This window comes from Eptatretus burgeri, chromosome 6, assembly GCF_056783735.1.
Source record: "Eptatretus burgeri isolate ZD-2024b chromosome 6, Ebu_testis_v1, whole genome shotgun sequence".
NCBI classification, from domain to species: domain Eukaryota; kingdom Metazoa; phylum Chordata; class Myxini; order Myxiniformes; family Myxinidae; genus Eptatretus; species Eptatretus burgeri.
The window spans coordinates 52,828,408-52,945,907 of record NC_140966.1 but is presented as its reverse complement, the minus strand read 5'-3'; the positions used below and the strand labels follow the sequence as shown (position 1 = coordinate 52,945,907).

Sequence of the window (117,500 nt, the reverse complement as noted above, 5' to 3'; positions counted from 1 at the left end):
GTAACCCGTAATGGGGAAGGTGGCTGTGCTTCCCTTCCCCATCGGCCACGCCCACGCAACAACGTGTCTTCCCATTGGTTGGTAAATAAATGGCCATAACTTGGGAAGAACTTGTCCGATTAATATCAAACCTTGAAAAGGCACATCCTCAGGTCCCCAGCAATATACCTGGCAAGTTTCAATTAGATCGGACCAGAGGTTGTCGAGAAACAGCGGTCACACACACACACACACACACACACACACACACACACACACACACACACACACACACACACACACACACACACACACACACACATTGCTGGAATTATAGATAGATGACCAGTAGAAAATGGATTTCAGACATTTTGTTTCCATCTTCACCATTATTCTATGCAGAATCATTTTGATGAGACATTATGAATCGTAATTAACGCTCCACTGCATGTCTGCCATCCCTTTCTCTCACCTCTCACTGCCTGCCCTTCCTCCAGCCCTCCTCACTCTTCCTCACCTCCTTGCTCCCCTATCTCTCCTCACCCCCCTCCTCCTCATTCACCCACCCCCCACGTCTCTCTCTCTCTCTCTCTCCCCCCCCTCTCTTTTTCCTCCCTCTTAGTATTCCTATCAGTGAAGGGATTGGTGGTATTTGTTAGTGTGAAATAAATTAACATTGGCTTGGTCATGAAATACCCGTGTCCGTATATAAATTAATCGCGAGGCCACCAGTGAAATTCCTGAGAGATATACTTTCATACACTCAACATCACCTCTGAGTTTATTTACGTTCTAACAAGAAACTTGAAGCTGCATACAAGCAACTACACTTGGTAACGAACAAAGGGAAGGGGTGGGGTTAGAGCGGTGTTGCCCCGCGACACCGGGTACCCCTGCTCAGACATAAATATATCCTCATTATAGCATTGATTGCACAAAAATAAATCGTCATCGTCTTGACTTCTTGGGTCTCATCTGGCAAGTGTTTCATGCAGTGTGTGTTACCTCATTGGGTCGGTTCCTGCCTGTGTAAGAGTTAAGATTGTCTCGAACTGCTTTGAAACAACTGAGAGCAATTACGGGCCTCCTGAGGATCCATTTCAATTTCATTTACTTTCTGTTTCCAAGGCAGGTACTTGAAGCCGCAAAGCCCAGCAACGACAGTTTCACACCCACCCAGAGTGATTTGGCTCAGAAGGTTGTGGAACTTGGACCTGATAGCTATCAGGTGAGTTATTCCTCTCCACGCGTTGTATGTATGACAGGAAAGGGTGTCCCGTGCATTGTCCAAAACACATCATCACAGCAGAGAATTAATTGCCTTGTACCTGAGATGTAATTGAGATCACATTGACAGCATGAACAATTTTGGATGAAATTTTTGTTTTTTAAATCATTTCCAGAACAATCTCATCATCGTTGTGATTATGTCAGGTACAAATATTGTTTCTATTTGATCATGAGAACTTTACAGGGATGGTATTCTGTCGGCATGCTGAGCTTCCGATCAGCCCATACAATTACACTTAATTTCCAGCTGTATATCCTCCTCTTGATGCTCTGACAGTCAGAGGCTGAACAAGCAAATGTTATCAAGGTTTTATTTTACTCTTTTTCAAACATTTCATGTTTCAAATTTACATCGAAAGGTCCTTTCATCATAATTGCATTTGAAAAGGACTGCTCTGTATTACAAAATAAAGCCATTTGCAAATTTATTGACAATGGTGGCAGTAATTATGGGTACTAACTGGTTCCTGCAGAAATTCCATGTAATGTAAAATGTGACGACAATAGTTAAATATCATGTGAATTTAAATTGTCTAGCTGTGTGATGCAAAAATATGTTGCTTGATTAAATCGATTCATCTTCACCAAATTCCTCAGCTCTCTCCCCCCAACCAACCCCAAGTCTTCAACCACCAGGCTTCAATCCTCTCTTTACTCCGTTTTCAAACCCCCTCCCCCCAAAGCCTCAACCTTCCTCTCCCAACTCTTTCTGCCCCCCCCCCCCCGGAAAAAAAAAGTAATTATATTCACATACTCTCAATTATAATTGTTGCTGGTGCTTTATAAATTTAATTTTTATGCTACAAGTCAAGTTGGCTGTCAGTTATGTTTCCCTTTACCCAAGAGTCTTTTGACCTAAATGTTGATTGGGGGGGGGGGGATGTCTTACTATGAAACAGGGTGAACTGATTGATAACACTGCAACTTTTGCCATGATTATGTCATTCTTTTTCACCCGGTGGACACGTATTGCAGTTTGAGTTATTTTGCCTAATGCTTGTCCGACCCCTGTACTCACTGCCTTTTATATACACAATACCTTATATTCATTTCTTTGAAAGACCTATAACCTTCGGTGTTATCCTGTACTCCTCTTGGTTGTCTGCTTTTTAGTATTTTGTCTGATTCTCACCAAGGCCAGCGGAAAGTCACCACGTTCTCTCTCCCTTTGAATCTCCCAGCCCCCTCCACTCCCACAAAAGCATATAAATGCCAGGAAATGTAATCTTAACTTAGTGCAAATCATTGTGGATGTACGTATACCATCTCAGTGGTTTTGGACTCCGTGGTACCATTAAATAAATGTTCTCTGCAATGTACTTTTCGTTGTGGACAGTGAATTAATTGTTTCTTACAGATTGAGTAGTAGGATTTACACCGAGTCGGTCAACAACAAAATTCCACAACACTTTATTCCCGTTACACTTTCTTCCCCCCCTCCCCCCCCCCCCCCCCGTCCACAGCCAAATCACAAATGGTGAGAGCAGGTGGTAATCTATCCTAATTAAAGGCTCAGGAGAGCAAGGGATGAGAGAGAGAGAAATACATATTAGTCATAATTTTGTACACTACACAGATATAATCTGCCTCTTTGACTTCTGGTTCTAGAGCTAGGTGGTGTCCCTCAGGGTCTCGGCCAACTTTCTCAAATATGTTTCCCAGTCGTATTTTTTGTCGTGTTTTTACTGTTATTTTGTTATCTCTGTGTTTACTGTGTGCTTGTCGTTTGGTTTTGCTTTACAACTTGTGCTAATTGGTGAGTATTTTCCAGTCTTTTTATGTTAGGTTTCCTTGAGGCCGACGCTTTCCTTTGTGTGCACGATTGTGTTATCGTATTTTATACTTATTACCTTCAGTTTTTTTCACTACAATCCATCCACTCTTTTAATTCTTCCTAACTATACCCTCTGTCTTAAAATATATATTTTAATTTTTTTATATCTTTTCCTTTCTCACCTTGTACTCACCGTAACCATGTGACTTCACAAGCTCCATTTCTAGGAAGAGCTCTCATCGTCTCCCTCTCACCCTTCCCTCTCAAATCAACCTTCACCATCTCCCCACCCCCACCCCCTCCCCCGGCCAAGCTCCCCTCTCACCCTTCTCCCTCCAATCTCCCTCCTCAAAGTCCCTCTCTTCTTCACATCCACAAAGCTGCCTCCTTCCCCTGCCCTCTCTCTTCCAACTCATTCCTCCAACTCCTCCAATCTTTGACTTCCCTCTTGCCCCCTCTCTTATTACTCTCCACCATGCCTCATCCCATCACCAACAAGCCTTTTGTCCACCTCCCCTCATCCGGCCCTCTCCCCAAGCTCTATGCAATCCTTCACAAACTGTCAATAACTCTCCCTACCCTCCCCTGCACCCAAAGCCTCCTCCCTCCCTTTTCCTTAACAGTGTGGACCTAAAACATCCAGGGCCTTCTCTCAAACCTGACAGATCTTTCCATCCAGGTTGCCACTGACAAACTTCCTCCGGTATGACAAACCTGAGCCTCGTCCTGGTGGCGGAGTTGCTCTCTTCATTAAAACCTCTATTCCTCACTCTCCATGCATTGCCTTCACTCCCCCACAACCCCAGGAATACTTCTGGCTATGGCGTCTCCTCCACTCCCACTTCTTGTTTATCTGTGTGTTGTACTGTCCACCAAACATTTACATCTCACTCTCTGCAAACATGGACCAACTTCTATCCTCTCATCCCAAACTCTCTCTTCCTCACATGTGGTGACTTAATTTGTCATCATGCCAGTTGGCTGGGTGTGGGCACCTCTCTTACCGAGTATGGCACTTCAGCAAAGGACTTCTGCGACATACAGGACCGACACAATCTGTTAACTTCTCGACCCGGATCTCAGTCAATGGTACTCTATCCCTTCTGGATCTGATTTTGACCAATTTCCCTGCAAATATCTGCTGTTCTTTCTCCGCTACAATCGCTTCATCTGACCACATGCTTTTCAAAGGGGTCATCTCTGGTTGTAATTAGAGAACCACCTCAGCGCCGTCGAATCTGGCATTTCACTCAGGCCGACTGGCAGGAACTTCAAACAGCCATCAAACTTCCAGAGTCGTCTCCCATTTTTGGAAAATCCTCTTTCCCTCTTTGCTGATGACTCCACCCTCTGCCGTACCATCTGTGATCCCTCAGATCGGCAAGCAGCAGCCTCTTCACTCTGCAGATCTGGATAAAATCACAAGCTGGTCCAATGCATGGAACATGTCTTTCAATCCTGACAAATCTCACACCCTCACTATTTTTCTCCGAAAGGACCGTCTGAAACCCCCCCCCCCCCCATCTGCTTTCTCAACAATGCTCTTGAAGAAGTCCTTCCATTCAAGCTTTTTGGTCTCACTATCTGCCATGATCTTTCCTGGGAAAGCCACATTTGGCCTGCAAAGCCAGTCGCTGACTTGGCATCCTCCACCGTGCAAAGTCCTTCCTTGGCACACCTGAGCTCCTGACCACATAGAAATCTTTCATCCACAGCCTGATGGAGTACTGCTCTCCCCTCTGGGCTGGTGCTCCTGCCTCCCACCTTTTTCGGCTTCACGTTGTGGAAACCAAGGCATTTAGAATCATTGGCATCTCCCACGATGAAGCCGAGTCCTTTGGTCTCTCACTCTACATACATATACAGTATATATATATATATATATATATATATATATATATATATATATATATATATATATATATATATATATATATATATATATACACACATAGTGTGTACACAAAACGTTAAAAATAAAAAAATAATTTAACAAAGTTTAATTCACAATTTCATGATATTCCATGATATCGCGGTGTGTAACGGAGGGAGAGACAGACTTACAAGCGTATTATATTGACATTAAATGTGTTTAAGTGTCATGCTGGATAGCTTAACAATCTAATCCTTATTAAAGATGTTTGTTGGTGCTCTTGTTCATCTAATTTTAATCTAATATATTGACTAATCCTAATATGATTGTTGTTTTTTTTTTCCACACGTGTACAGCAACAAGTTCATGATTGTGTTGTTTTTTTTTCCACATGTGTACAGGAACAAGTTCATGATTGTATGGGGCTCTTGGGGCTAAATTGTATGGGGGGGGGGGGGCGGGGAGGAAATTGATGACATCATCGGTCACATGGTTCGGCAGCCATATTGTTTTTATCAAAACCTTCAAAAATCTTATTCTTCGAAACGGCTGAACGGATCGAGGAGAAACTTTACAGGGATGTTCGCCCATTCATGAGGAACAAAAACTTCTACACCTATGATATCATCGATCACAGGGTTTGGCAGCTATGATTTTTTTTTGAATAAACCTTTAAAAATCCTCTCCTCCAGAACGGCTTGACAGATCGAGGGGAAACTTCACTTGAATGTTCCCCAAGCCTTGGGAATACCAAGGTGTTCACCAATAATTAATAGGTCACATGGTCTGACAGCATGTCTCTTGGATTCATCATAAATCTCTAAAAAAAAAAAAAATTTCTTGAACTGCTTCAGATATCCATGTGAATTTCAGAATTATGATCTCATAGTCATGGAGAATATAATCTTTCAAATTTCAACCTGACCGGACGCATGGTCTGGCAGCCAGAATTATTTTATACTTTGAATGTGGGTTCAAGGATTTAAATCAAACTTGGTACAATAATTATAATGATGCAATAATGTGGGTAGAGACATATCTGGTGATGTCGAATAGTGCCCTTCTACTTAAAGTTTTGTGTGAAAAAATGGGCACCATCTTTATTGTGCTTATCTTCCATAATGAAGTGCAGTGGTTGTCTCGTGGTGAGGTCCACCATGTGCTGGATTTGTGGGAGGAGATAATGATTTCCTTGAAAATAAAAAAAACTGCAAAGGAGGCAAAACTGCATGAGAAGATGAAGGGTAAGTTGTTCCTCCTGAAGGTTGCCTGCCTTGCAGATTTATTTGCTGAGATGAATTCCTTGAATTTTTCACTTCAGGGAAATGTGAGTATTCCTGCAAACCGAGACAAAATTGCTGGTTTCCTTCACCAAATGTCACTTCAGTTTATTCATTTATTTTAGTTTTGTAAACCATTAAATCTAATATACTCGCCGGAAGGCGACAATGGTTCATGCCCATTATTGAACAATGCCACGATCGATACAATTGAGTTAGTGGAAGCTTTTGAGGAAGCCCGACCGTAAAAACCTATCTCTTCCATCAAAATTCCATCTTCCATCAAAAAACATCAAAAAAAACCTATCTCTTCCATCCGGTTCCGGTTTTAGAGCAGCGAGAGGTCTCCTTCGGGGCTCCCTGTTGACGTTCTCAAAGCTAAGTTTCCGGTTGTTATTTGTCCCGTTTTAACAGTTTAATTTTCTCACCTACATGTTACTGTGTGTTGCTAGTTCGGTTTTGTTTCAAAAATCGTGCTATTTTGTGAGTATTTTTGTCGACGTTCTTACCTGTGCTTGAGGCCTAGGCCTAGGCTTGAGGCCTCCCGGTTCCACTCGGTGTTCGATCGTTTTTTTTTGTTTGTTTGTTTTTTCTCCCCATTACCTTCAATTTCTATCCTCCCCATTACCTTCAATTTTGATCCTCCCCACTTTCCAAACATCCCCCATTCTCCCAACTAATCTCTTTCTTATCTCAAAAAAAAATAAATAAATAAAAAAAATAAAAAAATACCCTACAACAACAACAACACGCTCACCTTCTCCCGATTCTGCTTCTTCTTCTTCCTCTTAACTTCCTCCTCGTCTTCTTCCTCGATTTTTTTTTTTTTTTTTTTTTTTACACTTCCATGACCTAATCTGTTGAACTCTCTCATATATTAATATTAACAACAAAAAAAAATATATATATATATACCCAACAACAACAACACGCTCACCTTTTCCCGATTCTGCTTCTTCCTCTTAACTTCCTCGTCTTCTTCCTCGATTTTTTTTTTTTTTTTTAACACTTCCATGACGTAATCTGTTGAACTCTCTCATACATTATTTTTAACTACAAAAACGATCTTATAATGCTTCATCTTCCTCTCTCACACATGTGGTACTCTTTACTGTTTCACAATGCACTACTCTTCAGCTATTTCAACAGACTGATCTCATTCTGACCTCTCCTTCATTCCTTGCCTAAAAAATCCAACTATTACAGCGCTTCTTCTCTCCATGCTCTGAATTCGCCTTCATTGCATCCATCAAGAATTGTGTTAAATCGCATCTCTGACCTAAAACTTTTAAAAACCACAGTTTGCCATGGATGCTCGCTTTCCATCAAACATTCTTTTTTTCCTACTTCAGTGCCAACTCACCCCCCTCACCCCTCACTCTCACTCTCAAAGCAACCATCCCACTCTTCTCCCTCCAAGCCCCCCTCTCACCTCTCTCAAAAATCCCCCTCACCTTTCTCCCACCTTTCATCCCCTCACTCTTCCTTCTCAAAGTTGCCCCCCTCTCATCCACCAACCTGCCTCCCTCCACTGCCCTCTCACCTCCATCTCTTCACTCCACCTCCTCAAATCCTCAACTGCCTTCTTCCTTGTCTCTTGTCCCCCTCTCCCCCAGCACCACAGAGCCTTTTCTCCTCCTCATTCGGCCCCCTCCCCTCGCTGTTCTGCAATACCCCACACTCCTTCAGCAACCCTCCTTACCTGCCCCCTCATCCCTTGTCCTACCCTCCCCTCCCCCTCCACCTCCTGCACCCAAAGCCTCCTCCCCTTCCTCTTCATTAAAAGTGTGGACCTCAAATATCCGGGGCCTTCGCTCAAACCTTTCAGATCTTTCCATACAGGTTGCCACTGACAAACCAGACATTATCTGCCTAACAGAAACTTTCCTCTCCCAAGACGTGTCTGACTCCCAAGTATCTCTCCCTGGCTACTCCCTCTTACGGTATGACAGACCTGAGCCTCGTCCTGGTGGAGGTGTTGCTCTCTTCATCAAAGACTCTATTCCTCACTCTCCATGCACTGCTCTCACTCCCCCACACCCCCAGGAATACCTCTGGCTTCGGCTTCCCCTCCACTCCCACCTCATGTTTATATGTGCACTGTACCGTCCACCGAACAGTGATGACTCCATCTACACCTCACTATCCGAAAACATGGACCATCTTCTATCTTCTCATCCAAACTCTCTCTTCCTCTTATGTGGTGACTTCAATTGTCATCACGCCAGTTGGCTCGGTGTGGGTACCTCTCTCACCTGCCATGGCACCTCAGCAAAAGCTTTCTGCGACTCATTGGGACTGACTCAATCGGTCAACTTCCCGACCTGGATCTCAACCAATGGTACTCCATCTCTTCTGGATCTGATTTTGACAAATTTCCCTGACAATATCTGCTGCTCTTCCTTCGCTCCAATTGGTTCTTCTGACCACGTCCTTGTCAAAGTGGACATCTCTCTGGCTGTTATCAGAGAACCACCTCACCGCCGTCGAGTCTGGCATTTCACTCAAGCCGACTGGCAGGGTCTCCGAGCAGCCATCAAACTGACAGACTGGTCTCCTATCACTACTTTCTCAAACATCAACTCATCCTGGGAATTCTTTCAAAGAAACTTGCTCTCCCTCATGCACAGATTTATCCCCTCTCGTGTTCAGTTGTCTTACCCTTCCTCCCGCCCTTGGTTTACTGAAGCTTGTGGCGAGGCAGTTGTCCTGAAACAACTTGCCTTTGCCTCATGGAAAGCAAACCCAACTGAGGGCAATCTCAGTTCTTTCCACAAAGCTCGGAACAAGTGTGTATCTACCCTCAGGAGAGCCAGAAAACAACATCTTTCTCATCTCAAGTCTGAACTCTCAAACCTCTCTCCCTCCTCAAAATCCTGGTGGCGTTTAATCAAATCTGTTTCTGGTGTATGTTCCCCCACCATCCCCTCCCTTACCTCAAATGGCCGCACTGCTGATTCCACACGTGATAAAGCTGAATGTCTAAACTCGGTGTTTGCAGCTAAATCTTGTGTCCTAAACCCATCACTATCTCTACCCACTTTACCCAGTCGCACCCAACTGTCCCTGGACTCTGTATCCTTTTCTCCTGACAAGGTGGAGAGCTTGCTTTCAAACCTCGAGTCAGATTCTGCAACCGGTCCAGACGGCATCAGCCCACGTGTCCTCAAAGCCTGCTCTTCTGCTCTTGCTCACCCTCTCTCTGTTCTATTCACCCTCTCATTTGCCCAAGGTCATCTGCCATCTGCTTGGAAATCTGCTAACATCACTGCCCTGCATAAAAAAGATGCAAAAACAGATCCCTGTAACTACAGACCAATCAGCCTTCTCCCAATCATCAACAAGGTGATGGAATCCATCATCGCCTCAGATATGAAATCCTTCCTCTTCTCCAATGGCTTGATTTCCAATCATCAATTTGGTTTCAGACCAGGTCACTCTACCCTGGATATGCTGCTTCTGCTCTCCCATCAATGGATGGAGGTCCTCAATGCCAGACAGGAAATCCGAGCCGTATCCCTGGACATATCACGTGCTTTTGACACAGTCTGGCACCCTGCCCTACTCACCAAACTCTCTTCCCATGGTATTCAAGGCCATCTCCACTCATGGCTCGCAGACTTCCTCTCCTGTCGCAGTCAACGTGTGGCCCTAAATGGAGTTCTTTCATCCCCTCTTCCTGTGCAGGCTGGAGTTCCTCAAGGTAGCGTTCTGGGCCCTGTTCTTTTTCTGGTTTTCATCAATGATCTCTCGGACTCTCTGGAAAATCCTCTATTTCTCTTTGCCGACGACTCCACCCTCTGCCGTACCATCTGTCATCCCTCAGACCGGCAAGCAGCAGCTTCTTCACTCACTGCAGATCTGGATAACATCACAAACTGGTCCAACACGTGGAACATGTCTTTCAATCCAGACAAATCTCACACTCTCACTATGTCTCTTCGAAAGAACCGTTTACAAAACCCCCCCATCCACTTTCTCAACAATCCTCTGGAAGAAGTCTTTTCTTTTAAGCTTCTAGGTCTCACTATCTGCCATGACCTTTCCTGGGAAAGTCACATTTCCAACCTCGCCTCAAAAGCCAGTCGCCGACTGGGAATCCTCCGTCGTGCCAAGTCCTTCCTCGGCCCTCTTGAGCTCCTGACCACTTACAAAGCTTTTGTCCGTAGCCTGATGGAGTACTGCTCTCCCCTCTGGGCTGGTGCTCCTGCCTCCCACCTTTCTCGGCTTCACGCTGTCGAAACCAGGGCTTTTAAGATCATCGGCATCTCCCGCAATGAAGCTGAGTCTTTGGGCCTCTCACTCAATCACCGCAGGTTGGTCGGTGGTCTTTCTGTCTTCTACCGACTCCTCTCCAGCCTTTCCCCCCCTGCTCTCTCTGCGATTTGTCCCCACCACATTTCCACAGGGCGCTCAAGGTCCGCCAACAACCCCCTTCTGGTAAAACTACCAAAATCACGAATCACTGCTCATCTTCACTCTTTCATTCCTCTTTTTTCCCGCCTTTGGAATAAACTTCCTCACTCTATTCTTTCCCATTCTTCCCTCCAGGCTTTCAAAACAGCTGTTCACCACCACCTCTTATCTTCCCCCATCCAAATCCTCGATCTTTTCTACCCCCGATAATCCACCCAAGCCCACTTCCTTCATTTCTCCTGCTTTCCTTCCTGAAAGTCCCTGAAATGTCCATCTTCTCTTCGCCATGTTCCCCGTCCCATCCCCATCCCTCTCCCTTCCACAGTTCACCTAATGTGTCTGTTCCCCACTGTTTTGTCCCTTCCACTCCCGCCCCTCTTGTCTCATGCCTCCTTGCTGTGAGTTGTGTGTTAGCTCTCATACGAGCCTCGACCAAGGTATACAAAAAAAAAAAAAATTGACCAAATCAAATCGGATTTTTTATATGTTGTACTTATGGACATTATGCATAGCTTCTAGGAAATGAAATTGCGAGTAAAAAAAAATAGAAAGTTCAAGTGGGCATGGGACGCCCCTCGTACAAAAAGACAGAACTAGACCATGATATCTAGCTTGTGTCCAAGTTTCATCAAGATCGCATCAAACGTCATGGAGCTATACTCTGGAGAGAGTCACAAACAGACACAACGAAATAGTGGTCACTGCTGGTGAACCAATTCAATTCAAATCAAATGTCAGACCAAATAGGTACAGTTCTGCATTGGAGTAATCAGAAGAAACTCAAACAAGGAAAATGCAAAGATGAAGTCATCAGGAGGAACCTGGATAGGATTTGCATTTCAGTTGCTACTTATCTACCCTCAAACCCATCCAGGCACAGGCACATGAGCCTCATTCAAAGAAAAGAAGAAAAAAAAACATGGAGAATTTTTTTTTAACCCACATCAAAAAAAAAAATCAAATAATTCTGGCTGCCAGACTATGTGTCTAAGTTGAAATTTAAAATATCTATTCCCCATCAATACTAGATCACAATTGTGAAGTTTCACATCAATTGATTAAGCGGTTCCAGAGAAAACATTATTTAATAATTTTCTTAAATCCAACATGGCTGTCAAATCATGTGACACAAATTATTCCATGACAACCTTGTACATGCATGCCTTGGGGAACATTTATGTGAAGTTTCCCCTCAATCTGTCCAATTGTTCTGGAGAAGATTTTATGTTTTATGGTAAATCCAACATGGCTGCCAAACCATGTGACCTATGACGTCATAGGTGTGAACCTTTTGCTTATCATGGATAGGCGGTCATATGTGTAGTTTCACCTCGATCTGTTCAGCCATTTCAGAGAAGATTTTTTGAAGGTTTTCTTTTTAAAAATAATATGGCTGCCGAATCACGTGACCGATGATGCGATCAAAATTTTTTTTGTGGACCATTTTATCCCGAGATGACCCTCAAATATTTTCATACTGATTGGATGTAGCATTCTACATATGCAATTATGATGTTATAATGAAGGCACCTATGACATAAAAAAAAAACATCGCTCATTCCCCATGAGGCGTACTTGCTATGTGCCAAGTTTCAATTTGGTTGGCGGGGGATATAGAAATGGGTCCCGTCCGTCCGTCACATTTCGTTTCCGGAGCTTAACTATAAATCCCCTCAAGATATATTTATAAAATTTGGTACACATATCAAGCAAGTGGTGAACTGGTGCCTTTTGATATTTAGAGATTTCACCCAAAAAAATTTCTGTCACTTTCCATGGAAACAAGTTGGGTATTAAGAAATAATTGAGGTTAACCTTTGTTTCCAGAGCATAGTTGCAAAACTATTAATAACTATTTCTTTATGACATTTGGTACACACATCAAGAATAAATTGAAGTGGTGCCTTTTGCTACTTGTCCTCGTTTACTATGGCGGGGGATATTGAAAACTTTGTCTTCAGCGGATGCTAGTTTTCCTTGGTGTGGTTTCAGAGAAACAGAGGTCCAAAGTTTTTCCATTTATCCAATATGTCTGCCACACTACGTGACCCATGACATAATTATATTATCATTAAAACATTCGACATGAATAGTCGCACCAATAGTGAAAATTTTGTCTCAATCTGACGAGCGTTTGCAGAGAAAAAAAAACACAAAATTCTGTGCGGAAAAAGACAGACAAACAGACCCAAATGCAATAAATACCCACTCCTTTGGCGAGGGTAAAAAAAATATTAAAAAAGAAGAAAAAAAAAGGTTAAAAAACACTGGCTTAGAGTGTTTCTTCCATCCATCCATCCTTCCATTGGGACCATACTCTGTGCAGAATGTTGGTGTTGCCCAAGCAGTCTCCTTGGCTATTGGACACAATCCCGGACGGGTCACCACTCCGACACAGGATACAAACAAGCTGGTACTCATTTTGCCGACCTCGGAAGGATGACAGGCAGAATCAACCCCAACTGGTATTCATTCAACAGTTGAGTGGGATTTGAACTCAGGATCCTAGGATCCCAAGCCCAGCACCCTAACCATTAAGCCAACACCAGGCATAGAGGTACAGTACTGTGCAAAAATTTATGTTATTTTCACTTTTGTGGTGCTAATCCCTGTTAAACATTTGTGGAAAGTGAGAAGTGTGTTATATAGGTAGATAATAATTCAAATATCTGTAAAAGTCAATTCAATGCCACAGTTACCTTTAATTATATAAAATGAATAAGGAAATTGTCCCCCCGCCCCCCCTATACATTATATAATCATATGCTAGTAATATATCCACTTACCACCACAAAGAAAATATGCAGGGAAATTTGTAGATTTTTGTACAGTAAATAATAATAACAAATTATTGAAGTAATCAACACCAGTTACATAAATGTGAATTACAAGAAACCACAATAAAAGTTGCAAATTCGTGTATCCCACTATTAATTTGCAATTTGTCACTGGTTTTGACACCAATATAAATATTATGGACCCTAGGCATCAAAAATCAACATATATTGAACAAACAGTTTCAAATATAGCACCTCCCTGCCATTAGAGCATTTAAATTGCATCATATGTGGCAAAAAATGTGAAATGCTGTTCTCAGCTTGCCAGCTCGATGACAGAAAATTCCATTTCCATTTTTTCCTTCTCCATCCCCATCCCGTTTAGAATCCTGTGCAGGCACGGGCAACTTGTTAGTATGTGAAATTAGTTTTCCTAAGCTTGTTCCCTTTCTTTAAAATCTATGAGTGGGTTAAGAATGGCACCAAGAAAACAACTTTCAACAGAACAGCATATGAAGATCCAAACTCGAGAAGGAGGACACACTATGAAGACAATAACAGAAAATATGAAGCTCTACAATGGTGTGAAATACACTTTGCAACACCTGAAATAAACTGGCTCGGTACAAAACAAGAAAAGACCAGGAAGACCCAGAAGAACCTCCCCAGGACAAGCCAAGCACTTGAAGTTGCTCAGCAGCTTATGCGACAGAAGAAAATCAAGTCAGCAGCTGACAAATTAAATGAGAACAGGCCTGAACATCAATGTCTCATATCGCACTGTGCACAAATGGACGGCAGAGTTGCAGCAAAGAAACCACTGCTTAGAACACAGAAGAAGGTGAACAAACTGAAATTTGCAAGGCAACAACAAGATTGGATGTCAGTTTTAACTTTTTGGATCTAAGACACCAGTTTGTAGAACGTTAGGCATGCAATGTTTGCATCCTGCTGTTAAACACGGGGGAGGCTCTATGACTGGGGTTGTTTCTCAGCTTTTGGGGTAGGAAAACTTGTTAACAAATGCTAACATGCTAACAAAAACAAGTACAAGCAGATACTGCAGCACCATGTAGTTCCTTATGTTAATCATTTCATCGGAAGAGGATTCATTTTCCAACAAAATAATGATCAAAAACACACTTCCAATATAGTAAAACAGTATTTGGAGAACAAAGTTAAAGCTAGTATGCTCCAAGTATTAGAATGGCTACCCCAGAGTCCAGACATGATTCCCACATGGAATTTGCTGGAAACAGAGAACGAGAACTACAACAGTAGTTGGACATGAAAAGCAACATCGATCAACCTAGGGAGGTTGTGTGTTTGTGGACACCAGGTTTGTCCACAATCTCTTCATCAACTGGAAGTAACTATGGCCAAACACAATGGTTCAAGCTCACACTTTGAGAATTGGATCGATTTATTTGTTCAATGGCAAGATGTATACAAGTTTCTATTGGTCATCATCATCATCATCTATACCATATTCTTTACAGAGTGGGAAGGCTACCAAAGCATGGCATTCCATCCATCCATTGGGACCATACTCTGTGCAGAGTGTTGGTGCTACCTACGCAGTCTCCTTGGCTATTGGGCACAATCCTGGACGTGTTACCACTCCGACGCAGCAAACCAGCAAGGTGATACTCATTTTTCTGACCTCAGAAGGATGACAGGCTGAGTCAACCCCACCTGGTATCAATTCAACAGCCAAGCAGGATTTGAACTCAGGACCCTAGGATCCCAAGCCCATTACTCGAGCCATTAAGCCAACACCAGGTATATGACATTCCCAGCAATCAATAAAGGCAGGAATTTTGAATTTATTCAAGATGCCAGTCATAATTCACCGACTTGTTGTAAAAAACACCATGGCATTTTTAACATCCAACTAATGCAAACAGATGAGACACCTGGGCCAGTTAAACATCCCGTGGAAGGACCACTTAGTTATCTCAGGCCATGTCCTATGTGTACTGGGTTATTGGACAAGGTTCACATTTGTATCAATTGGTGTCAGGAATAGGATCATTTCATCCACACCCTCTAAGGAAGATTTTAAACATCTCTATCTTCTCAACAGTATATATCCGAGTTGGCACCATGGTCAAATTGCACAATTCAACAGAACCAGAGAGAAGGGCACCACCAGGATAAATATTAAAATGACCATAAAAATTACAAATGCAATATGGTGAGGTTACAACTACAAAGTTGGTGATGGAATAAGTGATCACTAACCACCTTCCTTCCTATCCACAAGGTCCTGACAGTTTCTGTCTTGATAAAATGGGAAACTAAAGGAACAATTTGCTCAAGAAAAAAACCAACAACAACCAAACAAACAAAAAAAACCCAGCCCTTTCTCCCCAACTCCACCCCTTCCCCCAACATGTGATTTGAAGATTGCAGAAATACAGATACACCAATGACATCCATTACCTCCTTATAATCTTAATTGCCGCTATAAAGTAATTTACTTCCACATCAACAATCCCCACCAGTACCTATAGGTCAAAGCTAAGTTTTACAAACAGTTTAATAAGAGTTACTGAAGTTCATCGGCAAACCAAAGCACGTTTTGTAACTCAAAGTCAACTGAAGCCATCACTGACCACAGAATATATATATATATATATATATATATATATATATATATATATATATATATATATATATATATATATATATATATATATATATATATATATATATATATACACATGTACATGTACATGTACATAATGTCTTACAGGGATGAAAAGGCTCAGCACAAGATTTCTCAATCTCTCAAGATATGAGTTCCTTTGATTGTCAAACAAGCTTGTTTTTTTGATGGTGAATCACCATGTGAAATATTCCAATACTGCTCAAAGTCAAAGTCACACCCTTTTTTCAGTTGCAAAACTTTATACAGTTGGGTACCTAAGTGCAAAGAAAACCCCATGTCTGGCTATCCAAATGTGGCCCAATACTGATTGGGAGCTTCCTTCAGTATTTTGTCAAAAACACTTCACCCCTCATGATAAATGTATAATGGGACGGTTTTAGCAACCGTGATTTGGCAACGGCACCACAATAAAAGAGGGTGACTTTAAAATAGTGGGATATTACAATCAAGTTATGCTTGCCATGAGGAAATACTGTTGTTATTTTTAAAAGAAAGACGAAAAAGAAGAGCACTGCTCTTAAAACAATGTAATGGTATTTCCTTGCATCAAATCAAATTAAGCAACCAAATGTGGTTGTTCTGTACACAACACGCGTTATTTTTCACATAACATTGTTGGCTATGCCCTGTAGGTCAGGGCAGGACAAAGCAGAGAAACCTCTACATTGATTATGTACATTAAAAGTAAATTGAAATCATTCTCTCTGAAAGATTTTGCTTCCGGTGCACCAACAATTGGTCAGTTGCTCAATAAATAATATTCGTTTTACATGTCCCTACCACACACTGGTCAAATTTAATGATACATTGCAATATATACACACAAGAAAGTAATATGTTGGTAGTCCCAAGGCTATCGCCCTGTGGATCACATACACTGAACAACCTTTGCTAATCCCCTTCCACCCCAGGGAGTTTAGTTCACTCAGCAAGCAATACATGACATTCTCCCTTTCTCTGATCCTTTGATTTGGACCAAATATTGGTGGATCAGAGTGTAATTTCTTTCAAAACCTAAGTTTCCATTTTGAAAGTAGTTCAACCCTTCTGCGATCCTAACTGGCGGGCAGTAACGATAAAGCTCAGCAGCACAGGAGGAGGAACATATGCCTGGATCTGTGGATCATGGCCATGATCGTTGGTTTTTCACGACTCGCTTTCAAAGACAACACCAACTGTTCCTGCGTTACCTGGAACAAAAATGAAAAAAAAAACATGATCATGTTCGTTGCTATTCTGCAAAGCGCTATCACAGCAGGTTATATGAAATGCCTGATCAAATTGTTGGCAAAACGGTCAAAGATGTGACCCACCAAATATGGTGCCTTCCTCATTAGAATTTCCCTCTTCCTCCCAGGTGTTCTCTCCACCTAAGAGGCGACTGCACGACTCAGGTATGCTTTTCACTGGGAAGGACAAACCATCACCCACACTACCATAGAGGGTGTTTTTGAAGAAGAGAAAATGGATAGGGTTGGATGGGTGGTGGAAAGAAAAAGTTATTTTAATGGTGTGCATGACAATGCTGTTAATATCAGTAATAACAGGCATACGAGTAACAAATCAATCTACTCTGAACAACAAAAAAAACAACAACAGATAAAGTTTGCTTCACGAGGAATCTCCTGAAATGTCAACTCTGGACTTGAATCTTGCCAGATCTTAAAAGAGTGTCTCAAGTATCTTTTAACTCAAGTGTCTTTGACACTTACACTCGGAATGGCGACTTTGATTACATTCCTAAAATGGAATTGTAAAGGATTCCTTGGGATTCCTTCTTTTTGGGTTTTTGCAGTATTTTGTAAGGTAGCCATTACTTCTACTTGATACGTTAGCAGGTTAGAATCTTGGACCAGCTGTAAAAACTGTCAATCTGCTGAATCGGGCTGGCAAGGATAGCCAAGACTCTCGAGGTACTTTAACGTCCATCTGAGGGATGACAACACCCATTAATCAATCACCCTGACTGTGACACACCAAGATGACAGTTTATAGCTAGGCCAAGATTCAAACCCAGGCTATACAGCTCACGTCCAAGCTGTGGAGCCTGGGTTTGAATATTGGTCGAGCTATAAACTGTCATTTTAGTGTGTCACAGTCAGGGTGATTGATTAATGGATGTGTCATCCCTCAGATGGACGTTAAAGTGATGTCCCATCTGCCAGCATTAATCGGTGGACGTTAAAGATCCCACGGTAACCTTCGTGAAGAGTAGGCGAGCTATCACTGGCACCTTGAACAAATTACAAATTCCTTCTCTAATAAACAGGGATTCGGCAGCATAGCCACATTCCTCGTAGACAACTGATGCAAACCTGTAGCCACGTGTTGCAGATAAAATTCATAAGAATGTTAACAGATGAGTGTCGTCCAAAAAAAAGACAAATTTCATATTTTTGAAAAAAAGGAATTAATTTGCACTAATTATGTCATTAATCAGATTATTGTAACAAGCAGAAAAAACCAGACTGGCACGCGGTAGAGCGCATACCTCCGCCAAGCTGAAGTTTACATTTTGTATCCAACTGATGGGCCGAATCTGGATCCAGACCTGAACCAAAATCGAATCGGCTAGTTCTTGTCAACGAATCAACTCATCCATCTAGTTTTGTCATAACTCATCCACAACTTTTTTTTAATGTCCTGCTATGCATAGTTTTTGGCCCCATCTCTCAAGGGTGAAGAATCACTTAGAAAAGTTAAAAAAAATTATCGGATCCGGATTTGGATCTTCACCAAAATCGAATCGATTCATCCATCCACTGCACACACCGAGCCTGTCCACCAAGTTTCGTCAGAATCCATCCACAACTTTTCACAGACAAACAACCAGACAGGGGTGAAAACATAACCTCTGCCCACCTTCGTTGACATATGTCATAAGTATTCTCATAACTGCTTCATTCCAAGGGCCCTGGGTGTACAATATAGTGGAAAAAAAAGTTAATTTTATCAGCACTACATATTCCCCTTACCACAATACATACTGTGCTATTTTCGATAATGCGAGGTCCGTCGAAAAAGTAATGGGACTGAGCCTGCTGTATATGCTCCACTGACACAACTTGAATGAACGGGTTGCGTCACAGTCTTTCGAAACATTCCAGCAATATATATATATATATATATATATATATATATATATATATATATATATATATATATATATATATATATATATATGATTGGTGATGGTTGACTGCGCTCATTGTGTGATTTTTTTTACAGGTCATGCTTAACACGTTGTCTAGTCTGAGTCGTCGCGCTATGAGTCGTGAGCAGAGAGCCAATCTGAAGTTTTTTTGCCAATCTGAAGCTTGGCAAAACACCTTCCGAATCCTTCGCAGTGCTGCAGCAAGTCTACGGGAAATAAACGATGTCATGTACACATGCATTTTAATGGCAGAAGAGGTTCAAAGAGGGACGGGAGGAGGTTGAAGACTATCCACGGTCTGGAAAACCTTCAACGAGCAGCACGACGGACAACATCGAGTGTGTGAAGCAGATGGTGTGCGCAGATCGTCGACTCACGGTGCGGATGATTTTTGAGGAACTTTCCATCAACAAGGACACTGTCTGTAGCATCATCACTGAAAATCTCAAAATGCGCAAGGTGTGCGCAAAGATGGTCCCCAAGCTGTTGTCCGAGGATCAGAAACAGCAAAGAGTCACTGTCTGTCAAGACATTATCGAGCATCTCGAGGACGATCCAGACCTGCTCAGGAGAGTCATTACTGGCGATGAATCGTGAATATTCGAATACGATCCCGAGACCAAACGGCAGAGTCGTCAGTATAAAATTCTGCCATCACAAAGACTAAAGAAAGCAAGGATGTCGAAGTGGAAGGTCAAGGTGATGCTCATCGTGTTTTTTGACATCAAGGGCATCGTCCACTTAGAGTTTCTACCACAGGGTCAAACAGTGAATCAACACGTGTACAAGGAGATCCTCCGGCGCCTCATGAGATCAGTCCGGGACAAAAGGAGGGATCTGTGGGAGAACAACGTCTGGGTGCTCCACCATGACAACGCCCCTGCTCACAGTGCCCTGAGCATCCGACAGTGTCTGGCGGAGAGGAACATGCCAACTCTGGAGCAACCCCCATACTCGCCAGACTTGGCCCCTTGTGATTTTTTTCCTATTCCCCAAGCTCAAAGGGGTGATCAAGGGGACCCGATTTCCTGATATGGAGGCCATCAAAAGGGCCGTGATGACGGAGCTCTGGAGGATTCCAGAAGAAGCCTTCCGGGGGTGCATCAAAGCGTGGAAGAAGAGGATGGACAAGTGTGTGAGACTGGAGGGAAACTATTTTGAAGGGGACAAGCTGTAATTTCAACATTTTTTGGAATAAAATTTCTGTGAAGTCAGTCCCGTTACTTTTTAGACGGACCTCGTAAAAGCTTAATTTACCTGACAAAGTAAACATTTTTGGTGGCATAATGGCTGTTTTTCTTTGTTTGTCCATTGAGTTTTGGAGGTTGGCGGTTCAATTCCAACCCTGAACAAGTCACACCAAAGACTTTAGAATGGTATGTGCTAAGTCTTTGCTTGGAGATCAGCAATTTAAGGAAAGAGCACAGACAAACTCCATAGGTTGGCATCTATGGGGAGGTGGAAATTGCTTTCGGGAAGTGTAATTTGGTTTAGTTTAAGAGATTTTGTGGTTATGGCATGTGTGGAAATGAAAAAGTCACGAATGCTGGAGTCTCCGGGCGTTTATAAACATTGCAATGTACCTAGCGATATGTAGCTATGATGAACACGCATTCTATAATACGAGTGAGGAAAGTGGAATAAAACAAAACTTTATCGTTAAGAAATCGTTGCGGCCTGTTCTAAGTCAAGGCATAGTTGAGCAGGCTAAAAAAACATGGCGGCTTCAGACCCCAGCAAGGTAACCCAGGGTGCACCTTAAATCCCTAGAGAGCAAGATGGCCAAGGAGGCTCCTGATAGAGGATATAATTAAGGCCATTAACTATCTTCATAAGGGGTGTTTTAATTAACCCAAACACCCAATTTACACTCTTGCACTTCCTTGGAGTTTTCTTGGCACAGTATGCATGCAAAGTTTCAGGCTGCTCGGTTTCATGGTTTTGGAGTTATGGAGGACACACACACACACACACACACACACACACACACACACACACACACACACACACACACACACACACACACACACACACACACACACACACACATATTAGTGTAGATTATACATACTTCTACCAAGTTTGATTTAAATCCCTGAACCCAGATTCAAAATATTAAATAATTCTGGATGCCAGACTTGTACGTCCGATCAGGTTGAAATTTAAAACTTACATGCCCCATGACTACTAGATCATAATTGCGATGTTTCACACCAATAGATGAAGCAGTTCAAGACAAAGAATTTTTAAAAGATTTACGTTCAATGCAATACAGCTGACAGACCATGTGACATTAATTATTCGTGAACACCCTGGTATCCCCAAGGCTTGGGGAACATGTGGATGAAGTTTCCCCTCGATCTGTCAAGCCGTTCTGGAGAAGATTTTAAAGTTTTATGCTTCAAAAAAAATCATAGCTGCCAAACCATGTGACCTATGACGTCTTAGGTGGAGAACCTTTTGTTCCTCATGGATAGGCAATCGTATTTGTAAAGTTTCACTTCAATCTGTTCAGCCGTTTTAGAGAAGCTTTTTGAAGGTTTTAATTGAAAAAAAAAATGGCTGCCAAACCACATGTCCAATGAAGCCATCATTGTTTTTTTTCCCCTCCATACAGATGACCGAGATGACCCTCAAAAATTTTCATACTGATCAGATAAAGCATTTGACGTATGATATTATGACATTATCAAAAAAAAAAATCACACTTCTTTCCCCTGGGGAGTACTTGACATGTGCCAAGTTTCAATTTTTTTTTTTTTTACCATGGAGCAGTTTCAGAGATATAGAAGAGTTCCTAAGTTTTTCCTTTTTTCCAACATGGCTGCCACACCATGTGACCTATGATGTCATAATTATCATTACAACATTCTTCATGAGTAGTCGTACCTATGGTGAAAATTTTGTGTCAATCAGATAAGCAGTTGCAGAGAAAACATACGTACGGACGGACAATCTGAAAATATCATGCCTCCGGCGACTTTGTCAGTGGAGGTATTAAAAGGTTAAGGATAAAGATAAGTAGGCGCTCTGTAATGTATGCATCATATTTCTGAACGGCATTTGTAAGAGTGCATTTCAAACATTAGATGGCAATGGCTGTGTTATGATAACAGCATAAAACTAGAAGGGCACTCGGTAGAGTACATACATCCACCATGTAATGCCTGATCCACAAGAACATATCAGGCCCAACACATTTTTGAAATATCATGATATATATCGTTTTTGAGCCCTATCTCTCAAAGGTGAAGAATCACTTTTAAAATTCTAGTTGTCAGATCTGGATTCACATCTTCACCAAAATCGAATCAATTTGTTCTTGTCACACATCCAACCTGTCCACCAAGTTTAATCCGAATCCGTCCACAACTTTTTGAGATATCGTGATATATATCGTTTTTGGCCCTATCTCTCAATGATGAAGAAGCACTGAAGCCTGGTGTTGGCTTAGCAGTTAGGGTGGTGGTTTGGGATCCTAGGGTCCTGAGTTCAAGTCCCGTTTGCCGCTGAATTAACACCAGGGGGTTGATTCAGCCTGTCATCCTTCCGAGGTCGGCGAAATGAGTACCAGTGTACTGTTAATCGGGGCACTGCATCAGCGGCATATCCACGCCCCTAACTAATGATGCAACCAGCAGCCAAAATAAAAAAGGCTGCACACGAAGGGAAGGGGTATTGAAGGATTTATGAAAATCTGGTATTGGTGTGGCGCAAGCTTGATGGGCTGAATGGCCTCCTCCTGCGCATAATTTCCTTGTAAAACAAAATTCTAGTAGCCGAATCTGGATCTTCACCAAAATCGAATCGGTTCGTCCTTGTCACACACCGAACATGCCCACAAAATTTATTCTGGATCAGTCTACATTAACACAACTTTTTGAGATATCTCGTACACAAACAGACAAACAAACAAACAATCAGACAAACAAACAAACAAGAAGACGTCATGCAGAGCATGATACTTGCCAAATCCAAAAAACAAATTTGACCTCAAAAATAATTGGTGATTTAATTCAGTGACCGGAAATATAAATTCTCTTAAAATTTCAAGTCAATCGGATGAAAACTGAGGATTTTAGAAATACCACCTTGGTTGTTGACCTTGGGCCTATAGATGTTGACCTTTTGGTCCATGTTGATCTCAAAAATAATTAGCTCTGTGAATTCAGTGACCTGAATATATATATCCTCTTCAAATTTCAAGTCAATCGGATGAAAATTGAGGATTTTTGAAACACCACTTTAGTTGTTGACCTTTTGGTCCATATTGACCTCAAAAATAATTGGCTGGTTTAATTTAGTGACTTGAAATATATAAATCCTCTTCAAATTTCAAGTCAATCAGATGAAAATTAAGGATTTTAGAAATACCAAAGTTGTTGACCTTTGGCCTATGTTGACCTTTTGACCACAAAAACAATAGGCTTCTTCCTTATGACAAACTCTAGCATGCGGTGAAGTTTCGTGAAGATCGGTTTAAAATTATGAACTGTAGGCGACAGACCGACAGAATAACAAAATCAACTAACCAATATACTTGAAACATCTTCGATTTTGCAACAAACAGACAGACAGAAAAGGGTGAAAACATAACCTCCTTCACTTTCGGTGGTAGAGGTAATGAAACACACACACACACACACACACACACACACACACACACACACACACACACACACACACACACACACACACACACACACACACACACACACACACACACACACACACCTGGAAAATATAGGGAGGAACCAGACACGTGGTGATGCTCCAAAAACCTGCCGCATGTTGCTCCTAACACCCAGATCAAATCCAGAACGATCTGATCCATACTCAAACACCGGAGCACGAAACGCTTCTGCAATGCGAGATAGAAAAGCTTCCTGATGACTTTTTGTTCTTCAACTCACAAAATTTCCATTTTTGCTGAAATTGTCCAGCAAGCAGGCAATTTTAGTCTGGCAGAAACAAATCCACTTTATTGGAATGATGGAGTCATCTTATTCGCACTAAAACTGAAATAACATGACATCATAGGCAACCGATGACCCACCACTTCCAACCTACAAGCTATCTAGTTAGCAGAATGGCTGACCGAGAGTAGAGACGTTTGTGGAAACAAGCCAGCAGTGGTAGCCAAACAAGAGACCAAGGCTAACAGCAAACATGGCCGCAATGAAAAACAGGAACAGGACATGGAATTTGGCTGGGCTGCTCGGAAGACCATCCTGAAAAAGAAGAAGTGGGTGCATAGCACAACAGCACAGTTTGTGGCCTAAGGCCCAAATATATTTCTTCCAGTTGGGCCGAGAACCTTAGCTCACAAGTTGGTTTGGGGGTGTCAATTTCCAAGCATGCTTTTCTAAAAAAAAAAAAAGTGATCAAAAGGGTTCTGGAAGTGATCTATGCATGGCCCTCTTGTTTAAAGTGCAAACGGGGGCACGTCAGCATAATCAAATGTTGCATGGGTTATAAAGTTTACAACGAACATCCAGTTGCAACTGCGTCATAAGTAAGATTGTGTAACAATCTTTTTCAATAAAAAAAGGAAACAATGTTGTGAGCACACAAAAACATAGTTTTGCTCCAGAGACGTGTCGTATTTTGTTGAACACCAAGAAGGTCTTGTCTAAAAGATTTGCCCCTATCCATTAAGGAATGGCCAGGTGCCAGCAAAAAGGCACAGCTGGTAGTCCTTTCATCGGCAGTTTCCAGCCAGTGTCTTTTCTCCAGTGGTGAGGTTTCATGATGCCATTATAATTGAAGTCATGTTTCTTTTGGTTCTGAAACAAACTGGAAAACCTTTTTGTCTCTGTCTCTCTCATAATACTACTTGCAGACAAAACCATAGCATTGGTTTTAGTAAATGAGGTCCAAATTTTGTAGCATCACATCATAAGTGCAGTACAGACCTCCCAGTAGCAGATGAAGTATTTCAGTACGGTGGCAGTGATGAAGATGCAGTAAAGAGTGGCGTAGCCAAGGAAAAGTAGGAAGAATTTGTAGTTGGAAAAGCCGACACAATTGTTAACCCTAAACATTCAGGAGTTTGGTAGGGAAAGAGGGGGAGGAAGCAACAGTTTTCACAACATCACATGGGTTTGCCAACATGTATTGAACAGGTAGTAGCTTGTGCTAAAAAATGAAAAAAATAAAAAAAATGAAATCGAACTTTTGACAAATGCAAGCAATATTTTATGAAAACACCAAAAAGGTACACTGTAAAGCTGCTGTTGTATTTGCTTTTCACTGACCTGTCAGCAAATTTCCCATGACACACATGCAGCAACTTTCAAACTACACTTGGCATTTGGCACCAACCATCATGAGCAAAGTATATTTAGCAATTCTTCACAATGCCATCTTTTGGTTAGGTTAGCAAGAGCCAAGTTCCACTCCACCAATTTTGGATGAAGAGTTTACCAGATGAAATTTCATCCAGAACACAATCGATGATGAAAGACCTTCCTCCCATCATGAAGGCCAACATGTGGCCCTCAACGGAATCCTTTCATCATCTCCCCATCGAGGCAGGAGTGCCCCAAGGCAGTGTTTTGGGCCCTGTCCTATTCCTAATCTTCATCAATGATCTTTGACTCTGGAAAATGCCATTTGTCTCTTTGCTGATGACTCCACCCTCTGCTGTGACATCCCTCATCCTTCAGACAGGCAGACAGCAGCCTCTTCCCTCTCTGCAGACCTTGAAAAAAAAAATCACAAGATGGTGAAACACTTGGAATAAATATGTCTTTCAATCCTGACAAATCTCACAGTCACTCCCTCTCTCTCTTTCCAAAAGGACCGCATGGCAAACCCTCCTCTCTACTTTCTTAACAATCCTCCTGAGAAGGTTTAGTCATTCAAACTCCTGGGTCTCACTTCAGCCATGCTCTTTGTTAGGCAAACCACATTTCAAAGTTGGCCTCCAAAGCCAGCAATGGGCATCCTCCATTGTACAAAGTCCTTCCTTGGTACTCCTGTCCACCTACAAGTCCTTCATCCACAGCTTGATAGAGTACTGCTCTACCCTTTGGGTGGGCTCCCCTGCCTCATGCATTGCTCATCTTGACACCATGGAAACCAAGGCCTTCAAGATCTTTGGAATGTCCCACGACGAAGCTGAGTCTATGGGCCTATCACTTTCCCATCACAGATAGGTCGGTGGTTTCCTCTGTCTTCCACAGCCTCCTTTCTGGTCTTGCACCCTCTGCTCTTTCTGTGCTTTGTCTACCCCAAGTTTCTGCAGAGCATACGTGTTTCACCATCAACCCCCATCTGGCAAAACTCCCAAAATCCAGGATCACTACTCACCTCCACTCATTCATTCCTCTCCCCCCCCCCCCAACAGTGGAACCAACATCCACATTCTCTTCAATCTCATTCTTCCCTCTAAGTCTCAGACAGCTGATCATCTTCCACCATCTTAGATCATTCACCATCCCAAACCATGATCTTTTCTGCACCTCGTCAATCCCCCCTCCCCCAACCGCAAGCCCACCTCCTTCAAAATTTCCAGTTTTTATTTCCTGACAGTTTGTTTCTGTATCTATCTTGTCCACCCCATATGCATCCTCCCCTAACCCTCTCATTCCTTCCCACACCCATTATTATGGTTCCCGGAGAGAGGCATTAAGCATCTACTCTTTGTGTCCTGCTTTTTAAAGAATAACTAATGAACTCATTACCCAGAGTGACCCCCCCCCCACACCTTCCCCAACAGTCACACACACGCACGCACGCACGCACGCAAGTCACTTTTCTCCACACACCCTAGACACCTTACAGTCTTTCTTCCCCCTTCTCTCCCTCAGCGTTGAATAGCAAGGGCACCTCTGCCCCGCCAGGTAGACTGAGGCCGCAATTCCTCACTCCCTCTATCCCCCATTTTTACCTCGGTTGTGAATGCTGGGGTCTATGTACTCTATTAGTGGGAGGTAAGGCGCTTGCTAAGTTTGCTCTGTGTCTCTTTGCTCTTTCTCTGATCTCATCGCTGAACAAATTGCCTAACCCTCATTTCTCCCCATGCCATTAAAATCCTTATCTTCCCTTCGCCCTCCTCCCTTTTTCCTGCTCCCCACTTGTGTAAATAAACCTGTTCTTGTTGAATCAATTTCCGATCTGTCCACGTCCATCTTTTCCACACCATTGGTCCGGCACTGTCCGCACGTAGACAGCTTGGGAGGTTGAGATTCCCGACGGTTCGGTTTGCGAGGTCCGGCGTGTGCTGGCGGTACAGCTCGGCCGCATTCAAGATCACCAGATAAGGTAAGTAGCACATTTGCCGAGGGGGCGTTTCCTGGTCGGGTCATGGGACTCCCAGTTAAACGGCTGTCAGACGGACGGACACTGGGACTCGTGGTTGCTCGACTGGCATTTGTAGTTGCATCGCAACCCACCGTGGGGTGAAGTTATTCACTCCTGGTGGCCTCAGGTCCGGGTGAGTTTGAGAGAAACCGGGGATTTCCCCCTCGTAGTAGGCTTGAGCAATTTTCAATTATTTGATTTTTCCATTGTTTAATTTTTTAATTGTCATGGTTCCATTAAGTTTTTTTTTATGGTTACAGAGGGAGGCATAATTATTATGGCTCCGGAGGGAAGCATTACATGTTTCGTCTTGGTATCCGTAGTGTCCTGTTTTTTTGAGAAAAAAAAAAAACCCCGTCAGTTTTCATTATGAAGCAGAATTTCAAGTGTTACCAATTAGCTAATACATATTACGAGTTGGCTATACTGGGAACCATCAGCGATCTCCAATCGCAGCCCTCTTGTTTGCCCAAATTTCTGTCTGTTGTCCTTCAACCCTGATGTTGGTGTTTCTCCCTCTCTCTACCGTTGCAATTGTTCTCTTACATCCTGATGTGTTCAGTGTACTAGCTCTTCCATGAGCCTTGACCTTGTTTCCAAAAAACAGGCTTTATGATGAGAAACTGTTAATGTTTTTAAAGCAAATTTTAAAAACTGCTCAACAAAGCTGAGTTTTAAAATTTTTTTTAACCCATGACCACATTATCTGCAACATATGATTGTACAGATTTTTAAGATTGCTGACAGACTGGGCCAAAGAAAATCTGTTGGTAATGGGACTGGTGGGTGGTGGGGGAGAATTGAGCAATTCTTCACAATGCCAACTTTTGGTTCGCAAGCATCTTAATGCCACCGGATCGACAGAGCCAAGTTCCACTCTACCAATTTTGGATGATGAGTTTACCAGATGAAATTTGATCCGGAACACAATTGATGATGAGAGACCTTCTCCCTTAATAAAGGCTTTATGTTGAAAAATCATTAATCTTTTTAAAGTATTCATTTGCTCTGTGGATCAAGCTGGCATTAGGTGATGAAGTGGCTTAAGGTAATCTGCTTGTCACAAAGATGAAAAGAGAAGCTATCGACTAGTTTCGCCCTTTTTAGGGCTTGTCAGGGCAACACATGCTTGGCGACAGCATTTGATCATGGCATCTTTGCACTTGCAAGAGGTCCTTCTGGGGCTGCAGTCATGACATAATCATGACGGTATTGCCATGGTGTTCATCCAGGTCAGATAACTTAATTAATCATCTTCATATAATTCCGTGTGCAACATTAGTTAGCAATTCCATGCACAAAACATTTTTAAAAGGCCATTTTGGTGAATAGTCTGAATACAACATATGAAACATAAAAATATAGAAGCACAGCCTGGTCTATTTAGCAATCAATGCAGTGAAACGTGTATGTGTTATTCCTCCATGGTGCAATATCAGTGTTCCACAAGACATACCATGGGCAGTGATGATCCATTTTCAAAACGCATCTGCAAACAAATTAAAATTATTATAACAAAGACATAACTGCAATGCAACATAATGCTCTTTGTGGCAAACATGTCCACAAGGTAGTCCATCGAGAACAATGATTGTGTTATCAGCCATAGGCAGTTATTTTGCCCTTATAACACTTTAATATGGCATAGAGCGCAAAAATGCAAATCCTATAACGACTAAATAACCAAATTGAAACAATCTTCAAGTCTATTCAGTTTGTGGGCTTTGTGCAGGGCAACCTTTTCGTAGGAAGCAACTTGTCTTGAGGTTGTTTTTTTTTCTCGAATTTCTTTATTTGTAAGACTCAACGACAAGGTGTAGCCTAGACAAGGTGGGCCAGGAAGATAACTCCCTCCCTGAAAATCATTAATGATCAAACTGACCTGGCAGCATAACTTAGAAGCAGAGTACTCGTCTTTGAGTTGTCTAGTTTGGGTGCAATTCTGGGTCTGACTATTCACAACAATAACAAAAAAAATAGATAGCAAGCAATCATTCGAAAGAGATGTGAAGCCAGCTGCCCCCATCTGCTCCGATTTGCTTGTGAATGTTTAAAACCCAAGGGGTTCCATTAAAAAAAAAACAAGAAAGAGCAATCCGAGATTGCAGACCCTCGCCAGTGTTTCAAAATGTGTGTTTCAATTAAATGGAAGGATGTACTAAATTAAAGGTCATTGATTTCAAATGAAAGGTCTAAATGGTCTCATTGTAAATTTGTAAAGGTCAAATGGTCTAAAGGTCGAAAGGTCTGAAAAAGACTAAATGGGTGTTAAGGGTCTTAAAAGGTCAAAGACTCCTAAAGGGTCTTCATGGGTCTTAGGGTTCTAAAGGGTCTAATGTAAGTAATATGTATAAGCTTCTCACGTTCTGTGCGGCCAAACGAACAAACAAACAAAAACAGACAATCAAACGGTCCCAATTGCGATACCTTCTCCCGTGGTGAGGGTAAACATAAAGGTAGGCCATTGTGGGCCAGTACTGTGGCCAACCAATAAATTTGTACCCTGCTGATTTGTAGGAAGGGAACTGCATCAGCAAAATAACCATGCTCCCAGAAATTATGGAAACCCAAAGCCACATGCTTACACGCACTAATGAAGCGGTGAACCAGATGGAGTTTATCGACAATCTAATAGCAGCAAGGATATTCTTATGAGAACAAAGCTTTTTAACAAAGCTTCATGAGAACATCCTTGCTGCTATTAGATTGTAGATAAACCCCATTCGGTTCACCACTTCATTGATGTGCATTTAAGCATGTGGCTTTCATGTTAAAACTGGCTTGGTGAGCTCATACAGCCTTCACCTGGATTTGAACCAATAATCTCAAGGATGCCAAGTCCAACATCCTCATCGATAGTGAACCAATGTTGCCAATCCTCAGATAAAGCAATTACTGGGAAAACACAGCAGTTTCTCCAGTAGATGGTACATCAAACAAAGACACTTTACTATAGTACAGTATGCTAGAAAACAGTGCTTAGAATATCGAGTTGATCCGATTGTTAAAAAAAAAAAAAAAAAATGTTTTGACTAGTGAAGGGTTGATTGACAAATTAAAAACGTGAATTTTCAACGACTAAAAGTATTTGTTAAAAATTAAAGGATTATGAAACTGGAAACATAAATCGGGGAGGAGGGGGCATGGGGGGAAGAGGGGTAAGGGGGTCATATACATCACAAAGACAGGGTGCAATAAAATAATCTTTATTCAACAATTGAATCAATGAAAGATAATCTCCTTAGAATTACCAAAGACAGCAACCTTTAAGAGTACGTGCACAAGCCTGTGTTTTAATCTCACCTTGTAAAAACTTACATATCACAAACAGAGCAATGATGGCACCTGTCAGGTTTGATCAGTTGGCAGCGCTCACAGTAACGGAGAGCTGCAGACATGACGGACATGAAAGGGAAGCCTTTTTTTCCTGCTCAACGCCTTGCCGGACAATACAACCTTGGTTTACGACGCAATCATTTGCTATCTTTGCTGGCAACTCAATATTCCTTGATTATTTACGAATACAGAAGTGCAAACCTTCTCCTTTTCACTTCAAAATATTGTACTTTTTAATTCCAATTCACAACCTTCCCACTCCCTCACCACCAGACTCTGTGCGTGTAAATAAGGGCAATCCTTTTGCAGTTCGCTTCAGAATCTCCTTTTGCAGCTCTATGGACCCATCAGCCTCCATAGCCTCCCCATCATAAGGAGCCAAGCAGTACTGCAAGACATGACATGGGTAGACCATTAGTGTGGCCTGGTTATCAATAATGGCTATGACAGTGTTATGATAAAATAGCTTCAAGGCAGAACATGTGGCATACAAACAAAGCAAATATCAAAGTGAATACAAGCCATTGATGACAGTAGAAACAAACATCAACAGTGTGTACCTTCTATACAATGTTACCATATTGATGAATTTTGTTTGGATTCTCATCAAAGAGCTGTACTTTCTTCATCCCCCCCCCTCCCCACCCAACCAAAGAAAAAAAAAACTCACCTCTTTTGAAGGCCTCTTGGGTGGAGTGAAAATTGTTTGACAAAAAGACCATATGAACATAGCAAATAGGATGTGATATGCCAGAAGGTAAGCCACTGCAACACAAGATATAAAGCCGGTCAACCATATAGCTACCTATAAAACAGACTAACCAGAGTGGTTGTATGTACTTGTGTTTTGCATATCAAATGCCATGAAATTTTAATAACCTTGAGAATGAAACATAGATTACACCGTCCTGATAAAACGTAATCAAAGAGCGAAATAAGTTCACAACTTCTGGGTCTGATCGTGTTCATTGTTGGTTCTTACATGCCTTCTTGAAGCTCAAAGCTGAGTTTTTCCACTCCAGTTCCATCCTGTCTTACTGTTGTACTTTCCCCTGTGTTAATTGTTTTCATCCCTTTTCCGTGTCTTAGCCGTACCTTTTTGGGTGTATTATCATAAAAATACGTTTCCATGTGAGTGTCCAGCCTAACCCCCAAGGCCTGAGCTCGTGAGCATGCTCCATGGATGGACATGAGCTCAGGTCACTTCCACATCCACATCCACCATTTTGTGTGCGGTAAAAACAATTGAGGTGAAAGCTCATGAGGGCTCGAAGTAAGTCCTCGCTTATCGCCAGTTCACATATCGCAGATTTGATCCATTGCAATTTAGTTTTTATGACCAAATATTCCATCATCGCAAATGTGTTTCACTTTATCGCAATGCCATTGCAAGGAAAAAAAAACAAACAAAAAAAAACAAGCAAACAAACAAACAACAAAAACTTTCAAACCGCATGCCGAAAGCAACAACCACTCATGATGCGCATAAACACATTTTCACTCGAGTGCGAATGTGCTGTACACTCTATTTCCTCCGTGCTCACAAGATGGAAGACGCTCAGTGATAGAGAGGTTTACATTCGTTTTGAAACAGCACAAACCCTACATAATGAGTGCCAAGAGATCTGCCAGTCATTCGCCAATCACACGTGTCAAAAAAAAAAAAGCAATGAAAGGCTGTTTTACATTGGAGGTGAAATTCAATACCGGATAATTGAAAGACATGAGCGTAGTGAAGGAACAACGCAAATCGACCACGGATACGCGATTGCTGCATCGACTGTGCATTAGATCGTGAAAAGTTCGGCAAAAGCAAACAAAATATCGGACAACGTGACCAGTTTGTGTGCAAAGAGACTAACCAGAGTGAGAGACAGTGCCATGGAGAACATGCAGAACATGGAGAGGTTATCAAGTGCTTTAAATCAAAGATCAAACGAAATGTCACATGCCTTTATCTCTTGCTGTGGTACAAGACAAAGCCTGTAGTATGTGGAATTATTAAAAGAAGAAACAGGAAAGTTAAGAAAAAGATGAAGACGCAGAGACATTCACAGCAAGCTGGGGTGAGGCTGGCTAACTACATCCACCAGCAAGGATGCACCTTGCAACAGCCGCACCGTTCCCACTAGCGAAGAAAGTGACAGCACAGTGTCAAGTGAAGAGGCAGACGATTCTACCCCTCCGCAAGTGTGACTTTTCTACCGCAATCAACTCTGTTCCTCCAGCCTCAGTTGAAGAAAGTGTCGCCAACACTCGGAGAGTACAAACTTTGTTTGTTGGCTATTGTTTATAATGTTAAATGTTTCGTATCTATTTATTTGTGTACATGCAGGAAAAAAAACCACCCCAGGTAACTCCAAAATCCATGATGGGAAAATATTGTTCCGGTTGTGGGGGAGATGGTTGTGGGAGCAAGCCAGGCGTGCCGAGTAGGCAGAAACCCTGCCTTCCCGGGTTTTTGTGCGAGCAAGCCATGCCCTGGAGGTGGAACGGTTGTTCGGTGTGATGTCAGGAGAGATGGAGAAGTGAAGAGGTGGGTGGCTTTGTTGGACGAATTCGGTGTAAGGGACGTAACACAATCGAGAGAGAACATAGCTCGGAGATGGCCTGTAAGAACAGGGTTTTACGGATGGTTTTCCTTCAACGCATGAAGCAGACAGCACGATTCTCATATTCGTGCTGAGGCGAATTGGCTTGCGTACTGAGCAAGATGCTGGCCATTGGCTCTTGGTTGGGTCATGAGATACGGGCCTCAAAGCCTCGTGCATATCACCGATGGGGCGGCACTATTCTGCAGAATGCCACATTTCGGCAAGCGCGATAGACGAAGAAGCTGCACGATGGCCGGTGAGCCATGGTGTTGAATACCGCTCACGAATTGCCTGACGAACATTCCCGCTGCGAGAGAGTGGCTCGACGCCATTTTTGCGCGCGTCTACATGTGCAGGATGAAGCACCTCGATTCCAAGCTTCACAAAGACCATCTGTGGACCAAGCCAAGTGTCAGAATAAAGGAAAGATTTTCTTTTATTTTGTTTCCCCTTGTCTGTGTGTGGAAGCGCCTCGACTTTCAGTGTAATTTATCTCATGATTATTATTATTATATCTGAATTATTGTCCCTTGTAAATATTTGTCTATTTTCATTAAATCCCGTGTTTATTTCAAGTTTCTCTGGCCGTGTATTTGTCGTGGGGTTCGAGTATAAACCCCCCTGTGCATCCATCTGTGCCTCCGTCGCTCCGCCATTGCACCGCACCCCTCCCACGCGTGTTATAATCTCTGAGGATCAACGTGTCCGCCTCCTATGGAAAACCGCTCGTCTATCCGGGCTGGCGGTGTTAACAGCCAGTCACCACAATTTGGGTCGGGGGGATTAACCTGAACCACCAGACCCGCGACAATATGTTTCGTTTAACGCAGTTGTCACTTATCACAGGGTTTTACGCGAATGCATCCCCTGCAATAAGCGAGTCTTTCTGTATTATTTTCACAAGTTATTCCATCACTTGACAATGCCCAACTCAGGTTACCCAACTGAAGGTAATCTCAGTTCCTTCCACAAAGCTCAAACAAGTGATTGCCTACCCTCAGGAGATCCAGAAAACACCATCTTTCTAAGCTTGAGTCTGAACTCTCAAACCCTCTCCCTCCTCAAAATCCTCGTGGCATCTAATCAAATCTGTTTCTGGTGTAAGTTCCCCCTCCATCCCATCCCTTACCTCAAATGGCCGCACTGCTGATACCGCACGTGAAAAGGCTGAATGCCTAAACTCGGTGTTTGCAGCTAAATCTTGTGTCCGAAACCATTCGCTTTCTGAACCCACCTTACCCAGTCACACTCAACTGTCCCTGGACTCTGTGTCCTTTTCTCCTGACAAGGTGGAGAGCTTGCTGTCAAACCTCGACTCAGATTCTGCAACCGGTCCAGACGGCATCAGTCCACGTGTCCTCAAAGCCTGCTCTTCTGCTCTTGCTCACCCTCTCTCTGTGATATTCACCCTCTCATTTGCTCAAGGTCATCTGCCATCTGCTTGGAAATCAGCAAACATCACTGCCCTGCACAAAAAAGGTGCAAAAACAGATCCCTGCAACGACAGACCAATCAGCCTTCTCCCAATTATCAGCAAGGTTTTGGAATCCATCATCACTTCAGACATTAAATCCTTCCTCTTCTCCAATGGCCTGATTTGCGATCATCAATTAGGTTTCAGACCAGGTCACTCTACCAGGATTCTGTGCTTCTGTTCTCCAAACAATGGATGGAAGTACTCAATGCCAGACATAAAATCCGAGCCGTATCCCTGGACATATCACGTGCTTTTGACACGGTCTGGCACCCTGCCCTGCTCGCCAAACTCTCTTCCTATGGTATCCAAGACCTTCTCCACTCATGGCTCGCAGACTTCCTCTCCTGTCTCAGCCAATGTGTGGCTCTAAATGGAGTTCTTTCATCCCCTCTTCCTGTCCAGGCTGGAGTTCCTTCCTCAAGGTAGCGTTCTGGGCCCTGTTCTTTTTCTGGTTTTCATTAATGATCTCTCCGACCCTCTGGAAAATCCTCTATATCTCTTTGCTGATGACTCCACCCTCTGCTGTACCATCTGTCATCTCTCAGACTGGCAAGTAGCAGCTTCTTCGCTCACTGGACATCTGGATAAATCACAAACTGGTGCAACACGTGGAACATGTCTTTCAATCCTGATAAATCTCACACTCTCACTAAGTCTCTCCGAAATGACCGTTTGGAATCATCCTCACCCCCCCCCACCCCCCAATCTACTTTCTCAACAATCCTCTAGAAGAAGTCCTTTCATTCAAGCTTCTATGTCTCACTGTCTGCTATGACATTTTCCTGGAAAAGCCACATTTCCAACCTGGCCTCCAAAGCCAGTCACCGACTGGGCATCCTCCATCGTGCAAAGTCCTTCCTCGGCCCACCTGAGCTCCTGACTACATACAAAGCTTTCTTTCACAAGCTGATGGAATACTGCTCTCCCCTCTGGGCTGGTGCTCCTGCCTCTCACCTTTCTCGGTTTCACACTCTGGAAACCAAGGCATTTAGGATCATTGGTATCTCCCGCGATGAGGCCGAGTCTTTGGGCTTCTCACTCTCTCACCGCAGGCAGGTCGGCGGTCTTTCTGTCTTCTACAGTCTCCTCTCCAGTCTCGCCCCCCCCGCCCCCCCCGCTCTGTCTGCGATATTTCCCCACCACATTTCTGCAGGGTGCTCAAGTTCTGCCAACAACCCTCTTCTGGTAAAACTACCAAAATCACGAATCGCTGATCACCTTCAATCTTTCATTCCTCTTTTTCCCCACCTTTGGAATAACCTCCCACACTCTCTTCAATCCCATTCTTTCCTTCAGGCCCTCAAAACAGCAGTTCACCACCACCTCTTATCTTCCCCCAACCAAAATGTCGAAATTTTCTACCCCCATTAATCCACCCCAAGCCCACCTCCTTCACATTCCCTGCTCTCCTTCCTGAAAGTTCCTGTGGTGTCCATCTTGCATACCCCGTGTTCCCCGTCCCATCCCTCTCCCTTCCACAGACCTCCATATGTCTCTGTTCCCCACTGTTTTGTCCTTCCCTTTCATGCCCCCCCTGTTGTGCGTTGTATGGTAGCTCTCATATGAGCCTCGTCAATGTATACAAAAAAAAAAAATGCATCGTGACACATGGTGTGCATTGAATTTTGAAAACACCCAAGTAGTAAAAAATGCCTAAAACCTGTGAAGCTATATTGTGCAATAACCACAATCTAAAAAAGTGTGAAAAGTTATCCTTCCAAAAAAAGAACACCATAAAGATGAAAGCTGTGGTTAAATGTCATGCAGAGACTCACCAAAACTGGCGGTCACTGGAGTCCAGGGAAACATGTAGTACTATGCAGTAAACATTTTGTCACCGGTATGTAATGATCCATGTAGTCATACTATATATACTAATGCCTGGTGTTGGCTTCATGGTTCGGGTGGTGCGCTTGGGATCCTAGGATCCTGAGTTCAAATCCCACTCGGCTGTTGAATTAATACCAGGTGGGGTTGACTCTGCCTGTCATCCTTCCGAGGTCAGCAAAAATGAGTGCCAGCATGCTGGTGTCCTGTGCCGGAGTGGCGACCCGTCCAGGGTTGTGTCAAAAAGCCAAGGAGACTGCTTAGGGCAGCACCAACGCTCTGCACAGAGTATGGTCCCAATGGATGGATGGATATATATTTACTACAGGGTGTCCACAAATTACCATTCCAAATTCAAACTGTAATAAATAAATAAATAATGAAATGGGATACAATGATGCGGTTAGCTACATGTGAAAGAACATTTCTTTACATTTCATCCACTTTGTTTCCTGGTATGTTCTGTGACATGTGATGTCAGATTTACTGCAAATGGCATCCCCACAAGAAAAACCGGTATGTTGCCTGGTTTATAGAGATAAAATCAGCTACAAAGTTCAACAAAGCTTCAGGGTAATTTTTTTGCCACTCAATGTTTGGCTTTTTTATTTTTTCTTCAAACAAAGCTTTTGTCTTGCTCGATGGTAGCTGCCTCTTTCATACGTGTGAGAATCAGTTCTTCCTTACCCTTGTTCGTCTACGCCTTGATCTGTCCTGCTCAGTCAATTTTGAGGGCCATGCCCAAATTCATAAGGTATGGACAGCATGATGAGCAGTGGGGTAAATTGGTCATACGGACCACCGTCGTGGGTTAAAAGTCATTCTGGAAAAAATGGATTTCTTGCACTGGGATTTTGCATCGCTTTTCTCTCCTTTACACCATACAATTTTTTGTAATTCAGGAAAGTGATTTTGCTGTCAAACTCGGGTGTAAAATAGCGTCTCTCTCTCCTCGACGCCATCCAATGTGTGTTAACCATACCATTCATAGGGATTAGTGTAGGGTTAGATGGCTCTCGAGAGGACTGTTTATCTCCAAAAAAAATTTAGGTAAAGAGTTTAGTGTCACAGTCAGCCCACCCCCATCAGCGAGCCAGGTAAGGCCCCCACCAAACAGCCCTTTCAGATAGTTTTCAGGTGCATCACCGTTTCCTCCCCACAGGGGGGTGGGGGGGGTGAGCTGGTCGTCTCCCCTAATGCCGAAACCATCCGCCATAATCACCTGCAAGCAACCACCAACATCATGGCTGCCAGCATGCTACTACAACCAACAGTCTGCTGCCATTGCTGCCCCTATAAAGTGTATTTGCTGGCCCATAGCCATGAACTGTGCATTACTCCATGGACTCCTGAACCTTTTATTACTGGTTGCTGTGGGATTTGAGATGTGAATGCTCATCCCCGCACCACTTTTTGTTGTTCATTTTAAAATGCTGGAAATAGAACTGTGAAGTACTGCTCTGTCCCTCTTCAGGATTGAAATAAGCCTCAGGACGAGTCTAGAAAGTGAAGGTGGGGGATGATCAATTAAAAATGGCTGAAGGCGCAAGGTGATCAATTAATTGGTCATCCTATCGTGAACATGAGAACAAGTTGTCCCGTAATTTCCAGAATTTGCATTGACAGGATCGATTGTGTCGATAGAGCCTTGTGTTCCTGCCAGCCCACTGTATTAGTCCTCTATTTTTGTGCGCTTTCATTCCCACTAGCCCCTTTTATTTAATTTCCAAACGTGCTTCTGGGGTAATAGCACCGACAAGGGTATGGCCATTTGAGTGTGGAGTCACCGCACGTGGTATGCCACGCACGAAGGGTCACTTGGGCGGCAACTTGGCCAATAGGAAAATGATGATGACGGAAGGTGCAGCAGCAATACGAGGTGTCACAAGAGCATGCTGCATCAGTTGGGAGTGAGCAGAACACGAGTCGGTGCATTTGGAATGCTATGCGAGTCTCAAGGCAGTTGAGTTGAAGGGGGGCTGGTAGCTGTGCAAGTCATCGTTTGAGCCACGGCAGTTCAGGTTTCACAGGAGGAATCGCCAACAGAGCTCGCCTCGAGGCCCAATAGAGGCCCAGTCCAAATTGCCCCAAGCCACTCCATCCTCCAATACCTCATAAGAGGGAAGGCCACTCTCCTCCATTCCCCCATCTTTTTTTTCTCTCTCTCTCTCTCTTTCTCTCTCTCCTCTCAAATCCTGTGTCTGTGCAAGTCTGTCATCCTAAAAGGATTAATCAAGTTGGCGTTTGGTCCAGAATCATTCAGCTAAGCGGTGTTGATCAGTTTCCTCTCTGCCATCACACTCAGTAATCCATATTGTGTTTGCATTTATGTTCCCCCCTCGACTTTAAAAATGAAACCACTATTTTTCCTTCAATTGCTATTGTTTTTAAGATGGGACTGTACCTCCAGCATCAATAAATTATTGTTTGGGATGATAAGCACGCCAAATTATTGCCGCACAAACAAAGTTAATAATCGTAAATATCCTGTACAGGTGGCCTCGCACCAGCATAAAATCTCGGTCGGACATTCTGCAGTGTTCACCTCCGGCTGGACCTGTTCTGGGCTCTTGGAGTCCAAGAGCTCAGAACAGGTATAGCTGGAGGTACACTACGCTGCTGAGAGCAAGATCAGTTCCCGTTAATCAACGTACGTATACACACACACACACACACACACACACACACACACACACACACACACACACACACACACACACACACACACACACACACACACACACACACACACACACACACACACTTGTTGGACTGTTCCACCATTCATTTCAAGTACTGTTTTGGCATGAGGGTTGTGCAGAACACCCGATTGCAAGTTTCCATGAAACGTAATTAACTCATGCCATACAGTAATTGTTCAACACTTGCAACTCATGCACCCTTAAGTTTTCAGAGGCGACACGAGGAATTCTGAGCAAATTCAAAATAGTTCCGAAACACCAGCATGTGGATCAGCCAAAAACAGACGAATTGCATTAATTAACAATCCAATGCAATGCCACGGATATCAGAAAATGAGAGAAATCAGATCATTGGACACCTTCAAACAGTCTTCCAATAGTCATGTTGCAAAGCTATTTAATGTGAGGAGAGGAACTGTTTATGACCTCAGAAGACATTACCAAGCCACTGGATCAACAAGATATATGCCAAGAAGGGGATGTCCCAGGATAAGGACTCCCGCTCAGGACCGATACATTCACACGATCAATCTACGCAATCAGTTTCAAACTGCCCAGAGTACTGCAAACACAACTCCTCAACCTCATAGGACAACACAGTGTCTTCAGAAAGTATTCACACCCTTTGACTTTTTTTCACATTTTGTTGTGTTTCGCCTGAATTTAAAATGGATTAAATTGAAAAAAATTTTGTGACCGATCTACACAAAATACCCCATAATGATAAAGTGAAAACGTTTTTAGAAATTTTTTACAAATTCAATGAAAATGAAATCCAGAAATATCGAATTTATGCAAGTATTCATCCCCGCAAGTCAATACTTGGAAGAAATGCCTTTGGCAGCGAACACAGCTTCATGTCTTCTTGGGTACGTCTGTATTAGCTTTGCACATCTGGATTTGAGGATTTACTCCCATTCTTCCTTTCAGATTTGTTCAAGCTCTGTTAAGTTGTATGGTGAGTGTTTGTGAACAGCAATCTTCCAGTCTTTCCACAGATTCTCAATGGGATTCAAGTCTGGCCTTTGGCTGGGCCACTCAAGGACTTTCATGTTCTTGTTCTGAAGCCATTCCAGTGTTGCTTTGGCTGTGTGTTTGGGGTCATTGTTCTGTTGGAATGTAAATCTTGGCCACAGTCTAAGGTCTTTTGCACTCTAAAGCAGGTTCTCCTCAAGGATTCAAGGATTTGCCTGTATTTGGCTCCATTCATTGTTTCCTCTATCCTTACAAGTCTCCCAGTCCCTGCCACTGAAAAACATCCCCAGAGCATGATGCTGCCACCACCATGCTTCACGGTAGCGATGGTGTTAGATGGGTGATGAGCTGTGCTCAGTTTCCTTCTGACATATCACTTTGCATTCAGGCCAAAGAGTTCAATTTTCGTCTCATCAGACAGCATAATCTTTTGTCTCATGGACTCAGAATCTTTCACGTGCCTTTTTGCAAACTCCAGGCACTCTGTCATGTGCCTTTTTCTCAGGAGTGGCTTCCATCTGGCCATTCTCCCACAAAGCCTAGATTTGTGAAGTGCTGCAGAGACTGTTGTTTTTCTGGCATGTTTTCCCATCTCAGCCAAGGAAGTCTGTTGTTCTGTCAAAGTGTTCATTGGGTTCTTGGTCACCTCCTTCACCAAGGTCCTTCTTGCCCGGTTGCTCAGTTTGGTCGGACGGCCAGCTCGAGGAAGAGTCTGGGGAGTTCCATATTCTTTCCATTTCCTAATGATGGAGCTCACTGTTCTCTTGGGGACTTTCAACATTCTAGAAATGGTTTTAAACCCTTCTCCAGATCTATGCCTCCTCACAATAGTATATCGGAGTTCTATGGACAGTTTATTTAATTGGACTCCATGGTGGAGTTTCTGCTCTGACATGCACTGTCAACTGGGGGACCTCATATCGAAAGGTGTGTTTCTTTCTAAATCATGTCCAATCAATTGAAATTGCCACAGGTGGACTCCAATCAAGTTGTGGAGACATTACAAGGACGATCAAAGGAAATTGGATGCACCTGAGCTCAATTTGGAGCGTCATAGCAAAGGGGTTGAATACTTGACGCAAAACATTTCAGCTTTCCAATTTTTAATTAATTTGTAAAAATTTATTTTTAAAATTCCACTTTGACATTATGGGGTATTATGTGTAGATCAGTGACAGTATTCCCATGGGTACTTTGCAAAGCACTTACAATGAGTTCCAAAATGCATTTGAAGAAAGTGAATGGGAGTGCTGACAGAACTGCTTGAACACAAGTTTGTGGAAAGATTAGATGGAACAAAGTTTGCTGTTAAATAAATTCGGTACTTTGACTGATTCTCCATCTTTACAAGAAAACTCTGACATACAGTGATGATATTTTGACCATCACACCAGTATTAATGGCACATTCTATTTACTTGATCTATTTTGTAACTTTTCTTGGAAAAGCAGTCTGAAAAATGGTTCTATAACGAGATGAGAGGCAATAGAACAACTTTTTTTCATTCGCTTGTCAGAAGAAAAGAAATTTGTTCTACTCCGTGTAAGCCCCAAGGCAACATTGAAAACTACTGGCAACAACGACCTCTGTAGGAAAATACAAGTATATGCTCTGCATATAAGTAATACCATGCTTGGCACTTCTCTGAATTCATCTTCTATACTTTTAAATATAATTTCCAGGGTCTCTTCGAGAAATTCCAGAAAGTCTTCTTTTGCATCAGATGCCCAGGACTTTTGCAGAACCCGATGGCAAATTTGAAGGATACACTCACATTTCAATGACACAAGAAATCTATAAAGTAGATATTTAAAATTCATCATCACACCATTTGAAAGCCTTTATCCCTGAGCAGGAGTCAGATTTTTGCAGGCTCCAATCATGGTACCCTTTCTTGTGGCAATGTTTTTTTTTTTTTTTTTTACGGCCGGATGCCATTCCTGACGCCAACCCTTTGGTCGCTTTCGACCCTGCAGAGATAATTACCTGTATACTGGTACTCATTTCACCGACCCTCAGAAGGATGACAGGCTAAGTCAACCCCCCTGATGCTAACTCAGCGGCCAGCGGGGCTCAAACTCAGGACCCCAAGGATCCCAAGCCACTGCCTTAACCACTAAGCTACACCAGGCTCATTGGATATTTAAAATTGAAATGAATTTTTAAAAAACCCCTAAGTTTTAGAGAGTTTAGTAAAAGTTCAATTACTAATTTCACAGAGTGCATTTTAAGTTTGTGTTAAGAATATGAACTGTTAGACGAGCTTTACCATCGTCACTTTCATTCAACGGCAATATGTCATCTCATGCTGATTTTGTGGATGTGCCTGACTCACAACTTTCATTTTGTCTCTCTCAATGGCTTCAGGAGGTCATTTAGATTCTCTTCAGGAGTTTCAAGTTTAATGTGCTTATTCTTAACAATGCACCTCAAGCAATCCGTGTTGCACTGTCAATATATGCAGCTTTTTTCAGTAAAAAACCAATAATAAAAAAAGCTTGCAGACGTTTCCAGGATGATGATGTCACTGGTTAGCCTTGGGGGTTTTTCACATCAATTAGAATTTGACTTTTTTGGTTCTGCTGTTCACCCTCATTTTGCCTCCTCGGATCATCAAGATGTGCCAAGTACATCTGTTTTGCTGCAAATGCTAGTTAAAACATTTACATTTAATAGTCCACCCACATTTAGAACCTGTTTGCAAACAATATGCTGAGCCTCGAAGGACTTCTCTCAGAGTTTCAACAGCGATGTGCAAATTAAATGGGAGACATGTACAATTAAATCATTCTCTACTGCATCGTTAAGGCTTGCTACCAATTAAAGCTTTGAAAAACTCACCAGCCTTCAGAAGCTTGATTCTAACAATACTAGATTCAACTGAACAACAACCCATGGAATCTCATAAGATTAATGGTTGGTCATATTCATAGTAAAATGCATGGATGGATGACAGTCCATGAACTCTGAATGCATACCAGTAACAGCAACATCAACATCAATGAAGTCTGAATCGTTGTTTTGCAATTGCCCAGTAATCAGCAATCTCTTGGCATCAGAGTGGTGGAGGTACCATAGTATATGGAGGTCATTATAAGGTGCCATAATGGTGTTTCGATGGGCAGAGACACCCATTGGTGCCCCCCCTCCTCTCCAGAAACCATTTCATAACAGCCATGTGAATAAAATGCACACCAGTGAAGACAATGCAACATGGTTTTACCCACTCCACCACCAAGCCACTCATCAGAGAGTACCTTCAGGAATTAAAAAGCAAACAGAACAACAACTTTTGTTATAGTGAACATATCTATGGACATGCTTTAATCCTTTGAGGCCAAATAAGAGTTTAGAACAGGTAAAACTTTGGAATTTTCACAAAATGGAAAGCACAATATTATGACTATACAGAATACAAAATAAACTATAATTATCTGAAAATGTTTACCTTCAATACTCCAGTCATTTGGGATATGTACTTCTCTTTCAACAGTCAGGTTCCTTGAGTTCAGTGTGGCTATATTGATTATTTATCAAGGTGTGCTTGAGGTGTTCCTTTTCCAGAAATTTGCATCTTAATAACCAAAGAACTTTGGAGCATTCATATCTAAAATCCAGAATCTGACACTCACATACAGTTTTGTTTTTACACAGCTTTCCTCTAAAGCACATCCAATCTCCCCCTAATATATATATATATATATATATATATATATATATATATATATATATATATATATATATATATATATATATATATATATATATGCATGCATACGTGTAAACACATCAATGAGAAAATGTGTGAATGTCATCAACTGTAAAGGAATTAAATTGCTCATCACCTCTGCAACCAAATGTAGACGGAGCTTATGTTTTCACCCCTGTCCGTATGTCTGTGAGCAGGATATCTCAAAAAGTTATGGATGGAATCGGACAAAATTTGGTGGACAGGTTGAGTGTATGACAAGGACAAATTGGTTGGATTTTCGTGAAGATCTGAATCCGGATATGAGAATTTTTCTTCTTTTTTTATTTAAGTGATTCTTCATAATTGAGAGATGGGACCACAAATAATATATAGCACGATATTTGAAAAGTTGTGGATGAGTTAGTTGGATGACGAGAACAAGCCGATTCGATTTTGGTTAAGGTACAGATCCAGATCCGGACTATCAGTGGGTAACAAAACATAAACTGTTCAGCCTGGCGGAGGTATGCGCTCTATCAAGTGCCATTGTAGTTATGTTATACTTTCGTCCCTGTGTGCTGTTTCTATTTTCATCAAGGAATTTTTGTGATAAATGGTGCCTTGTTGTCGACATTGTTGAATTTGTTTTTCGTGTAGAATAGGCCTAATCCCTGGATGGCCAGGAGCTAAATCATCTTGGTTTTGAGATTGTTTTTCAGTTAGTTTAATTTTGTTCCCAAAATTTTGTCCTGCCTCCTCCACGTTATCCTATTTCCCCCTCACTTAAAAATAAATAAATAAAAACGCACTCCAAAACACCTCATTCTGCCTTCTACTTGCACTTCCTGGACATCTTTTACTTCCCGCACCTCTTTTCTTTTTTCACCTCGTCTCTCAATATACGTATTCATTGAAGAATATGCCTTTTCCTGCAAAAACATTAAAATTCTTCACTTTCCTAATTTCTCCAGCATGAGTACCCCATGTGTTCTTCTTCATCATTAACTATTCTTCCTCTTCATCTTCATCTTATTCTCCTTCACAAGACATATTTTGCAAACCTGTCTCTTACCTAAGCGCTTGGTCTGTCAACCCTTCTCTAGTTCCGACAGCACAAGCTTTTTCCATGCCTTCAAATAAAATTCCTTCCACCCAACCCATGATGTTTATCTCAGAATGTTAAATATGGAAATCTTGAGAAGTAGATTTTGCAGAGGTTGGCGACACACAACAATCAAATACACTTCACAATGTCACTCCTTTGTGTAAGTACCAACCACCAACATCTCCTACAAGCCTGCGTCCTTCCAATCCCACCCCTTCAAAACCCCGCCCCCTCCCCCAAACCCCCACTCACCCAATGCCTCCTCCCGGTGCCTCATTGTGAGGACCTAAAACATCCGAGGCCTCTGCTCCAACCTGACAGATCTCTCAATCCAAGCTGCTTTTTTAGTGTGTACTGTTGGACCCCAATATTCGTGGATTCGTTATTCGCAGACACCGCGTATACGCGGTTGATAACATGCGACCTGATTCTATATCTGCGGCACTGTGCTTCAAGTATTCATGGTTTTTGTGGGCGCAAAAAAAAAACATATCTTCTATGAACAGCGCACATAAAACACAGTTCTAAAACATATCTTCCACCAGTTATGCATAGAGCAGCTGTACATATGCAAAAATACACATCTTCCATGAGCCGCACATATGACTTGCTTCTACATTCACGGACCTGCGCTTTGTACTGTCATAGTTTTTCGTGAGCGCATACATTTTTTTTAGCCATGCTATAAGCGAGCTCTACGACCTGTTTGACCATTTGCATTATAAATATAGATGCGTGGCATGTCCCACCATTCACACTATAAAGATGCTCCACCGTATCTACCAGCTGTTGGGTAAGACGTCACCCCTCACAAGTGACACAATTAAAATGCTTCACGGCATCCAACATCAGCTGCATAAGACGTTATCACCCGCCAACATCCCCCACAAACAATGGGCAGACAAGTCACCCCTCCTGCAGCTACCCACAATTCCCGGATGACTACAAATGTGCAGCGTGTCCCGGGTCTCAATCATTCTTCTCGTCCCGCTGCCTTGACCTGTGTTTTGGCTCTCACTCTGCTCATTGCTTAAACAAGGCTCGCAAGCACAAGACCAGTGCTGGAGATGCATCGAATGCCAAGAGGCAGAAGAAAGCAATGAGCCTGAGCAACACAGTGGAACTGCTGGGCCGGTTTTCGAGAGGAGGCAGTGCAGCCTCTGCAGGCAGACTGTATGGAGGAAACAAATCCACTGTTCGCTACATACGGATGAACGAGAAAGCGATCCGAGAAAGTGTTGCGGAGTGCGCTGTACTGAGCACCAAAGTAGTCAACCAGGTCTGGGATGTCCACACAAAAAGGATGGAGAAGGCTCTCAAGATGGAGGGAGGACAACTCGTAGAAGAACATGCCTTAAAGTGGACCCCTTATTCTGGCTGGACACATATCTGGCTGGCGCGGGTCACATGAGCACGAGTGATGCAGGTAAGGCTACAAGTGATACGCTAAGTGATGTGGGTACGAGGGGCCCCAGTCCATTCCGAGCGAGCAGGGGATGGTTTGACCGCTTCAAGATGCAGTATGGTCTCCACAACATCAAACTGTCAGGCGAGCATGCCTCCACAGACCACATGTCCCATGCCATGGGACATGCGGGCAATTTCTGACAGGCTGCAAGATGCCGATCCAGTCATGGAAGGCTACCTCAAGTTCAAGAGGGGCTTGAATGACTTGATGCTCCCGTACAGCGAGCTGTATTGAAACTTGCGGCAATCTGCCAAGGCAGCTCTCCATCACGCATTTTAAAAAAAAATTTGCGCCCTAGTCCCTCCACCTCAGGAACATCAACTGCCTCTCTGGCCTTCCCCTCACTGCACGACTCATCAGCGACCTCACCTGCAGCAACCTTCAGTTGTTCATCGAGTTCACTGGATTTGAATTCATAATCATCATAATTTGAAAAGTTGCATAAATAAAAAAATTCCAAAAGGTACCTGCTGTTGTTTTTCTTAACGTTTACGGTAAGGTTGGTTAAACACTTAATAAACTGTAATCGCATTCCTTCAATAAACATGGTCAACGGTACCTGGTGTTGTGTTTTTTTCAATTTATTTAAGAATGTAATCATGTGCATTTGTCATCGAAAAAGATTTAACAAAAAAATATATATATATAATAAATCTTTTATAATTTCCCCCTATAAATCGGGAACTGCCGGGAACCTATCTCCCACCAACCACTTTTCCATTGAAACGATGCTGCGACATTTGTTGTCGACATTTCTGGTTTCACCAGTCGTGGTATTTTTCATGAATCATGAACCGCTGGGAACCTATCCCCCTTTTTCCCATTGAAACAATGCCCCGACATTCACGGTTTCGACATTCGCAGCATTTTCCAGGAATGTATCCCCCACTTCTGACAGTGCGTAGTCGAGGCTCATGAAAAAGCTAGTACAATGAATGGATCAGGATGTAACAGGATGAAAAAGGAGCAGGAGAGATGCATGCAAACGGAACAGTGGAAAGAGAGCAGGGGAAACACCAAGAACAGAGCTGAAGGTCAAGACATAGGGAGGTGGACAAACAATGGGTGTGGGGAGGAATGGGGGGCAGAAGATTATGCATGGGGTGGACAAGATGGAAACAGAAGGAAACACTCAGGAGGAAAAACTGGAAATTTGGAAGGAGGAGGAATTGGGGTGGGGTATGGTACGGGTAGAAAAGATCATGATTTTGGATTGGGGACAATCTGAGATCATGGTAAACAGCTGTCTTGAAGACCTGGAGGGCAGAATGAGATTGAAGAGGATGTGGATGTTGGTTCCACAGGTGGGGGGGGGGAAGAGATGAGTGGAGGTGAGCAGTGATCCTGGATTTAGTTAGTTTTACCAGAAGGGGATTGATGATGAACCATGTGTGCCCCGCAAAAACCTTGGGGGGGACAAAGTACGGAAAGAACAGAGGGTGCAAGACCATAAAGGAGGTGGTATAATACAGAGAGATCACCAACCTATCTGCGATGGTGAAGTGATAGGCCCATAGACTCAGCTTCATCACGGGAGATTCCAATAATCTTAAAAGGCCTTGGTTTCCATGGTGTCAAACTGAGTAAGATGTAAGGTGTAGGGGAGCGAGCCCAGAGGGGACAGCAGTACTCCTTAAAGCGGTGGATGAAAGCTTTGAAGGTGGACAGGAATTCAGGTGTGCCAAGGAAGGAATTTGTACAACGGAGGATGCCCAGTCAGCGGCTGGCTTTGTAGGTCAACTTTGAAATGTGGTTTGCCCAAGGAAGATCATGGCTGATCGTGAGACCCAGGAGTTTGAATGAATGAACTTCCTCAAGAGGATTGTGAAGAAGTTATCCACCCTGTAAGGGGGTTTTCGTGTGCACTTTTGAAAGAAATCACCACCAAACTTGACCCAAATGACCTTTCACATGTCCTCTTCAACATCTGATGTAGGGCAAAAACGTTTGACCTTCATTAACACCCCCTAATTAGCATAAATGTAATATGACCACCACCGCACATGGCTTAACTGGAATGGTGTATATCTCAAAAACTACAGCTTCGATTTTGACATATTTGGTATGTAGATAGTTTAAATGATGAGAAATTGAATGGAGTAGGTTTCATGACCTTACGAGGACAAGGTCATCAGAAAAATTCAAGGTTACAGACATTTTTGGCCCAAAAATTGCTATCATGTGCATATCTCTCTAGCTGAAGCTCAAAACTCCACTTATTTTTTGTGCATCTACATTATCTAAATCGGTGAGGTTATATCTTCAGGTGAAGGTCAACATGGTGGTCGATATGGTGTCAATATCAGGTCACAGAGTGCGCGAGCGATCGGAACCCAGGCCGGAGCTCGAGCCTGTGTGGACCTTTGGATGTGGTGATTGTACCAGTTTACATACAATACACCGCCACCGAAGGTCATTTACTCATCCTATTTCACCTTAAACATGGGGAATTTCAGTTTAAAGTGTCTTGAAAGTGGGTTTTCTTTGGGTCCACGAACGGATTAATTCACTCCATTATTTCTTATTGGGAAAATATTTTTTAATCTGAACTTCTTGCAATCCGAACAGCCTCCTGGAACGAATTAAATTGGAATTCTGGGGGCACCACGGTATAGGCAAACACCTATACTCCGATCCCTAGCGGTAGCGCACGGTGGACGCAGACTGCCACGGAGGCCGTACGTAGGTGCACGGCGGGCGTAGGGGAACCGTGCATCGACCCTGCGTTGCCCGCAGGTAGTCACACAGACTGCAAGGCCACCGTACGGCGACCGTGGAAATAGTGCGGCCGCCGTAATATTTTGGGGGTTGGGAAAATTCATTTTTCATTGAGAGGAGCTTACGGCAGCCGCATGAATAATGCAAGCCCACCGTACGCCCTACGTACGGTCGACGTGGAACACATTTACGTCATAGCTTGGCTTGTCGAATTGCTACGGCGAACGTAGAAATGAAAAAAAGTTATAACTCCGCGCTACAATTCCACGGCGCCCCTACGGCCTGTAAAATATAGCCAAACGGCGTAGGGCCTCCCTGAGGCCACCTCAGTTTCTCTGCGGCCGCCGCACGTTTCTGTCAATTCAGAGGGCGTACGGCCGCCGTATCCTCGCCGTAGAGCAAATGTGACCTAGGCCTTATATTCAATGCTATGAATAAAAGGTTAAAAACATCAAACACACATGTTCGACATAGGACGGATAGGGACACTCCCATAGCTATATACATCGCTCTTAAAGTGCATAGCAAATCACAAAGTGGGGACGTGGTCAATCAGCTGAGCAAGTTAGGTATCTGTATCTCATATCAACGAATGACACAACTATCAGTTGAGCTGGCTAACTCAGTCATTGCAATTTTATGATTTGAGCAAATGACATGTTTTTGTGCTCACAATATCATTCTTTGATGTTATTGGAGCTGATAAGCTCTGGATTGCCTTTGGTATGGGATTTTTCCGTTATATTGCCATTCATGAAATTTGCCAGGGTATGTCTCATTGAAAAGTCAATGCACTGCCTACATTTCATGCACTGGCCGGCTCAGATACCACCTCATTTTGGTCCGGTATGGGCAATAAGTCAAGTGTTTGACAAGTGGTCCACAAGACCGGAGCTTACTCCTACCCTGCGCTGACTGATGGAGAGGCTGCTGGAAATATCCACAGATTATGTGAGTACTTTTGAAAGCTTTGTTGTGTCAATGTACTCTTCAACTTGTCCCTTTGGCGAAGTCAATCAAGCATGACAGCATATATTTGCACGTTTTTCACGCAGTTTCTAATACCTGCCTCCAACTCAGGCCGCTCTGAGAGAGCGAGTTAAACTAGAAGGTTACTCGGCAGAGCGCATATCTCCGCCAGGCTTGACCAGGCTCCCCACCCAAGTTTCTGCAGGGCACATGCAGTCCACCACTAACCCCCTTCTGGTGAAACTCCCAAAATTCAGGACCACTGCTCACCTCCATTCATTCATTCCTCTTTTTTCCTGGCTGTGGAACCAAATTCCACATTCTCTTCAATCTCCTTCTTCTCCCCCCCCCCCCCCCCAGGTCTTCAAAGCAACCATTCACCACCATCTCAGATCATCCCCCGTCCAAAAACCATGATCTATTCTACCCCCGTTAAACCACCCCCACCCAAAATTCAGTTTTTCCTTCCTGAGAGTTTGCTTTTGTAGCCGTATCCCTTGTTGTCCGTCTCTGTCTATTTTGTCCCTCGGCCCCACTGTTTTAATTTCCCCCTTCCCCTTCCATTGTTCCTTTTGTTCTGTTATGTCCTGATCTGTTCTATGTTTTCGCTCCTCCATGAGCCTCAACTTCGTATACCAAAAAAAAACTGCTGAGTAAATTATATTGTAGGATGATTAACCTAGTTTTGTTTTGTGCGGCTGGAGAATCTATTTCACATCGAGTGTATGGCAGCAGAAAAGATAAGTTGGTGGAATGCATGGAAAAGTTTGTTTTGGAGAGAAAGAAACATGGAAACACTAGCTCTGGTGAAGTCGATATGAAGGAATCATTTGTAGGTACTTAGGAATCTTTATATTAGAATGGGCAGCACATGATAACAGAAGTGGCAGGCATGAGAAAAATAATGACTGCATGCATACCCCTCCCTACCCCTTAAAAATTAAAATCAGCTATACAGTGATAAACTTCACCTTTCTCTTCTGCATTCGTCACGGTCACTGAAAAAGAAAAAGAAAAAATACATCACATGCCTCGTAACATTGTTGCAACCAATGTATTCATCAAAATCATTTTCCAGTTATCTTCCATTCGCTCAGCAAAATTGACATATTAATATGACAATAATCAGACCTGCCAGATGCAGGAGTAAATTTATTTATAATGCTATTACCGAGAAGATGGAAATCAAAGGCAATGGATAATGTCTGAATTGACAAAGAGTGTGCACGAAAACGTATAAATTAGAACACGGCGCACAACATCAACGCCAATAAATGATGTCATCTCATTACAATTTGAGGTTAATGTGAAAGTGTTAAACACACAAAGTAATTTATTTAGATGGGTATGGTGGTGGCATAGCCATAAGCAACCCCAGAGGGTTGGGTTAAAAACCCAACTTAAAGTTATGGATTTACAATCGAAAAACTTCTGCTCATCAAGCTCATCAAGCACAAGAATGATCATATCGCTCTTGGTTTATCAATGAAAACTACGCTGTCTCATAAATAACTGTCAGAAAAGGGGTAATCTTCCTGCTGTGCCTCGTCTGATCTCCAAATGGAGCTACTCCACATTCTGTGGTTGACTCTATATGCCCTAAGGGTAATGTGGAACGGAGAATATGCCTGGTGTTGGCTTAATGGTTAGGGTGGTGGACTTGGGATCCGAAGATCCTGCGTTCAAATTCCCCTTTGCTGTTTAATTAATACTAGGTGGGGTTGACTCTGCCTGTCATCCTTCTGAGGTCGGCAAAATGAGTGCCAGCTTGCTGGTATCCTGTGTCGGAATGGTGACCTGTCCAGGATTGTGCCCAATAGCTAAGGAGACTGCTTTGGCAGCACCAATGCTCTGCACAGAGTATGGTCCCAATGGATACATCATTGCAGACCGGGTCAGGGGCGAGAAGACCACGAGGGGAGAAGCTACCTCGGGTTCCCACCAGACTCTCCGGAATCGCAGGCCGAAATTTGCCAGGGATGATCCCAAATGGATGGATGGATGGAACGGAGAATGAAAAAGTTTACCCATGAAGTTGTTCTACGGTCCATGTCGTAACGAGAATGTGGATGGCAAACTCTCATGAAGATGAAGGCTGAGAATTTTTGACTGACTGACACTGATACATCGAAAATAACAAAATCAAAACTGGAATGGCACTCAAAGAGCACATAATCCTGCCTCGCGCATTCATTCTGAACAAAAATACCATCGTGAACTGAACACGTGACGATTATGGCCCACATACCCATCTCATCCATGCACCACATTATGTCACGTAGTTTCGTGGCATGGGTTATGAATGTTATAAATTTAATCACTCACTCACGTCAGGTCATCGATCAGACATATAAAGTTTCCAATTTTTTGGATAAGAATTTCAATTCAACCAATTATGGCTGGAATACCACTTCACCGATGACATCATAATAATCACCCTTTATACCCCGTGGGGAGTTGATGACATACGCCAAGTTTCAATTTTTTTCGTTGAGCGATTTCAGAGAGCATGATGTCCAATTTTTTTTCCTCTAGGTACAATCACCAGTTTTAAACTCATTCCGTCAAACATACACACACACACACACACACACACACACACACACACACACACACACACACACACACACACACACACACACACACACACACACACACACACACACACATAACCACAAACAGACACTTCTCAAATTATAGCATGATGGCAGTTGTCTTGCTTTGCTGCTTCATTGCTGACGTTTTATTGGACTGTTGGACTTCCTGTTTGTCTTTGTTTGACTTCTTGCCCATTCAAACCCTTGAGTTAAATTGTGCCATGAACGTTGGGTGCAATATGTGAGCTAACATCTGAAGACTTCAGAAATATGAAATTGATACTTCTCGGCACATGCACAAGGTTGGGCAACTATTTACAACAAATCTTCGAGGCACCAAAGGCACTTAAAACTGGCATGAGATGCGAAAGAGGGAACAATCTTGAAGGCTCTCATGCCAGAAGTGAGGCGCCGGAAAATGTCCTGATGGAGGAGACGTTTGTTGTGGGACAACCAGTGGATGGACCAAGCCTCATGTTGGCTTAGTGGTTAGGATGGCTGGCTTGGAATCTTTGGGTCCTGAGTTCAAGCCCCATTGGCTGCTGAATTAACACCTGTCAACCTTCTGAGGTTGGCAAAATGAATACCAGTGTTCTGGTATAGGAGCACAGACCCGGCAGCCAAGCTGCCATACACAAGAAGAAAAAGAAGTGTATGGGAATGTCTGATGAGGAAGACCCCTAAACTACAAATCTCAAACTTCCCCAATCTTTGGACTACAACTGAATGGTCACTCCCATCCCCTCCACCCCCCAAAAAATCCTGGGAAAAAACTTTTACCCTTTTCTTTTTCTTCTACTCAATCTCTGGGGGAATCCGGTCAGAGTGCCCAGCTTCCTTGGGATTGTGGGCTTCCAGTGAGGATGTCTGTGGCCACTGATGATGATGGTGATGATGACGATGATGTTCCAAAGAAGAATAAATGAGCAAAGATGCTGAGAAAGTATAAGGCCGATCAAAGCAATCAGAGTGGAAGGATAGCTGATAGAATGCTGCACTGCTTATTGAGGTGGACATGTTGTTTGCGACTAATGGCTACTGCTGAAGAGCTATTCCTGGTCCCCAAGCCTCACTCATGACTATCATCTTGATCTTCCGAAGAAATCCCCCTGATTATGATTACAGTGATCCTAATTTCCCATAAAATCCCCCTGATTTGCAAGTCCATATTCCTCCTTCCACACAAGGTGCCCTGCTCACTTCAGCTGGCTCCTTACCAGTCTCCCCATCGAGTCATTCTCACATCTATCTCCTCTCTCAGTTCATCCATCCTTCTGACAGTGGCCTGCAAAAGTATTCACCCCCCTTCATAGTTTTCACATTTTGATGCCTTCTGTTCTTTATTTTACACATTTTGATGCTTCCTTACCACATTGCAGTGCTTGACCTTCCACAGCTGATGCCACCTGAGTTTATTTCATGATGCTTTCAAATCAAACTTAACATATAGAGTCTTCACAAACTACTCCAAAATGATAAAGCTAAAAAATGCAGATAAAATGTGACTAAGTTACATTAACAGAGAAAATTGGATGATTCTCAGTTGCATAAGTGTTCAAACCCTTTGCCTAATAAATCCTAAATCACTTCAGGAGAAAATTATTTGTTTGAAAGGTTAAAAGAATAAGAGTAATGGGTTTCACCTGTATGTAGTCGGTGGTTTAACATAAAAATCAAGATTCCCTACTTATCGTAGAAGTTTTAAGGTGCAACTCACTTGGTCAACCAACAAGGAAGACATGAAGACCAAGGAGCTTTCCAAAGAAGTCAGACATAAAGTGGTGGAGAAGCACCGTTCAGGAGAGGGTTAGAAGAGGATTTCCAAGTCACTCATTATCCCTTTGAATAAAGTGAAATCCATCATTAAGAAGTGGAAGATGTATCATACCACCCAGACTGTACCTAGATCAGGTCGCTCATCCAAACTCAACAGCCAGGCAAGCAGGAAACTGGTTCGGGATGTCACTGTAAATCCAACATTGACTGGAAGATCTGAAAGGCTCTATGTCCGAGTTGGGGGTCAATGTTCATCAATATATAATATCCTGTTCCCTTCACAAAGCTGCCCTCCATGGACAGTTGGCAAGAAAGAAGCCATTAATGTAAAAGACATCTAAAAGCTCGTATGGAATTTGTAAAAAAGGTATGTAACGATACTGCAGGCATGTGGATAAATGTTTTGTGGTCAGACGAGACAAAACTTGAACCTTTTGGTCTAAATTCAAAGTGTTGTGTCTGACACAAGCCTGCCACTGCACATCACCCAGTCAACACCATCCCCACTGTCAATCATGGTGGTGGCGGCATCTTGTTATGGAGCTGTTTGTTATTATTAAGGACTGGCAAGCTTGTCAGGATAGAAAGGACAATAGATGGTGTGAAGTACAGGAGAATCCTTGACGAAAACCTGCTCGAAGCAGTCATGAATCTGAAACTGGGTCGGCGATTCACATTTCAGCAGGACAATGATCTGAAGCACAAAGCTCAAGTCACACTGGAGTGACTGAATAACAAGAAAATAAATGTTCTTGAGTGGCTCAGTCAAAGTCCTGACTTGAACCCAATTGAACATTAATGGTGAGACTTGAAGATTGGAGTCCATCGACGATCCCCATCAAACTTGGCAGAACTAGAACAATTTTCTCATGAAGAATGGGTAAAGGTTTCACCATCTCACTGTGCAAAGCTGGTAGAGACCTACTCAAAAATACTCATAGCAGTCATTGTTGTAAACGGTGCTTCCACCAAGTACCGACCTGAGGGGCTGAATACTTTCACAACCAGTGAGGTTTTGATTTGTACATGTTTTTTTGCAGGTAATCCTGACATGTAACCTCCTTCAACTATAACTGTGTTTAGTTTGACCTCTTCAGTTATGAATAACAAAGTTCAGTTAGAAAAATTGTTTCTACATAATTCATAATTGATCTAAATGTGGCAAAGTGGTAGGGGGTGAACACCTTTGCAGACCACTGTATATATTGTTGCGGTCTTCGCGCCCGCCGGCGTGCGACGGCCACGTAACTCGAATCGCGGCACGTCGCCCACCGGACGGACAATCCAGTCGTGACCCTCTCGGACTAACGCCGGGAACCAGTCACGGGTGGACCTTTCGGTCTCACCGCGATCGAGCCAATCAGCCCCCGCGTGGGATAGGGTTGCTCGCCAAATTCGAACTACCTAAGTACCCACGCGGAGGGTAGACCGGGCGATCGCACCTCGCCGCAGGTCGACTTCGGACACGGGCCACTTAAGCGACCCGTTCCGTACTATCAGAATAACCGAGCGGTGTTCTCGTCGACCTCGACGGTTCGATTAATTATCGGGCGTATTCAGCCCACTACCAACCCTTTACGTGAAGCAAGATGGGGATTCAATGGAGGAAAAGACGAAGGGAAGCGGGAGAACAGTTCAACAATAAAGCACATTTATTCGCGACGAACGGAAAGCACACAAATACAATTCCACCAAATGCACACAAAAAAGAAAACACAATTCCATTTACACAAAAAGCAAACATAAAAGTGAAAACACAGTGCAGAGCTAATACCGACTACCGAGCACACGGCAACACTTATACAATTCTACTTCACAGACGGCGCCGACAACACATACCCAAAACCAAGGAAAAAAAATACCCCCAAGAATGGGGTAGGCCTGAGAGCCGAGACCGGGTCGGGCCTACCCGTCTGGTGATGAGACGCGGAGCGGCGATGGCCCCGCAACCCGCGGGCCTCGTGGACAGTGCCTGGTAGGGGGTGGGAACGGGGCCCCCTTGGTCGCACTATCTCAGCGCGGGGGGAAACAGGAGGGGGTTGCTGATGCTCGGGGTATAGAGGATCTTTATTATCCCTGGTGTGCGTCTCCACCTCGGCCAGGTCGCGCTGCCGGCCTCCCTCGGGCGTGCAGCTCCTGGCACCGACGCGAGCACCCCCTCGTCCGACTCTCTTCAGCTTCTCCAGCCACTGCAGGCTTCGGGCTCCAGACTTCTTTCGTTCTCGTTTGCGACCCTCTCCTTACTCGTTCTGACTGACGAACACCGTCCTTTTATCCCCCCGTAACTTCGCCTTTGACCCCCTCCCTTTGACCTTTCACCTCGCTCCCCATTGGCCCGAGAAAAAGTGGGCGTGAAGGCTTTTTGATCCACAAATTTGCATATATCGATCGCCCTGGGGGCGGGGCCAATTCGCCCCTCGCTCACCGATTGGACGGCAAAAAGTGGGCGTGTGTCGTTTTTGATCCGTTTTTGAAGCAGAAAATCCGTGGTTTTGTACACGCTGTTCAACGTGCGCCCTACACGAGTCCAGCATCGGTGCCCATGAGTGGCGCGAGATGACGGTGATGCGATGGTGGCGAGTTGTGACGGTAAAGGTCGTGGCGGTTGTGGTGAAGCGGTGTTGTGGTTGGTGGTTGATGTTGTGGTTGTGGTGATGGCGATTGGTCCAAAATAAAGATAGTAAAAGAAAAACGGCTATCCTGAAGAGTCGCAGCACGTATAAATGACATGTATTCCCACTAGACAACGGGTTTGGGCCAAACTACACATGCACTTACCGAGATACCTCACCTAAGGGACCTGAATGGTGGTTTGCGAATCTGGTAACCACAACACTACCCCCTTCCCTTTTTACAGACTCGTCCCGAGTCGTCAAATTTTCGTGTGCCATCATGTGTAGTTTTCCCCTAGTACACTTTACCTACGGATCCCTGAGTGCGACATTCATGGTATTCGTGTCCCCAAAATAAATAACCTGAGGGCTGCGTAACTACCTAAACAAACTCACTCACACGGACGACTTAAATAAAATTGCCGGCGCTAAGACATACATGCCGGGGGGGCGCACTCATATTTACAGTACATCTTACCTTAACTTACAAATTTTACACTAAACCATGGCCCAGGATCATTGAACTCTGCAAAAGAAAGCAGTTAGCAGGGAGCCAGGCTGCCCGCATGCAGTCTCTGGCTCAAAACAATGCAGGTGACAGGGAACGTGGCTGGCTGCTCACACGCAGTCCAAGGCCTTCCCTTTTGAACTGAACTCAGTGAACCACAACGGTGCTTGGGCTGCACAACGCAGTCTCCGTGCCAGCTCAAGTGGCACACGCAATGAACACAACGAATGGATGCATGAACGGTTTGAACTGAATGCAGTGAACCACAACGGTGCATGGGCTGCACAACGCAGTCTCCGTGCCAGCTCAAGTGGCACACGCAATGAGCACAACGAATGGATGGATGAATGGATGGACCGAATGCAGTGAACCACAACGGTGCATGGGCTGCACAAACGCAGTCTCCGTGCCAGCTCAAGTGGCACACGCAATGAGCACAACAAATGGATGCATGAACACAAACACGGTGCACGGGCTGCCACTGCAGGCCCGTGTTGTAGCTGCCAACAGGGCAGTTCTCGCAGCTTGCAAACTGTTGCCTTGATCCTGGCGCACATGGAAATGAACAGGGGGGGGGGGGGCAAAGCAAAATTGAACGGGGCTGGTGAACATGGGCAGTGGGCATGGCATGGCAAAGGTAGCAGGCAAACACAGCCCGTAGAAGAAGGCCGCTGCAGGCAAACACAGCCCGCAGAACCAGGCCGGCACAGGCCTCGAAGAAAAACAGCCAGCAGATGAACTGGCCGGCACAGGCCTTGCAGCACACAGCTGCCGATGAAGTTGGCCGACCTCCGCCTTGAAGCAAAACACGGCCAGCCGATGAAGTTGGCCAGCCTTTGCCGTTCAATGGAGGTTGGTGGAGGGAGTGCGGTGGTGCTGGCCACTTGGAAGGCGGGCTCGGACCTACCTACCTGTCTCCCTCCCAACCTATCGCCTTTGCCTGTCACTGTACATACCCACTCCCTTAATTTGTCAAACCCCAATTTAGCCCCAACTTATTTTTTTGTTGTTTTTATTTTTACTTCCCCACTATAAATCGTCCCCTAACCCCCTTTATCGTCTTTGTTCGGCTAACCTATCCTGTCACCTAGCCTACTCCCAACCCCTACGTTCCCTTCCCGGAGGGGAACAAGGGAGAGCTAACGTCCTGTGCCGAGGCCCAACGAAGCCTCAGAATGGCCTCCCCAGAGTTCGGCGATCTATAACCAAAGTGGGTCCAGCGGCCCACAACGACAGCGAGGGGATGGATGGTGCGGAGGGGTACACTTCCTAATCTACCCTATCCATTTAACTGTTAAACTACCCCGGGGCTTTCAACAAGCGCCTCTCGCTTAAACTATTGGTTCTAACAACCCAGATTCCCGTCGCCTGTGTTGGTGTCCTTACAATTTCGGGCCTCGCCCCCCAATTTTCTCTCCGTGCCCTCACACGGTCTCCTGGCTGGGACACGTGGCTCCCTTTGGCAGGCACGACCCTCTGCCGAATCTCCCGCTATGGTACCCCCGGGCACTACACTGCCTCCGAGCCTACCAGCTCCCTAACACCGGGGAGTGCCCCCCATGGCACCTCCCCTGAAACGCACACGTGGCAGGCCGGCCTCCCGGGCCCCTTTCCGAGGGTCACCCGTGCCCACAACACTGCCCACGCGGCTAATGGCGCCCCGGGCCCCCGCACCAAGCAGGCGCACCCGTGCCCACTACTCTATCCCGGCCCCCCATGGGCCCTTGGCCTACCGCGGCCGACTAGCCTGGTGCCCGGGGTACCCACTCAGCGATACTCACCTTTCGCAGCCACGCTCCCAAGCCTGTCAACAGGGCTCCTGCACCCCTCCAAATGGGTCTCGAGCCTACTTTCCCACCAACAACAAAACGACCTCCATTTTTCAATTTGACTAACCCAGCTAACTCACTCTACACTGACCCCGGGGTCCCTTGGGCGGGAGTCACTCCTCCCCCCAATCACTCATCGCACCATGCATTCCCCATTCACTCCACTCACACAGACCCGCTGGCCTCACTCACTCAACAAGTACTCACCTCACAACTCACCAACTCTTCAACACACACACCACTGAACTCTGCCATCCTTCTAACTACATCCCCTAACTAACTCGTGCTCCCACGTCGTCCCTTAAACTATAGCACGTTCCTTTTAACCTACGTAGCTAAGCTACGTCCCCTCTACACATCCACAAGTCTGTCACTGTCTCCTAACTCAAAAATTCATTTTATTTCCCAACCTAAATCTGGTTACAATCCCTCTAACTAATCCATTCCACGGACTCCATGAGGACTTACCCCTGCCCCATGAAGTCGGTCTAACTAAGCTAACCCTTCCCCCTAACTAGTTTCCATCCTGTGCCCAGGTAAGGGGGTCTTTCACCCCTTGCCCAGGAATCCTTTGCACCCGAAAGTGAGGCTTGTTCTTTTTTTTTTTTTTTTCTACATGCGCAGCGCCAGCGCGGCAACTCAGAGCTCGCGCACTTTGCACCTGCCCGTGACGTCATGCAGCTGCACGTGTTCCTCGTCCCTCCTTGGACGGGACCATCCGGCAGAGATACCCCTCCTGCCGGATTCCAACCCCACGTGCAGCCATGACGTCACCGTGTGCATAAAAAAAAACAAGCCCCACGTCTCGAGGGGTTCCCCACGCGAACACATGTGCTTTGCCCGTTGGAGCTTAACACACACGATCGCGTGGAGAACCCGTCCGGTCCAAATCCATAATCCTGCCTAAACTTTGTCCGTCCGCGGGATCGGCAAATCCACCGCTGGCGTTTCCGGACCGGGACTTCACTCTCGCAAGCGAGCACGTGGCGGTCTCGTGCGTTGCACAGCACGGACCGCGTGCTCACTGCTGGGCGAACCCGGCACGGTCCCCGAAACAACTACAGCCGCTACTCGGCTTTCGTTTCTCCCATGTCGCCGTCGTCGCCATTCCACACACGCATACCTGCGTGTTACGACGCACACAGTCCACTCCATCACATTCACCCCGGGAGACGCGGCTGCGTGCTCCCGCATGCCAACCGACATCTCCCTCTCATACCGCTCTCTCACACACACGGTCTCCCTTGCACACAGCGACCTTGCACACGGCCGTTCACTCACGCGTGCGGGGGCACTAACCCGCGGTGCCTCATCCACACTCCGTGCCTCATCCACACACGGCGTGCTGGGAAGCACGTACTCCGGCACCATCGCCACCACACCACTCACACGTGGTGCCTCACTCGTACTGGCCGTTTCACTCACACACACGGCCTCACTCACACACGGTGCCCCATCCACACCCGGCGTGCTGGGAAGCACGCACTCTGGCACCATCGCCACCACACCACTCACACACGGGGTCGCTTCCACACACGGTGCCGCACTCACACCTTGCACCACACACACAGGGACAACCACACTGGGGATTTGTGTCCCCACAAGGGTCTCCGGGGCTACACCCCCCAAGCTCTCCGTGCACCCGTCCACAGCACTCGTCCCCTCAACCTCGCAAAGCACGACCGAACTCACCTGGTCGTGACTCGCCTCAAGGGGGCATACTCCCTCCCCTCGTTCCTGGAGGAGGCCATCCAGGTGCTCGCACCGGGTCCCAACACGCTCCGCGAGCTCAACCCCATTGTCCTCCACTACCTCCGTGTGTGCGTGCGCGTCACTTACCCCGTCTTCATCGTGTAGTCTTCCCTCTATCGTTCCCATCTCCCGTGTCTCTGCCAACTCTTCACCCTTTACCTTCCTTGTCTCAACTATTATTTCTGTTGTCGTCACCTCGTGTCTCGTCTCACACGTTTTGGTCTCCCCATTTAATTTTTCCCTTTCGGTCATCGTCACGACCCTCGCCCAACACGTTCCACGAATTATTTTTTCACCCGCCTCCACCGCGGGCCTGTCAGCCGTTGCACCCCCACCCAGCTCGTTTGCTCCCACACGTGGAGTCGCCATTCCCAGCTCCCTGGTCACGGCCTTCATGCCCGCCTGCAGGCATCGGCCCATGTTCTGCGTCTCACCCCGTAGTTCTTTCATTTCTTTTCTCATTTGCTGTGTATTCGCATCCATCGTCGTTTTCACTTCATTTGTATTTGTATCCATCTTTTCGTTCATGCCTTTCATTTCGTTTTTCATTTCATTTGTATTTGTATCCATCGTCGTTTTCACTTCATTCATTTGTTTGTTCATTGCCGCCAGCATGGCGCATAGCTGGGCCATGTTGGATGCACTCAGCTGAGCCGTTTCGGCAAGGGTTGGGGAAGGGTCTTGGTGGAGAGGGGGGGGGAGGTGTCATACACCGCGGCCGCTGCCGCACCCACCTCGGGCCCTGGGTTCAGTTGGGCGAGTCCGTGTTCCTGCACAATCAACATTTCCTGCTCGGGGATTCCATCCTGGACCATGGACTCTACATTATTACACATATACATTTCTAATACCCCCGGCTCCCGCTCGCCTTGAGACGCCATCTTGCTTCTCGTGAAGGGTTAATTTGCTCGCTCGTAATTTGGAGGGAATCGGGGGTCGCTTCTCTCACCCCTGGACCGATTCCCGTAAATTTAGCCGGAGACAGGAGAGCCCGTTTTCCTGTTCTCCGATACCAGTGCCGCGAGGAGGGCGATGAATTTGTATCGCACGACCTGACACCAGTGTTGCTGTCTTCGCGCCCGCCGGCGTGCGACGGCCACGTAACTCGAATCGCGGCACGTCGCCCACCGGACGGACAATCCAGTCGTGACCCTCTCGGACTAACGCCGGGAACCAGTCACGGGTGGACCTTTCGGTCTCACCGCGATCGAGCCAATCAGCCCCGCGTGGGATGGGGTTGCTCGCCAAATTCGAACTACCTAAGTACCCACGCGGAGGGTAGACCGGGCGATCGCACCTCGCCGCAGGTCGACTTCGGACACGGGCCACTTAGCGACCCGTTCCGTACTATCAGAATAACCGAGCGGTGTTATCGTCGACCTCGACGGTTCGATTAATTATCGGGCGTATTCAGCCCACTACCAACCCTTTACGTGAAGCAAGATGGGGATTCAATGGAGGAAAAGACGAAGCGAAGCGGGAGAACAGTTCAACAATAAAGCACATTTATTCGCGACGAACGGAAAGCACACAAATACAATTCCACCAAATGCACACAAAAAAAAGAAAACACAATTCCATTTACACAAAAAGCAAACATAAAAGTGAAAACACAGTGCAGAGCTAATACCGACTACGGAGCACACGGCAACACTTATACAATCCTACTTCACAGACGGCGCCGACAACACATACCCAAAACCAAGGAAAAGAAATCCCCCAAGAATGGGGTAGGCCTGAGGCCGAGACCGGGTCGGGCCTACCCGTCTGGTGATGAGACGCGGAGCGGCGATGGCCCCGCAACCCGCGGGCCTCGTGGACAGTGCCTGGTAGGGGGTGGGAACGGGGCCCCCTTGGTCGCACTATCTCAGCGCGGGGGGGAAACAGGAGGGGGTTGCTGATGCTCGGGGTATAGAGGATCTTTATTATCCCTGGTGTGCGTCTCCACCTCGGCCAGGTCGCGCTGCCGGCCTCCCTCGGGCGTGCAGCTCCTGGCACCGACGCGAGCACCCCCTCGTCCGACTCTCTTCAGCTTCTCCAGCCACTGCAGGCTTCGGGCTCCAGACTTCTTTCGTTCTCGTTTGCGACCCTCTCCTTACTCGTTCTGACTGACGAACACCGTCCTTTTATCCCCCCGTAACTTCGCCTTTGACCCCCTCCCTTTGACCTTTCACCTCGCTCCCCATTGGCCCGAGAAAAAGTGGGCGTGAAGGCTTTTTGATCCACAAATTTGCATATATCGATCGCCCTGGGGGCGGGGCCAATTCGCCCCTCGCTCACCGATTGGACGGCAAAAAGTGGGCGTGTGTCGTTTTTGATCCGTTTTTGAAGCAGAAAATCCGTGGTTTTGTACACGCTGTTCAACGTGCGCCCTACACGAGTCCAGCATCGGTGCCCATGAGTGGCGCGAGATGACGGTGATGCGATGGTGGCGAGTTGTGACGGTAAAGGTCGTGGCGGTTGTGGTGAAGCGGTGTTGTGGTTGGTGGTTGATGTTGTGGTTGTGGTGATGGCGATTGGTCCAAAATAAAGATAGTAAAAGAAAAACGGCTATCCTGAAGAGTCGCAGCACGTATAAATGACATGTATTCCCACTAGACAACGGGTTTGGGCCTAACTACACATGCACTTACCGAGATACCTCACCTAAGGGACCTGAATGGTGGTTTGCGAATCTGGTAACCACAACAATATATATATATATATATATATATATATATATATATATATATATATATATATATATATATACCCTCTTCACGCCCACTATAATCCTGACCCAGTTGTTATTTGCAGACCTGCAACCTCTGGTGTTGCTTCTCTGCCAGTGCCACTGTTTCTCGATCGTAAAGGTAGACCGGCATTACACAAGACCTGAGAACTTTCCCTTTCAATTTCCTCGATATTTTCCTGTCCGCCATGATTCCCTCTTCTCTCCTCCATGCACATGCACCTACCTCCCATCCGTCATCCAACTACCATTTATAAACAGTAAACCCCGTGCTGTTCTTTGGCTATCCACTGCTCCAGCTTTTTCCTTATTCTCCCATCCAGAATCCTATCTTGTAACTTCATGACCTCGAAGCATGATGCCTCAATATCTCCCTGTATCTTGTACCTTCCCTTTCCTTTCCTCTTAGGTATTAGAACAATTTGACTTACCCGCCACTCCTCTGGAATCATACCCACTCTCTCTCAGACATACATTCAACAGCCTCTTCATCCAACTGACTGCAACTCCATCCACGACAACTACATGGTAGCTCGAGCTTGCCGTTTCTTCGTCCCTGGTTCAATACCACCTCCCTTTCTGTCACTAACTTCCCATATCCATCCTTTATCACCACCCCTCCCCCACAACTATCTGATCCTCCCATCTTTCCACTCCAACAACCAACTTGCTGATCTCTTTCAAAACTATGATTCCAACTGCATTTCTTCTTCCATCTCCTTCTGTGTCTAACATCTTGTATCCTCCTACCAACCCCCTCACTCTGTCCCCTTTCCATATGGTCTCCTGAATACACCAACTCCACCACCTCAATTTCTCTTCCATCCACCACCTCAATCCCATATTCAGATTACCTAGCCAGACCTCCCATCCAAAATTGCTGCCACCCTGGCTGAGCTTGTACCATCTTGGATAGTTTGGGACATTATGGTCACTCAGCAGTGCTGCCCAGGCTGACCTGCAAAACCTGCCATCCTAACCAGCTGTCCAACCCAAAATACAAGCAGATACATGGGTGTTTTTATGTTTTGCAGTCATATTGGACACCATTTTCGATGCTATTTCAGATTTTACTTTACACATTCATTTTATCTATTTTATATATAGTATTTTTAAATGTATAAAGTGCTTGACCTCAAATATGTGGGTTTAGTCGAGAGATCGACCGATCAGTTTTACGGTCAGGTCAGTCAGGTTTCTTGACTGCCACTGGTAACATGTAACCCAGTGCTACCTGCTGCATGGTCCAACATTGCTGCGACGGCAATGAAACAAAAATTAGTCGGCGACTAAACCGACTGCCCTCACTGGCTCCGCCAATGGGGAGGGTGACTGTGACAATGTAGTTCTGGTACTAGCTGCCATGTTAGGGTGGTGACATGGGTGGCAGGGCGTTTCCAGCCATTTGTTTCATTATTCAAACTGTGAGCGTCATATACAGCAATTCCTCGTTTAACGCAGTAGTTGCGTTCCGAGAATTTACCGCGTTAGCTGAAAACGTGTAAAATGAAAGTAATTTTCCCATAAGAAACAGTGTAATCAGTGGAGGTTGTGCGTCAGGACTTGGGTGGATATTGGATGGGAAAGACAGAGAGAGAAAGACAGAGGGAGAGGGACACACTTATGCATTTAAAATAAAATAAAAATAAAATGAAACTTCACCAAGCGATGTTAAATGGTGTTGCTTGCAGTGACGGGGGTGGAGGGGTGATGGTGCGATGTTCGAGGGGAGGAAGGTGCAGGGTCCTCAACACCTGAGGTTGCAGTTAGTCACTTTAATGTGATCGGCAGTTCATGTGACTTACTTTCTTTGCAGTAATGACGAAACACTGAGCACTCGCTTTGATTTTATCGGCATTGCACGAATCACTCGTACGGTGGATTCCATCAGTCCAAGAACTCCGCAAACTTTCACTGCTCCCATCACTCGATCACTTCTAATTTCACCTTCATTACCTCCGCCACCAAAGGTGAACGATGTTATGTTTTCACCCCCTTTCTGTTTGTTTGTCTGTGCACAGGATTTCTCAAAAAGTTGTGGACGGATCCAGATGAAATTTTGTGAACAGGTTTGGTGTGCGACAAGGGTGAACTGATTCAATTTTGGTGAAGATCCAAATCCGGATCTGGATACGAGATTTATTTAATTTATTTAATTCTCCCATTGAGAGAAAGGGCCAAAAATGATATGGTACTGCACAGCATGATATTTCAAAAATGTATTGGGCCCGATATGTTCTGGTGGATCAGGCGTTACGTGGCGGAGGTACTCTACCGAGTGCCCTTCTCGTTTAAATAGCTTTTCTTTGTTTCTTAGGTACAAAGGCACTCGTTGTTCCCTTACCAATCATGATGTTGAATGGTGCGTAAGATTTTGCATGCTATTGAAGATGTTTCGATTTTTGATGCAGCCACACACCGCCCAGCATCCCACAGCCCATCTCTGACTGGTTCAGTCAGCGGGGAGTGGTGGATGAATTTGTTTCAGATGCTTATATCAGAGGGCACGGAGTAGGTGTTAACTCAAATAATTCTCGTTACATAACTGACTGCATCTGGGTCCAAGGTGACCATGGATATACAAGTACAGATTAAAAGGTCCCAAGGTAACCAGGGTGTAGGGCACAGCATGCTGTGGAGTGTGTGTCACACGAACCCAGCACAGGTGCACCCTGCACGAATGGCAGATTCGGCTGCGGGGCCTCCGAGAGACGTCCCACATGCGAATGGTCACAAGGCGGCTTGTGAGTGTGCAAAAGGGCTATGGTTCTGTTCTGTTCTGTTCTTGCGTATGGCAGCAATCATTTCTTGGACGAGTGGTTGTGCCACTGATGCTGTGCCCCTCTACCAGTACCCTGGGGCTCATTTTGCCGACCTCGGAAGGTTGACAGGCTGAGTCAACCCCATCTGGTGTTAATTCAGCAGCCAACGGGGCTCAAACTCAGGACCCTAAGATCCAAAGTCAGCCACCCTAACCACCAAGCCAACACCAGGCTTAAGCAATACCGTGCGAGAGTGGCTATGTGAAAGGCTGCGAGGCGGCCCCGTATATGTGCGACGTTTGAGGAGGTTCCGTAGCACGAACAGTGGCCATGGGGAATGAAATAAATTGGGATTTGAAAGCTCGGAATATAGTCCTACCTTTTCCTCTTGGGCATATCCATCGCTGTCAGCAAGCTCTCACTAACGTTTTACAGTAGCCAACTGACCTGAAATGTGGCTGCAGATGCCAAATTGACACAAGGGGGGAGCTCAAGCTGCCTAGCATCAAGAGAAGGAAAGTTTTTTTTTAGTTTTTTTTATTTTATATTTTTTTTATTTAAATACCGACCATATCGGCGCCATCATTGGCCAATGCCGATATCCTAAAAATGCCAGATATGGACCGGGCCGATATGTCAGTCGACCACAAGTTTCGACCTGTCATTCAAAATTCTGTACTATGAAAGGAGCTGTGCATGTGTCCATGTGTCCATGTGTCAGTGCATGCATGTGTGCGAGTTCCACCCACAAGGTGGACAGTTCGCCTGACTCCACACACAATTTCTATACTACGGCCGCCGATTTAGGAACCCTTTAGAACCCATTAGATTTACCTATTCTCTCGAGCAACGCTTTTACTGGTTTGCTATTATTTCCGACTATTTCCCCAAATTATGAGTTGAACGGGCGGACTGTAAAGAAAATGATGGAATGCCCGTTTGATTATACGAGTGGGAGGGTAAGAGTAAAAGATGGGACAGCTTTGGAAGGGGGAAGTGGTGAAGGAGGGGGTCATGCAATCACCCTGCGGGTAATGTGCTGGTCTACCCTAAATTACAGAGCTCTGGGTGATTTAGTGTTTGGTGGCCATCTTGGATTTTTTGAGCCAACAATCCATTGTGGAGGTGGCAACAAGGTTTATCATAAACTGTGTGGTGTAAAGAACAGAAGCCATCATGTTGCCATCTTCTAACTACTAGGTTTAGCAGAAGTCACATATCCAATGTTTGCCTCCAGTCCAATATTGTTACAAAAACTGACTTCGGGGTTAATTAGTCATCATTTATCTCTTAATGAATGTTAGCATAAGTATTTGTAACCCTAATTAGCAATCACGAGAATTGGATGTCTCGGCAGCTCATCATAACAGATCCTCATGTCCTGTCCCTTTTCAGTCTCAGATCACCCCCATTGTCCTTTCGTACCCCCTACACATGCTCTTGGGAGATGGAGCATCCACATGCTACTTCAGCGCTGCGAGAGCGCATATGTAATTGCAGTGGGGTTCAGGAAAACAACACACCACGGGGAGGTTAGCAATAAAAGGCTCGTACACCCGGCAGACACACACGGTCAGGCGCCAGGGAGAGACACCAGGCGAGACACGCCAAACCGCTGGAGAAGGGTCCGCAAGCGGAAGAGGGTCTAAATGGAGAGCCTGCTGTAAAGCGTCATTGGCGTCTCTGCCCACCTGTGAGACCAGCCTGTGTCGCTCCACACCAGGACAAACTGTACAAACCTACACCACACAGTTCTGCCAACTCTTCTGTTCATCCTCTGTACCAGCCTAAGTAAGATTAGACTAAGAATAGCTGTTGAAACCGTTACAATCTAGGTTAAGTGCACCGATTGATTTTCTCTCACATTTTTATTCACCTTCCGGTTATTGTTGCCCCCCCCCCCCCAAATCCTCATGATTAACCTGTTGCTTTTAAAATGAGTTTCTGTGCATTTTGAGTCGTGGAATTGCCCTCCAGCGTAATCAAATTCCCCTCAGAACTGTGCGTGCGTGCTGAGACCACCGTGCAGCTAAGTTAATTAATCACACACCACACCGCACCGCAAACCAGTTGGGCAGGTGGAACGTCTCCACTCAGCATCTCAGGAGTTGATCTCCAGCAGTCTCGCGTCGCCAGTTACAAGATCAAACTTTTTTAAATTGCTTCTGTACTCTTAAACGTATTTATTGATAATATACTTCCTCTTTGAAATAAAACTTTCCGAACATGCAGGTGATTCAAGGTCACAAAAAAAAAAAATGCTTGGAAGTTGGGAAAATACATGTTCAGGCATCATGTGCCAGATGTCAATTATCCTCCCAGGGGAGAGGAAGCATCACATGCTTTCCAAAAGCATACGTTGATACCCAACATCATTTTCATAATCACCTTAAGAAACTATTACAGTACTTCGGAGAGGGCATACCTCCACCAGGCTGAACAGTTTGTATTGTGTTATCCCAGTGATAGGCCAGATCTTTAAAAAAATATATATATATATATATATATATATATATATATATATATATATATATATATATATATAGATATATATATAGTGTTGTGGTTACCAAATTCGCAAACCACCATTCAGGTCCCTTAGGTGAGATATCTCGGTAAGTATATGTGTAGTTAGGCCCAAACCCGTTGTCTAGTGGGAATACATGTCATTTATGCGTGCTGCGACTCTTCAGGATAGCCGTTTTTCTTTTACTATCTTTATTTTGGACCAACCGCCATTGTTACCACCACCAACCACAACATCAACCACCCACCGCGGCGCCGCTTCACGTCACACCTCGCAACCGTCGCATCGCCACCGTTCTTGCGCCGCTTGTGGGTACCGGTGTTGGACTCGTGCAGGGCGCGCGCCGAACAGCGTGTACAAAACCACGGATTTTCCACTTCAAAAACGGATCAAAAACGACACACGCCCACTTTTGTTCCGTCCAATCGGTGAGCGAGGGGCGATTTGGCCCCGCCTCCAGGGCGTTGGAGGGCGATCGCTATATGCAAATTTATGGATCAAAAAGCATTCACGCCCACTTTTTCTCGGGCCAATGGGGAGCGAGGTGAAAGGTCGAAGGCAGGGGGTCAAAGATGAGAGAGCGAAGCCACGGGGCTTATATAAGCGACCGTGTTCGTCAGTCAAGGGGATAAGAGTTAAGACTTCGCGGGCGGTGGAGTTGGGAAGAAGAAGCAAGAAGGAGTTGGTCGTCGTCGTGTGCGTTGGAGTCGGAGCGGAGGGGACGGAGCTGTGGAGAGGCGGCGAGGGCAGACGAGGGGGTGCTCGCGTCGTGCCGGGAGCTGCACACCAGGGAGGCCGACGGCGCGACCTGGCCGAGGTGGAGACGCTCGTCGCGGGACTCGAGGCAGAGTAGAAATCCTCTATACCCCGAGCATCAGCAACCCCCTCCTGTTTCCCCCCGCGCTGAGATAGTGCGACCAAGGGGGCCCCTTTCCCACCCCCTACCAGACACTGCCCGCGAGGCCCGCGGAGTTGAGGCACCATCGCCGCTCCGCGTCTCATCACCAGACGGGTAGGCCCGACCCGGTCTCGGCCTCAGGCCCGCCTCATCCTTGAGGGTTCTCTGTTCTTTTCCTTTGTTTTTGGGAATGTGTGTTGTCGGCGCCGTCTGTGAAGTAAAATTGTATAAGTGTTGCCGTGTGCTCGCGTAATTGGTATTAGATCTGCATTGTCGCATTTGCTTTTTGTGTAAAAATTGCATTGTGTTTCTTTTCCTTCTATGTGCTTTTGGTGGAATTGCATTGTGTTTCTTTCCTTTTCTATGTGCTTTTGGTGGAATTGAATATGTGTGCTTTCCGTTCATCGCGAATAAATGTGCTTTGTGTTGAACTGTTTCCCGCTTCACTTCGTCATTTCTTTCATTGAATCCTCATCTTGCTTCACGTAAAGGGTTGGTAGTGGGCTGAATACGCCCGATAATTAATCGAACCGTCGAGGCCGACGATAACACCGCTCGGTTATCCCGATAGTACGGAACGGGTCGCTTAAGTGACCCGTGTCCGAAGTCGACCTGCGGCGAGGTGCGATCGCCCGGTCTACCCTCCGTGTGGGTACTTAGGTAGGTCGAATTTGGCGAGCAACCCTATCCCACGTGGGGGCTGATTGGCTCGATCGCGGTGAGACCGAAAGGTCCACCCGTGACTGGTTCCCGGCGTTAGTCCGAGAGGGTCACGACTGGATTGTCCGTCCGGTGGGCGACGTGCCGCGATTCGAGTTACGTGGCCGTCAGCACGCCGGCGGGCGCGAATCCGTAACAATATATATAAATTTCTCGTATCTGGATCCGGATCTTCACCAAAATTGAATCAATTCATCCTTGTCACACACCCACCCTGTTTATCAAGTTTCATCCGAATCCATCTGTAACATTTTGAGATACCATGCCATATATCATTTTTGGCCCGATCTCTCAAAGATGAAAAAAAAAATCACTTTTAAAGTTCTAGTCTCCAGATCTTCACCAAAAATCGTTCATCAATTCGTCCTCATCACACACCCAACCTGAGCACCAAGTTTCGCCTGAATCCATGCAGAACTATTTGAGATATCCTGCTCACGGACAGACAGACAGGGATGAAAACATAACCTCCACCACCAAAACAAGCTCGAATGAGCTAAGATCCTCGTCCTCTTAATGATGACGTCATTAAAACGAATATGGCGTCATTGTGATGCATCAGGTTTGTGATAAATTACACTGGTCAACAACAAATTTGTTGTCTGCATTTTTTAAGCTGATTTAGGACGAATCTGATGCGCTGAATCCAAAACTCACATTAGTTTTGTTCAATCAGGTCAAGTTTTTGAGATATGGCCACATGTCGTTTTTTACATTTTTGTTCACATGTACGCATGTGTGCAGCATTTTAGAAGAAGTTGGTGGGGGTAAAATGTCATGTCAAATAATTGTTTTGATTGGAAATAATTATTTTAATGACAAGAAGTATTCAGGTACGATAGTTCTGGGTGATTATGTCGAAAAGGGATCAGTTTGAAGTCATAAAACCTCAAAATCTTCCAAAAATTGGTGAGGCAAAGCATAAAGTTCGTGGATCAAAACTAAAGTTAATGGGGCAGATTTTGTAATAATGTGATACAAAAAAGTTGTATTTCTTGAAATAACGAACTCTGAAGAATGTACAATACCTACATGCGCCAATTTATGACATGCGCTTCTGCTCAAGCTTGGAGTGCCACAGTACGAACCCAAAGATTGGAGACTGTTCATTGACAGCAGCAAGCGATCACTGAAATGTGTTCTGCTACACAACGGCAACCAGTTTGCCTCTGTACCCATCGCTCACTCGACTACACTGAAGGAGAAGTATGAAGCGGTGAAGTACGTGCTGGAGAAAATTGGTTATGATCAGCATAAGTGGTTTATTTGTGTTGACCTGAAGATGGTGAACTTTTGTTGGGACAACAGTCTGGCTTCACCAAGTACCCATGTTTTCTGTGCATGTGGGATAGTAGGGACCGTGCTCAGCATTACACGAAGAAGGACTGGCCTGTGCGGGAGGAATTGGTGCCATGCAAAGAAAGGAACGTCATCAACGACCCTCTGGTGGACAGAGACAGAATACTCTTCCCACCGCCGCACATCAAGCTCGGCTTAATCAAGCAGTTCACCAAGGCTCTGGACAAAGATGGTGACTGCTTCACTTACTTGTGCCAGGCTTTTCCAGGATTGACCATGGAGAAGTTGAAAGCTGGCATCTTTGATGGTTCTCAGATCCGTCAGCTCATCAGAGATCCAGAGTTCAAAAACTCAATGAACGAAGTGGAACTGGAAGCGTGGAAGACATTTGTTTTGGTAGTGAAGAACTTTCTTGGCAACAATAAGGCCAGAAACTACGCAGAACTTGTCAACAACATGCTGACTGCTTTCAGAAACCTGGGCTGCAACATGAGCATCAAGATGCACTACCTATTTTCACATATGAACCGGTTTCCTGAGAACTTGGGTTCAATGAGTGACGAGCAGGGGGAGAGATTCCATCAGGACATGAAGGAGATGGAGACCAGGTATCAGGGTCGCTGGGACGCAGTCATGATGGCTGACTACTGTTGGAATCTGAAGAGAGACCTCCCTGCCGCTGAACATTCCAGGAGTTCGAAGAAACGGAAGTTCAAGCCCTGAAGTTTGAACAGTGGTGACGCAACATGCAATTTACTTGTACTTACCTTTATCAATGCCCACCATTCAGATGACAGTAATCGATGTTTCTATCATGTAATCAATAAATGTTGTTGGCAAAACGTTTTTTTTCTTAAAAACATGTTTAGGATGATATGTGTTGACAAAAATCAGCTGATAATGCCACAAAAATGTAATTGATTTTGTCACAAGATCTGATTTTTTCAAATCAACTTAGCACAAAAACCTGACCTGATGGAGAGAAACGGATGCCATTTCCTGATTCAGCAGTGCCAGAATACCCTAATTCACTTGTAGAAATCTAGACAACATTCAGAAAGTAAAAAATTGTTGACCAGTGTTATCTGTGCTAATGCCCGGCTTGATTCCCGCAAACAAAATTCAAACAGCTTGCCTAGTTTCGGAGATAATGATATCGGCGATTTCCATTCGCGGCGATATTATGACGTCAACTTTATTTTCTCGGAAGAATTTCCAAAATCGGAGATGGTTCCTGCCTGCGCGTGGGCTTTCTGCATATACATGGCAATTTTCACGAAGATCCGATGAAAACTCTGGGTTGTGAAACAAAAAAATGTCAAAAAATACGAATGACGTCATAAAACTTGATGACGTCATAGTGATGCATCATATGTGCGGTAATTAATCTCTGCTAATGCCCTGTTCGATTCCCGCAAAGAGAATTCAAAAAGCTTGCCTAGTTTCGGAGATAATCTTTTGGGCGATTTCCATTAGCGGAGATATTTTGACGTCATAACTTTTTTTCTAGGAGGAATTTTCAAAATCGGAAATGGTTACTGTCTGCGCAGGGTATTTTTACATATGTACGCCAAGTTTCAGCAAGTTTCGATGAAAAATGTAGGCTGTGAAACAAAAAAGTCCACAAGAACAACAACGTGAGTAAGACTTATAGATCCTCCACGAGGATCTAAAAAAAATTCCCTGACTTTCACTGATGTCTCTCAAACAAAAACATTCATTCTTTGAGACTACTGTACATCATGCTCCATGACATTGTGTAAATGTACTGCACATGTAACATTTTGAAATGCTGTACTCATGTTAGTTCCTATTCGTGTTCAGCGGGTCTACAGAGGGAACAGATCTACAGAGAGAGAACAGCAGGTCTACAGAGAGAACGACATCAGAAGACAATGATGAAAACGACAGGAGTTCTCACAATCTGCATATTGCAGTAACGCAATGCCCCTTTCCCTTTGAGAGTATCCTGAACACTTCGTACTCAATGTTTGTGTACCGTCGGATGAAGACCACTTGGGGGTCGAAATGTCTGAACTGAACCTTGCCTGCTGGGCAGCAATATCAATCAGAAGGTGTGCCTTCGTTTTTGCATGGCAAATCAAAGATATGAAAGAAACAGCAAGGTTTCTAAAAACTGATGAAAATATAAGAAAGCAGTCATTCCTTGGTGTTGAAGGGCCAACCAGTGAAATAATTTTCAAGCTATATTATTTTAATCATTGAATTTAATTGTAACTCGAAGGGCACTCGGTAGAGCGCGTACCTCCACCACGAGAACATATTGGGCCAAATACATTTTTGAAACATCATGCATTATATCGTTTTTGGCCTGATCTCTCAATGGTGAAGGAGGAGGAGGATATTGGGACCATACTCTGCGCAGAGCGTCGGTGCTGCCTCAGCAGTCTCCTTGGCTATTGGACACAATCCTGGACGGGTCACCACTCTGACACAGTATACCAGCAAGCTGGCACTCATTTTGCCGACTTCGGAAAGACGACAGGCCGAGTTAACCCCACCTGGTATTAATTAAACAGCTGAGCGGGATTCGAACTCTGGATCCGAGGATCCAAAGCCCGCCACCATAACCATTAAGTCAACACCAGGCATAATGGTGAGGACCACTTAAGAAATTAAATAATTCTCGTATTCAGATCCTGATTCGGATCTTCACCAAAATCGAATCAATTCATCCTTGCCACACACCCCCACCTGTCCACAACTTTTTGAGATATCGTGCTATATATTAGTTTAGCCCTCTCTCTCAAAGAGTGAAGAATCACTTAAAAATTCTAGTAGTCGGATCGAGATCCGGATCTTCACCAAAATCTAATCAGCTTGTCCTTGTCACACACCCAACCTGTCCACACAATTTCATCCAGATCCGTCCACAACTTTGAGATATCCTGTACGCAAACAAACAAACAGACAAACAGGGGTGAAAACATAACCTCATTCACCTTTGGTGGTGGAGATAAATAATGAACAGCATTTCTTTCCAAAAAATGTGAAAAGTTTTTTTCCTGGTATCTCTTTCAAATACCCACAAAATCCTTTTTATTAAAAAAAAAAAAAAAAAAAATCAATCCAGTCTGATTATTACTGATATAATGTAAAATTTATTGAGTCGTTTGAAAGTTCGCTCCAAATTATTATTATTTTTTAAATCTCATCAGACGAGACCACTTTTGGCCCAAATAATTTCGACCAATTTCATCTGGGTACTGACACTTCAATCCCACCATATGAAAATAAAGCAATTATCTGTACGTGTGTGTATGTCAGAAATTTTGCATACGTGTTGGTAGTACCCAGGGTCAGGTCATAGGTCGAACCCAATCCCCTACTGCAAAGGTGGGGGGGGGGGACAGACGACGCTGACTTGTGATTTTGGCCTGTACACACGTCACAGTGAAACTGCCTTAATGACCCCTGCTGCAGAAAGAGGGTTTTTAGTAGAAAGTATAGTAACTAGCTATCATGTGCAGCCTATGGCTGCTGGTTGCATCATTTTCTGGGAGTGCAGCTGTGCCGCCCGTTGATGGAGTGCCCTCTATTATATCAGTGCAATGGTACTCATTTCGCCGACCTCAGAAGAATGACAGGCTGAGTCAACCCCGCTTGGTGTTAATTCAATGGCCGACAGGGCTCAACCTCAAGACCCTGAGATCATAAGCCAGCCACCTTTAACGGTTAAGCCAACAGTAGGCGTTCAATGAAAGTGTTACGTCGTCATTATCAATCGTTCGTCCTGGGCTAAGCTTCCGCGACCCTTCACGGTATGGGATGTTGAGGTTTGTGCAGGTACCAATGGATTACTCAATCTGCACATCATCTCTAGTGTGTGCATTCTGTTCTCATGGAGTTTTGCATTCTCACAGACCGTGCAGTGGCTTTTCTTTTCCGTTTCGAGTTTGCGGAACCCGCACATTGTCCGTTTCATTCGGTCAAAGCATTTTGTTAAAGCTGTTAAAGTAGCGTCCTTGGACCATTGATCCTTTGTTATCCATTTCCAGGAATTTATATATATATATATATATATATATATATATATATATATATATATATATATATATATATATATATATATATATATATATATTTTAATTATCCTTCTCTTCTAGCATTCTTCAAATTGTTGACATTTCGTTTTGTAATTTTCCTTCGTCTTTTCTTTTTCTGCAAAATTGTTAGGGCTGTTTCCTGGCGTTACATTTCCAATCACGTCACCATTAAAGCCTGGTGTTGGTTTTGTGGTTAGGGTGACGGCTTGGGATCCTAGGGTACTGAGCACAAACCCCGTTGGGCCGCTGAATTAATATACACCAGGAGGTTGACTCAGCCTGTCATCCTTCCGAGGTTGGCGAAATGAGTACCAGTGTACTTGTAAGGGGGACACTGCATCAGCGGCATAGCCCCGTCCCAACTAATGATGAGACAGAGACAGAGACAGAGAGAGAGAGACGTCATCAAAGCATCACAACTGCACAGCTTGAAATGGAACATCTTTTTATGGAAAAAGAAGATGGAACAAAAAGATGGACATGCGGTAGGACGTGTGGTCATATGGCAGCTTAGCTGCCGGGGTAGCTATCATTTCTTGAAGCGCAACTGTCGCTGATGCAGTGCCCCTCTACCAGTACACACACTGGAACCGGTACTCATTTCGCCGACCTCGGAAGGATGACAGGCTGAGTCAACCCCCTGGTGTATTAATTCGGCGTCCGACGGGGCTTGAACTCAGGACCCTAGGATCCACAAGCCGCCACCCGAACCACTGAGCCAACACCAGGCTTCATGCGGTAGGAGAAGACCTGGACCAAAAAGACAATCCACAAGGTTACTCTCCAAAGCAGGTACACACTGTATATAGCACTAGTGGGCAAACATTCGGTTCATGAACATGTGCATAGGTGGGCTAGCCAGCTCTTCAGAAGGTCACGTGTCTCGGAAGGGCTTCCAGTAAATCAATTACGTCCGACATTCGCAATTTCTTTCACTCTACGTCATGTGTGCTTTAACGTCCTGTCCTTTTCATGAACTTTTGAGAAGAAAAAAAAATCGTAAAACCGAAGTCTATTTATTACGTACACACAACAGGGGAGGGGGGATTGGGAAGGGTGATGCATTGGTTTTTAGTGCGACGAAGTGGGGATCAAAACTTACGTCATATTTAAGTACATAATAAGTCGACGTTTCGTTCCTGTATTTACTCAACAGACGGAGCGAGATCATTATCATTATTATTATTATTATTATTATTATTATTGGAATCGATTGAAGAGGTCAAATAAAACACTTCTTCGTTTCATTCCAAAAATTATATCATATAAACAACGCAAACGTACAGCACTAATCAGTGATCCCTTCCTTCCCCATTCAGGGTTTCACTGTTTCAGTAAAATGTTAACCCTCGTTGTCCACAAGGTTAGTTCGGCGGGGGCTGCTGCACACCGGCACTGATTTTACCAATCGCGCACCGAGTCACTCACCAACACATAGCTGCACCACGTAAGCGAAGTACGACCAGCAAGTGAGAGCGACGAGCAGCAGGGCGGGCAGAGCCGAGACGAGGTGGCGTAATGTTCGAACAACCGGCACAGCCATGCCACCTTGCTCCTCTTCCTCTTCCTATTCGTCAGCCCTCTCACACGTCTTCTTCTTCATTTGGCACAAACGCACGTGGCGTGCGTGAGGGAGGGAGAGAGTGAGAGTGGGGAGAGGGATAGGAGCGAAAGTTCTGACATTACATTTCTTTTTTTATTTAGTGTACCGGCGTATGTTAATGGTTTTAGGGTAACTTTTCGTGATGATTGTGTAGTTTAACTAGTTTTCTTGACATGAAAGAAAAAAAAAATTGGGGAGAGGGTTAAAAAATGACAAAAAAAATGTGTGTGTGCGTGCGTGCGTGCGTGTCCGTCCTCTTCATAGCTCCAAAACCATGAAACCGAGCGGCCTGAAATTTTGCATGCATATCGCAGGAACTCCAAGGAGGTGCAAGAGTGAAAATTGGGTGTTTGGGTTAATTAAAACACCCCTTTTCAAGATAATGGCCTTATTTAATTGTATCCTTTATCAGGCACCATCCTCGGTCACCTCGCTCTCTACGGGGTGTTAAGGCGTATCTTGGGAAACCTCCCTGTGCAACAGGCCACAACGATTTCTTAACAATAGTTTTTTTTTTTCGCACTTTCTTCACTTGTATTTTATTGAATGCCTGTTCATCATAGCTATGAATCACTGGGTACATTGCAATGCTTATAAACACCCGGAGCTGCCAGTGTTTGTGGCTTTATTTCATTTCCACACATGCCATAACCACAATAATCTCTTAAACTAAGCCAAATTACAAAACTTAAGCTCCAGAATTGAACTTAATAGCAGTTCTGACTCCTAAAAATGTGATCATTTGTCTAACTTGGACATAGTTTGGACATTCGGACATAACTATCGCTTGCTAATCATTGAACTGGAGTGCTTGCTTGAGTCCTTAACCCACTTGCCGAGCGCCCTACAGTGGACGGCCATACAGTTCGTGTCCCAATTGGGATGTACAGTCAGCAGTTGCTAGAAGGTGGAGGTACACATCTGGGTATATTTGGATCTCTAACTTAGGGACTCTCCACGGGTGTGTTTGTTTGCCTGCATGCTGAGTTATGTGGGCACTGTGGTGACAGTTTCATCCCGTATATTGGAGGTTTTCATTTTTAACCTCACCAGCTTATGAGCGATCACCTTTTCTTTTGTCCTCATGACTGTTTCTAAAGCAATTGGTTCGTTTATATGACTTGATGCAGTGCTTTTCAATGGTTAAATGGTTTCTCTTTGTGAGATTCAAAGCAAAATACTGTTATGTTTGAGGGGGGGCATGCATTCAAAGGGTAATTAGAATGTTTAATTAGGTATGCCATGCTGTTCGAGTGTACCAGCATCTCGATGTAATAAGTAGCAATTCAGTGGTGATAAGTTGTCTAGTAAATGTCCATTTCTTCAAGGGGGAAATGATAATTGTCACGTAATTAGATAGGGATACGGGATAGGGTAAGTGTGTCTGCGTAAACCCCTTTTAGTATTCCCTGGAGGCTTGCCGTGACGTCACAGGACAGTGCTGCGGATAGCTCAGCCCCGTGATCACGATTGGCGGAAGGCGACGGCGGAGGGCCAATAAAAACAGCTCGATTGGAAGTGACGAGGGCTCGAGGATAAAAAGGCTCTGTTCGGGGAAAAGGCGAAGAGGCAGAAGATCGGGACAGAAAAACTGTTCTGGGAGGAGGAGGAGGAGGAGGAGGAGGAGGAGGAGGAGGAGGAGGAGGAAGAAGAGGAGGAGGAGGCTGTTGTGCTGGGAGCGTGTGGTGTTGTTGCACTGATTCGAGCCTGGTTTTCATCGTGTCTCGAGGCCTTGCTGTGCTTCGTTCCTCAGCTCGGTTGGCTCTGGGGTTCTGCTGGCTCTAAGTACGTGGTCGAACGGCGGGCGGACCTGCCTCCCTCTCCTGCTTGCAACTTGGCGCCAGAACTGGTTCCCTGGCGGCTGTGAGCTGACTTGGGCCGACACCAGGGGGTCGACAGTACCACGGTGTCTCCTGCCCCTGATGAGCGCAACGCCAGCTCGTCCGGCGCCAATCCAGGGACTGTTGCGTCCGCACCACGGGCCAGCCTGACCACCAGGACCAGCTACAGTGTGTGTGTGTGTGTGTGTGTGTGTGTGTGTGTGTGTGTGTGTGTGTGTGTGTGTGTGTGTGTGTGTGTGTGTGTGTGTGTGTGTGTGTGTGTGTGTGTGTGTGTGTGTGTACACCTGGCGCCTTAGAGGGTTTGAGATTTGTATATTCATTGGAATTGTCTGTGTTTTCCCCACGCCCGAACCCACACCACCATCCCGTCGAATCGCCCCGGATCCCTCCTCTTGCCGAGTCTTATTATTTCTGGTTAGAGAAATAAACATCATTAACTCAGTGAAAAGCGACTTGTGCCACCTTCCTCGTCCCGTTTGCGGTAGAGCGATTGGAACCTCCATCTTTGGGTTGTAAAGGATAAACCGACTCCATCGTTTCGGCTCATTCTACGTTGGCGGGACTGTTCAAGTCCCGTGGACGTCACAATACATTTGATAACACCCAATTTCCAAGTCTCTCTCTTTCTCTCTCTCTCTCGCTCTTTCTGTCTCCGAACAGATGGTGTTTATGTCTGGATGAACCCTCCCCTCACGCTGCCTTCCCTTGACCTCCCTCCCCCACACCTCCTTGCTCCCACCTCCTTCCTCACTCCACCACCCCCTTAATCCCCCTCCCCTCCTTGCTCCCCTCCTTCCTATCCCTCTCTCCTCTCCCTCCTCTCCTTCTTACAACCCCCCCCAATCCCCGTTAATATCTTATCAGCGAAGCGACGGGTTGTATTTGCTCGTAAGATATAAAAGGAAGAGAACGGTGGGGGTGGGATGGAGGTGAACTTCTCCATTGCAACTTCTTCTCCGAAACTACACATGCAGTTTTGATGAAACTTTACCACAACGTTCATCACCGTGCATGTCCCAAAGTTTGTTCATGGCATTAAAAAACAATAAGGAATTTTTAAAAATCGAACCATAAGTGGATCTATGGGGGTTGCCCCCCAAAAAGGTATTTCCTTTCTTCTCAGAAACTCTACATGCAATTCTGATGAAGCTGAACCACAACCTTCACCACCCATGATGTACCGAAGTTTCTTCATGACATGAGAAAAATCCGGGTCTAAGGGCGTGCATGGGGGGGGGGGGTTGCCCCCCAAAAAGGTATTTCCTTTCTTCTCAGAAACTCTACATGCAATTCTGATGAAGCTTAACCACAACCTTCACCACCCATGATGTACTGAAGTTTCTTCATGACATGAGTAAAATCCAGGTCTAAGAGGGTGTTCAGGGGGATGCCCCCCCCAAATAGGTATAATCTTTCTTCTCTGAAACTACAAACACAATTTTGATGAAACTTGACCACAACCTTTATCACCAGTGATGTACCAAAGTTTGTTCACGACAGTACAAAAATAGTGGTCGAAGGGGGTATATGAAGGGGGGTGGCGCCCCAAATACATATTTGCTTCTTTCTCTGAAACCACACATTATTTCAATGAAACTTGACCACAACCTTCATCACCCGTGATGCACCAAAGTTTGCTCACTGCATTAAAAAAGAAATAGAAAATCCACACGTATTTACTTTCTTCTCTGTTACATATTGTGTGGGTCATCCATGCCTACCAGTGGTTCCCTGGATAGCTTCTCCAGCCACTACCAGGTGAGCGCCCTGGGAGTATTGCCCCTATGTTTAATTAGAGTATGGTGTTGGAGTTACTGTGGGAGTGGGAGCAGCCTGTGGGTTGTCCACCATCTCTTCATCCTCCTCTCTCATAGATGGGTGGTGTGGTAATCTTACAGTCAGACAGTGAGGCTTGCTGGCAGCCTGGCAGTTGGTGGAGGCAACAGCTGGGCTGGAGTGAGCAGTTGGACTAACTTGCTTGGAGGAAGGCACTGAGGCTTCAGTGACTGCAGCAAAAGATCCAAAGAAGAACGCATTCAAAGAGGCCTGTCTTGACTGGCGCTGCTTTACTGACTCCCCTACCCTCATTTCTTTTTCTCTTTCTCTTTCTCTTTCTCTTTCTCTTTCGCTTTCTCTACCCCCCCTCCCAACACAGTGTAGCACCCTCCTCCCACACCTCTCTCACCTCTCTCACTCTTCCCTCCCCTCGCTCTCTCTGTCTCTGGGCATATCCAGCCAGTGGTTATGTCCGGATGGTATTTGTCTCCAGATGTGTCTGAGCGTTGTTCGTCTCCGGGTGGTGTACGTCTCTGCACGTGTCCGGGTGGTTTCACCAACACGTAATTCAAAACAACTCATCACCACATTATTGAATACACCTTACCACCACATACCTGCCATATTATTAAAAACACCTCATCACTATGTAACCACCACATTATTAAAAACACCTCACCGCCATGTAACCACATTATTAAAAACACCTCACCACTATGTAGCGACCACATTATTAAAAACACCTCACCACCATGTAACCATCATGTTATTAAAAACACCTCACCGAGCATGACCACCACGTTATTAAAAACACCTCACCACCACGTAACCATCATGTTATTAAAAACACCTCACCGAGCATAACCACCACGTTATTAAAAACACCTCACCACCACGTAACCATCATGTTATTAAAAACACCTCACCACCACGTAACCATCATGTTATTAAAAACACCTCACCACCACGTAACCATCATGTTATTAAAAACACCTCACCGAGCATAACCACCACGTTATTAAAAACACCTCACCACCACGTAACCATCATGTTATTAAAAACACCTCACCGAGCATAACCACCACGTTATTAAAAACACCTCACCACCACGTAACCATCATGTTAAAAAAACACCTCACCGAGCATAACCACCACGTTATGAAAAACACCTCACCACCACATTATTAAAAACCTCACCACCATGTAACCACCACATTATTAAAAATACCTCACCCCAGGTAATTCAAAACACCTCACCACTATGTAACCACCACATTATTAAAAACACCTCACCACCACATAACCACCATGTTATTAAAAACACCTCACCACTAGGTAACCACCACGTTATTAAGAGCATCTCACCACCACGTAACCACCACATTATTAAAACACCTCACCACCAAGTAACCATCACATTATTAGAAACACCTCACCACTATGTAACCACCACATTATTAAAAACACCTCATCACCAAGTAACCACCACGTTATTAAAAACACCTCACCACCAAGTATCCACATTATTAAAACACCTCACCACCAAGTAACCATCACATTATTAGAAACACCTCACCACCACATAACCACCACATTATTAAAACACCTCACCACCAAGTAACCGCTACGTTATTAAAACACATCACCACCATGTTATTAATAACTCCTCTCCACCACGTAACCACCATGTTATTAAAAACACCTCACCGAGCATAACCACCACGTTATTAAAAACACCTCACCACCAAGTAATCACCACATTATTAAAAACACCTCACCACCAAGTAATCACCACATTATTAAAAACACCTCACCACCACATTATTAAAACACCTCACCACCAAGTAACCACCACATTATTAGAAACAGCACACCACCACATAACCACGACATTATTAAAACAGCTCAGCACCAAGTAACCACCACATTATTAAAACACCTCAGCACCAAGTAACCACCACATTATTAAAAACACCTCACCACCACATTATTAAAACACCTCACCACCAAGTAACCACCACGTTATTAAAACACCTCACCACCACGTAACCATCACATTATTAAAACACCTCACCACCAAGTAACCACATTATTAAAACACCTCACCACCAAGTAACCATCACATTAAAACACCTCACCACCACATTAATAAAAACACCTTGCCACCACATAACCACCACGTTATTAAAACACCTCACCACCACATTATTAAAACACCTCACCACCAAGTAACCACCAGGTTATTAAGAGCATCTCACCACCACGTAACCACCACATTATTAAAATACCTCACCACCAAGGAACCACCACATTATTAAAAGACCTCACCACCAAGTAACCACCACATTATTAAAACACCTCACCACCAAGTAACCACCACGTTATTAAAAACACCTCACCACAAAGTAACCACCACGTTATTAAAGACACCTCACCACCACGTAACCACCACATTATTAAAACACCTCACCACCAAGTAGCCACCACGTTATGAAAACACCTCACCACCCAGTAACCACCACATTATGAAAACACCTCACCACCAAGTAACCACCACATTATTAAAACACCTCACCACCAAGTAACCACCATGGTATTAAAAATACCTCACCACCAAGTAACCACCACGTTATTAAAAACACCTCACCACAAAGTAACCACCACGTCATTAAAAACACCTCACCACCAAGTAACTACCACCTTATCAAAAACACCTCACCACCAAGTAACCACCACGTTATTAAAACACCTCACCACCACGTTAGTAAGAGAACCTCACCACCACGTAACCACCACATTATTAAAAAACCTCACCACCAAGTAACCGCCACATTATTAAAACACCTCACCACCAAGTAACCACCACATTAGTAAAAACACCTCACCACCACCACGTTATTAAAACCCGTTGATACTTATTGAAATGAGAGCGAGAGAAGAACCTTCAGAGTTTAGGCTTTATTCCATTTGATTGGAGCCGCTTCTGTGGGCACACCGGGGAATACAGGTTCAGCTAGGAGTACATAAGCAGTAACGTATACATGTGCGATTAATCATTGCAGACTAAATCTGCATAAGCACGGAGTTCGATATAATCTCCATTCTCACCAGTCAATGAGCACCTTCAGTCAACGAGCATCAAGTGAACAGCCGATGTAAATGGCAATGCCCCGGGGACAACCACTCGCCGCGGAGACCTCCCCTTATACGCGAGACGCACAACATGTGATCCCGCGTCATGTCCCTCAATTCACCTCAATTCACCACATTCTCCTCACCTTTAAAATGTAACTAGGGGCCCATCTTACACACCATGATTGCTTTAGCACTATAGGAGTATACATTTCAAGCAACGCGGACTAATAGGTCTACAGAAGCATACATGCCAAGCAGTGATTATTTTGAGTTGTAGGAGCATGGAAATGAGCATCGATATATGATGTAATGAGCATATGGGAGCATGAGCAGCGAGAATGCCGATAATCCCCTTTACAGATTGAGTCGTCGAGGGGGCCTTATTCGTCGACCTCTCCGGGAGTAAATGGCAGTTTCACTTGAGGGAGACTCCCGATCCTCTTGGTGAGCCTCGACTTGTGCCGGGGATGACTCCTCGATCGCTCTCGGGTGGAACGCGGCAGCCCCGTCGCCCGGCGGAGTTCCTGGGGGGGAAATGTCAGAAGGAGGAGTGCCAGAAGGTGGTGTACCGGCGGGAGGAGTACCTGAGGGAGCCAGATGGCGAACCGACACAGTGGTCTCCCTGCCATCCGGGAGCCTGACATGAGCATACTCTGGATTAGTGTCAATGAGTTCGACCCCCTCCACCAGCGGTTCATACTTGCTTTGTCGTACCGGGCGTTTCATGAACACTGTTCCGGGATGGGTCAGCCAGTTGGGCACCGTTTGACCGTCAACATAACGTCGCTGGTGAGTAAACATTCGTTCGTGAGGAGTTGCATTGGTGGACGTGCAGAGCAAAGAGCGTATGGAATTCAGAGCGTCGGGAAGAGTAACCTCCCACCGCTCGGGGCCCAGTCCTCTCGATTTCAGCGCCAGAGTTACGGCTTTCCAAATAACTCCATTATACCTTTCCACCTGCCCGTTTCCCTGTGGGTTGTAACCCGTCGTTCGACTAGTTGCTATGCCGAGCTCTAATAGGAATTGTTTTAGCCCGGCCGACATGAAACACGGCCCTCTGTCTGAATTTATGTACGAAGGTTTCCCAAACATAGCGAAGAGGTCAGAGAGACATCTCACGACAGTGCCCGAGGTCATATCCGAGCACGGAAATGCGAAAGGGAACCTTGAATATTCATCAACAACGGTGAATATGTATCTGTTGTCTGTCTTGGTCGGCAGGGGCCCTTTGAAGTCGATGTTTAGTCTCTCGAAGGGGGAAGTGGCCTTGATCAGTCTGCCAGATGCCGCGCCATAGAATCTGGGTTTTAGTTCAGCACAAACAGGGCATGAAGCATTCATTTGTTTAATATCTTCAACAGAATAGGGAAGATTTTGTCTGCGCACGAAATGTGCCATCCTGGTTACCCCTGGGTGGCAGAGAGACACGTGTAGGTCTTGCAAAGCCTGACTGATTGTTGCCGAACTGTAGACCCGAGAGAAGGTATCTGCAGCAGGGTTTTCCTTCCCGGGCCGGTAAACAATGTCGTAACTGTAGCAAGCTAGGTCTATCCGCCATCTCATAATTTTTTCATTCTTAATTTTCCCGTTATTTTTCCCATCAAACATGAATGCCACGGATCGTTGGTCCGTAACGAGCGTGAAGTGGTTTCCCAGTAAATAATGTCTCCATTTCCGCAGCGCTTCGACGATGGCGTACGCTTCCTTCTCTATCGCTGAGTGTCTCTGCTCGCTTCTAGAGAGAGTTCTCGAGAAGAACGCGACCGGCCGCCCAGACTGATTAAGTGTAGCAGCTATGGCGTGATTTGAAGCGTCGGTTTCCACCACGAAGGGCACCGAGCTGTCGATCGATAAAACCACGGACTTACTGATATCATCCTTGAGGTTGTGGAAAGCTCTTACAACAGCGGCATCTGGTGGAAAGTTTTTGCAATGCACTAGGGGATGTATTTTCTCGGAGTATTGCGAAATCCATCTCGCATAGTAAGCGAACATCCCGATCACCCGGCGCATTGTCTGCAAGTCCTGAGGTGGTGGAAGCTCACGGAGCGGGCGCAATCGTTCAGGATCAGGCTTAATTGTGCCGTCGGCTATCGTGTAGCCGAGAAGGTCAATTGACCTTGCTGAGAATACGCATTTCTCGTAGTTGAGAGTCAGATTATATTTTCTAGCAATGCTCAAGAATCTGTCTAGATTCCTATCATGTTCCCCCTGATCCCTACCGCACACTGTGACATTATCCACGTAAACAAAAGTGTCTTTGAGGTTTTCATCCGAGATGATGTCGTCCATAACCCGTTGGAAGCAAGCTACCCCATTCGTGACACCGAAAGGTATTCTCCTGAATTGGTAGAGGCGCCTCCCTGCCTGGAATGCGGTGTAAGGTTTGTCTTCCTCTCGGATGGGAATTTGGTGATAGGCGCTCCGCAAGTCGATGGTACTGAATACCTTATAATTGGCCACGCGTTCGACCATCTCATCTATGCGCGGCAGGGGGTAGGCGTCGAGTTGGGTGAAGTGATTGACCGTTTGGGAATAATCGACAACCATTCGTTTCTTATGGTTCTGACTGCTGGTTACTAACACCTGTGCGCGCCATGGCGAGTCGCTCGGTTCTATAATTCCTTCTTCCAGTAATCGCTTGGTTTCTGAGGTGATGAAATTCATGTCAGCAGTGGTATATCGCCGCGATTTGATCGCTATCGGTTTGCAGACCGGCGACAAGTTAGCGAACAGCTGGGGGGACGTCACCTCCGCGGTGGTCAAGGCATTTAAAATTAGACGAGGTTTGCTTCCTCCAAAGGGTATTTCAACGCTCGTGTGCTGCTTGAGGACATTATGACCCAGAATTACGTCTGCGCACAAATCACGAAGCACCAGTACCCTTACATCCCGATGCGTGTACCCTTTTACGTCCAATTCAACATCGCAGTACCCTCGTACGCGGGATTGTAGTGAGGTGGCGGCCATGCATACCGTATTGTCAGTCGGGTGGATTACCCATTTCCTGCCCTTCACCAGCGAGCTGTTGACGAAACTTTCAGAGCTACCGGTATCAATCAGTGCCTCAGCCATATGCCCGTTAATTCGTACGTTGATGATAGCCTTGGATAGATTCCCCGGGGAGGCTGCAGTTAATTTATTTTGCGAGTAGAGAGCCGCAGAAGTGGGTTTATTTCTCGTTAGAGTAGATTTACATACCCTGGCATAATGCCCTTTCTTGTCGCAATTCATGCATGTGGCATCTCTGGTGGGGCATTTTTGACGAGGATGCCTTTTGTACCCACAAAAGAAGCATTTACCAACCGGAGCAGTTGCTGAGGAGTTTGACGAGGTCTGGGTATCCGGCTCCTCGGGTGTTTCTCCATCCCTCATGTCTGGCTGTGTCTGTGCCAGTGGGGTTCCTTGGGTTCCCATCGTAGCAGCGTTCATGAGCAGCATCGGTGTCCCAAATGACTCAGATTGCTGCTGAGCCGTATCCATCGCTCGAGCCTGATCGACTACCTTGTCAAGAGTGGGTTGCGCTTTCTCCAGTAAGCGTTGCCGTATGTGGGCTGATCTGAGTCCTTGGATGAATGCCTCCCGTGTCGCTTCCTTTCGGTGTTCCTCGGCGCTTACGGCCCGGAAGCTGCAGTCTTTTCCCAGCTGATTCAGAGCTTGCAGGAACTGATCGATTGTCTCCCCGGCAGGTTGCCTGCGTGTGTTGAGAAGATGTCGTATGTATACCTCGTTCTTGGGCTTCACGTAGAGCGCCTGCAGCACGTCGATCGCTGCTTCGTAAGTGTCGCACCCCGAGAAGAGCCTGTACACGCTGGCCTGACATGATTCACGAGAGCGGCAAATTTGTCAGCTCCCTCCGCGATGATGGTCAGATAGTGTGAGAAGGAACAGAACCAACGCGACCATTTCATTTCTGCGTCAGTCGCGTTTGGGTCTGCGTCGAACCTCTCTGGTTTGTAGATCTTGTCCATCGTTGGTTGAGAGAGCCGAGAAAACCAAATGGAATAAATTGAAATGAGAGCGAGAGAAGAACCTTCAGAGTTTAGGCTTTATTCCATTTGATTGAAGCCGCTTCTGTGGGCACACCGGGGAATACAGGTTCAGCTAGGAGTACATAAGCAGTAACGTATCGTATACATGTGCGATTAATCATTGCAGACTAAATCCGCGTAAGCACGGAGTTCGATATAATCTCCATTCTCACCAGTCAATGAGCACCTTCAGTTAACGAGCATCAAGTGAACAGCCGATGTAAATGGCAATGCCCCGGGGACAACCACTCGTGCCGCAGAGACCTCCCCTGATACGCGAGACGCACAACATGTGATCCCGCGTCATGTCCCTCAATTCACCTCAATTCACCACACTTATAACACTTGCTTCCTTCGGAAAACGATAAGAGCCACAGGTATGACTCTGGTGATTTCAATGTTGAACGAAACACTGTGCAATCTTTCAATGGTACGGCGGCCATACGTGACAGGAGTTTAGAACCAGGCCGTGCGTTGTCATGCCGACGTGACGTCATCGTTTCGGTGCTCTCTTTCCAGTTCCCATCGCCAGATCCTTCTCTTGCGTCAAACGCTCCAAGATTACTCTTGTATTATTAAAATTCCTGGCGGAGTTTTCTGATTGAGAATAGCCGCATGATTCCAACGACTGACATTAACGGGAAGTGCGGAGATCACACGGACATGGTGGATCAAAATTCCATTCGCGCGCTCGTGAGGTCGGCGTATTTATAAGCGGTGTATATGGAAAGCTAAAACCACTGAGCGCTTTTTTGGTATAAAATAGAATAAGATCACTTTTATCATGGTAACACTTTTAATACAGTTTGACGAAATCTATTTCTTCATATTTAAAAATTATTCCATGTTTTATACATTTTCTCTTTTCCTGACAAAATTCTGTGGTGACGTAATTCAATTTGTTTCGAAAAACACTTGTCAAGTATATATGCGGTGTATTTACTGGTGTGTTGTTTCGTTGGTCCGCTTGTATTAATACGTTTATTTACGTAATTGGCCCGTATAATACACGAGTTCTCACAGCATCGTGAAATATACGGAAAAAGAGAAGAATAATAAAGCTTTTTTTGAAATGTCCACTAATGGCGTGAATCCTCGACGTGGTAATAACAATGGCGGAGATGAAGATGGAGCTCGATGGGCAGGCTATGGTAGGGTTCAGCGTGTTGTTATTATTATTATTATTATTATTTATTTAGTTTGGTGTTTTCGTCCGGGTTTGTGTCGATTCAGTAAAGGAATACTTGTTTTCATGATGTTTGTAAATGGCGTATTGAAATCTGAAAATATTCCTGTTGAAACCTTCTCACCCGGTCCCGGGTGTCCACGAGGTTTGGTGAAGTGATCGTTCACTTACATCGACCGTCACCGCGGCCTCAGTTAAACCCAGTGTTAACTATCGAACAGATCGGGAGATTTACACGACGACCTTCACGACATCATGGTGGTGGTGGTGGTGATGATGGTTTAGTTAATGTTATATCTGATTTATTCCCTCAACTCTCCTTTAAAGACAGAAAAACACCCTGACGAGTTTCCTTCCTCAAGGTGGGGATAAAGGTATCGAACAACAATGCCGGCCATTGTCTGGAAATAACATATTACAGAAACAACTTCATCTGAAGTAAAACGTGTGGTGTTTGGTACTACGTGTGGTGTTTAGTACAACGTGTGGTGTTTGGTACTACGTGTGGTGTTTAGTACAACGTGTGGTGTTTGGTACTACGTGTGGTGTTTAGTACAACGTGTGGTGTTTAGTACAACGTGTGGTGTTTAGTACAACGTGTGGTGTTTGGTACTACGTGTGGTGTTTAGTACAACGTGTGGTGTTTAGTACAACGTGTGGTGTTTAGTACAACGTGTGGTGTTTAGTACAACGTGTGGTGTTTGGTACTACGTGTGGTGTTTAGTACTACGTGTGGTGTTTAGTACAACGTGTGGTGTTTAGTACTACGTGTGGTGTTTAGTACAACGTGTGGTGTTTGGTACTACGTGTGGTGTTTAGTACTACGTGTGGTGTTTAGTACAACGTGTGGTGTTTAGTACTACGTGTGGTGTTTAGTACTACGTGTGGTGTTTAGTACAACGTGTGGTGTTTAGTACTACGTGTGGTGTTTAGTACTACGTGTGGTGTTTAGTACTACGTGTGGTGTTTAGTACTACGTGTGGTGTTTAGTACAACGTGTGGTGTTTAGTACTACGTGTGGTGTTTAGTACTACGTGTGGTGTTTAGTACAACGTGTGGTGTTTAGTACTACGTGTGGTGTTTAGTACTACGTGTGGTGTTTAGTACTACGTGTGGTGTTTAGTACTACGTGTGGTGTTTAGTACAACGTGTGGTGTTTAGTACAACGTGTGGTGTTTAGTACTACGTGTGGTGTTTAGTACAACGTGTGGTGTTTAGTAAAACGTGTGGTTTGGTACTACGTGTGGTGTTTAGTACTACGTGTGGTGTTTAGTACAACGTGTGGTGTTTAGTACAACGTGTGGTGTTTAGTACTACGTGTGGTGTTTGGTACTACGTGTGGTGTTTAGTAAAACGTGTGGTTTGGTACTACGTGTGGTGTTTAGTAAAACGTGTGGTTTGGTACTACGTGTGGTGTTTAGTAAAACGTGTGGTTTGGTACTACGTGTGGTGTTTAGTAAAACGTGTGGTTTGGTACTACGTGTGGTGTTTAGTAAAACGTGTGGTGTTTAGTACTACGTGTGGTGTTTAGTACTACGTGTGGTGTTTAGTAAAACGTGTGGTGTTTAGTACTACGTGTGGTGTTTAGTACTACGTGTGGTGTTTAGTACAACGTGTGGTGTTTAGTACTACGTGTGGTGTTTAGTACTACGTGTGGTGTTTAGTACTACGTGTGGTGTTTAGTACAACGTGTGGTGTTTAGTACAACGTGTGGTGTTTAGTACTACGTGTGGTGTTTAGTACAACGTGTGGTGTTTAGTACTACGTGTGGTGTTTAGTACTACGTGTGGTGTTTAGTACTACGTGTGGTGTTTAGTACAACGTGTGGTGTTTGGTACTACGTGTGGTGTTTGGTACTACGTGTGGTGTTTAGTAAAACGTGTGGTTTGGTACTACGTGTGGTGTTTAGTACTACGTGTGGTGTTTAGTACTACGTGTGGTGTTTAGTACTACGTGTGGTGTTTAGTACTACGTGTGGTGTTTAGTACTACGTGTGGTGTTTAGTACAACGTGTGGTGTTTAGTACTACGTGTGGTGTTTAGTAAAACGTGTGGTGTTTAGTACTACGTGTGGTGTTTAGTACAACGTGTGGTGTTTAGTAAAACGTGTGGTGTTTAGTACTACGTGTGGTGTTTAGTACTACGTGTGGTGTTTAGTACTACGTGTGGTGTTTAGTACTACGTGTGGTGTTTAGTAAAACGTGTGGTGTTTAGTACTACGTGTGGTGTTTAGTACTACGTGTGGTGTTTAGTACAACGTGTGGTGTTTAGTAAAACGTGTGGTGTTTAGTACTACGTGTGGTGTTTAGTACTACGTGTGGTGTTTAGTACTACGTGTGGTGTTTAGTAAAACGTGTGGTGTTTAGTACTACGTGTGGTGTTTAGTAAAACGTGTGGTGTTTAGTACTACGTGTGGTGTTTAGTAAAACGTGTGGTGTTTAGTACTACGTGTGGTGTTTGGTAAAACGTGTGGTGTTTAGTACAACGTGTGGTGTTTAGTACAACGTGTGGTTTGGTACTACGTGTGGTGTTTAGTAAAACGTGTGGTGTTTAGTACTACGTGTGGTGTTTAGTACAACGTGTGGTGTTTCGTACTACGTGTGGTGTTTAGTAAAACGTGTGGTGTTTAGTACTACGTGTGGTGTTTAGTACTACGTGTGGTGTTTAGTAAAACGTGTGGTGTTTAGTACTACGTGTGGTGTTTAGTACTACGTGTGGTGTTTAGTACTACGTGTGGTGTTTAGTACTACGTGTGGTGTTTCGTACTACGTGTGGTGTTTGGTACTACGTGTGGTGTTTAGTACTACGTGTGGTGTTTAGTAAAACGTGTGGTGTTTAGTACTACGTGTGGTGTTTAGTACTACGTGTGGTGTTTAGTACTACGTGTGGTGTTTAGTAAAACGTGTGGTGTTTAGTACTACGTGTGGTGTTTAGTACTACGTGTGGTGTTTAGTAAAACGTGTGGTGTTTGGTACTACGTGTGGTGTTTAGTAAAACGTGTGGTGTTTAGTACTACGTGTGGTGTTTAGTAAAACGTGTGGTGTTTGGTACTACGTGTGGTGTTTGGTACTACGTGTGGTGTTTGGTACTACGTGTGGTGTTTAGTACTACGTGTGGTGTTTAGTACTACGTGTGGTGTTTAGTACAACGTGTGGTGTTTGGTAAAACGTGTGGTGTTTAGTACTACGTGTGGTGTTTAGTACTACGTGTGGTGTTTAGTACTACGTGTGGTGTTTAGTACTACGTGTGGTGTTTAGTACAACGTGTGGTGTTTAGTAAAACGTGTGGTGTTTAGTACTACGTGTGGTGTTTAGTACTACGTGTGGTGTTTAGTACTACGTGTGGTGTTTAGTACTACGTGTGGTGTTTAGTACTACGTGTGGTGTTTCGTACTACGTGTGGTGTTTGGTACTACGTGTGGTGTTTAGTAAAACGTGTGGTGTTTAGTAAAACGTGTGGTGTTTAGTACTACGTGTGGTGTTTAGTACTACGTGTGGTGTTTGGTACAACGCGTGGTGTTTGGTACAACGCGTGGTGTTTGGTACAACGCGTGGTGTTTGGTACTACGTGTGGTGTTTGGTACTACGTGTGGTGTTTGGTACTACGTGTGGTGTTTGGTACTACGTGTGGTGTTTGGTACTACGTGTGGTGTTTGGTACTACGTGTGGTGTTTAGTACTACGTGTGGTGTTTAGTACTACGTGTGGTGTTTAGTACTACGTGTGGTGTTTAGTACTACGTGTGGTGTTTAGTACTACGTGTGGTGTTTAGTACTACGTGTGGTGTTTAGTACTACGTGTGGTGTTTAGTACTACGTGTGGTGTTTAGTACTACGTGTGGTGTTTAGTACTACGTGTGGTGTTTAGTACTACGTGTGGTGTTTGGTACTACGTGTGGTGTTTAGTACTACGTGTGGTGTTTAGTACTACGTGTGGTGTTTAGTACTACGTGTGGTGTTTGGTACTACGTGTGGTGTTTGGTACTACGTGTGGTGTTTGGTACTACGTGTGGTGTTTGGTACTACGTGTGGTGTTTGGTACTACTACGTGTGGTGTTTGGTACTACGTGTGGTGTTTGGTACTACGTGTGGTGTTTGGTACTACGTGTGGTGTTTGGTACTACGTGTGGTGTTTGGTACTACTACGTACTACGTGTGGTGTTTGGTACTACGTGTGGTGTTTGGTACTACGTGTGGTGTTTGGTACTACGTGTGGTGTTTGGTACTACGTGTGGTGTTTGGTACTACGTGTGGTGTTTGGTACTACGTGTGGTGTTTGGTAATACGTGTGGTGTTTGGTACAACGCGTGGTGTTTGGTACAACGTGTGGTGTTTGGTACTACGCGTGGTGTTTGGTACAACGCGTGGTGTTTGGTACAACGTGTGGTGTTTGGTACTACGTGTGGTGTTTGGTACTACGTGTGGTGTTTGGTACTACGTGTGGTGTTTAGTACTACGTGTGGTGTTTAGTACTACGTGTGGTGTTTGGTACTACGTGTGGTGTTTAGTACTACGTGTGGTGTTTGGTACTACGTGTGGTGTTTGGTAAAACGTGTGGTGTTTAGTAAAACGTGTGGTGTTTGGTACTACGTGTGGTGTTTGGTACTACGTGTGGTGTTTGGTACTACGTGTGGTGTTTGGTACTACGTGTGGTGTTTGGTACTACGTGTGGTGTTTGGTAAAACGTGTGGTGTTTGGTACAACGCGTGGTGTTTGGTACAACGCGTGGTGTTTGGTACAACGTGTGGTGTTTGGTACAACGTGTGGTGTTTGGTACAACGCGTGGTGTTTGGTACAACGCGTGGTGTTTGGTACAACGCGTGGTGTTTGGTACAACGCGTGGTGTTTGGTACAACGTGTGGTGTTTGGTACAACGCGTGGTGTTTGGTATAACGCGTGGTGTTTGGTACTACGTGTGGTGTTTCGTACCACGCGTGGTGTTTGGTACAACGCGTGGTGTTTGGTACAACGCGTGGTGTTTAGTACAACGCGTGGTGTTTGGTACAACGCGTGGTGTTTGGTACAACGCGTGGTGTTTGGTACAACGCGTGGGGTTTGGTACAACGCGGGGTGGTTGGTACGACGCGTGGTGTTTGGTACAACGCGGGGTGTTTGGGACAACGCGGGGTGTTTGGTAGAACGTGTGGTGTTTAGTAAAACGTGTGGTGTTTAGTAAAACGTGTGGTGTTTAGTACTACGTGTGGTGTTTAGTACTACGTGTGGTGTTTGGTACAACGCGTGGTGTTTGGTACAACGCGTGGTGTTTGGTACAACGCGTGGTGTTTGGTACAACGCGTGGTGTTTGGTACAACGCGTGGTGTTTGGTACAACGCGTGGTGTTTGGTACAACGCGTGGTGTTTGGTACAACGCGTGGTGTTTGGTACAACGCGTGGTGTTTGGTACAACGCGTGGTGTTTGGTACAACGCGTGGTGTTTGGTACTACGCGTGGTGTTTAGTACTACGCGTGGTGTTTAGTACTACGCGTGGTGTTTAGTACTACGTGTGGTGTTTGGTACTACGTGTGGTGTTTGGTACTACGTGTGGTGTTTGGTACTACGTGTGGTGTTTGGTACTACGTGTGGTGTTTGGTACTACGTGTGGTGTTTGGTACTACGTGTGGTGTTTGGTACTACGTGTGGTGTTTGGTACTACGTGTGGTGTTTGGTACTACGTGTGGTGTTTGGTACTACGTGTGGTGTTTGGTACTACGTGTGGTGTTTGGTACTACGTGTGGTGTTTGGTACTACGTGTGGTGTTTAGTACTACGTGTGGTGTTTGGTACTACGTGTGGTGTTTAGTACTACGTGTGGTGTTTGGTACTACGTGTGGTGTTTAGTACAACGTGTGGTGTTTAGTACTACGTGTGGTGTTTGGTACTACGTGTGGTGTTTGGTACTACGTGTGGTGTTTAGTAAAACGTGTGGTGTTTCGTACTACGTGTGGTGTTTAGTAAAACGTGTGGTGTTTGGTACTACGTGTGGTGTTTGGTACTACGTGTGGTGTTTAGTACTACGTGTGGTGTTTCGTACTACGTGTGGTGTTTAGTACTACGTGTGGTGTTTAGTACTACGTGTGGTGTTTAGTACTACGTGTGGTGTTTAGTACTACGTGTGGTGTTTAGTACTACGTGTGGTGTTTGGTACTACGTGTGGTGTTTAGTACTACGTGTGGTGTTTGGTACTACGTGTGGTGTTTAGTACTACGTGTGGTGTTTAGTACTACGTGTGGTGTTTAGTACTACGTGTGGTGTTTCGTACTACGTGTGGTGTTTAGTAAAACGTGTGGTGTTTAGTACTACGTGTGGTGTTTGGTACTACGTGTGGTGTTTGGTACTACGTGTGGTGTTTGGTACTACGTGTGGTGTTTAGTACTACGTGTGGTGTTTAGTACTACGTGTGGTGTTTAGTACTACGTGTGGTGTTTGGTACTACGTGTGGTGTTTGGTACTACGTGTGGTGTTTAGTAAAACGTGTGGTGTTTAGTACTACGTGTGGTGTTTGGTACTACGTGTGGTGTTTGGTACTACGTGTGGTGTTTAGTACTACGTGTGGTGTTTAGTACTACGTGTGGTGTTTAGTACTACGTGTGGTGTTTAGTACTACGTGTGGTGTTTAGTACTACGTGTGGTGTTTAGTACTACGTGTGGTGTTTAGTACTACGTGTGGTGTTTAGTACTACGTGTGGTGTTTAGTACTACGTGTGGTGTTTAGTACTACGTGTGGTGTTTAGTACTACGTGTGGTGTTTAGTACTACGTGTGGTGTTTGGTACTACGTGTGGTGTTTAGTACTACGTGTGGTGTTTAGTACTACGTGTGGTGTTTAGTAAAACGTGTGGTGTTTAGTACTACGTGTGGTGTTTAGTACTACGTGTGGTGTTTGGTACTACGTGTGGTGTTTAGTACTACGTGTGGTGTTTAGTACTACGTGTGGTGTTTAGTAAAACGTGTGGTGTTTAGTACTACGTGTGGTGTTTAGTACTACGTGTGGTGTTTAGTACTACGTGTGGTGTTTAGTACTACGTGTGGTGTTTAGTACTACGTGTGGTGTTTAGTACTACGTGTGGTGTTTAGTACTACGTGTGGTGTTTAGTAAAACGTGTGGTGTTTAGTACTACGTGTGGTGTTTGGTACTACGTGTGGTGTTTAGTACTACGTGTGGTGTTTCGTACTACGTGTGGTGTTTAGTACTACGTGTGGTGTTTAGTACTACGTGTGGTGTTTGGTACTACGTGTGGTGTTTGGTACTACGTGTGGTGTTTGGTACTACGTGTGGTGTTTGGTACTACGTGTGGTGTTTGGTACTACGTGTGGTGTTTAGTACTACGTGTGGTGTTTAGTACTACGTGTGGTGTTTAGTACTACGTGTGGTGTTTAGTACTACGTGTGGTGTTTGGTACTACGTGTGGTGTTTAGTACTACGTGTGGTGTTTAGTACTACGTGTGGTGTTTAGTACTACGTGTGGTGTTTAGTACTACGTGTGGTGTTTAGTACTACGTGTGGTGTTTAGTACTACGTGTGGTGTTTAGTAAAACGTGTGGTGTTTAGTACTACGTGTGGTGTTTAGTACTACGTGTGGTGTTTAGTACTACGTGTGGTGTTTAGTACTACGTGTGGTGTTTAGTACTACGTGTGGTGTTTAGTACTACGTGTGGTGTTTAGTACTACGTGTGGTGTTTAGTACTACGTGTGGTGTTTAGTACTACGTGTGGTGTTTAGTACTACGTGTGGTGTTTAGTACTACGTGTGGTGTTTGGTACTACGTGTGGTGTTTGGTACTACGTGTGGTGTTTGGTACTACGTGTGGTGTTTAGTACTACGTGTGGTGTTTAGTACTACGTGTGGTGTTTAGTACTACGTGTGGTGTTTAGTACTACGTGTGGTGTTTAGTACTACGTGTGGTGTTTAGTACTACGTGTGGTGTTTAGTACTACGTGTGGTGTTTAGTACTACGTGTGGTGTTTAGTACTACGTGTGGTGTTTAGTACTACGTGTGGTGTTTAGTAAAACGTGTGGTGTTTAGTAAAACGTGTGGTGTTTAGTACTACGTGTGGTGTTTAGTACTACGTGTGGTGTTTAGTACTACGTGTGGTGTTTAGTACTACGTGTGGTGTTTAGTACTACGTGTGGTGTTTAGTACTACGTGTGGTGTTTAGTACTACGTGTGGTGTTTAGTACTACGTGTGGTGTTTAGTACTACGTGTGGTGTTTAGTACTACGTGTGGTGTTTAGTACTACGTGTGGTGTTTAGTACTACGTGTGGTGTTTGGTACTACGTGTGGTGTTTGGTACTACGTGTGGTGTTTGGTACTACGTGTGGTGTTTAGTACTACGTGTGGTGTTTAGTAAAACGTGTGGTGTTTAGTACTACGTGTGGTGTTTCGTACTACGTGTGGTGTTTGGTACTACGTGTGGTGTTTGGTACTACGTGTGGTGTTTAGTACTACGTGTGGTGTTTAGTACTACGTGTGGTGTTTGGTACTACGTGTGGTGTTTGGTACTACGTGTGGTGTTTAGTACTACGTGTGGTGTTTGGTACTACGTGTGGTGTTTGGTACTACGTGTGGTGTTTGGTACTACGTGTGGTGTTTGGTACTACGTGTGGTGTTTGGTACTACGTGTGGTGTTTAGTACTACGTGTGGTGTTTAGTACTACGTGTGGTGTTTAGTACTACGTGTGGTGTTTCGTACTACGTGTGGTGTTTAGTACTACGTGTGGTGTACTACGTGTGGTGTTTGGTACTACGTGTGGTGTTTGGTACTACGTGTGGTGTTTGGTACTACGTGTGTGTTACGTGTGGTGTTTGGTACTACTACGTGTGGTGTTTAGTACTACGTGTGGTGTTTTTAGTACTACGTGTGGTGTTTAGTACTACGTGTGGTGTTTAGTACTACGTGTGGTGTTTAGTACTACGTGTGGTGTTTAGTACTACGTGTGGTGTTTAGTACTACGTGTGGTGTTTAGTACTACGTGTGGTGTTTAGTACTACGTGTGGTGTTTAGTACTACGTGTGGTGTTTAGTACTACGTGTGGTGTTTAGTAAAACGTGTGGTGTTTGGTACTACGTGTGGTGTTTAGTACTACGTGTGGTGTTTAGTACTACGTGTGGTGTTTAGTAAAACGTGTGGTGTTTAGTACTACGTGTGGTGTTTAGTACTACGTGTGGTGTTTAGTACTACGTGTGGTGTTTAGTAAAACGTGTGGTGTTTAGTACTACGTGTGGTGTTTAGTACTACGTGTGGTGTTTAGTAAAACGTGTGGTGTTTAGTACTACGTGTGGTGTTTAGTACTACGTGTGGTGTTTAGTACTACGTGTGGTGTTTAGTACTACGTGTGGTGTTTAGTACTACGTGTGGTGTTTAGTACTACGTGTGGTGTTTAGTACTACGTGTGGTGTTTAGTACTACGTGTGGTGTTTAGTACTACGTGTGGTGTTTAGTACTACGTGTGGTGTTTAGTACTACGTGTGGTGTTTAGTACTACGTGTGGTGTTTCGTACTACGTGTGGTGTTTCGTACTACGTGTGGTGTTTATTACTACGTGTGGTGTTTATTACTACGTGTGGTGTTTAGTACTACGTGTGGTGTTTGGTACTACGTGTGGTGTTTATTACTACGTGTGGTGTTTAGTACTACGTGTGGTGTTTAGTACTACGTGTGGTGTTTAGTACTACGTGTGGTGTGAAGTACTACGTGTGGTGTTTAGTACTACGTGTGGTGTTTAGTACTACGTGTGGTGTTTAGTACTACGTGTGGTGTTTAGTAAAACGTGTGGTGTTTAGTACTACGTGTGGTGTTTAGTACTACGTGTGGTGTTTAGTACTACGTGTGGTGTTTAGTACTACGTGTGGTGTTTAGTACTACGTGTGGTGTTTAGTACTACGTGTGGTGTTTAGTACTACGTGTGGTGTTTAGTACTACGTGTGGTGTTTAGTACTACGTGTGGTGTTTAGTACTACGTGTGGTGTTTAGTACTACGTGTGGTGTTTAGTACTACGTGTGGTGTTTAGTACTACGTGTGGTGTTTAGTACTACGTGTGGTGTTTAGTACTACGTGTGGTGTTTAGTAAAACGTGTGGTGTTTAGTACTACGTGTGGTGTTTAGTAAAACGTGTGGTGTTTGGTACTACGTGTGGTGTTTGGTACTACGTGTGGTGTTTAGTACTACGTGTGGTGTTTGGTACTACGTGTGGTGTTTAGTACTACGTGTGGTGTTTAGTAAAACGTGTGGTGTTTAGTACTACGTGTGGTGTTTAGTACTACGTGTGGTGTTTAGTACTACGTGTGGTGTTTAGTAAAACGTGTGGTGTTTAGTACTACGTGTGGTGTTTAGTACTACGTGTGGTGTTTAGTAAAACGTGTGGTGTTTGGTACTACGTGTGGTGTTTAGTAAAACGTGTGGTGTTTAGTACTACGTGTGGTGTTTAGTAAAACGTGTGGTGTTTGGTACTACGTGTGGTGTTTGGTACTACGTGTGGTGTTTGGTACTACGTGTGGTGTTTGGTACTACGTGTGGTGTTTAGTACTACGTGTGGTGTTTAGTACTACGTGTGGTGTTTAGTACAACGTGTGGTGTTTGGTAAAACGTGTGGTGTTTAGTACTACGTGTGGTGTTTAGTACTACGTGTGGTGTTTAGTACTACGTGTGGTGTTTAGTACTACGTGTGGTGTTTAGTACTACGTGTGGTGTTTAGTAAAACGTGTGGTGTTTAGTACTACGTGTGGTGTTTAGTACTACGTGTGGTGTTTAGTACTACGTGTGGTGTTTAGTACTACGTGTGGTGTTTAGTACTACGTGTGGTGTTTAGTACTACGTGTGGTGTTTAGTACTACGTGTGGTGTTTAGTACTACGTGTGGTGTTTAGTACTACGTGTGGTGTTTAGTACTACGTGTGGTGTTTAGTACTACGTGTGGTGTTTGGTACTACGTGTGGTGTTTAGTACTACGTGTGGTGTTTAGTAAAACGTGTGGTGTTTAGTACTACGTGTGGTGTTTAGTACTACGTGTGGTGTTTGGTACTACGTGTGGTGTTTGGTACTACGTGTGGTGTTTGGTACTACGTGTGGTGTTTGGTACTACGTGTGGTGTTTGGTACTACGTGTGGTGTTTGGTACTACGTGTGGTGTTTGGTACTACGTGTGGTGTTTGGTACTACGTGTGGTGTTTGGTACTACGTGTGGTGTTTGGTACTACGTGTGGTGTTTGGTACTACGTGTGGTGTTTAGTACTACGTGTGGTGTTTAGTACTACGTGTGGTGTTTGGTACTACGTGTGGTGTTTGGTACTACGTGTGGTGTTTGGTACTACGTGTGGTGTTTGGTACTACGTGTGGTGTTTGGTACTACGTGTGGTGTTTGGTACAACGTGTGGTGTTTGGTAAAACGTGTGGTGTTTGGTAAAACGTGTGGTGTTTGGTACTACGCGTGGTGTTTGGTACTACGCGTGGTGTTTGGTACTACGCGTGGTGTTTGGTACTACGCGTGGTGTTTGGTACTACGCGTGGTGTTTGGTACTACGCGTGGTGTTTGGTACTACGCGTGGTGTTTGGTACAACGCGTGGTGTTTGGTACAACGCGTGGTGTTTGGTACAACGCGTGGTGTTTGGTACAACGCGTGGTGTTTGGTACAACGCGTGGTGTTTGGTACAACGCGTGGTGTTTGGTACAACGCGTGGTGTTTGGTACAACGCGTGGTGTTTGGTACAACGCGTGGTGTTTGGTACAACGCGTGGTGTTTGGTACAACGCGTGGTGTTTGGTACAACGCGTGGTGTTTGGTACAACGCGTGGTGTTTGGTACAACGCGTGGTGTTTGGTACAACGCGTGGTGTTTGGTACAACGCGTGGTGTTTGGTACAACGCGTGGTGTTTGGTACAACGCGTGGTGTTTGGTACAACGCGTGGTGTTTGGTACTACGCGTGGTGTTTGGTACTACGCGTGGTGTTTGGTACTACGCGTGGTGTTTGGTACTACGCGTGGTGTTTGGTACTACGCGTGGTGTTTGGTACAACGCGTGGTGTTTGGTACAACGCGTGGTGTTTGGTACAACGCGTGGTGTTTGGTACAACGCGTGGTGTTTGGTACAACGCGTGGTGTTTGGTACAACGCGTGGTGTTTGGTACAACGCGTGGTGTTTGGTACAACGCGTGGTGTTTGGTACAACGCGTGGTGTTTGGTACAACGCGTGGTGTTTGGTACAACGCGTGGTGTTTGGTACAACGCGTGGTGTTTGGTACAACGCGTGGTGTTTGGTACAACGCGTGGTGTTTGGTACAACGCGTGGTGTTTGGTACAACGCGTGGTGTTTGGTACAACGCGTGGTGTTTGGTACAACGCGTGGTGTTTGGTACAACGCGTGGTGTTTGGTACAACGCGTGGTGTTTGGTACAGCGCGTGGTGTTTGGTACAACGCGTGGTGTTTGGTACAACGCGTGGTGTTTGGTACAACGCGTGGTGTTTGGTACAACGCGTGGTGTTTGGTACAACGCGTGGTGTTTGGTACAACGCGTGGTGTTTGGTACAACGCGTGGTGTTTGGTACAACGCGTGGTGTTTGGTACAACGCGTGGTGTTTGGTACAACGCGTGGTGTTTGGTACAACGCGTGGTGTTTGGTACAACGCGTGGTGTTTGGTACAACGCGTGGTGTTTGGTACAACGCGTGGTGTTTGGTACAACGCGTGGTGTTTGGTACAACGCGTGGTGTTTGGTACAACGCGTGGTGTTTGGTACAACGCGTGGTGTTTGGTACAACGCGTGGTGTTTGGTACAACGCGTGGTGTTTGGTACAACGCGTGGTGTTTGGTACAACGCGTGGTGTTTGGTACAACGCGTGGTGTTTGGTACAACGCGTGGTGTTTGGTACAACGCGTGGTGTTTGGTACAACGCGTGGTGTTTGGTACAGCGCGTGGTGTTTGGTACAGCGCGTGGTGTTTGGTACAGCGCGTGGTGTTTGGTACAGCGCGTGGTGTTTGGTACAGCGCGTGGTGTTTGGTACAGCGCGTGGTGTTTGGTACAGCGCGTGGTGTTTGGTACAACGCGTGGTGTTTGGTACAACGCGTGGTGTTTGGTACAACGCGTGGTGTTTGGTACAACGCGTGGTGTTTGGTACAACGCGTGGTGTTTGGTACAACGCGTGGTGTTTGGTACAACGCGTGGTGTTTGGTACAACGCGTGGTGTTTGGTACAACGCGTGGTGTTTGGTACAACGCGTGGTGTTTGGTACAACGCGTGGTGTTTGGTACAACGCGTGGTGTTTGGTACAACGCGTGGTGTTTGGTACAACGCGTGGTGTTTGGTACAACGCGTGGTGTTTGGTACAACGCGTGGTGTTTGGTACAACGCGTGGTGTTTGGTACAGCGCGTGGTGTTTGGTACAGCGCGTGGTGTTTGGTACAGCGCGTGGTGTTTGGTACAGCGCGTGGTGTTTGGTACAACGCGTGGTGTTTGGTACAACGCGTGGTGTTTGGTACAACGCGTGGTGTTTGGTACAACGCGTGGTGTTTGGTACAACGCGTGGTGTTTGGTACAACGCGTGGTGTTTGGTACAACGCGTGGTGTTTGGTACAACGCGTGGTGTTTGGTACAACGCGTGGTGTTTGGTACAGCGCGTGGTGTTTGGTACAGCGCGTGGTGTTTGGTACAGCGCGTGGTGTTTGGTACAGCGCGTGGTGTTTGGTACAGCGCGTGGTGTTTGGTACAACGCGTGGTGTTTGGTACAGCGCGTGGTGTTTGGTACAGCGCGTGGTGTTTGGTACAGCGCGTGGTGTTTGGTACAACGCGTGGTGTTTGGTACAACGCGTGGTGTTTGGTACAGCGCGTGGTGTTTGGTACAGCGCGTGGTGTTTGGTACAGCGCGTGGTGTTTGGTACAGCGCGTGGTGTTTGGTACAGCGCGTGGTGTTTGGTACAGCGCGTGGTGTTTGGTACAGCGCGTGGTGTTTGGTACAGCGCGTGGTGTTTGGTACAGCGCGTGGTGTTTGGTACAGCGCGTGGTGTTTGGTACAACGCGTGGTGTTTGGTACAGCGCGTGGTGTTTGGTACAACGCGTGGTGTTTGGTACAACGCGTGGTGTTTGGTACAGCGCGTGGGGTTTGGTACAACGCGTGGTGTTTGGTACAGCGCGGGGTGGTTGGGACAACGCGTGGTGTTTGGGACAACGCGTGGTGTTTGGTACAGCGGGTGGTGTTTGGTACAACGCGTGGTGTTTGGTACAGCGCGTGGTGTTTGGTACAGCGCGTGGTGTTTGGTACAGCGCGTGGTGTTTGGTACAGCGCGTGGTGTTTGGTACAGCGCGTGGTGTTTGGTACAGCGCGTGGTGTTTGGTACAGCGCGTGGTGTTTGGTACAGCGCGTGGTGTTTGGTACAGCGCGTGGTGTTTGGTACAACGCGTGGTGTTTGGTACAACGCGTGGTGTTTGGTACAACGCGTGGTGTTTGGTACAGCGCGTGGTGTTTGGTACAGCGCGTGGTGTTTGGTACAGCGCGTGGTGTTTGGTACAGCGCGTGGTGTTTGGTACAGCGCGTGGTGTTTGGTACAGCGCGTGGTGTTTGGTGCAACGCGTGGTGTTTGGCACAGCGCGTGGTGTTTGGTACAGCGCGTGGTGTTTGGTACAGCGCGTGGTGTTTGGTACAGCGCGTGGTGTTTGGTACAGCGCGTGGTGTTTGGTACAGCGCGTGGTGTTTGGTACAGCGCGTGGTGTTTGGTACAGCGCGTGGTGTTTGGTACAGCGCGTGGTGTTTGGTACAACGCGTGGTGTTTGGTACAGCGCGTGGTGTTTGGTACAGCGCGTGGTGTTTGGTACAGCGCGTGGTGTTTGGTACAGCGCGTGGTGTTTGGTACAGCGCGTGGTGTTTGGTACAACGCGTGGTGTTTGGTACAACGCGTGGTGTTTGGTACAACGCGTGGTGTTTGGTACAGCGCGTGGTGTTTGGTACAGCGCGTGGTGTTTGGTACAGCGCGTGGTGTTTGGTACAGCGCGTGGTGTTTGGTACAGCGCGTGGTGTTTGGTACAGCGCGTGGTGTTTGGTACAGCGCGTGGTGTTTGGTACAACGCGTGGTGTTTGGTACAACGCGTGGTGTTTGGTACAACGCGTGGTGTTTGGTACAGCGCGTGGTGTTTGGTACAGCGCGTGGTGTTTGGTACAGCGCGTGGTGTTTGGTACAGCGCGTGGTGTTTGGTACAGCGCGTGGTGTTTGGTACAGCGCGTGGTGTTTGGTACAGCGCGTGGTGTTTGGTACAGCGCGTGGTGTTTGGTACAGCGCGTGGTGTTTGGTACAGCGCGTGGTGTTTGGTACAGCGCGTGGTGTTTGGTACAGCGCGTGGTGTTTGGTACAGCGCGTGGTGTTTGGTACAGCGCGTGGTGTTTGGTACAGCGCGTGGTGTTTGGTACAGCGCGTGGTGTTTGGTACAGCGCGTGGTGTTTGGTACAGCGCGTGGTGTTTGGTACAGCGCGTGGTGTTTGGTACAGCGCGTGGTGTTTGGTACAGCGCGTGGTGTTTGGTACAGCGCGTGGTGTTTGGTACAGCGCGTGGTGTTTGGTACAGCGCGTGGTGTTTGGTACAGCGCGTGGTGTTTGGTACAGCGCGTGGTGTTTGGTACAGCGCGTGGTGTTTGGTACAGCGCGTGGTGTTTGGTACAGCGCGTGGTGTTTGGTACAGCGCGTGGTGTTTGGTACAGCGCGTGGTGTTTGGTACAGCGCGTGGTGTTTGGTACAGCGCGTGGTGTTTGGTACAGCGCGTGGTGTTTGGTACAGCGCGTGGTGTTTGGTACAGCGCGTGGTGTTTGGTACAGCGCGTGGTGTTTGGTACAGCGCGTGGTGTTTGGTACAGCGCGTGGTGTTTGGTACAGCGCGTGGTGTTTGGTACAGCGCGTGGTGTTTGGTACAGCGCGTGGTGTTTGGTACAGCGCGTGGTGTTTGGTACAGCGCGTGGTGTTTGGTACAGCGCGTGGTGTTTGGTACAGCGCGTGGTGTTTGGTACAGCGCGTGGTGTTTGGTACAGCGCGTGGTGTTTGGTACAGCGCGTGGTGTTTGGTACAGCGCGTGGTGTTTGGTACAGCGCGTGGTGTTTGGTACTGCGCGTGGTGTTTGGTACTGCGCGTGGTGTTTGGTACTGCGCGTGGTGTTTGGTACTGCGCGTGGTGTTTGGTACTGCGCGTGGTGTTTGGTACTGCGCGTGGTGTTTGGTACTGCGCGTGGTGTTTGGTACTGCGCGTGGTGTTTGGTACAGCGCGTGGTGTTTGGTACAGCGCGTGGTGTTTGGTAAAGCGCGTGGTGTTTGGTAAAGCGCGTGGTGTTTGGTAAAGCGCGTGGTGTTTGGTAAAGCGCGTGGTGTTTGGTAAAGCGCGTGGTGTTTGGTAAAGCGCGTGGTGTTTGGTAAAGCGCGTGGTGTTTGGTAAAGCGCGTGGTGTTTGGTAAAGCGCGTGGTGTTTGGTAAGCGCGTGGTGTTTGGTAAAGCGCGTGGTGTTTGGTAAGCGCGTGGTGTTTGGTACAGCGCGCGGGGTTTGGTACAGCGCGTGGTGTTTGGTAAAGCGCGTGGTGTTTGGTAAAGCGCGTGGTGTTTGGTAAAGCGCGTGGTGTTTGGTAAAGCGCGTGGTGTTTGGTAAAGCGCGTGGTGTTTGGTAAAGCGCGTGGTGTTTGGTAAAGCGCGTGGTGTTTGGTAAAGCGCGTGGTGTTTGGTAAAGCGCGTGGTGTTTGGTAAAGCGCGTGGTGTTTGGTAAAGCGCGTGGTGTTTGGTAAAGCGCGTGGTGTTTGGCAACGCGCGTGGTGTTTGGTAACGCGCGTGGTGTTTGTGCGCGCGTGGTGTTTGGTAAAGCGCGTGGTGTTTGGTCGCCGCGTGGTGTTTGGTAAGCGCGTGGTGTTTGGTAAAGCGCGTGGTGTTTGGTAAAGCGCGTGGTGTTTGGTAAAGCGCGTGGTGTTTGGTAAAGCGCGTGGTGTTTGGTAAAGCGCGTGGTGTTTGGTAAAGCGCGTGGTGTTTGGTAAAGCGCGTGGTGTTTGGTAAAGCGCGTGGTGTTTGGTAAAGCGCGTGGTGTTTGGTAAAGCGCGAGGTGTTTGGTAAAGCGCGCGGTGTTTGGTAAAGCGCGCGGTGTTTGGTAAAGCGCGCGGTGTTTGGTAAAGCGCGCGGTGTTTGGTAAAGCGCGCGGTGTTTGGTAAAGCGCGCGGTGTTTGGTAAAGCGCGCGGTGTTTGGTAAAGCGCGCGGTGTTTGGTAAAGCGCGCGGTGTTTGGTAAAGCGCGCGGTGTTTGGTAAAGCGCGTGGTGTTCGGTAAAGCGCGTGGTGTTCGGTAAAGCGCGTGGTGTTCGGTAAAGCGCGTGGTGTTCGGTAAAGCGCGTGGTGTTCGGTAAAGCGCGCGGTGTTCGGTAAAGCGCGCGGTGTTCGGTAAAGCGCGCGGTGTTCGGTACTGCGCGCGGTGTTCGGTACTGCGCGCGACGTTTGGGACAGCGCGCGGTCAGCGGTACTGTGCGCGGTGTTTGGTAAAGCGCGCGGTGTTTGGTAAAGCGCGCGGTGTTTGGTACTGCGCGCGGTGTTTGGTACTGCGCGCGGTGTTTGGTACTGCGCGCGGTGTTTGGTACTGCGCGCGGTGTTTGGTACTGCGCGCGGTGTTTGGTACTGCGCGCGGTGTTTGGTACTGCGCGCGGTGTTTGGTACTGCGCGCGGTGTTTGGTACTGCGCGCGGTGTTTGGTACTGCGCGCGGTGTTTGGTACTGCGCGCGGTGTTTGGTACTGCGCGCGGTGTTCGGTACTGCGCGCGGTGTTCGGTACTGCGCGCGGTGTTCGGTACTGCGCGCGGTGTTCGGTACTGCGCGCGGTGTTCGGTACTGCGCGCGGTGTTCGGTACTGCGCGCGGTGTTCGGTACTGCGCGCGGTGTTCGGTACTGCGCGCGGTGTTCGGTACTGCGCGCGGTGTTCGGTACTGCGCGCGGTGTTCGGTACGGCGCGCGGTGTTCGGTACGGCGCGCGGTGTTCGGTACGGCGCGCGGTGTTCGGTACGGCGCGCGGTGTTCGGTACGGCGCGCGGTGTTTGACATAAAGAGAGTTTGTGTGTGAGTGTGTGTGTGTGTCCCCCCCTCGCAGCGTGCGCGCGCGTCCCCCCCTCGCAGCGTGCGCGCGCGTCCCCCCCCTCGCAGCGTGCGCGCGCGTCCCCCCTCGCAGCGTGCGCGCGCGTCCCCCCTCGCAGCGTGCGCGCGCGTCCCCCCTCGGAGCGTGCGCTCGCGTCCCCCCCCTCGCAGCGTGCGCGCGCGCCCCCCCCTCGCAGCGTGCGCGCGCGTCCCCCCCTCGCAGCGTGCGCGCGCGTCCCCCCCTCGCAGCGTGCGCGCGCGTCCCCCCTCGCAGCGTGCGCGCGCGTCCCCCCCTCGCAGCGTGCGCGCGCGTCCCCCCCTCGCAGCGTGCGCGCGCGTCCCCCCCCTCGCAGCGTGCGAGCGTGTTCCCCCTCACTCAAACAAAAAGACTTGTGATCAGTAGAATGTTTGGGTTGCTTCTAAAAGCTGCGAGGTTCATGTTTTTTTTAACAACTTCACCATTTTTATTATATTTTCCACAGAATTTGTAATTATGATGAATATATCAAGACTCATGGCAACTAAATATATTCGTGAGTTCATCACTTCCGAGAACACCTTACCCTGCACAGTCTTGAGAAACGTGGTCGTGGGCGGGTTCTTTCTGCAAGCAGCAAATTTGATTGGTCAAGATGATGTAAAAGTATCTCGGTATACGCCAAGAAGTCTTTTCTTTCAAGCTTCTGGGTCTCACTATCTGCCATGACCTTTTCCTGGGAAAGTCACATTTCCAACCTCGCCTCAAAAGCCAGTCGCCGACTGGGAATCCTCCGTCGTGCAAAGTCCTTCCTCGGCCCTCTTGAGCTCCTGACCACTTACAAAGCTTTTGTCCGTAGCCTGATGGAGTACTGCTCTCCCCTCTGGGCTGGTGCTCCTGCCTCCCACCTTTCTCGGCTTCACGCTGTCGAAACCAGGGCATTTAGAATCATCGGCATCTCCCACAATGAAGCTGAGTCTTTGGGCCTCTCACTCAATCACCTCAGGTTGGTTGGTGGTCTTTCTGTCCGACCCGTCTCCAGCCTTGCCCCCCCCCCCTGCTCTTTCTGAGATTTGTCCCCACCACATTTCCACAGGGCGCTCAAGGTCCGCCAACAACCCCCTTCTGGTAAAACTACCAAAATCACGAATCACTGCTCATCTTCACTCTTTCATTCCTCTTTTTTTCCTGCCTTTGGAATAAACTTCCTCACTCTATTCTTTCCCATTCTTCCCTCCAGGCTTTCAAAACAGCTGTTCACCACCACCTCTTATCTTCCCCCATCCAAATCCTCGATCTTTTCTACCCCCGATAATCCACCCAAGCCCACTTCCTTCAATTCCCCTGCTTTCCTTCCTGAAAGTCCCTGTAATGTCCATCTTCTCTTCGCCATGTTCCCCGTCCCATCCCCATCCCTCTCCCTTCCACAGTTCACCTAATGTGTCTGTTCCCCACTGTTTTGTCCCTTCCACTCCCGCCCCTCTTGTCTCATGCCCCCTTGCTGTGAGTTGTGTGTTCGCTCTCATACGAGCCTCGACAACGTATACAAAAATAAAAAAGTAACGTGTGTCAACAATCACGTAACGTGCCTCAACTTATGGCCAAGCGGATGCGGAACGTGTGAGTCCTATGCTGGTATACGTCAAAAAATTTCAAGCATGGAAAATTTGTCTAACACCTCGGCGTACAACGACGTCTGCCAGCGTACAAAGACGAATGCCAGTGTGCTCTTAACGTATACAAACTTACCCATAACGTATTCGACGTGTGCCAGCATTTTAGCCAAATTTTGCATACGTCAGGCATACGCTGGTGTGACAGGGCCTTTAGGAAATGTAATTTTTGCTTAAACGCAAAGCGAGGGTTGAAATGACCTTTTCCACATCCTCCCCCACCCCCTCCCCCCAAAGACCACCAGGGGTAAGGCGTTCTATGAACTCCAGTTTCATTTTAGTTTACATCCCACCCTCATCGTTTGAAGTTACAAACTTGATCTCATTTTTGAGATCGTTAAACTCCGCCATCGAAGATCGGAGGTTACTGTTTTCACCCCTTTCTGTTTGTTTGTGAACAGTATTACGGAAAAACTCCTCGACGGATTTCGACTAAACTTGGTGGGGGGGGGGGTTAGGTATGGTCCAAGGATCATGCCATTCGATTTTGGACTTTGTCCCCCCCCCAAAAAAAAATTGTTAGAGAAAAAATATATATATATATATATTTGCATTTCTCCATGTTTTAAGTGCTTTCCAACCCCCCCCCCCAAAAAAAAAGATGGAGAAAAGAAATATAACTGTCAGCACTGTTGACATATTTAATGAATATAATAAGATATAAGGTTCACTTGAGTGACCCAGCAGTATTGGCGGTAGAGGTTTTGCACTCTCCCGAGTGCTGCCCCTCTAGTTTTTAATTTTTTTTTGTTTGTTTTCACATCTTTAGGCTTGTCATCTTTTGAAAATTGAGAGAGTGAATGTGCAGGGAACCATTTGATAAGGGAGTATTGTAAATGATGTACATAAGGAAATTGTTCAACAACTGACACAAATATATGTGGTGAAAATTAGAATGGGACTGAGAGGAGAGGTCGAAGGGTTAGTGGACCAACTTGAGGAAGAACTGGAATTGATGCAGCAGAGCCTTACTATTGGAAATATTTGAGCCCAGAGAAAACCAGAATAGCATGGGAGGTGGGGGGGAGGGAGGGGGAAGCCTATGGAGAGTATCAGTAATAATTTGTGGATGTACTTTGCTGACACTGTGAAGTGTCAAGGCCTTTCCATTGGTCATCTATTATGGAGTGGGAAGCATGGAAGCTTTCTGAACCCAATTTGAATTTGCTTTTTTTTTGTAGAATCTAGGCTTGTGGAGGAGTTCAAACGCATAACATAATGAAAAGATCAGTTGGAAGAGGGGGGCAGGAGAATATGCCAATAGCAAAGTTGAGGGACAAAATGGTGAGATTTTGAGGGATAAGGAATTTGGGGAAGCATGAGAACAAAGGAAGGACACAAAGAGTAAATAAGATTGATGCAGCCATGAACTTTCAGTAACACAAGTTGAGGAAAAATTGGAAACTCAGAAAGAAGTGGGGTGGTGGGGAGAGGAATGGTGGGGGGGAGGGGTGGTGAGAGTTGAAAATATCATGGTTATGAATGGAAGATGACCTGAGATAGTGGTGAACAGCCATCTTGAAGCCCTAGAGGGAGGAATTATGTTGAAGAGACTGAGGAAGTTGGTTTTACAGGTGGGGGGAGGAGAGGAATGAATCGGTGGTGAGCTTTTACAAATGAATGGCTGGAAGGAAGCTGGATTCACTGGTAATTTGGTTGATAGTTTGCATGGACCTGTTGCAGATCATGTGTTGAATTTTGTTCCAAGTCGATTTGTGAGGCAAGAAATAAATGTGGCCCAAAATCACTATTTTGACAAGGCGTTTCAAAGTGAATTGGTACGGGCTAAATTGTAACCATGGAAATGATGACTCGGGATATAGAGCAGTCCTTGATGACTGAATATTGTGACCTGCTTTCTGAAGCATATTGGGGATATTATCACGAGAGATTTGTGTCTGTTCTCCCAGATATAGAGATAAGGATTATTGTGGAGCTCCAGCACTCGCACTCTGAGAACTTCCACAGGGCATCTGAGTGCACAGTGAGATTTACCACTCTGTGGAGACCCAGTGGACTGGACCAACTTCGGCTTATGATTCACAGAGTAGCACCTGATCTGAAAGACCAGGAAGAGGAGAAAAAACAAACAAACAAACAAGTGTTTTCCACTCTCTGAAAAGGACTTTACATCAGCGGGATGCTTCGGCGGCAAGCAGAGCCACCGTGAGATGGACTGGGATTTACGTGTTGTGGGCCTAAGTCAGGTAATATGGGGGGGGGGGTAGACCGAGTTGTTGAGGTCATAATTTGTGGTCGCAAAGGTTGCCGACACCGGTGGCAGTAAGGGCCACATGGAGAGACTCTTTTGGGTGAGTGTAGACACAAAGGTCATATTATCTGCCTGGGCAAGGTGAGCTACGGCTCAATCAAATGCAGGAAGTATACCCAGGGCAGGAGACCTCCCTTTTGACGAGGGAAACTGGTGGGTAGAGGCTGAGCACACAGGTACTTGTGTTGCTGTAAATTATGAAATGTAACCCTCACAAGGCTTTACTGTATATGAAAAATAAAAGAAAGGAAGTGGTCAGGTGCTGTGTCAAAGCTGTTGGGGAAAACTCAATTTGTTGTTGTTTGTGAAAGGTGGTGTCACAATAAATTGGTGGACTGAAGGGTAGTTTGAGGAAACTGGAACGTTTAATGCAAGGAATGTTTAAAAGGAGCTGAAATAATAAAAAGAACAGAGACGTGAGGATGTTAAGATGGGTGTATGGTGTTGTGTAAAGATCTTAGAAACACACTAAGATTTTGCAGTATGGAGATTGAAAGGAGAAAAATAAGGCTTCTATGGTTCAGTCATGTACGAGTCGCTAGAAGTACAGAGGATAATCATACAAGGGAATTTTAAGTTTTGAGGAAAATGGAAAAAGGCCAAGATACGGGCCAAATAAAACGTGGCAGGAAGGTGTGAACGATGACATAAAACTTGGTCTGAAGAAAGGATGCAAGTGAAAGAACCAAATGGAGAAATGCCATCAATCAACCAATCCCCTAAAATAGGGGAACTATCATTAAACAAATTTGTTGATTATTATGTTCAGTGTATTATTTATTTTTATAACAATATTTGAGCTTGCGCTTGTGTTTTTATTGCTTTTATTGTTGCAATTGCTCAAACATGCTGCTGTTTTTTTTATTTTTTTTTCAGGATTCTCTTTCGGATTTATTGCCAGAAGAGAGATGGAAGTATGTTCAGTTTATCTTTCTTTTTCAAATTTTTTCAAGACTTGAAAAAAACATCTATTTTTTAAATTGCTTTATTACCGTTCCACCGAAGGTGGATGGTGGTTACGTTGTGTGTGTCTCCAGCAAGGTTGATCAAGGGGAAAGTGCTGAGTAATACGAGTTAACAAAAGAAAACGTGTCATATGAAGTGTTGTCATTGTTACCCCACGTGCACACAGCGAAAAGTGGGATTAACGAATTGGTTCGCTTTGTCCGTCTGTCTACGCACGTCAGTTTATGATCGAAGAACAACTTTTCAACTGAACGTTGTATTTTGAACATGAATCGGAAAATGAAAGTGTACTTTAACCATACTTTGTCTCTGAATTTGTCCCGATCGTGTGTGCGCAGAGGAGTAAGAATTTTTTTTTAAAATCTGTCTGCCAGTCAAATGAAATTGAAAATCATTTCAAACAGGAAACTTACCGTTTTAAACATCATAAAGGAGACAAACTGGCACGAGTAACTAATGTGTAACGCATTAAATAAGATGGTGTAAAAGACTCTGCATTAACGGTGGCAAACTTATGAAATTTGTTTTCTTCAACCTGTATCATTATTTTATTTTAATTTAAATATATACTTGAGCACTGTGTAGAATACAAATTGCCTATTTGGCACTTTCAAACCCCTTTCGTTTATCAGTACTTTGACAAAATATTACGGCATTTTTACATCATCTCGACGAATCAAATTTTCCGCTTGTGGACCCTGCCCATGTCTTCCCCCCCTTTTATTTTTTGTTTTTCTTCCTCAAGACTGTATGGGGTAAGGTAAGCTGTCATATGAACTCCAGTTTTCCATGAAAGAAAGTGAATTGCTACAAGTTGAGATTTTATGCTTCATTATGGTGTTGCCATAGAGCATCACTTATTATGGTTCCCAGAGGGAGGCATTAAGTGTTGAGTCTTGGTGCCCATAGTGTTGCATTTTTTTGGAGGTTGGGGAGTTTGTTTTCACTGAGGCATCGTTTCAAGTGCTAACAATTGACTAATATTACAAATTGGCTCTATGGGGAACCAATCGCAGCCCTCTAGTTGGAAGGAGATTGTGGTATGGTGAACAAACGTATGATGTCAGAGCATTGTTTTTATTTATTTTTCTGATCCTATTCTTATGCACCGTGGTGGTTGATCTTACTGCTATGCTTGTGTTGTGCAGGGTGGAGCATGCACGAATGCACGTACGGCACCGTGGTCACGAGGCGATGCACGCAGAGATGGTACTGGTTCTGCTGGGTACGATGGTCTTGGCACAAATTTTTCTTGTGCAGTGGAAACAACGACACCAGCGATCTTACAATGTAAATAGGCAGAGCATGGCCAATCGTTGCACATGACTTGTAATATTCATCCAGCTCTACAAGTTTTTTTTGAAGTATTTTTAAAAATCGCTTGAGGATCCTTGCTCGTTTGTTTTTTGATGAGGTAAATGCCTTCCAAAAATGTCTTCATTTTCAAGTGAGCAAAATGATATTCTTTGTTTGCCTGTGGTTACCTTTGGAAGGTGGTAAATTGTCAGTGTTGGCCCATTATTTGGGGCCATTCATATTAAATTACGATGATTTTTCCTCATGTACCTTGGGGATCAATCAAAATACGGTAATGATCGCTACTTCTGCCCCAGGACCATCTAACATCAGAGACTACGAGCCTAGTTCCACCTCCCCTGAATTGATACATTTGTAATTGTGATTGAATTTTTTTTGTATGAATACAGAGATTCCATGTCATCATAAAATACAAATGATCAAATATTTATCTCCACCACCATATGTGGATGGAGGTTGTGTGTTCACCCCTGTCTGTTTGTCTCTCTGTGAAAAGGATATCTTGAAAAGTTGTTGACTGATTCGGACAACATTTGGTGGAAAGGTTTGTGTGTGACAAAAATGAATCTATTCTATTTTGGTGAAGATCCGAATCCAGATCCCAAAACTGAAATTTTTAAAGTGATTCTTCAACATTGAGACATGCAACCAAAAACGAAATGTAGCACGATGCTCCAAAAAGTTGTGGATGGCTTGTGACAAAACTTGGTGGATGAGTTGGATAGGTGGTAAGAACAAGCCGATTAGACTTAGGCCGGGTCTGCTTCCAGACCTGAACCAATCAGTGGGATACAAAACGTAACCTGTTCAGCCTGGGGGAGGTATGTGCTCTGCAGAGTGCTGTTCTCGTCTTTGGGTATTTAGTCTTGTGAACATGTTCAATGTGAGAAGGGATAATGAAGCTTGTAGGAAATGAGTAAGGAGAAGATAGAAAGGAAGGAAGCATAATTTGTGTTGTGGTGGGGGTTGGAGGGGGAGGGTTGTTTCACAATTCCACAATATTATTATGGATATTTGGTGGTCCCTAATCACAATTTGGGTAGCGTATGGAAACGGATTATTGTGTATTGTTCATGGTCAACCATGGGAACAGGTACAATGTTTTTTATTTATGTGTTCTGATGACAATCGTTGCATTTCAACCTTTCTCTCCCCTCAGCTGGCCACTTTGTTCCAAATGTGGGCCGTCCCTTTATACTTTACCATGAAGCTCTACTGGTGGCGTTTCCTCTCTCTCTGGGGCATGTTCTCAGTCATCACCAGTTACATCATCTTTAGAGCAACAAGAAAACCATTATCTGGCACAACACCAAGGTGTCTCAGATCATGAGTATTTATCAACTGCTTCCATTTTTCCTGATGCTCTTCCCTTTCCATTATTACTGAATTAACTTGCACCTCTCTCCTTTTCTTCTCATAACACTTGTTGGACTTCTTCTCCAATCTGATTCTCTTTGTGCACCAGATTGGTGTACAAGTGGTTCCTGCTCATATACAAGATGAGCTACGCGACTGGAATTCTGGGCTACATTGCTGTCATGTTCACAATGTTTGGCCTAAACCTCTTATTCAGGTTTTTGAGAAGTCATTTGTCGTCTTTTTTAATATATATATATATTTTTTGTGCCATTGTTATGCTACTGTCGTAGGCATCAATTATTATTGTTTTTTTATTTTTGCCCAACCTGATAAATTTGCTTGATATTTTTTTTTTTTTTTTTGCAATTCCTACAAGCATAAGCAGTCTTTTTTTTTCTTTCTAATATCTCTGCCTCTTCCATTTTGACTAACCGTTGGATAATGTTTCATAACCTGATCTGGGCAGGCTTCGTTCTGAGGATTCAATGGACTTTGGTGTGGTTCTGCTCTTTTATGGCCTTTATTATGGAGTTCTGGGGAGGGATTTTGCTGAAATCTGCACAGATTATATGGCCTCAACCATCGGGGTGAGTTTCCCACCTTCCCCCATTATATTATTTCTGAAATGGGTTGTCTCTTGATCTTGCCTATCGTTCATTTCTTGATGGAAATTTCAGGACAGAGTTTTATTCCTATTTTTCTTTCTGTTTTTTATCCTCATGCCTTTTGAAAAAAATAGGGGGATATTGTAATCTGCTCTGTCCGTTCCTCACGATGTCTCCTCCTAAACGGTTGTGCAGAAATTCACCAAACTTGGTAGTTATGATTGCTCCATGCCATGAAGGTACAAGAGCAGTCATTTTTAGCCCCACCCTCTGGGGAAGGGTCAAGAGGTCAAACACCAAAAAACACAATTAAGGGCACATTTTTAAACATTTTAAATGAAACTTTGTACGTGCAATCAACAATGGGGGACACGATAAATATTGAACTTTTTTTGTATTTGACCCCTAGTTCATGTCCTGAGGGTGTGGTGAGAAGTTGGTGTCACAGGGGTCAAAATTATGGAAAATAATTTTTTGCTCAAAATATAATATTTGGTCATTTCTGGTGGAACTTTTTTTAATCTTTCAATTTAGTTTTAGGTGAGAAGCATGGGGATTTGCGATGGCACACCATCAAATTTGCTCTCGTTTTATCATTAATACTTTCGCTCTCTCTCTCTCTCTTTTCTCTCTCTCTCTCTCTCCTCTCTCTCTCTCTCTCTGTCTCTCTGTCTCTCTGTCTCTCTGTCTCTCTGTCTCTCTGTCTCTCTCTCTCTCTCTCTCTCTCTCTCTCTCTCTCTCTCTCTCTCTCTCTCTCTCTCTCTCTCTCTCTCTCTCTCTCTCTCTCTCTCTCTCTCTCTCTCTCTCTCTCTCTCTCTCTCTCTCTCTCTCTCTCTCTCTCTCTCTCTCTCTCTCTCTCTCTCTCTGTCTCTCTGTCTCTCTGTCTCTCTGTCTCTCTGTCTCTCTGTCTCTCTGTCTCTCTCTCTCTCTCTCTCTCTCTCTCTCTGTCTCTCTGTCTCTCTGTCTCTCTCTCTCTCTCTCTCTCGCACACAATTTTTTTTTTTTTTTTAAGTAACGACTCTTGTCTGAGGGGGATTGTTCAAACTGGCATTTTAAAGGTTGTGTTGGACAAGTGTTTTGGTTATGATTGTGTCATGAGCAAGACAAAAATAAGCTTTAAAATGCAAGGCTTTTAGCTGGGCCTGTAGTCCCACTTTGTTGATCACTTAAACTTGTGGCTGTTTCTGTCAACGTAACCTCTGCTTGTGAAAACCCTACTTTTTTTGGTACATACTTGTTTCGTA

The 117,500-nt window shown here is 45.3% G+C and overlaps 2 protein-coding genes across 3 annotated transcripts in view; one reads left to right on the top strand and one right to left on the bottom strand.

Annotated features, from left to right (window-relative positions):
* Window positions 1-14,794: 14,794 nt before the first annotated feature.
* Window positions 14,795-78,061, bottom strand: LOC147024790 (palmitoyltransferase ZDHHC2-like). Of its 2 annotated transcripts, XM_085885046.1 has the most exons (11): window positions 77,893-78,061; window positions 51,358-51,384; window positions 31,531-31,625; window positions 31,128-31,248; window positions 30,843-30,912; window positions 28,981-29,013; window positions 25,133-25,253; window positions 24,316-24,448; window positions 23,952-24,078; window positions 17,377-17,495; window positions 14,795-17,253 (listed from the first exon to the last, which is right to left on the bottom strand). In XM_085885046.1, exons 1-11 carry the CDS (start codon window positions 78,005-78,007, stop codon window positions 17,210-17,212), a joined length of 1,005 nt encoding a protein of 334 aa, XP_085741172.1. In that variant the 5' UTR covers window positions 78,008-78,061; the 3' UTR covers window positions 14,795-17,209. The 2 variants fall into 2 exon arrangements, with proteins under 2 accessions (XP_085741172.1, XP_085741173.1); XM_085885047.1 differs by lacking the exon at window positions 51,358-51,384.
* Window positions 78,062-89,881: 11,820 nt separating this feature from the next.
* Window positions 89,882-117,500, top strand: part of LOC147024789 (E3 ubiquitin ligase Rnf121-like) — a 41,805-nt gene continuing 14,186 nt past the window's right edge. Inside the window, exons 1-6 of the mRNA XM_085885048.1 lie at window positions 89,882-90,001; window positions 112,886-112,923; window positions 114,124-114,265; window positions 115,452-115,606; window positions 115,758-115,865; window positions 116,118-116,238. Of these exons, the coding sequence (XP_085741174.1) occupies window positions 89,963-90,001; window positions 112,886-112,923; window positions 114,124-114,265; window positions 115,452-115,606; window positions 115,758-115,865; window positions 116,118-116,238 (603 nt within the window). The 5' untranslated portion in view covers window positions 89,882-89,962. The remainder of the gene's footprint in view (window positions 90,002-112,885; window positions 112,924-114,123; window positions 114,266-115,451; window positions 115,607-115,757; window positions 115,866-116,117; window positions 116,239-117,500) is intronic.

What these genes read in the sequence shown, in the direction of transcription:
- LOC147024790 (XM_085885046.1), bottom strand. Translation starts at nt 78,007, where the DNA reads ATGGCTGTGCCGGTTGTTCGAACATTACGCCACCTCGTCTCGGCTCTG. An exon ending in GACGAATGCAGAAGAGAAAG is followed by an intron (nt 31,626 to 51,357) that starts GTGAAGTTTATC and finishes CTTGTGTTGCAG; the next exon opens with TGGCTTACCTTCTGGCATAT. An exon ending in CATTGCTCTGTTTGTGATAT is followed by an intron (nt 29,014 to 30,842) that starts GTAAGTTTTTAC and finishes ATTTGTTTGCAG; the next exon opens with ATGCGTTTTGAAAATGGATC.